This window comes from Myiozetetes cayanensis, unplaced genomic scaffold (assembly GCF_022539395.1).
Source record: "Myiozetetes cayanensis isolate MyiCay16 unplaced genomic scaffold, myiCay2020 scf13, whole genome shotgun sequence".
Classification (NCBI taxonomy): Eukaryota; Metazoa; Chordata; class Aves; order Passeriformes; family Tyrannidae; genus Myiozetetes; species Myiozetetes cayanensis.
The window spans coordinates 22,758,539-22,901,175 of NW_026086937.1; the positions used below are offsets into that span (position 1 = coordinate 22,758,539).

The window sequence follows — 142,637 nt, forward strand, 5'->3', positions numbered from 1 at the left end:
TTGTTTCATTCTTACAAAGTTTCACTGTAATTATTTTCATTTTTACTAATAGACTGCCAGACATCAGAAGCAGCACCGTGAGTTGCCATCCTTCCTCTCGCTCACACCAGGCACCACCCTCACTCCTGCTGCCTTCCTGAAAACACCTTTATTACACCTGAGACAGACATGGCAGCTGGAATTTCTGAAAGCTTTTGTTCCCAGCTTCACACACTCAAAGGTCTGTGCCTTGAGAAGGGCAATTTCCTCCTCTCCAAGAAAAGTGGAAACTGAATCCCAACTTCTTTATGGAACTGCCCAGCGAGTGATCCACAGGGCAGATGGAATGGAGAGGGAAGGCTGATGACTGAGCATTGGCTGTAAAAATGAAGCCCTTTTGCAAAATGAACCTCTGAAGGTTTTACTCACCAAAACAACAATAGGAGTATAAAGAATGGGCAAGAATAACATTTCAAAAAGTCTAGAGAACAAAAATACTGCGTTTGCTTACAGAGTGGAGTGGGGGAAATGCTGATGATATCTTTTCCAGGATCAGTGTTCAAATTAATATAAATATCTCACTTTCAACCTTCCCTGCATTAATTCTTGCAGAGTTCCAGTCCGGTTCCTGGAACAAGCCATGTGCTCCTGCAGGTCACTCCTGACATTACCTGGTGCCTTGAACAATAGCAAATAGCACCAGGCAATGTAAGAATAGAGGAGTCATTAAAAATGCGTGTGATTTTGTAACCAGCTGCCTGTAGCACGGCCTGAACTGCAACCAAGCTCGGGAAGCAGAGGGTGATGTGTGAACACACTGAACTAAAATGGCAAAAAATTATTTGTTTCAAAAATTTTATGTGAACCAAAAAAGTGGAACCACCTAATTCACCACAAAGAGAGAGAAAAGGAAGAAACTCGTCTGGAAATCTGTAAATAGCCCAAAGAGGACTGACGTACCTGAGGGGCAGTGAGAGAGTTTCCACTCTGGTAGAACCTCGTGCTTGGAAAGAGGGAGCAGACCTTGGTGTACGCCCAGGCCACGAGAGGTGTGAGCTGTGAGTCAAGTGCTGGCATTCCTGTTTGGGCCTTTCTCAGGGAGAGCTCCCACCGAGCCAACAGCAGGACATCCTGCTTAAGGAAAATGTCAGCGATGCTCCCCTGGGCAAGCAGAGAGGCAGCGAGTGCAGTGGGAGACAATGGTGAGGTGGGGCCGGTCTCTTCTCCCAGATAACGAGTGATAGGGCAGGAGGAGATGGCTCAGCTTCTTCCAGAGGAGCTTTGGGTTGGATATTAGGGAAAATTCCTTCAGGGAGATGGTTGTCCAGCCCTGGCACAGCTGCCCAGGGCAGTGGTGGATTCCCCATCCCTGGAGGGGTTTGAAAGTGGATGTGGCACTTGGGGACGTGGGGCAGTGGTGGCTTTGGCAGTGCTGGGAATCGACTGGACTTGGTGACCTTCGAGGGCTTTTCCAACCTTATAATTTTAGGGATGAGAGACCGAGGGCTTCATTCCCTCACTGGAAGTGCCCTGCAGATTCCTGAGGGGCACACATGGCCAGTCCAGGATGGAGCACACTGTGGCTGGTGTTGGCTCCGGTTAAACACCACGTGTTTGCTTCCCTCTTACTCACCTTCCCCTGACTCTGATATCATCAGGATAAGAAACAAAAAAGCAAACCAGCAACAGAAAGTTCACCCCAGAATTGAAAGAAACAATGAACCCCTCGCATTTAGAGATAAGAATAAATGGTTTGTCCTTATAACCTTGCTTTGGTGTTCTACACTCAAGTGATCCTATTGTTTGCAGTGAGAAAGAGCAGGATAGATGTCTCCAGGTTCATCCTTTAGGGACAAGTTTGGTGGGATCTGGCACTGCTGCTGACAAGGGACTTCCCTGGACTTCTGATGGACAACCACCAGGTTGAAACAAATACATGGTGAATTTATAGAACCAAATAACACTCAGCATACAATTTAGAGAATCAGATAATGGACAAAAAGAGTTAATGAAAGAGCATATGGTCATTGAATTGGTGTCCTTGAAAAAGAAAGGTGTCTGCTCAATGCTAATTAATTTGAGGGGAGACAGCAACGGGTAGTTAGAACTACATAAAGAAAGGGTGCACCGATCAGGCATCAGAAAAACAAACAGTGTCACAACAGCTCAGCTGGAATTCTTCATGGAGTGAAGAACAGCCAAAGCCAGTGGGTCCAAAGTGACCACAGCAAGACGTTAATCCCAGAATGACCTCGGGGTGACTTTTGGGACATGAGGACTCATTCACACTCCTGTGAAACCACACTGGTGATACTTGTATTTCCTTTTGGAAAAGCTCCCTTTCCAATGCAGCAAAGCCAAGGTTCAAGGAACCAAGATTAGCCCAGTGAATGGTGCTGTGAGTGTGACTGCTCAGCTCAGCCCTGCTGCCCAGCACACCCTGTGTCACAGGCAGAGGGAAATGCAGAGCCTCCTGCCCTCCCTCCCTGGCCAGGGGGGCTCCAGGGCTGTGAGAGAGACTTGAGGTGTCAAAGCCTTAACAGCCCGAGTGTTTCCTCCCTGCGTTGTGGTTTTGTTTCTCAGTCAGTTTGTAACGAATCCAGGCGTGGGTAATTTCTCATTCAGGAAAGTCAACAGTCTGGCTCTCAGAATCCTTGTTTCAGTGCCTAAATTATTCAGCTCTAATTGTATTGTATTACAGAGCTTTGTCTTTGTTAGGTGAGGGCCTCGCAGTGCAACTGATTTGCAGGTGTTTGCAAGCCTGATAAAACCCTTGGCTGAAAAGCTGCTTTTTATTTTTTTTTGGCAGTTTTTGAGCTCGCCTGAGAGCCACCCACAGGGCTGCAGTTAACACTGGCTGAGGGGATCCTTGGGGTGCTGAGCTGCTGTGCACCCATGCAGGGAGCCACCGTTGCAGGCGTCACTGGGAAGGCAGGGGGGGTGTTTGGTGGAAGGAACGGGTAAAAACTGAGGTGATGGGAAACTGCCTGGGCCATGTGCAGATGGCAGGAAAGCTGAGTAGTGGTGTAAACGCAGAGGCAAGAGACAGCAGAGAATTCAGATGCATTAACCACAGGGTTTCCTGCACAGTGGAAATACGAGTGTGAAAGCTTAGTCACACTCCTCTGCTTAACTCAAAACCACAGTGAGCAGGAACAGAGAGGCCTTTAGTGCAGCAACAACTGGAGCAGAAACTACGAGGGACATGCAAAATCCAAGGAGCCAACACCCTGCTGGCTTTCCAAGCAGCTGTCTGCACTGGGGCCCTGCAGCTCCAGGGATCCACAGCTCCAGGGGTCCACAGCTCCAGGGATCCACAGCTCCAGGGATCCACAGCTCCAGAGATCCACAGCTGCTGGTATCACCCCAAAAGCCTGAGCTTTGTGTTTGGTTAGTGGCATCATCGTCTTTATCACCCTTAGGCCTTGTGTCCAGTGCTTTCCCGGGTGCCTTCGTTGCAGAGGGTGATGCTGCCCACGGGCCCCGTGGTGGGGCAGTGGAGGCTGTGGGAGGCTGGGCAGCTGTGGGAGCAGTCAGATGAGCACGTGGGATGTGTTTGGAGTGGCTTTGGGAGAGGAAGTGCCAGAGAGTTGGGAGCAGCACTGACCAAAGGGTGAGCCAGGGGCAGGAGGTGCGTGGGGACCCCCAATGTGAGAGGTGTTGAACTGGGAGCCTGGGAAGCCTGTGCTGGCTCTGTGTGCCTCCTGGCTCGGTGACAGCAGCTGGATTCCGCTGAGGGATGAGATTAGGGCTGATGATGCCTTGGACTGCGGCGCTGTTTGAAGCTGAATCACAGTGCCTGGTGTGTCTGCACGAGATAATTAAAGCTGACAAACAAAGGAGCACAGGTTTTTGGGTCCTTGGGAGGGTTTACAGATACCTCGCTGTCCAGGGGTTGTTATTTGAGCAGCTTTGCTCAGTTCTGCACAGCACTTCATGCCTTTGTGATGTGTGTCCAATACTGGTATTTTTAAAAAAGTAGAGAATCTGGCACAATCTGGCAGCTGGGAGGAGGGGTTGGTTATCATTAGATAGTGAGAGGAACATCACCCATTTTCTCAGCAGTAGAATAATCTTCATTTTCCTTGTCAGGTATCAGCCTGTTGAGTCTTTCTGTTGTTTGCTGTAAGGGTGCATTGAAGGAGGTTGGTGGAGTGTCTTTACCTCTCGTGCACAAACTGAAGCATCCTGTCCCTGTTGTCCAGAACACCCCACTCTTTGTAACTCCCTCCAGCTGCTGGGGCACAGAGTGTGTGAGAGCACTGTGTGAGTGCACACACAGCCTGTGGTGTGCTCAGCACATCAGATTGCTGGTGCCTGAGGAGGCTGCTCCCAGCAGGGAGAAACTCTTCAAGAGCAGAAGCTGAAGTGTTTTCTCAGCAGGCTGGAAGTGTCCAGAGTGGTGCAGCCACTGATCAGGTCATTCTGTGCCGAAGGGTGGGTTTGTTTTCAGTGCCATGTTCTGGGAAAACGAGGAGCCAGTGATGGGGTCCCAGCCTGATCCACGTGCCCAGCACTACAGGCCATGTTTGCTGGGGGTGCTGAGTGCAGTGACATCAGCAAGACTATAAAGGCTGGAAGGTATTCAAAAGAGAGGAAAGAAACATCTCATTTTAAGATGACAAATTAAAAATATCCCTAAGTAAGGTCTGGGTCACTGGAAAACAACCAACCACAACTGAACAAAGCAGGAGGTGGAACCACCTTGCCTGGCAGAATGGCAAATAAACCACATTTTTTGATTCTTTCTCACTGCTGGCACCCAAAGTGGGAGTTTCTTTTCACCACCCAAATGACATCAGCAAATAGTCAGCAAGAAAAATAAGTTGTGTTTCAATGTCACAAGATTAGCTGGCTCCATGGCCCTACAAAATGAGATCATTTGAACCAAGTCTGCGATCTTAAATGTCTCTTTTTGGTCTTTCTTTAATCCCAAATGTTGAACTACAAGGCTTTTATAACATGAGTAGTGTATGGAAAATGGGAAGGACAAAATGCTGACTCTGGAGTGTCAGAACAGAGGGGGAGCTGTGCTGTTCCAACCCATCCCTCTGGGTCACACCGAGTAGTAGATGTGGGACACGAGACCAGCAGGTTTTCCTAACGTTTCCCATTAGCTTTTCTGTGTTAAAATCTGAAAGGGCAAAGCTGTGTGAAGGTGAAAATGGGAAAGCAGTGGGGAGTTGTCCTGCCTCACTCAGGCCTGTGGCAAAGCCTGTGGTGACTTGATGGGTGAGAGCAGAGCCAGACCATGGCTGTGCCCCAGTGCTTGTGCTTTGTGTGTGGTTGGAGTGCTGAGCACGCTCACAGTTGTGCAGGTGTGAAGCAAACCCTCTGGTGCTCAGCTGACAGGAACAGCACGGCTGAGTGGGGGATTCTGTAGAGACCCTGCAGGGCCCGGCAGGGATTGCTGCTCCCGTTCCTCTGGCTCAGGAGAGGAGCCGTGGCACTGGCATCCCAGCACCTTCCTTCCTGTTCCCAGCACCTGGCAGGGTTCCTCTCACAGTGCCAGCGGTGGCTGCCCCTTTGTCCCAGCCCTCTTCCCTTCCTGCTCAGCCTTTTCCCACTGCCTCTCACTCCCCCCACCATTTTACTTTGCCTTCTCTCTCATCCTGTTTTTGCTTCCCTTTTCCTGTTGGCTCTGTCCTTTCTTGCTCATCTCTGTTTCACTGAGGCTGTTTGTGTGAGGAGGATCAAGTAATTGCAGGTTAAAGGAGACTCTTGAACTCCAGCGTTTAATGGGTTTGTAATTAGGCCATGGATCCCTGTGAGAATGGGCAGTCTGGGACTCTGCCAGGATTTACAGGGGGATTTAGTAGCCTACTAAGAGTTTCCAGACCTATTAAATTCCTTAAGAAGTTTTAAAGATACCACCAGTTTTGGCAGGGAACCGAGAACTAGGACGTCTCTAAATACACATAAAACTGAGAGATGAGAAGTAGAAAAATCGTTGTTTTGTAGAGAACAAGGAAAAGTTTCAAAGATTTTATCATTCAAAGTGCAGAAATAGATGTTCAGAATTATCTTGGTAACACGTGCCTGGCTTAGAGCATATGATGTGTTTTCACTGAGAATTTATATTTACATGTTTGCTAAGACCTGAATATTGAAATACACGTTAACCAGCACTGTGCATGCAGTGCACAGGAGGTGTGTGTGACTGCTGCTGCTTTCTGAGCCTGGAACACATAACTGCATTTAAAAAATGGGAAGTCTTTGCTTTCCTCCGTTCTACCTGCTTGCCATTTACAAGGTTCTGTGGCATCACACTGTTCTATGTGTTTTGGGGAGATCAGTGTCTGTGAACTGCCAGGTGATTTTATTGTGGAGTCCTGGTTTATTCCTACTCAGAACTGAGACAAGTACAAACTTCTGTTGTTGTTTACTTTGCAGAGAGGAAAGGAAAATGTAACACATAACCTAAAAATACTTTCCTCCCCCTACTCCATGTCTCGGTGCTTTGGAATAAGCTTTTATCTCGGACAGAGTGGAGGGTAAGAAAAGACAGAAAACAAGTGGGCAGTTTTGTCACAGTAGCACAGAACTGCTGGTTTTGCTTCCAGGTTAAAGAAGCCCAAACCATAATTAGCATTCTTTTCTCTGTTTAGTGACTGCCTGAAAAAGGACCACACAGCACTAAAAATGAGCCCACTTACCTGTGCAGCAAAGTGAGTGTGGAACGGTGTTAGAGTTGACCCATTCAGATCCAGCTCTGGACCAGCAGTGGGTCTGACCTGTGAAATTTGACTGTAAGCTCAAATTCAGGTGACACCCATTCTTCATTTCCGAGGGCTGGAAATCGTGGTATTTATTTTATGAAGATCCTTATGAAATACAGGAATGTGCTGATGTAATTTCCACATGTTTTCATAGGCCTTTGAGTTTTTGTCTTAGACTACTGTTACAATTTGACCTTCAGTCCAGCAAGACTTCCTCTGGAAAACATTCTTCATTTCAAATGCAGCAGAAAGTAACTTCTTTCACATTCTGACATTTCAGCTGTTTCCATTTGCACGTTATAATTTCTTCATAGAGAGGTTTCTTTTGCCTTGTATTTTATTCAAGCTTTTCCTGACAGTTTTGGGTAAATACTGTGTTTGTTTGTGCATCATTTACAGCTGATTCCTCAGCTTTGGGCAGATGTCATTTCTCACTGACTGGTGCTCTCGTGTTTATGAGTTACATTTGTTTCACCTGAGACAAAAATCCTTTGCCCTCAGCCCATGTTATTGCCCTGATTATTAGTTTTTGTTTACAGATAGGAGTTTGATTTTATTATGTAAATAATATTCTGCTCTGATAAAGATGGCTGAGCCAAGTCAGAATTCACAGGAGTGTTTATAAATATTTATTCCTACCTTTTCCCAGGTTTTATCTGTGCTCTGAAACACTCCTGAAACACCCTGCTGCATCTTGGATAGCCTAGTGTTAGATATCTCAGATACTCTTCTTAACTGATATGGGCTGGTAGTGATAAAGAAAAGGTATTTTACCTTTTATCTTGCAGGTGGCTTTTTTTATTCTGTGTCTGATGCAGATACTGGTTTCTCAAGAATCTGTTAAAACTTCTTGCAGTCACCTCGCTGGCAGCTGGGGGAGATTAGGCTTGAGAGCTCTCAGATCATTCTGCTAAGAATGATTAAAACAAAATAGTGTTTCATTATCTTTCATATGATTTCATGGAGATTAGAGGGAATAATCCACATTTTTGGGGGATTAAAAAATTAACCAGTTCTGCTTGCAGCATGTTTGAAGATTAGGAATTTGAATCAGCTTCTGGCTATGAAGATGTTCACAGCTTTGTTAAGATGCATTCTGAGTTCCCAGCTTTAGTTAGGTTAAAATATTAACCAGTGATACTTTATTTTTCATTTTCTTCTCATTCTGTGGCAGAAAAGCACAATAAGGTTTTCCAACATAATAATAATAATGATTAGTTTCTTATTCAGGCTTAACAAAATAAGAATGAAGTTGTGTTTGAGCTGAGATGCACAGAGAGCTCAGAACACAGGGAAGGGCAATGTAGACCTGGGGAGTGACATTTCTGTGGTGTTGGCAAGGCTCAGGAGCAGGGGGCAGCCAGTGCTGGTATTCCTCCTCTCTGAGCTCAAACTCAGGAGATGTGGAAGTTCTGAAATTTCCAGAGTTCTGAAGAAGAACTTCCTGAAGTTCTAAGGTTTGCCTTGCTGGGCCATTTGCTAGATTGAAAGAGTTTGGGTCTACAGGATTGAATAAAGAAGCACCCCAGGAGGTGACACCACTGGCTTTCCATGACCAGGTTTTTGTAAGAGAAAGTTACTGGGTGTGTTTATTAGAGCTGAAAAAACCCCACAGAAAATGTCAGTCACAGTGTCTGCCCAGAGAGGGTTTGCCTGTGATTCCTCCAGGCCCAGCCCTGTCTGTGGGTCTGTCTGTGCCCTGAGTGCCTTGGCTGCTCTTCGGGGCCGTTTGCTGCTCGAGGGGAAAGCAGCAGGGTGGGAATGTCTGAAATGTCACAGCGGTTTCTAACACAGCACATTCCTCTGCCAGTTGTTTCCAGGTGCTGCTCAGGATGATACAGTTTAACATGGTAGAATTATCCTCTGCCAAAACAAAAATTAACTTTTCTGGTTTTTCTGTTTCCTAAAGGAGAGTGTTCTATGGTTACCTGACAGGGTATGTTCAGTGAACATCTCAGTTTTCTAGAGCTGCAGACATTTATAGCACAAGTCCCACCTGCTTTCCATTAGAACTTGAATTTATAAATTATTTACATGCTTTTGGGAAAAAATCCATTCTGTCTTATAAATTCTTTCCTCTCCTTTATTGTACCAGAAAAATGGGTTTAATTAGGGTGCTGTGAACATGCTGGTTCTGCATCAGTCAGCTGCAGTTCTTACCAAGGATTTTATTCAGCTTATTCCACTTCCCATGCGACTTCCAGACATGGAATCTCCCGAGCTGACTGGGAGCTGACCGTGTGTGAGGGAGCAGTGCCATGTCACTGGCTGAGCAGCTGTTTGAGCCTGTCTGAGGGCAGTGCCTGGCATGACGTGGATGCTCTGGAGCTCAGAGCCTGCCACGAACGCCCAGCAGTCGTTAAAGGGTGTCCTGGGGCGGTGACATCGCAGTCCCCTGGTGGCAGGGGGTGGGGAGCAGCCCCAGGCCTGCTGCTGGAGTGGCTTCCAAGCAGGGCTGGGGCAGAGCTGGCACAGGCACAGCCACAGAGTCCCAGGGCATTTCTGGGTGCAGAGAGTGGTTTGGGACAGGAGGAGTGGCTTGGAGTTTCAAGCATTCCTGGTCTCCTCTCCAGTAATTTTTGGAAGATTTAGGTTGGGAAACAGGCCCAGTAGAAGGTGAGATAAGTTGTGTCTGTACCTGGCAGTGGGGAAGCTGTCTGAGACTTTCTGTACGTAAACCATGAGAGAAAACAAGGTGCAGTCTTGTGCTGCTCATGATCCAGCCTGAGGAATATAAAGAAATACTAAACTTCATAATCTATCCACATTTCTGTCATTCCTAACGAGCCCACTCTCCTAAATTAAAGGTGCTCTGTATGTAATTTGAATATTTCTTATTATAATAGAATCTTCGCTCTTCCTAGATTTAGCAACTGTAATTTAGATTTCATATTTCCATCTGAAGTTAATTGTTATTCCTCCTAGTTCAGGAGAAGCTGCCAGTGATGCCTAATAAAGAGCACTCAAGGTAAATTATGCTTCGTGTCAATTAATTTAAATTTTGTGCCAGTGTTCAGAAAAGATCCACCCCATCCCATAAACATTATTAGCATTACAGCATTGTTTCTTTGGGGAAATTATTGTGTATATGAGATAGGATTTTTGGAATGAAAATTTCTTCTGGCCAAAACCCACAGTGCTCTGCCTTGCTCTCACTGTTTTAAAAGTGTGTACTTCTGGCAGCTGTTTAAATACACGTTCCCAACATCCTAATTTTCCATACACACTTTTCCCCAGAGTGACAGTCAGGGATTGGGCATAAAAAGGGTTGTTTTAGGACACGGTGGTGGAAGGAAGGAAGTACTGACTGTGTGATCCAGAGGCTGAGGAGAGTCCTGGTGCAGTGCAGTGCCCACAGACACCAAACCCACCAGGATGGCCACTGTGGGCCCCACAAAGGAGCCCAGACCTCCTGTTTGGTTTGTTTGGCATTTGTGCTGAAGGTACCAGAGCAGCTTGGTTATAATTACCCTGCACACTGCAGTTCCAGGAGATGACACAGCCCTGTTTCTCAATATCTGACAGTCAGGCCTGTTGGTGCCACTCTGTGTCACATGAGAGGCAGGCAAAGGACACAGCCCTGTTCTTGAGATGGAGATCCCTGTGCTGTGCTGTGGTTCTGGGGAGAACCACCCAGACTGCAGCTTTGGCTGCTGCACACCCTGTGTCCTCCCTGCCAGGAGGATGGGATTGAGCTGCAGCTATTCCTCCTCTGCCTTTCCCACTCTGCTGTCAGGGATGTGTGGAACAGCTTATTTGTGTCAGTGGAAGGAGGTGCCCCAGTTACAAATCTCACCTGCCCTGCGTGTCGTTGAGACAGGTTGCTGTCCTGAGGATTACTCTGCAAACAGTAAATCTGGTTGGATTGCGAGTCCAAACGTTCACAAAGGGCCCCTCTGCCCCGGGGGCCGTGCTGTGTCACGTGTTGGCCAGTTTGCTGCTGGTCACACAAGGAGGGCACGGGCACGTTGCACACCTGGGCAGACATGGGCAAACATGGGCTAAAGTTACACACCCCTGCAGTGTCTGGCACTTCTGTGGGCACCTAACGGGCTGCAATACTTGTGGGGCACGTTGTATGGGCGATGAGTTAAGTTTGTCAGGCACTTTGGACCGGTGTGTGTGTGCAAAATTAATAACAAGTTGTTCAGGCAGACATTCAGGTAACTTTAATTTTTTAAGATGTTCCTTTTTTCCCCAATATATGTTGATTTCCCTCCATGGTGTGCATTTGTTTGAAGCCTCACCAAGAGGATATTAAATGCTGGATCACTTGTATGTTTTGGTCACATGTTGTCTGCTTTTTGAGTCAGGAAACAGTTCTACAGGAAAGACAAGCTCGAGGTCCAGATTACCTGCTGGGATCTGGATCTCTGCTGCTGTATCTGAAGGCGGTGTTTTGGGGTGTGACACCCTGGGAAGGCAATGCTGGTGTTTTGTTCTGTAGCCCTTCTGGCATTGTAAATACTCTGGTATTTACAGCTGGCTGCTCTGGCAGGGGCAGGGCACAGCCCTGTGCTCTGGAACGTCTCCTGGTAGTCTCTCAGCTGATAAGATAACTTCAACCTGACAAACCATAGGTCAGGTGAAGTCTTCCTTTCTGTAATACGTGGATTGATTATGTTATCTATCATAACAAAGTAATTAAATAAAACACACCACTTCAAATTGAACAAAGGGGCAAATCTCACTAGCCAGATAAAAGGGAGCAAGTCAGAACTGACATTAAAATTACGAAAGAAAGGCGGAAGTGAATAAAGAGCGAGATGTCCCCCGGCACACGGTGCAGTCGCTGCTAATGCAGGGCTGCCCTGAGATGAACAGCCTGCTGCTGGTTCCTCCCTCCCAAGTGCTGGACACACACTGAGGTGCAGGCTGGAGCAGAGCTCCCAGTGGCTCTGCCCTGGTACCTCCTCGGGGCTGGGCCTGGCACACAAACGCTGCTCTCGTGTCTGAGCACACGCAGGTGTTTGGCAGCAGCAGCGCCCCAGACCCAAACACACCATCCCAACAGAGAGGCTTTTGTTGAGCAAGAGGGAAACCTCACTGCCTGCATGTGCACAGGCAGAGCAGCTGCAGCTGCTGCTCTGGGGACAGCAGGAGAGGGGCAGGCAGTGCTCTGCCTTCTCCTGCTGCAGGACGTGTGTGTGGCCGTGCCTGGGCAGCCCTGTCTGTGGGTGTTCCTGCAGCACTCCCAGCAGGAGGAGCTCCCAGTGCTCCCTGAGTGAGGGAGGAAGAGCTGAGTTCATCCAGCACATGGACTCTACACCTGATTGCGCTCAGCAGCAGCCAGAGTGGTGCTTCCAACACCCAGAGTATCCCAGTTCTGAAAGCTCTCCTGGAGCACTTCCCACTGCAGCAGTTTAATCAAGTTTGCATTGAAATAAGGGCTCACTGTGGTATTTTTGCACTTTTAATATTTGAAACCTACATCTTCAGCAGGTCTTCTTCCCTGGGAGGGTGGGCAGGCCCTGGCACAGGTTGCCCAGAGCAGCTGTGGCTGCCCCGTCCCTGGAAGTGTCCAAGGCCAGGTTGGACAGGGCTTGGAGCAGTCTGGGACAATGGAAGGTGTCCCTGCCCATGGCAGATGGTCTTTAAGGTCCCTTCCAACCCAACCCAGTCTGTGACTATATTAAATAACCCCAAGGATTTGCTGCTAATTCAATATTACTATCTCACTCTCCTCTAATTTATAAATTTGTCTTTCAGAGTGTTTGATTTGAGTCTCACTGACATTACTGTTTGTCAGGAACTAATTCTTGGGATGATCTTGGGACCCATCTGTCTGTGGTTTGATCTGAGTACAGAGAGCAGCAGGTGAAAGGTTTGGTGCCTGCACTCTGCTTGCACAAGGACACACCAGTGTCACGAGTACCTCAGCAAACTCGGGATGCAGCTCATGTCCTGTGGTGCCACTACCTGAGTTTGTAAAACAGGTCTTTTCTTACACCTGCTTAGATGTGAAAATTGAGAAGAAAACAGGTGGCTGAGGAATGTTTGATAAATGCTTCCTAACTGAACCCAGCAATGGGCAGGTGGGGTCTGTGGGTGACCCTTCTGGGGTTTATCCCTCAGGGTGTTTGGTGCTGGCAGAACCTGGCTGCTGCCAAAGCCAGTGATAAAACTCCTTTGGAATCAGAAGGGGTGGGAGAATGAACCAATGACACAAGTGCTTCAAAAATCCTGTGGGTTGCAGCATTTTGTCATAGTCCTCCCACTCCTTCAGTTTTATTACTCTTTGTTGGAACAGCAGCTGTTGGTTTGGTAGGACCAATATTCCCACAAACCAGTCCCTGAGGCCCGACTGTGGCAGTTCCAGGGACTGACCCCTAAGGAAAAAGATTCTCCCAGATTCTCATTATGAAAAATCCTGTTCCAGGAGAGAGGTTATTTTGTTCATTTTAAGAGCCATCCTACTGATAGGTGTTTTGGACTGAGTTCAGCCCAGGAGTGAGCTTTGCTCCCTCTGGGGGGTCCCTATTCGTACTGGTTTTGGTGAGGAGAGCAGGACCCTGTCTGGGTTTTTAACACTGCTTGGTGACTTGGTGATTAATGTGCATGTCAGCATAAGAGACTCTTCCATTGTCTTTTTCCTTTTTTCTGCTCAAAAGACAGTTATATTAATAAAATGAACACCACTATGTTAGGTTGTTGGGGTTTTTTTAAAATAGGCAGTCCATTTTTTCAGCTTGTGTGGAACCATCACATTTATTCAATTTGGGCAGTTTAGTTAATAATGGGGTTTTATTTTTCAAAGGAAAAGCAGGCTTTAATGTAGGGGTGTGTATTTCCATGAAGTCAGAAGCCCAAGGCAGCACAGAAATATGCTGCGTTTTCATGTGCTCGCCACATTTCCATACACAAATCAAATTAATTGTGTGCATGTTTTTGCTTGGGGCCTCGTGCTTCTGTTTTAGAAAGAGGGTGTCTTTTATTTTGCTTTATCTTAAAGCAGAGTTCCGTAGGAATTCCTGCAGATCCATTTGGCTCTGGAGCCCATGGAGACAGTGGGGCACTTTGGAGACAGTGGGAAGGACAGGAATGAGACTCTGGGTGTGCTCTGGGAATGCAGCAGAGCCCAGAGGTGCCATAGAGGCTTGGTTCCACAAATCCACGGTGCTCCAATAGCCAGGCTGAGCTCAGGCTGCCAAAGATCCTGCCAGCTCATCTTGCACCCCTCCTGAGGAAAATGAGCAGGGAGAAATGCAGCAAGGGCGGGTGAGAGGCACAGGAGCAGGGATGCTGTTCCCGAGGCAGGGAGGGGTTATCCCAGACTGGAACCAGGCATTCCCAAGGCACAGGGGGTCCCAGGGAGCTCCTCTCCGGTGCTGCAGCACAGCTGGGCTCAGAACCAGCAAAGGTGTTTGTGGCTTCTTGGCATGTCTTAAAATGCAGGCAGAGTCTGTCCCGACTCACATCTCCAGTCCAGCCTGGGAAGCTGATCCAGTCCATGGAGTGTCCCAGGCTGAGGGGTTCATTCTGCAGGTGCAGACATGGGAGTGTAAGATGTGATACCCTGCTTTGGACTGAGTTCAGCACAGATAAAGCTGTGAGTGGAAGGACAGAGCCTGGGGCTTTTGGAGCTGCAGATTGAATGGTGATATATCAGCCACGTGAGAGGAATCTGAAAGGGTTCTGTGAGGGAGAGGGAATGTGAACTGCAGACAGGACAGTGTGACCTACCTGGGACAAAGGGGAAGGCAGAGACACAGACTGGCCTGTCTGGGGGTCACAGGAGCTCAGTGAGGATCCCACTGCTAAAAGAAAACTGCCTCCTCCAAGGCTCCAAGAAACTGCCCCTTGGAAGTGTCCCTGCAGCTGGAAAGCCCTGAGTCCCAGAGCCTTCCAGTGTGGGCAGCTGTGGAATGGCCTCAGTCCCTCTGTGTGCTCAGGAGATGTCCAGGAGAACCATCTGTTGTTTGTAAGGTTCTGCAGGGGATGGTGCTCTGTGGGGCAGTGGTCAGTGCAGACCTGATACCCCGTTAGCTGGAGGGAGGGAAACTTCCCAGTTCTCTTGGACAGTTCATTGTTTAGATGCCATCTGGGTGCTGGTGTCAGGAGAAAATGGATTTTCCGCCAGGAATAACAATTTTTTCTCCTGTAATGAGCCACAGTATCTTTGTTACGTGCCTGTGATTAACTGAGTGAGAGGTAAGCCCTGCAGGCTCTTGGTGCTTTCTTCTGCTCTGAAGTGTTTGTGCTGGGAATGGCCACTTGCCAGTTGAGCTGGCTGTCCAGGAGGAAGGAGCAGTTTGCATGCCGGGTGTGTACATGTCACATTTGGGTTTGGGTTGATCCTGACTCTGCTGTTCATGCACAGTTCATTGGTGTGGCTGCTAAAATCTGCAGTACACTGGCAAGTGACTTCCACCCAGCATCCACCATGGGCTGGCAGGATGCCCGTGTGTATCCCACAGAAAAAGTGTGTATTCAGAAGTGGAGGAATTCAATCAGCATTCAGGAATGGCCCTTTGAGGGAGAGGACTGTGTAAATGGTATAGGAATTGAGCTGGGGAGACTGCAAGGTAACCTCTCCAAATTTTTACTCATGTTGTAAAATTTAAGTTGTTCTCTCAGTCACTCACGTGATGCCAGGTTGTGCCATTCTCCCTTCCCACTTCCACTGGGATCTGAATGGCTCAGGGGGGTTCATTATTGGCAGCTGATCTGACTCCATCTGGGAGGGGATGGGCCCCTCTCCCTCCCTGGCTGCACAGAGCTCGTGTGTTGATTCTCCTTGGCTCCCTGATACCCCTGCAGCTCCCTCCTTCAGCCTCCTCCAGTGCTGCCTTTCTGTGCCTTTGCTGTTCCTTTCCCTCCATTTCCACATCCTGAGCAAGCTCCCATCCCTGCTGTTCCTGTTTATACAAGCTGCTTCACGTGAAGGAAATTAAGATGTTGTTTAGCCAAACTGTCTCACTGCACATTTTAATTCTCTAGATTTATGATAGAGCAGCTGTGGCTCAATCCCATTTGAAAAGCTTCTGGGATTTTTTCCTGTAAGTGTGAAATGATATAAACCCTTGGAAGGGGAGAAAGATTTTATCTAAAGCAGTAACAGTAAAGTTTGTTTATGTTCAGGCTATTTGTAATACAGGACTGATGCATTCTTTTACCAGGGAATTTGTACCTATACATAATTTTGAGCCCAGTTGCCATAAGGGTTGGAGTCTCCCTAAAAAACCCCCAAAGTGCTGCTGTTCACCAGCAATTCTTTTAGAATTGAGGGGAAGGGGGCATCAGGTGCAGTTTAGCTGACATGCCAAGCAGGTCTGAGTGTGTGAGGACGCACATTGCTCACAAGTCTGGTGCAAACCCTCGGTACAAGAGCAGTCACTGCCTGATCCAAGCAGTCAGTGCTGAATTCTGCCCTGAAGGAAGGGGAAAGGAAGGAAGCTTCCTCTGGAAAGAGTTCAGGAGTGCGAGTGCAGGAGGATTTGCTGTAGAGGACAGTTTGGGTTTGGGATGGTTCCCTTGTCTGGGGAAGCATCCTGGTGATATCCAAAGGCATTCAGAAGAGATCTGATAGGGGATTATTTTATTAGCTGCTTGTACCAGCTACAAAATCCATGTGACACTGTACTCTTAGATGACAATAGGCAATTTATCACTGGGGAAGATCACAGTCTGAGTTCTTCTTCCAGGTTGTACTGCTCTGCTTGTCACTGTGGGGACTGAACCAAAAGGGGCTGAAACCGGTGCTGCTGATTTTTATCATTGTCATCCATGAATACACTGATTTCTTCAACAGAACCTTGCTGCTGCACTGGAGAGACTCTTATCTGCACTGTCATGACTTGGGTCATTAGAAAGCATTTAAAGAGTGCCAGTGTCTGCTGGCACATCCTGGCAGTGCCGTGTGGCAGGGAAGGGCCCTGGGAATCGCTGACATACACTGGGACACGCTGGGCAGGACCCACAATTCACTGCCTCGGTGCTGCAGAGTTAAAAATAACCTCCCAGCCGGCTGACTAAGATGTGACTGCAGGGTCACTGCTGCCCAGAGCATCAGCCAGTCTGGCTGAGCACACACTGCAGGCTCAACAGGAGCCAGGGCCACGACAGCCCTGGCAGTGCCCCACTCACCTCATTCCACTGCCTGGGGAGCCCTGCGGTCCCTGGGGAGCTCAGCAGGGCACAGCCTGCCAAGGAGTGGCGGGACAGCCTCCACTCTGACACAAGTGCACAGGCAGAGGTGGCAGAGTGCTGGCATTCCTCTCCCAGGGGCCAGGGGTGCTCCCTGAGAGCAGCCCAGAGAGGCAGGGAGCACACAGAGCACACAGAGCACACAGGCAGCACACAGGCAGCTCTTGGTCGCTGCCCTGAGCCCCTGGCAGGGATGGGGGGGGACAGCCTGACCCCCAGGGGCAGCAAATCCCGGAGCCTTGTGTTGGTGTCAGGGCACCAGGAAACACCAGCAGAGATCCAGGGTCCTGGGGGTGCTCATCTGCTGACAGCACCCCTGGCAGGTGCCTTTGGGCTCGCTGCAGAGCTGGGTGCAGAGGCACAGGCAGGTGGGTCTCAGGCTGGCCCTGCAGTCAGGGCTCCTCGAGTGCTCGGGGTAAGGACAGAAAGGTGTTCTTCCATTCCCCTTTCCTTGCACCCTACAGTGGGATTCAGGAGAGAAAAGGGAAAAGATTGTGTACAAATTAAGTAGGGTGAAAATGAAACAAATTTCCATGGCTGCTTCCATGTGATTTTACAGAAAATGCAGGAATGTTTTCCCAGTGGATTCACATTTGATGTATTTCTTTTTTCTACATAATGAAATGTTAAAAAACCCCGGAAGCTTTAAATAATAAAAGAGGAAGACGTTGGTACTGGGGCTGAGCAGAGCAATCCCAGTTTGACTAATGTGACTGCACATTCACTCTGGACCTTTGTCAACACACATTAAAAATACCCCATCAGTTTAACCCATTTCCTTCTGTGGGAGAAGGCTGGGAGAGCCTTGCTGGGAGTGCATTGGGAGGCACAGGCAGGCTCAGGAGGAGCCTGGGAATGTTTCACTGCCCCACTGTGAAATGGTGGTGTGACAGGGCTGGCTCAGCACAGCCCTGGGGGGGACACAGCTCTGGGTGCTTGTTTGGGGCATGTGGGTTTGGACCAAGCCCTGCAGGTGCTGTGCCTGTACTGGGACTGCCCCGAGGGTATTAATAGCTCTCTTTGGGGGGGCTTGGCATCTGATCTGATCTGATCTGCTCTAAAAGCTGGGAACAGAGTTTCAGGCAGATTTGACTCACCCCTTGGATAAGGGCACTGTGGCTAAGTGTCAAATTTGTTCCTAATCCTCAGGTGGTCCCAGACGTGCCAGACTGAGCTGATGGAGGAGCTGGACCTCAGCTCTTCTGTGTTGCAGAGGGGAAGCTCTTAGGAACTCCTGAAAACAAGGTGAGGCAAAGACCATCATTTTCTTCCTGACAGAGTTTATTTAAAGATACTGAAATGAATGTTTCATACACCAGTAAAGCCAAATTCTTTTTATACCCAAGGACTTAGAAGGAAAGTATTGCACCAACTGGGCCTTTAAGGGTGTCTTCATACATATTTGAAATTTGGCAAACAGCAATGCTTCACTGTAGGTCTTAAGGATAATTTTATTTAAAAAACTTACACCTAGAAAGGAAAGAAACAAATTGGTCACACAATTTTCACAGGATACAGTTCTTGAACATTGTCAAAGGGCAGCTGTGGTGGCCTGCATTGTACCACACCTAAAAACCAGCTTAGAGTTGAGCACAGTTAGCTCAGAATATTACTTTCCTTAGTTTCTTCACTTGGATGTTTTTCCATATGGGAGAAAGGTGCAAAGTGTTCAGCTTTAGGGAGAATGGGCATTTTCTGGGTAGCAAACACCGTGTTTGCATTGCTGTCAGCTCTAAGACCTACTTAAAGAGCTGGGCTTCAGGAGAGTGCTGAGGCTGGTTTGTTTGACCCACTTTGCTGCACTCCTGCTTTAGCTCTTCCCTGCAGGTACCGAGGAACACTCTGTGAGTCTGCTCAGGGTGGGAAGGTTGAAATGTGGGCTGAGGGAGGGCCCACCCAGAGTTCTGGGCAGTGCTGATGGCACTGGCATCAGGAGGCATCACATTATGCTTGCTGCTGCCTTATGGGAGCTATAAATAGAGAGCTGGAGCCCTCCTGAGGGAAACACTGCCCTTCCCTGCCATGAAGTGCCAGGTTCACACCTCCCCTGTGCCACACATCTGTCATCAGCCCGGGGTTTGTCCTCGCCGTGTCCGTGCCCATCCACACCTTTCCCCAAAAGCAGAAGGAGGTTGCTCAGATGGTGTTACATTCCCACTCTCAAAGTTCATCCAAGGCTTTCTCCTTTCATTTCCCCCCTCTTTGTAAAATTCTGACTCTAGGCTCTCACTTGCCCCGTTCTGCTGAAATCAGTCATTTTGTACCTGGAAAAGGTGCCCCCTCTTTGTTTTGCTTTCACCTGGATGTGCTGGGCTCCCGTGGGACTGGGAGGCTGCTGGGAAGAGCTAATTGTGACAGAGGGCTCTGTAAAAGCTCTCTCAGGACACTCTGTTAAAGCACTGAAATCCTGGAGGTCTGAGTAGCATCCACCTTCCTAAATCCTGTGGAATAATGGTTCAGACTTCCCAGAGTGCTCACCTGGGACCTGAAGTTGTATCCCACTGACTTATTTTCAGACTTTATCAAAAACTCAGTGTTCAGGTCACACTTGATAAAGAGATTTGTGAGGCTTCATAAACCTCCTCTGTTCTTGAGCTCTGCCTTAAGTGGGCTCCTAGGAAGGGGTTTATCTGCCAGTGTTACTGGGCAGCCAGGCTGAGATTTGTCTCAGAAAGGAGGTGATTTTAGATGGGGTGATTGACTGAATGTATTCAGTCAACGATTTTAGCTGATTCTGGCTCTAAAGCTTGGAGTGAGTGGAAAGAGGAGCATCTCTGCACCACCAAAACACCCTCTGGAGTATCTCACAGCCACAGGCCAGGACACTCCTCCTGCTCCTGGGATACAGCAACCCAGGCAGCAGCAGTGGGGCTAAAAACACTGGAGTCTGACTTGTGCTGAAGGAGAACCATTCCTGTTAAAGAGCATCAAATCTCTGTGAAAACCCAGCAGATGTTGCATGACAATAAAGGATTTGTGACTTTGCTTGCACTTGCTTTTCCTCAAGTGCCATCTCTGGGTTTACACCCACAAAGCACAAGCACAAAGCAGAGTTAATCTGGGCAGGGTTTGGTTTTGGATCCTTCCAGAGAGATGGTGGGACTCTTTGAGATTCAGTGGTCCCCTGTGCTCTGGGGGATGCCCTTCCATGTCCCAGGGGTCTCTCTGGAAGGGCAGGCAGGATCTGCTGCAGATGTGCTTTTGTGAACCAGCTGTTCTGTGTCTGTCAGTGATGCACAGGATCCTGGGATGTGAGCTCATGGCACCTGGAGGACAAGAAATTCTATATAAATTATTTTCCTATACTTATAGAAATCCAGGCAGGACGTTTGGGATCAGTAACCCAGTTAGGATTGACACGGATGGCCTGTTTGTGCTGGACACTGTTAGTGCTTATTGAAAGGCCCCTTCCTCTGCATGCTGTGTCCCTGCAGCCGTAACATTCCATGTCCCTGGGCCAGTGTGCAGCCAGGTTCTCTCGGGGGAGATGTGCAGGATGTCCCTGGCATCCCTGGGAACTCGGGACTGCGGGGATGCAGCTGCTGTCCCCGAGCATTGGAACGGGCACTTCAGTGGACTTGGGTCTGGAGATGTCTTGGAACAATCCTTGGAGATTTTGCTGTGTTTCAGAATGAAAGAGTGAAAATAACTTTTGCAGGAACCGTGTTCACGTCTCTGACAGTAGAAGGGATTGTCACAGAGTGTTCAAAAGCACATTTCTGCCTAATTTTCATGTTATTAGTGAAGCTAAAATAATTCTTCCAGTTATATTTCCAATAATCATTATAAGGAATGGGCCAGATTCCTGTTACTGGGCTATTTTTATACCTCTCCAAATGGAGCTCTAAGTGGGTGCAAATTACCTCTGTATCTTCACAGGTGTGAGTTTCTGCATCCCACTATTAGAAGCATTTAGAAGAAGGGTTGGTGGAGAAGCACTTGCACGAGCAGAGCTCTCTGCATTTTCATTATTCCCAAACTTGTACTTTATTTGCTCCTTCCAGAAAACAGTGGAGAGAACCTGCTGCTAATGGAAGGCTGATTTCCCAGCCCTGGGGACTCGTGCTGTGCTCACCCAGTGAACAGCTCTGGTGAGTCCTCCTGCCTCAGCTTGAACTGTGGCTCTGGGGGGAATCTCTGCTTACAGAGTCCTGGGTTAGCTTTTACTTAACACTTCCTCCAACAGGTTAAGGTCACAATCAGCTGAAATTCTCTTGTTTAAAATGTGAATGAAACATTGAGGAGCCTGTGCTGAGCCCCCAGTGCAGCCTCTGGTGAGGGCTGTGCCCGTGTGCCACTGGCACTGTCCACTCCAGGGCCCTGGAATGGCAGCTCTGTTTGCTCTGGAGCAGCTGGGGCAGTGATTCCCCTGTGCCACTGGCACTGCCCACTCCAGGGCCCTGGAATGGCAGCTGTTTGCTCTGGAGCAGCTGGGGCAGTGATTCCTGGCACACTGTGATGAGCTGGAATTAAAAGTAAAGTCAAGTCATCCTGTTTTCAAATCCATACCCATTCTCCTCCACTCCAGCTCCCACACATGAACACATTCTTGGAGAAGTCTCTGTTTGAAGGAGAAATAGTTTGCAGCAGAGTGGAATATTTAATCCAAGGCAGTGCTTGCTTAGGCCACACACAGATGGGCCAAACTGCAGCTCCCAGGCCCTGCCCTGCCCCTGTGCAGAGCCCCTGCTGGTGTGGATGCTGCCTCGGGCACAGAGGGGTTCGTGGTGGCTCTGCCCTGGTTTCCTGGGCGAGGCACTGGCAGCAGGGGCAGGGACTCAGTGGGCACATCACAGTGCAGGTTTCCATGGGGGTAACCCTGGGGCACTCAGCTGATGCCACCACAACACACTGGAGATGTGACCTCTGCAGGGCAGTCCTGGGCCAGCTCAGCTCATGGAGGGTCGTGGCTGCCCAGAGTTGGAGAGAACAGTAAATTCTCTTCCATGAAAGGTGACCAGAACCTGAGGAGGGTTCCTCAGGTGAGCTGTGTTACAGACAGGCTCCAAAGGCAGAGTTCTAGAACTCCTGAGAGTTTTTGTAGCATGCTACCAGTGCTGTGGTTTTCCAATAGATTTTCCAGAGCTATCAAATCTGAGATTAAGTGTCATGCAATCGAAAATATTCCCGTGATTCCAACTAATTTAAACACATGGGTGCAGTGTGGACCTTGGTCTGCATTGCAGTGGGCTGGGCAGCCTGTCTGGGGACTTAGCTGATCCTGAATTTGGGATTGCTGTACTGACAGGGTGACAGACAGGGAACAGTCTGTGTGTGGCTGCAGCCACCACAGCTCTCCTGGGTTGGGTACTGCAAGACGATGTAGTCGAGTCAATCAGTCATGTGAACTTCCACTGGAAACATTAATATTTAATTTTAGCCTTTTTTTTCACTCTGGAAGTGAACTCAGGGATGCTGCTTCTGCATTTTAAGTCTCCAATGAACCAGGTCCTGAGGTTTTGATTCAGCCCTTACTCATTCTGATTCAGTCAGATTCCCACACCATTCTGTGAGAAAAAGCGAGAGATAATCTCATAAAAATTCCTCAGGATGCAGTGTGTGCATCAGCACAGTTAAAGATGTGTTCTGTCTGTTTAGGCCAAACTGCACAAGTCCCTGTAGCTTTTGAGGCACTCTGGAACTGTATGAAGGGATTTCAGGGAATACTGAGCACGTGGAGTTTGTTACTTTTAATCTTCACACACTCGAGCTTGAAACTCAGATGAAAGACAGGTGGAGTCTGGCTTTGGAGAGCTCAGAAAGAGAATTAAATCTCACTTTCTGTCTGGCACAGCGAATGTCTGTGGAAGAGAGGGATTCTAATGATGTCCCCTGGCCATCAGGACCTGCTGCAAACACCCATAGGGGCTGTGGGAATGACTGTGAGGAGCTGGAGGGCACTGCCCAGCAGAGCACTGGCTGTGGATGGGTTTCCAAGGGGAATGGCAGGAGATCCCTTTGTTCCCAGGAGGCCTTTCTGGGGCAGCCTCACTGCAGTGCCAGGGGGTGCTGACCCAGAGCTCTGCAGCCCCTCCTGTCCAGGGGCAGTGGGAGAGGCCCTGGGCACAGCCATCTGGCCTTGCTGTCACTGTCCCCTCCCCGGTGCCCGTGTAACACCGAGTGTCAGTAGATGGTGACCCTGAGGAGGAGCTGGGTGAGCTCCTGCCTGGAATGAGGGTGTGCAGCTCCTCTCCCCCACGTTCTGCCTGGGCTCTTTAATTCCCCGTGCAGGATTTGTGCTTACCAGCATCACTGAGCCCTCCTGTGCTGGCTGCAGCTCCAGCTGCTCCCATCTGCACATGGATCCTGCTCTGGGCAGTGCTGCTTCTCCTGAGACAGCAGATTTTATTGTAAATAAATTCACGTGAGGAGTACACAAGAGAGAAGGACTTGGAGCAGGCGAGGAGGGAGGTCCTCAGTGTTCCAAAAACTCCCCAGAGCTCTCAGGGATTCCTTTTTACAGCAAACACTGATTGAAAACTGACAGATTATTGACAAGAACAACTCCCCAGCCCCCCTGGAAGTGCCCATGAACCACAGATGCTCTACAAAGAGTTCAGAGAACTTTACTGAGTGTTGATTACTGCAGATGAGGAGGAATTATTACCTTAGAGTCTGGCTGAATTTGAATTGTTTAGGATACAACACACAGTTTAAAACAGAAGTTCTAGGAGATGTTTTTCAAATATATTAACCTTGATCCAACTGAAGCATTTCATATATTTGACATTTCAGTTAGACTTAATTTAATAACATGGCTTAGAATATTGTTTTGACATCAAAGATACAGAGTCTTTGAGTTCTTGATCATTGCTTTCAAGGTCCTCAAGCCTTTGCCAGTGCTTTACATTCTTTTAGGACGGGGTTAAAGCACAGGCAGAAAGTTCCAAGGTTTTATTAGACACAATTGCTTGTTCCATAATGAAGTGTAAAAAAAGATTCTGTGTTAAAAATATAAACACATGGAATCATTAAGAAAACCTGTGTGAGCTCATCAAGTGCAGATCAGACAAGAAAAATGCTGACTGAGTCACAGTGGCAAGTATTCCAGTGCTTCAGAGGGCAGGGGGTATTATAAAAAGAGAGGTATTTTTAAAAGGCAGGGGGGGGTGTCCTCCTTATGAACACCTTTGTCTGTGCTGCTGCTTCTGCTGAGTCCTTTCCATGCAGTGAGAAACCACGATGTGCTGTGGAACAAACAAAAAGTACACTGAAAATGGGGATTTTAAAGAAATCTGTTCCTATCCAGGCTTATCTCAATTCTTGTTTATACTTGATTTAGCCACAGAACACCCTCTGTTCTGGGTTCCCAAGGGGAGGGAAAGTTACTGGCAGTTGTGCTTTGCTGTAGGAACTGAAGACGTGAGAGGTCTCAGAGGCATCTCTGGGACACCTGGATTTGGAGATACATCCCCTGGGCACTCAGCTCTGCCAGGACAAGCTGCTTGTGCCTTTGGGGATGGGGAGGGAAGAGAGATCCTGGTGGACATTGTTCTCCTGGAACAAAGGGGGAGTGCATTTAACACAAACACTTTTTTATATGGCTGAACTCCCCCAACTGCCTCCAGAACTTGCACAACAAAGGCATCTCTGACTTGGCAGGGAGGACTTTTTAAGAATTGACTTCACAAACTGGTTTTGTTCTGCTCTTGCTGTGGGGTGAGCAGTAGGAATGCCACAATGGGACAAAAGAAAACACTCCTCCAGCCAAATTCTGCTCTCCCAGCCCTGCAGACCCACTCTGGCTAAGTCAGTAGCAGGAGCAGAAGTGAGATTGAATGTTTCCATGCCACAGATCCCTGAGGTCTGTGTGTGTCTGTGGGCAGACCCCAAAGTGTGAGCTCCAGGAAAGGAGAAGAATGAGGAAGATGTTGCTTGGCAGTAAATACCTGGCCCATTTCTGTCTCTTTTGCCATCCTGTGCTGTCCCTGGTCTGGGGCAGGGCACGCAGGGACCTGGACACGGCAGGATACCCCGGGACACGGCTCAGTGCTGGACTGCACCGGGCAGGAGAGACACAGGAGAGGGGAAATGCCACAGCTTATCTCCCGAAAGCCTCTCGTCAAAGTCAGCGAGCAGAGCGCTGCCCTGGGCCGTGTGAGCCAGGCTGGACCTGCCAGGTACCCCTGTTTGCTCCCGGGTGTCGCCGGCGGCTCTCGGGGTGTTTCTGTGGGGCAGCGGCTCCCTCTGCTGATCGCAGCGTTCCTCGTTCCCGGCTCTCTGAGCACAACGCTCAGACAATTCTAGGCTGTGTCATTGTCCCCCGGTGTCCATCCAGGGCTGCCGTGGGCCCGTGTGTCCTGAGCTCCCCTCCAGCTGCAGCCCAGGGGCTCGCACTGCTCATCGATAACAACGGCCCCGCAGCGCTCACGGGGTTTGAAAAGTCGCTTCAAAGGCAATTTGAATGTGTTAACATCAGGACACAAATCTTCAGTGCTTTCTGTTCTTTCTGTTTTCCTCCAGTTTCTAAAACTCAGCTCCTGGGTGTTACTCCCTTGTTCCTGCAGCTCACTCAGTGTTGCTGAGGTTAAAAGTGCCCGTGATTCTCATCCCTCGTTTTCCATGGAGCACAAAGCCTACTCTGGACTCTGAGGAGAACCAGAAAACCTTTGAGGACTTGGTGCTGAAGGCACTGGGCATTCCATGTGCTTCCAGCAAAGAGCCAGAGGCTGCTTGGGTTTGTCCTGTGCTTGCCTTTTCCCCCTCTTTCAAACTCAAAGAGGGGAAATTTGTGTTCAGTATTAGGAAAGAATTGTTGGCTGTGAGGGTGGGCAGGCCCTGGCACAGGCTGCCCAGAGAAGCTGTGGCTGCCCCATCCCTGGAAGTGTCCAAGGCCAGGTTGGACAGGGCTTGGAGCAACCTGGGATAGTAAAAATGTCCTGCCCATGGCAGGGGTGGCACTGGATGGGCTTTTAGCTCAGTTTCTTCATTTCAAAGCAGGTTTTTCATACTGTATTTATTAGCAGTGCTTTAAAGCACCATTAATGTCTTTGCTGTGAGTGCTGCTCCTCTTCTGTGATGTGCCAGTTGCTGATCCACTGCTGAACAAAACTAAACCACTGCTGATCTGCTGCTAAACAGCAGGAAAATGTGCAGGAAAACCAGGATCGAACACCTGCTCTGGAAAATACACAGAGGAAATACCTGAACTGAGCAGACACTGACAGAGAAAGTGTTTTACCTCATACTGTGTGCAAATGCCATTTTTATTTCATTATATGAAGTGTGTGTTAAAGTGATTCGAACCATTAGCCATGCTGATAACTAGCACTAATTCCAGAGGAAGCACTTAAGTAATTCCATTGACTTTTAATAGGATAATAATCAACAACGATTGTGGCTTAGTCTGAGAACATGCATACCTGGTTTGTTACAGTAATGGGGTCTGCAAAGCAATAGTTGCTCTGTCAGTCTAATGAATGCGTCAGTTAGTTACTGGCTGAGCTGGAGAGGAGCAGCTCCTGCTTTGCTGCTGTCACTGCCACCCTTTCCCCAGCCAGCTCCTGCCACCCACCCCTGTGCTGCTTCCCACCCTGCTGAGAGATGGGGCCTCTGTGTTATCCCATCCACAGCTTACCCAGTGTCCTGGGACAGCTGCCTTTATCCTACCCCTTCATCAGGGGTGTGGGAATAGCCCGTGCTTGGCCCTGCCAGGTGACCTGAGCAGCGTCTTTATCTCCACTGCTCCTTGTCATTTGTCTTTATCTCCACTGCTCCTTGTTATTTGTTGGTCCTTCTGCCCTCGAGCCCTTTGAGGTGATGCTTCTCCAGGGAACATCCCTCCAGGATTTGTGGCATTCTCGTGACTTCACAGACCCTTGTTCCCTTTGTCCTGGCTGTGCCACGGGAAGGGTTTTGAGCTGGAGCCGTTCATCTGCACCCAGGCTGTCAGATGACTCCTCTGGAAGGCTGCTCTTGGAAAAGGAGCATGGCTCAGGAGGAGTGTTCTGTTCACCTGACTGTCAGCAGGGTTTGTTTTCCAGCCTCAGTCAGACCTGTTGTGACAGGGGTATTTCATTTAAGAAAAGGCTGCCTTGAGTGAAGACATGCCCCAAACTCTCCCTCTTCCCTTCCTCAATCAGATCTGTTCAGCCCAATTTTACCATTTAATCATGAGAATGGATGTGAACTCCACTGTATCCAGTGGTGGTGTTTTCCAGCCTCAGTTGTCGTTTCTGTCACCCCTGTGAAGTTGTGACAAGGAGCAGAACTTGGCTTCTTTAACACAGGCATGTGAGCAAGATCCCCCAGAGACATTTAGAGTGGAGAAGTTGTATCACCAATATAAATTTACATGTAACGAGGAGAGATGAACAAAAAAAAACCAAACAGAAATTCAGGTTGGAAAATGAGCCTGTCTTCTGTGCCAGGAGTCCTGGCAATGTGTGACGCAGGGACAGACTCCCCCATCTGCCCCCATACAGTGTGTGAGCAGGTGAGGAGAGCAAATACCCATTGCTGACAGTGACTTCAGTGCTGTCCATCCCAAATGTGAGCACAGTCACTTTATTCTTGGTTTGGAGAGTGTAGTTTATAAAGGCAGGGTGGGTGTTTCCTTAGCTAAACAGTAAATAAAGGGAAGGAGCTTTCTTTCAGGTATTCTTGGCATGTTGGGGGAATTGGAGTTTTCCTGCTGTGGGTGTTTCTGGCAGTGGGAGGGGGGTGCAGGCTGTGGGGGTGGGAAGCAGGACTGTGCAGCAGTTCCCTCGCCACGTGCAGATCCTTGGACAGCTGCAGTCAGGGAGCAGTGGGAATTTCTCACTGACGTCAGCCCTTGGTGCTGACGCATCTGCCTCTCATTAACTACTCAAGATGGGTCATTACTCTTCCAGCAGGCAAAGAATTTTCTTTAATCCCCAGGCGTGAAGACAAGTGTTTGTTCATTTTCACTACAGATGTTCCTTCTGTTGTTTCACCTGCACCTTGTTTTGCAACTTCCAGTTGGGTGGGGAATACACAGGCAGTTTTCTCTGCCCTTGAAAAGGCACCAGCTTCGATTTTTTCAGACTGTGATGGAATTTCCACTGGAATCTGGCATAGCTATTTTATTTCTTTTTTCCTACCTGAATGTCTTATTTCTCTTAAATGTCCTCATAACATTCTCTGATATGTCCTCATAACAGTATTTACTGTCTGCTCCTGGTTTTGGTGCTGCACTTGCATTAAACACCACAGGGAGTTGCTGCTCCGATCATGATGTGCACTTACCATTCCACAGTGACTGACATTTTTCAATGGGACATAAGCAGACAGACATTTAGGATTCCTACTCATCTGAAAGTGAACTTGGCAGTGCTCAGTGCTGAACTCCATCCCATGCTTGGGCAGTTTGCAGCCCCCACTGTCACGGTGACCTTGCTGTCCTCCCTGTTCGAATCTGGGGTACAGAAAGGGTGTAACAGTGCTCAGAATCTGAGGAGAATAAAACCCCCTCATTAATGTTTCACTGGAGAGTGGTGAAATGAAATCCCACAGTTACTCTCAGGGATTCTCTTATCAGCAGGCAGAATGGAACGGGATGGGTCCGGCCCTTGGCAGATGTTTCCTTGTAGAAAAGGATTAGGGGACAATTTGTGTTTGAACAGATTTGGGGGCTTTTTTAAGGACTTGTTTTCACTGAACAAGGAGCCAGGCCAAATCTGACCAGCTCCCAGATTTCCTAGTGCCTGCTGCTGAAGGTGAGAGAGATCAGGGGGTGATACCAAACCATTGCCCACAGATCTTTGTTGTGCTCGAGTTGAAATCGAGGACTGGAGGGGAGCTGGGCATTGTCAGAGAAACATGAACTTGGACACTGTCTCCTCCCAGTAGGCAGGATGGCACAGAGGACACTGCCAGCGCCTCCAAGACCAGCCATATCTTTGCTTAAAAGGCTTTTGGCTGGTCTTTCAGAGGCAGTGACACATGAGACACTAAAATAATAACAGAACAGGATCTATCAGTTACCTGCTCTTCCAGGCCCAATCCTGTGCCAAAGTGTCCAAAAAGCTGCAGAGAGGCGGAGAATTGAATAAGGCACGGGCAGTGAAGCGTGTCAGCAGGAAGGCACTGAGGGGACTGGTGAGAAAATTTGTAGTTGTTCTGTGCCATCGGGGCTGTTGGACACCCAGGGTGGGTGTGATGGCTGAGGGTACGGGAGAACACCTGATTCAGGCTGGAATCCCGTTGGAATCAGAGTTTATAGATCCCAGGTGCCCCAGGGCAGGGGACCGCGGGCTCTCCTGCACTCAGGGTGCTCCGGCAGGGGATGTCCCTGTGCTGTGGGACAGCGGGGAGCACAGGGATGTCCCTGTGCTGTGGGACAGGGGGGAGCCCGGGGATGTCCCTGTGCTGTGGGACAGGGGGGAGCACAGGGATGTCCCTGTGCCGTGGGACAGGGGGGAGCACAGGGATGTCCCTGTGCTGTGGGACAGGGGGAGCCCGGGGATGTCCCTGTGCCGTGGGACAGGGGGAGCTCGGAGATGTCCCTGTGCTGTGGGACAACGGGGAGCCCGGGGATGTCCCTGTGCTGTGGGACAGTGGAGGAGCCCGGGGAGGTCCCCGTGCTGTGGGACAGTGGGGAGCCCGGGGATGTCCCTGTGCTGTGGGACAGGGGGGAGCACAGGGAGGTCCCTGTGCTGTGGGACAGGGGGGAGCACAGGGATGTCCCTGTGCTGTGGGACAGTGGGGAGCCGAAGCGGAGCAGCCCCTCTCCGCAGGGGCCGTGCCCTCGCCCAGCCCGGAGCTCCGGAGCGCGGCGGAACAACAGCAGCATTCCCGCTGGAGCTGCGCGGCCTCGGGATTTACGGGAATGACATCCGCGGCTGACATCAGCTGGCAGGATTTGCATTGGATTGCGGTGTGCTCAGAGGTGGGGCTTGGCGGGGACTCTGCTCCAGGCTCCGATCCAGCCAGAGGGAGCTGGGAACATCCTCGCTCCCGGCTCTCCATCCCGCACCGGCTCCTCCCTCCTGCAGCTCGGGCGGCGCAGGGTGAGTCCAACAGCTTCTCCTCCTACTATGAGTCTCCATGAGCTACTACGGCGGGAGCACAGCTGTGCTGTGCTCGGTCCAGCTGAGCTCGGAAGGCGCGGTGCCTGCATCGCCGGGAGGAGCGGCATGTGCTTACCCGGACAGCCTTAACTGGCCATCTTCCAGCACCCAGAGGATTTTGAGGAATTGCATTTTCCCAGCACCTTTGGTACTTCGCTGTTGCCTGGTTTTTGTTCTGGTTGTCAGGGGTGCTTTCACCTGAGTACTTCTTCATCGGATGCCTCAAAAGAGTGTCTAGAAAGACAAAGAAACTTGTGATGTGGAGCTGAGAGTTCTGTTTTCAGCCAGTGAAAACTTGCCGAGTCAGAAGGCAAAGCAAAAGGAATGCCAAGGACGATGTCAGTGACGCCTGGTAATTTGTCACTCAACGGGACGAGCTTCTTCAGTGAAAACCGTAGCATCGTGGATAAACCCAGTGAGCAGAGGACTTGGAATGTCTTTCTGTTCTGCTTGACTCTTACCGTTGCATTGCCAGCCCTTCTGAGCAGCATTTATTCACTGGTTTCCCTGCTGAAAATGCAGAGCAAAACCACACTGTCGATGATTGTGACCTCCTTGGCAGTAGATGATTTGATCAGCATCGTGCCACTGATTATGTTCATGCTCATGCAGTGGTCAAGGGAAGGCCTGCCCCAGCCTCTGTGCACCTCCTCAGCACTTATGTATTTATTCCAGGGCATTTCTAGCAACCTGAAAGGGTCACTGATAGTTTCTTACAACTTCTACACCATCAACACGACTGAGACCCCGAGCTGCAGCACGTCCAAGCGTCGTGTGAGCGTGGTGTGGGCCATCCTCACCATCTGGATTGTCGGTTTGCTGATCTGCATTCTGCCCCTCTGTGGCTGGGGCAGGTACATCCCCACCTCCTGGGGCTGCTTCACCGACTGTGCCAGTTCCTACATCCTGTTTGTGGTCATCAGCTACTCCCTGTGCTTGTCCCTGCTCGCAGTGCTGGCTGTTCCCCTCACTCACCAGCTGCTGTGCTCGGCTGAGCCACAGCTCTTACACACCAAGTACCTGGAGGTCCCTGGAGGCTTCACCACCCCCAGGACAGCCGTGGCTGCCCCACCGCTGTCCCCGCTGGACCCCGCGGATAAAACCCTGGAGCGCTGCCAGAACTCGGAGGCACTTCTGGGGAAGGGTGTGGATGGGAGTGGTGCCCTCTTGAGCAGCAGGAGCTCCACGGTGGGCTTTGCCCAGAAGCGGTTCTCGCTGATCCTTGCACTGACCAAAGTGGTTCTCTGGCTCCCAATGATGGTAAATTGTCAGCTCTCTTTTCGGTGTTCACTTTCAGTTCAGCGGGATGTGACCTGTGGGCCATGCACTGAAACAGATGAGCAGTGGCCATGGCAGTTGTTCTTACAGTGCAGTTGTGCCAGCAGAAGTCCTTTCCAGCAGGTCTGTGCCACTGCATGAGTTTAACTGGTGTCCAGTGGGTTCCACAGAACTTTGTTCATAGGTCTGATACTCTGTTGTCACATCATTCTCGAGTAAAGGGGGGTATAAGGTACCAGTTTGGTATTCCCAGCTCTGTGACCAGGCATGTGCTCAGCATTCTGGGGTCTGGGAATTGTACTGAGCTAACAGCCCCTCCTCACAGCTCTGGGTCACCTCCTTTGGTAGGTGGGCTAAAAACCAGGAGTTCATTAGAAAAATGTGGTTTATTTCTGTCTTTGTAACCCCTGTAGTACTGGGGGTGGGGAGCTGCCATGGGTGTGCATCTGGGAACAGGTGCAGTAGAGAGGGCTCTGCTGAGAGCAGGGCACATGAACCTGAGCAGTGTTAGCCTGTCCTGGGCTGTGCACGGCTCAGCACCTGAGCTGGGGCTCCAGGGCCACGGGAGGGGCTGAGCCAGCGGTCCCTGCTGAGCTGCTTGGCTTGGGAGCTGTGTGATGGTGCTCATCTATATTTAGCCTCAGCCAGGGTTTTTCTGAGAACTGCAGAGCGAGGGCAGAGCAGTGAGGGTGTTTGCTCTGCTCTCTTTGGAGCCGGAATTGTTGTGCTCAGCAAACACTGATGACAGCCTGTGTCTTACAGCCTTGGCACCTTCACGGCGAGATGTTCCCTTTATTCCTGGAAGCATCTCCTGTGCCGAGGTGATACAAATTTCCAAATGCTCTGCCTTCCAGGTGCAGATGCTTGTCCAGTACATCACTGGTGTGCAGAGCCTTGCGTTTGAGGCCCTGGGCTTCCTGCTGACCGTGCTGGCCGCCACTCTCACCCCGCTGTTCGTGCTGTCAGAGCACTGGGTGCACCTGCCCTGCGGCTGCATCATCAGCTGCTCGAGGGGCTCCTGCGCAGCCGCTTCAGATGATCCCAAAAGTAAGTGTGGAAGGGTTGCCTTGCTGTAACACAGGAGGCCACAGCTTCCCTGGTAACCTCCCTGGAACCCTCCAGAGCTCTGTTTTGCTCTGGGTCTGTGTAAAAAGAGCTGGACAAATGGAATGGGGCAGTTGGAAGGGACCTGCAGGGATCACCTGGTCTCAACTGCAGAAGTTAAGGCTGAGTATTTCTGAGGATGTGGGAGCTGTTTCCCATTCTCTGGAGTGAAAGTCCTATAACATCAGTGGATGAATTCCTGACATCTGCTGCATGTTTAGGGAGAAGGAGGTCCTGAACCCAAGAGAGAAGCCATCCCCTGTGCATAGCTTTCACTTGCTTTAACACACTCCCCAGGTGCAGAACGGCTTGTGCTGCCACTGGTGCCCTTTGAGCCACTGCCCTGGACAGAGTGACTGCAGTTCATCCACAAAGCAGCTTCTTCTTAGAAGTCTTTCTTCCCAACGGTTCATTCTGTTTATGGACAGAAAATGGGCTGTTTGTAGCAGTGGTTGGATAATTTATTCCACATTCAGCATGTTGTTTTCACTGTGTGTGTAATCTCATTTTTCTTCTTGGTCTTGACTGTTAATATGGTGTTTCCTCCCTTCCTGCTCAGCCAAACGCAGAGGTTTCGAGTTCAACCTGTCCTTCCAGCAAGGTTATGGAATCTACAGAATATCCCAGGAAAACCACCCCCACCTCAACAGCGATGGTCAGTCCACGTCCTACCACAGCCTGGTGGGCTCTGGCTGCGAGGACCCCGAGCCTGGGAGAGGGAGTGGTGGTGCCCCTGGGCCCAGCCCCCTGCCCCCTGCCTGCAGGGCCCTGCAGGGCCGAGCAGGGCACACACTGCCATCCACCAGCCATCCCTGAGGGCCCGGAGTGGAGGTTGTCCCACGAGGAAAGCCACACACCTGAGCTCACGGACTGGGAGTGGTGCAGGAGCAGATCTGAGAGGACCCCTCGGCAGGTAAGATTGGTTTCCTTTTCTTTCCTGATAATAGGAGTTACCTTATAAAATCAGAATGGTTTTACTTACACTGACCTTTCTATTGGTCCTGTTGGCAGGGCAGTTGTAGTAAAGCTCTTCCTTAGCATTGTGTGATGTTTAGTAACCACAGACCTATTTGCAGATGTTGATCCTGCAACAATTTCTCACTTGTATTCTTAATCCTGGAGTTTTCCAGTTACTGTTTTGTGTGCACCTGCACCATTTGTACATGGTAAGAATTCAGTATGAATGATGCTAATTCATCTTGGTGAATGGGAAGTTTCTCTCCAAAAGATGACATTTTCAAGGGTATTTCCAAGCATCTGGTGACTCTTTCTGGGTGGGGGAAAGGCAGAATCAAACCTGAATGTTCACTGTGGCACTCAGTGGACATTTGCCATTGCAGTGGGTGGGAGTGGGGTAAGAGCCTGTGTGAAGTCCACAAGACAGGAGCTTCGGGTTGGAAAGGACCTCTGGAAGTCACCTAATCCAGCTCTTGACTTTTGCACATACATAGGTGAGGTGTATTTTACATCCCAGGAAAGGAATCCCTCTCCATGTGATGAACTCAAGTGTATCATCCGAGTTACAGTAGGAATGTGTCTGCTATTTCCCATTTGACTGGCCATCCCTTTCATCAGAAGCTGGTGTTCACTCTGTTGCAGTGTGCAGAGAGGAACTGCCGCCTTTGGGGGCACAAGGAGGGGGTGACTCAGCCTGGTTTTAATCTACCAGTTCTTGCTGAGGCCTCCTGTGCCATGTGCAGTCTGGTTAATAAAGTCACTATATCAATAGGTTCATAACTGTGGCACTTCTTGCAGGAGTTTCCAGATGGTGTTTAAAGCAAATAATAATAATAATTTCCCATCTCCTGTGGCTGCCAGGTCAGCTTCCAGACCTGTGGCTCCCCTTGCAGCAGGTCTGAGCAGCTCTTTGTGCAGCACCTGGCAGCTATTGCCTGGGGATGCCTTCTGTGTGTCCCTTTTGGACATGCCCTTCACTACCTGCATTAGCAGGAATCACCTTTCACCCCTGTCTGACCTCTCCCAAGGTGTAACCCCGTGTGCAGTTGCCAGGCATGGCTCCTGGGGGGTAAAAGCTCCAGGCTTTGGAGTTTCAGCTCTCCCTGGTTCTGACAGTCAGCAGGAGCTGCCAGAGCTTCCCAGCTGGCATTTGCTTTGCTGCTGGGAAAGGGCAGGGTGTGAGACCCAGCAAGCCTGGTAAAAAAACTATTGCACTGCTCAGGGGTATGCTGAATGAAAGATCACTCTGTGCCACACATTAAATCATCTGTAAACCATCCCCAGCATTCATCCTGTCTGAACTCCTGAAGTGTCTAAGAAAAGTCACCTTGTTCTCATCGCTGCATTTCTCACCTGTGTTAAGTTTCCCCTCCAGGGAAACCGGGGCCAGGAAGGCTCTTTGTGCTGTGAGAGCAGTGTTTTGTATTGTGCTGTTTTCAGACCTTAGGCAAGCAGCAGGGAAGGTGCCAGTGAGTTTGGTTGGGCTGTTTGAAGAGCAGGGTGCCGGACAGTGCTCGGGGTGCTTTGGTTTCCTGCTGAAGCCTTGGAGGGTGGCACTTCCTTGGGGTGGTGACACTCATGTCACAGCTGGCTGTCTCATTGTCTGCTCTGTGAGTGAAGAGCTACTCCATCAAAGTGACTTCCCTGGGATGAAAGTGGCACAAGGGAGAATGAGGCAGCAGGGTTTATTTAATACCAGTGTAGAGTGGCTGTAATTGAGAGAGAGAGAAAATGGTATTTGTCATTTCTAACTCTCGCTCGGCTGCGTTTTTGAAAAACTGCCTTTAACACCTCATAAAATACCTGGGTACGTCCCTTCCTAAGGAGATGGAGTGTAAATATGTCATGTCTTTTTTTGCCTGTACTCAAGTGCCTTCAGGCAACACAAATCTCCAGGCTGGCAGTATGTTCCAGGCTTGCTGGTGATGTTTTTTCTCTCTCACTCGATGCCTCATCTGAGGGCTGCCTCAAGCAATCTCTTTGAAGAGGCTCTGTACAGAACCTCTTGATGTGCCCTGCAAAGGGAAGGAGGGGGAGGCTGTGGAAGTGACTGCTGTGAGGAGGAGAAGTTTGTTTGACGTGATAAATACTCAGGATGTCCCTCACTCCAGGAAAATTGTGACCATTCCAGTGAACATCAGGCACAGCACAGAAGCTCAGTTAGGAATGGCCCTGGATGTTCTCCTTGGTACATCTGTACCAGCACCTGATGGTCTGCTCTGCTGTTCCCATCGGGGCTCTTCCTGAAGGTGGTGGTTGGAACCTGGTTCCTGGTTTCCAAGGAGGGCCCTGTGGTTGGAAAATCAATGTAACATTTCCCCATCATGCCCTGACTTTGCTCCCCGTGGGACAGAGGGGGTTGTGGTCCATGTGATGTGGGAGAAGCCTGTGGGCTCTGCACTTACTGCAGTCAGCCTCTGAAGAGGCAAATCATTGCAGTAATTAATTTCACTGCAGCTAATGTTAATTTTTAGGGAAGTGGAAGACTAAGCCTCTATTTTAAAACAAACAGAAAATTCTTTGTCTCTGGAAAGAGGCATCAGGATCCTTACTGGAAACAGTCTAAAAATAGACCTTTTCAGCTCGAGCTGTATTTCACCAAGGTAATTAGGAATGCAAACTCCTTGGAGCTGTCTTCATCCTGCTGGACTGTCTGTCTGGGGAGGCAGAGTGGCCCAGTGGGGGTGACAGGAGACACAGCAAGCCCTGTGTGTGCTCTGGCTGCTGCTGGGCCCTCGCTCTGTCTGGGACCTCACAGCAGGCTCTGCTGCCTCCTCCAGAGACACAGACTCCAGTGCCACCTGTGCTTTGCTCCAGCACTGATGTCACACCTGTCTCCTTATTCCAGGGCCTGTGATTTGTGAGAAAATTGGGGATAGTGAGGGAAAGTCTGCAGAGTACCTTGTGCTTGAGTCCACCACCAGACACAGGCAGAACCAGCTGTGGTGCCTCAGGAGGTCCCACTTGGCCTCCAGCTGCTGCTCCTGGAGGCTCCATCAGTCCTCTGTTACATTTAAAGGGTTTCTGAGGATATCCTGAATCCTCTGTGGCATCTCTGATGGCACCACACAGCCCTGTCTGGGCAACAGCTTAGGGTGTGAGTCAGGGAGGCAGCTCCTGCCTGGCTGTGCTGGAGTGGCATCCAAACAGATTTTCTTCTCTCCCCTCATCAGGTAGGCATTCCAGGCTATTGGCATTTCCTCTCTTCCCCCAGCTGAGCTTTGGTTTCTGCACTGCCTCTCACCATTTCAGCAGCAGTTTATTACCTTTAAAATCAAACTGAGCTGGGAGCCACGGGAGCCACCAGCCAGGGCCTGTGCCTCTGCACAGTTTATTTCTGATTTCAGTTGTTACCAAGCATTAACCAGCTAAGGATCCACCTGGAACAGAGTCAGCTTTGCTCTCAGGAGATGGAGGATTGATCAATAACCGTGTCTGGAGAATAGAGCTGTTCATGCTTTTCTTTCCCTGCTCTGCACTCATTTGCTCCCTGAAACAAAAAAAATCCAGGAAATCACAGGAATTGCGTGCTTATCCAGCCTGGATGATGGTCTTCGTAGGTTCTAAGCACTGGAGAACTTGTACCACTGAGTTTAAGGTCCTTGGAACAGGATGAATGCAGTTACACTTAATATAACATGTGAAAAGTGTGTAAAAACATTTGAAATGTCAGCCTTAAAGGATGGCCAGGCTTCCTCCAACAGAAGAAACTCTTCATCACTTGTAAACTAGAGTTTGAAATGGTTCTGAACATCACCTGTGAATGCACCACAAGCAGAATTCAAAGCTGACTGCAGTCACATTCCTGGTTTTCCAGTAAGCCCCCAGCTCTGCAGACCCCAGAGGGAAGCAGAGGGAATGCCACACCCTTGGGAGGCACTCCCAGCAGGGAGAGTCAGGCTCTGCTTTGGCAAGTGAGGAAATTAAGATTTTCTTGTGTACTTGGCAGTTTAGTATCCTTTATTAATACTTAATGTAATGATAAGTGTTTTTTATGGCAAACCAGGCAGAAAAGGGTTGGGTACTTTGGTTCTGCGAGTTTGCAAGGAGAAACACAAGAACAGATTCTGTCAAAGTTACCCTCCCCTTTCTCTCCCCTTTCCTTCCCCTTCTCTCTGGCAGGTGGATAATTAAATAATGAAAGGATTTGTTTATCAATTCTGCAGAGATTTCTCTGCTCAGAATGCAGCAGCACTCCGTAAGGAACAGGGACATTTGTGATTTGTTTCGTTGGGATTTTCTGTCTTGGCTTGTTAAGGCTGCATGTGCTGGTACATGGAGTTCTCCAGTGAAATCCCTGTCCCAGCTTCTGGCAGAACATCCTCTGGCCAGCGTGGGCAGGGGCTGCACAGGGGAATGTCCTGGGGTGGGACAGGATGGACACAAATCTCCACACACAGGGAAACTTGGCAAGGGAGGGGCCAGGAGGGAACGGGAGCAGCAGGGCCGTGGAGCATTCAGCATTCCCAGGGGGTGAACGTGTGTGCTGATATCATATGCTGTGTGTACCAGGTGGAGCTGCCAGCTTGGTGTGCCCTGCAGAGGCACAGCCACGACTCAGTGCTGGCTGCAGCTGGGGGGCCTGCAGGCTGTTTTGGGGGTGCAGTTCGAGTTGGCCTCAACAGAAGGACGCTGACTTTGGCTTCCAGAATGGTCTGTGTGGGGAATGCTGTGATTTTGTTAGTTGAAACATTTGAGCATTTCCAAATGGAAACCTTTCAGTGCTGCCAGAAAGCAAGAAATTAATTGTTAAAAGGTAAATACTGTATTGAATCCCAGAATGGTTTGGGTTGGAAGGGACCTCAGAGCACATCCAGTCCCACCTGTGCCATGAGCAGGGACACCTTCCACCAGCCCAGGTTGCTCCAATCTGGCCTTGGACACTTCCAGGGATGGGGCAGGCACAGCTCTCATATGTGTGTGTGTGTATATATATATATATATATATATGCATGTGTACAATGAATAAATAAATACTTGTAGGTGTCTGTGTATGTGGACATGCAGGGGAAAAGTATCTGTAAGTGGGTAAAGAGCCAGACCAGAGGGAATTTTCAATCTGCTGTGTGTTGAAGCGCAGAAGTGTCTGAACCTTTCCTTCACCTCTCCTGGCTGAGAGGGAGTGAGGTCTCTGGAAGAAAAGTCTTCCCTTCCCAGGATCAGAACAAGGCTCCCTTGGCCCGGGGAGTTGCTGTGGGTAGCACAGTGGTGTGGGATGGATGTGCCCCCTGCTGTGGGTGTCCCTGTGCTGTGCTGCCCGTCCTGGGGGAACTCAGTGAGCCAATGACCAATGCTGGAGCTGGAGGGAAAGTGGTTCAATTTATTTAGGATTATTGGTAATGATCTCTGTGTGTCTGGTCTGTGGCAAAACTGCTGAGACACAAAAGCTGCAGAATGGCACTTTGGTTGAAAAGACAGGGTTTGTTTTATTTCACAAAGCTCTTTGCCTTTGTGCCTGGTTCCTCCCTGCAGTGTGCAGGGCCCAGAGCCAGAGCACAGTGTTGGGGGGCACAGTTTGCAGGGAGAAGTGAATCCTCTGCTTTGGAAACAGGTGAAGGTGTCTGGAACTGAGCAATGTTTCTCCTGGAATTGTTCCAGCGGAAAATGATGGAGTTCACTGCCTCCCTGGTCAGTGACTGCACGGTGACACAGAGGACTTGATGCATCTTTTTCACTTCTAACAGTAAATACTGATTTCTCACGAGAAAACAGACTTGTGGAAAGAGCCACTAAATCACTGGGAAATGTCTTATCCTGCAGACCTGGAGTGTTCATGCCAGTGTGTGAGGATTGCTCATTCTCCCTGCAAGTGCCTCAGACATCCCCTCCATCTTCTGATGTTCAGCCTGACCAATCCACAGTGGTTCATTAAGCAGGACATAACGTTGCACTGAAGGAGGTGGCTTTTATTTCCTATTCTATTGATGTCCTATTGAGTCACAGTCACTTGGGACTTTTTATACTAAGGTGTATAACTACTTTATGCTCTTTCAAGTCATAAGTGCCAGGTATCTAAAATTCTGCAGGGAAAAGACAGTAAAATAAATTAACAAACTGAGCATAATTGTCTTATTTATAATGGATTCTGACTTGAAAAGGTGGCCCCAGATGACGGTCCTTGTTTGTGTTCGCAGCGCTCGGGCGGGGCCCTGGCCATCCCTCTGTGTGCATTCCAGGGGACTGTGTCCCTGCAGGCCCCCACCGGCAAAACCCTGTCCTTATCCACGTACGAGGTGAGCTCTGAGGGGCAGAAGATCACCCCCACGGCCAAGAAAATCGAGGTGTGTCGATCCAAGAGCGTCGGGCACGAGCCCAGCCCGGAGGGGTCCCCTCACACGAACGTTAAGATTCATCTGGAGGTGCTGGAGATCTGCGACAACGAAGAGGCCCTGGACACCGTGTCCATCATCAGCAACATCAGCCAGTCCTCCACCCAGGCCAGGTCCCCCTCCCTGCGCTACTCCCGGCGGGAGAACAGGTTTGTGTCGTGCGAGCTGGGGGAAAGCGCCTCCTACTCCCTGTTCATCCCGTCCCACAGCCCCGGCAGCGGCATCAGCATCTCCATCCCCGACACCGTGGAGGCCCATCGCAGCAGCAGCCAGCAGCACGTGGGCACGGGGCACCAGGAGGACATCCAGCTGCTGAACAAGGCCTACAGGGAGCGGGAGGGCGCGGGCAGCAGCGGCTGAGAGGGTGCACGGGCACCCTGCAGCTGCTCCCGCACTGCTCGTCCTGCCTCACGGTGCCCACGCGGATACAGGGCCAGCGGGTGCTGGTTTATTTATTTATTTATTTGGGTGCACTCTTAAACCCATTCAAACTGGTAATGCTCTGTCAAGGGGATAATGAATACTCAAGTGCTTTACAGCTTTGCATAGTGAATTTCAAGTTATTTATTTATATATCTATTTATTTGAGGAACATGCGTGGTCTAGAGGGAATCCTAAATAAACTCTTACAGTCCAGCTTTGGTGTTTGTTGGCACTGGGTGCTGTGTCCGTGAGACCCTGAGGAAATGAGGGAGCAGCTCCTCAGCTAGGAAGTTACAGTAGTTTTGACTCACTTGCAGTTCTTTTCAGCATCTAAATCAAAAAAATCCTAAAAATATTTGAATTTTTGTTTTTCTTTAGAATGTGTGTTTTTCACAGTGTTGAGAAGGAGATGATGGAAATGCAGGAGATACGGGAATGGAGATGGAAATTGCTCTGGCAGCAAAATGCCATCGGTTTCAAATGTGAGCAGTGCTCGGGTGTCCAGAGACATGTCACGGGTTGTCACTGGAGCACACAGGATCAAACTGTCAAAATCACTCAAGTGACTCAGCACCAGGCACATCGCTGTCCTGGACATCTAAATAACAGAACCAGAGGTAACCACTGCCCCAGTTTAGAAGCACCTGCAGGCTAAAGGGGGTCGGGGAGACCAACTTGTTTATGTGTGGATGCATAAACCACCTTGTGAGGGGAAAGGAGAAAAGAATATAGAAATTTCTAACTTGAGCACCTGGTTCTTCTCCCTTCACATGGCCAAGTGCTGGAGTGTTGGACTGACTGTCGTCAGCTGTGGGCAGAGAAAAAAGAGAGGATGGTTTTCCTTGGAAGAAGCAATCCTTCACCTCAATATTGAAAGTCAGTGTGAGATACTGTGTTTAGAGATCTGAATGCTGGAAATCCTGAAATGTGAGTAAATCACACCAACGAGGGAGAAAAGGCAAGAGAATATGTAACGAAATTAAGTTGAAGAAGCATTTGCAGCTGCACAATGGTGTTCAGGGAAACAAAACATTATTTCACTGTTGAAAGTGTAGTAATACTGATGTGAATAATTCTCCCTAATGTAAAAGGTTGAAGGTCCCACTCCAGAGAACCTGGGCATGGTATATCCCGTGCCCACTCTCAGTGGCACATCCTTGTCCCCAAGGCCTCCCCCAGGTCTGAGATCGCTGAAGCACGTCCAGCTCTAAACCTTAACCAGGCAATTCCGCCAACAAGTCGTTTTGCTTAGAGCTTGTCGGCTTCTCCCTGTTTCGCGGATTAAATCTCTCTGCTTGTCGATTAGGCTTGAAAGCCCCCAAAGATCAAACACGAAAGAACATCTTTTCTTTAAAGCGATGTTCAAGTGCTCCCCATTGTGCCGGGTGCGGGACTCGAACCCTTGGCCTGCCGGGTGCGGGACTCGAACCGGCGTCTCCGGGGCTGCCGGAAGGAAGTGCGGGCGGTGCCGGCGGATGAGGCGGGGCCGGGCCGGGCCGCGCGGGGCTCTGCGGGCCGGGCCGGCTCCATCGGCTCCCTCGGCCCCGTGGGCTCCCTCGGCCCTGTCGGCCCTCCCAGCGGGGCTGTGCCGGGCCGGGCCGCCGCGGCCATGAGCTACGAGCACCGCCGGGACTGGGGCCGCGGGCGCGGCGGCGATGGCGGCTCGGGCTCTGGCGGCCCCTCGGCGGGCGGGCCCGGCGGGCGCGGCGGGCGCGGGCGGCACCCGAGCCACCTGAAGGGCCGAGAGATCGGGCTGTGGTACGCGCGGAAACAGGGCCAGAAGAGCCGCGACACCGACCGGCAGCAGGTGAGGGACGCGGGGGCAGCGGGGACTGGCCCCTCGGGGCCGGCAGGCGGGCTGTGGGCTGGGGCCGCGCCGCGGAGCCCCCCGGCTGCGGAGCGCCTGCGGCCTTGGCGGGGCCATTGCTGTCCGTAGCCGCGCAGGCTGGCAGGCTGTGCTGTTCCCACAGAGAGCCGTCGTGCGCATGGACGAGCGCAGGGAAGAGCAGATCGTGCAGCTCCTGAATTCCGTCCAGGCCAAGAACGACAAAGAGCAAGAATCCATGTCCTGGTGGTCCGGGGATGAGGACAGGTAAAGAGACATTAATTCTTTTAAACTTCCCGCAGACTGGCAGGAATATGTGTCGGAAGGTATTTACCTTTAGTGAGTTGACCTTAAGTTTGTCCCCTTGTGTTGTCACACTGAAATGGTTGTAACCAGTGCTGTAAAACTCCCATCATTGCTGAGCTTCGGGTGTAACATTTCTACCTAAAATAATAACATCCTGTAACTGATCTCAGGCCCTACCTAGGGTGCATATGTGGGATTTTTAAGCTCCACTGGTCTCTGGAATTACTCTTCCAGAGGTAGCATTTGGCTTCTGTTCTCAGTTATTGAGCAGTTTTGGAGTCTTTTATCCCTCTCTGTGGACAGAGTGTGTTCTGAACTCGCTAAGGATTTCAGGTAATGCAGAACTGGACAGGTCTGCTGAAATGAGGGTCTGGGGCAGTCATTTTGCTGAGGGATCCCATTACAGGGCACTGGGCCAAGCAGTAATTCTCCAGAAATGTTTTGTTGCTTTGTGGCTTCATTTGGTACAAAAGAACATGTTACTTTTGTAGATGCCAATGCAAAGTTTTTAGTGGCTCATAATTTCAGACTTTAATTGGTTCCAGGGCGTGCACCATAATGACAGATTGCCGAGGGAAGCTGTGGTTGCCCCATCCTTGGGAGTGTCCAAGGCCAGGTTGGATGGGGCTTGGAGCAACCTGGGATAGTGGAAGGTGTCCCTGCCCATGGCAGGGGTGGCACTGATGGGCTTTAAGGTCCCTTCCACCCCAAACCATTCCGTGATTCTCTATTCCTACGGGCTGGTGGTTCATTGACTGATGGATGAAATGTCTCCAGCCCAAGTTCACGTGTTCCTGGAGTGGCTCCCTGCACGTGGCCAGGCACAGCTGGGATCGGCTCTGAGGTTTCTGTCCTCTGATTGCAGCCCTACAGAACAGCCTGTGAAAGTGAAACCAGATGCTGAAAAAGCTCCTGTAAGACGGAGACCGGCCTTGGAAAAAACATCCCTGGACCGGGATGTGGAATATCTCTTTGAAAAAAATGAGCAGGATACTGATTTAGATGAGCAGCTTAAAGAAGACTTAAGGAAGAAGAGATCTGATCCCAGATATGTTGAAATGCAGGTACTTTTCATTGGATTTTTTTCTTTCAGTTAAACTGACCTGAAAATGTACCTGCTTGCAGTTTATTTACTAGGAAGTTGTCACGATGTTACTTTTGTTAAAAATTGCCTTCAGAATTATCAATGCCTATTGATAAAATAGTGATTACAAACGTGAAATTATCGATTTCAGGGACAATTAGAATCCGTAATTCACACATTGTTTTGTTGGGTGGGTTTCTCTTTCTTTTTATGGATTGTGTCCTCGCAGTTATGTCTGAAGCTGAAAGCACAGCAGTGGGCTCTGAAGGAATCTCTTCCTAAAAACAGAGTGTGTGTTGTTTTAAGAGCCATGTGTAGAAAGCTGTGAAGTAAAACAGCTACCATGAACACCAGTTCTCCTCTGGTCCCAGGCCCTGCTCTTGCAGCTCTGTGTAGCTGCCTCAACATGTGCCGAACTGCTGGGTTTAGCTCATTTTGCTAAGTTTAATGAAACTGTAAACACGTGGGGAATAAAGTTATTTCCTGTAGGCCTGGGTTTATATAAGTATTGCTGAGCAGTTCGTCATTATTTCACAGTTTGGCCTGGCTTATAGATGGAATCTGTTACATTGCTTCAGTTAAAGAGGTGTTTAAAGATACTGTTATTTTCTGTTCCCCAGAGATTCCGAGAGAAGCTCCCCTCCTATGGCATGAGAGAGGTAGGTGTGTGTTTAACTGCAGAGTGTGTTTCTGCTGCTGTTTGTGAATAGTGCCAGTACTGCTGGCTCTGACTGCCATTAGTTTCCCAGTCACAGGATAACATCAGTGCCAGTACAGGCTGTTACTAGTCGGTGTTAATTCTTCATTTGATGACCCTTGTGTGGAGTAGAAAGTGAATATTCTAATAGGTTTGGTTTTGGAGGTTCAGTGAATGATTAGTGAGCTTTTTCCTGAAATTCATCTCTTTGCCATAACGTCCTTTCTGTTAGTGTTTGTTTCCTAAAATTGTCATAATCCCTTTGACAATCCTTGGGTTTGGGAGGTACGGGCTGGGAAACTCTTCCTGGTGGTAAAAGAAATCAGGTGGCTAAAGTACTGTGCTACAAACCTTCAGTTCATGCAGTCTTGGAGGCCAACGGGGTAAATGCTGGTTTTCAGTCCCCAGAGACGTGCAGGAGGCAAGCAGGAGGCAGAAAACTTAAAAGTGTATTTCAGGTTTTCTTTTTAGTCCTTTCACGCTGTTTTCATACAGGATTTAAAGATTTAAGGGCAGTGTTCAGGTTGGATGTGCTTTAAACCCTCTGGAAAGTGCCCATGAACACGTCCCGTGAGGTTTAAACTAAACTTCAGTTGCAGTGTGGTGACCAACAGCTGAGTGTTTCTTCAGCTGCCGTGACCCTCCTCAAGGGTCACTGCCTGGCAGCAGGGAATGTCCAAACCCCTAAAAACCTGGCTGGAACAATAACTCTGTAAACGTGTTCTCTGTGGATCCAGGAGCTCGTGAACCTGATCAACAACAACCGAGTGACTGTGATCAGTGGGGAGACCGGCTGTGGGAAGACCACCCAGGTGACCCAGTTCATCCTGGACGACCACATCGAGCGAGGGAAGGGCTCCACGTGCAGGATCGTCTGCACCCAGCCCAGGAGGATCAGTGCCATCTCCGTGAGTGCCCTCTGCAAACCCCCTTCCTGGGGGTGTTTCCCCCGTGAATCCGAGCTTTTTGTGTGTTCCGTTTCCATTGTACGAGGTTCTGTTGCAAGTCACAATGCTGTTCATGTGCACTGATTCGATATTTCACAACTTTTGGTTGTGGATTTGAGTGCTGGCACTGCAGGCTCATTCTCTGAGTTTAGCCATGGGTTAGATCCGGGATTTTAATGGATTTTGCAGTGAATTGTGGTAAAAACTAATGCTGTGTCAGGCCCTCTAGAGGTGGATTAATGAGCAGGAAAGAATTGAGCTTTCAAGTGCTCAGTAATGACTCCTCTTGCTGGTTCAGTATCAATTGCATTACCCCGAGGGAAAGCTCACCCTGCTGAAGGGGAGTGTGGTTGTGTTCCTCTAAAGTCTGTCCTGGGACACAAACCTGCCCATGGGTTGCTGACGAGAGACACTTTCTCAAGGGAGGAGAACAAGTCAGGCCGTTTCTTTGTTATTTACAGAACTTCTCCATTCCAGGTATTTTCTACTGATGAGTAGCTCAGTCACAGATCAGCCTGTGGGATTTCTAAAGTTTTCTTTGTTTTCCTCAGGTGGCTGAGAGGGTGGCTGCTGAGAGGGCAGAGGCCTGTGGCAGTGGCAAGAGCACGGGCTACCAGATCCGCCTGCAGAGGTGAGCGGCTCCAGGCACGGTGCTGCTGCTGGGGGAAACACCAGCTGTTGTTACACAAAGGAGACAGTTTGAAAAGCAGTCCTTAAATAGTTGCTCTCCTGCTGATATTTTCTCCTGAAGGAATTCCTGCGAAATGAGGGTTTTCAGTTTTAGCAAGGAGTTTGAGTGCAGTTGCTGTTTTGTGCAGTGTGTGACAGTGACCAGCACCAAGTTGTGCTTTGTCTAGTAGGCCCTATTTTCAGATCTTGTAAAAGGTTCTGCTGTTGGTAGAACTAAAAGCGATATCCCTAATCCACAAATTGCAAGGAAAAATGGAAATCCTAAAGGAGAGAACAATCTGAGCCATATTTCTGTGGAAAAAAATGTATTTGCTACACTTACCTATGGACTAATCCCCTGAGATCATGTAATAGATGCACTGACAGGAGTTCACGGAGCAAAAGCTCTTACATTTGGAGTCAGCTGTAGTTTTAAAAAGTATCTGAAAGGATGCCAACCAATAATGGAACCTTTGTTGTTGAAACAAAACTGCTCAGCCCTGCCAGCGTTTCAGTTGGAGTCTCCCTGCTGTTTGTCTTTACTGCTCAGTGAGGGCTGTCCCACTGGGGCCTGAGTGCCCCGAGTGCTGAGCCTGGGGAGCTACAGCACTGGGGCCAGCCCTGCAGTGTGCAGGGGATGATGATAAAGGATTCCTGGGCAGTCAGGAACTGTCGGATCCCTGGGCTGTTCCCCTTCCCCAGGGGGTGCAGCTGGGGCCTGATTCCCTGTTCCTCACTTGAGCTGAGAGCGAGTCAGTGAGGCACCTTCAGCACGGCTGTACTGGCACCTGCACCTGGGTCTCAAGCTGTTAAAGGATTTTGTAAAGTACAGAAGAGAACTGAGGGATTCTTCCTGTGTCTCTTGCAGTCGGTTGCCCAGGAAACAAGGCTCGATTTTGTACTGTACCACGGGGATTGTCCTGCAGTGGCTCCAGTCAGATAAGTAAGTGTCCCTGTTTAATGGAATGCAGTGATGGGACGAGTCCAAACTCTGTGTTTTCATTCAGCTAAAAACAAACGTTTAAATTCCTCCTCTTCTGTTTTAGGCACTTGTCCAGCATCAGTCACGTAGTCCTTGATGAAATCCATGAAAGAAATCTTCAGTCAGATGTTTTAATGAGCATTATTAAAGATCTCCTAAATATTCGACTGGATTTGAAAGTCATACTCATGAGTGCTACTCTAAATGCAGAGAAGTTTTCTGAGTACTTTGGTAGGTGAAATGCTTCCTAACAGTGTTCCTCTTGAGTAATTTAGGCTTCTACAGTAAAATGCAGTTCTCAAATTATAGACTTGATTTTTGTCAAAAGGGGAAATTACTTCCATTTTCCAAAGAGTTGGCAGCTGCTGGAGATGCTGATTCTCTGTTTTATCTCATCATGAGCATGTATTGCTTCTGCTTTTGCTTTTCAGACATGCTATGGAAGTAGAATCCACAGAGTATTTTCCTATTAAATATTTACTCATATTTACCACATTTTAGAACTCTTGGTATGAGCAGGCAACCGGATTGAACTGTTAATTGTTCAGTCTCCAACTTTATCCTGTGGCTGGGACCAGGGGAACATGCTGGTGTGCAATACACTGCTTGCTGCCTGTGCTTTTTAACTCCACAGCTTTACTTGGGGGTGAATTTGGCATATTCCATGGGAATTTGAAAATAAACAATCAGGAAAACCACACAGGCGTGGCAGCTATATTGCAGAAATAGGGAAGAATTTATTGCCTCTATTCAGTGCAGTGTTTCATTGGTGGTTTTAAACCCAAGTTATGCCTTCCCCCACAGATCATTGTCCAATGATTCACATCCCTGGGTTCACTTTCCCGGTGGTGGAATATCTGCTGGAAGATGTCATTGAGAAGTTGAGGTAAGTGGGTTTTCTGAACATCATTTCAGAGAGTATTTGGGGGGTGGTTTTGGCTTAGCATGTATGTTCAAAGACTAACTTGGAATAAAAAAAAAATGCCTGTATTTTTGAACAGAAAACCTTCCAAGGGAAGTCTCAAAGGTTGCACAGTAATTACACACGGCACATGGAAATGTTGGCTTGAGGGGCGAAACAGCTTTGTCTGTCTTTTGGTGTGGTGGATTTCAGGCCTCTAAATCAAGCTCGTCTCTGTGGCCGTTGAGACTCTTTCTGTGCATGTTCCCACGTTAGCTGGGGTTGGTGCCTGTTTCTGTCCTAAAAGCAGCTGCAGAGCCTGCCCCTCGTGTGCAGCTGCAGCAGGAGGTTGGGCAGCTGCAGTGCCCTCAGTCACCCCGTGTGTCACCCTGTGTGTCACCCTGTGTGTCACCCCATGTGTCACTCATGTGTCACTCATGTGTCACTCGCGTGTCACCCCGTGTGTCACCCCACAGGTACAGCCCCGAGGGCGCGGAGCGGCGGCCGCGCTGGAAGAGGGGCTTCCTGCAGGGCCACGTGAGCCGGCCCGACAAGGAGGAGAAGGAGGAGCTGTACCGCGAGCGATGGCCCGAGTACCTCCGGCAGCTCCGGGGCAGGTGGGCCAAGGGACTCCTGTGCTTTGTCAGACCGTGCATTGGTGCTGTACTCTATTGCTGGGCTTCAGTGATGGTGGGGTAGCTGCTGCCGTGGGAAACCAGGGTGGAACTCCTGGCCACCAGGGAAGTGCTTTTGAGGTATCAGAATTAGCCCCCATTGCCTGTGCAGACTGTAGGAGTTCAGGTTAAATTTAAATTCATTACCTAAATGCAGATTGTCAGTCCCTGGCCAATCCAGGAGGAGGAGACAGATCATCAAGAGTGCTTCAAAGGCAGTTCAGTCATGACATGGCAGTTCTTAAACTTACTTATGGTCTGAACTGACCATAATCACACTGAACTAAATGTGGGTTAATGGCTGTGTGACTCAGACCTGACAGGTCACCAGTGTCTGTGTTTCACTGCCTGCAGGTACTCAGCAAGCACTATTGATGCCCTGGAAATGATGGATGATGACAAGGTGGACTTGGACCTCATAGCAGCTCTGATCAGACACATCGTGCTGGAAGAGGAGGTACAGCCCTGCCACTGCCACCACTGGGGGTGGGACTGGGCTGGGGCCGGGGGCTGTTGGAGTGTCAGAGCCAGGGGGTTACTTTAGCTTACCACACACACGGAGAGACATTTTTTGGTTTGCTCTCCTGAGAGGCAGTTGAACAGCTTTAAATATCTAATGACTTCCTAAGCCCTGAGGTTCATTCCATGTTCACTGATGTGGTGGATGCAATCCATGTTCAGAGGGGAGCATTTTCATCCTCAGGGGTTGTGTTACTGAGAACTGTGTACCTGAGAAACTTGGAGAACTTCAGATGCACTGGATGTGCTCATCCATGGTCCCTTCTGAGCAAGGGGCAAGAAAGAGCCTGAATTGTTCCAGTGACAGCAGGGATTGTCTCGTGCATAAAATGGGGAGAGAGCTGAAGGTTTGGGTGCTATTTGAATTTGGGTTGCTGCATTTTTTTCCTGTTGGCTAAGCATTTAAATAAGCTTTGAAATTAAGTGTACACCTTAGTTATTTGATGGGAAATAATGCAATTACAAATTAAATGTAACTTTTGGTTCTTTCTGTGACTGTATGTGCTTGTCAAAGGAAGTAGTCTCTGCAGATGGTAGTAACAGTTACATTTAGTGAAACAGCCGTAGAAAACTCTGAAGGCCATTTTAGTGTACAACTAAATCTCCATTCCTAATTCCTCTTCCATACTCAGAGGTGTGTTCTCTGCCTCATACCTATATTATTAAAGATATCAAGTAATTTAATGTTTCAGTTGATAGGTCACTGAAACTGTGGATAACAAGGATGGCTTTGTTTTTTGTTCTTTCTGTGTTGAAAATTACATCAGTTCTCTGTTGCAGCTTAAATTCTAGTGTTGACATGGCTGTGTTTAAAACACTGCAGGGGAAAACATTTAAAATCAAATTTTTACTTCTTACATTCAGTTAAATACATGTAGCTGGCTTTTTTATAGAAAAAAAAGGTTAAACTGTTCAATTCAGTCAGTGAGGTTTGAGATCTCCCAGGTCCAACAGGTGTGTCAGTGTGCAGGTAGCTGGCTCTCTGCACAGTCTGTGTTGTGTTCTGATCTCTTCTTTGCTGCCTCTTTTCCCTGTAGGATGGTGCAATTCTGGTGTTTCTGCCGGGCTGGGACAACATCAGCACTTTGCACGATCTCTTGATGTCACAGGTCATGTTTAAGTCAGGTAAAACCAGACTTTGACATGGGAATTGTAGCAGTAGCATTAGTGGCAGACTGGTTTTGCATGGAGTTGCTGCTATTGCACAGGATTCATTGTTTTCCTCACCTCTCCTCAGAATAATTGCAGCGTTCAGCAGTTTTTGTGTTTCTGGGGTGTCTGGGTTATCTTTCACCTGCTAATGACAACAGCTCATTTTCCTCAGTGTGGCAGTGACAATCTGAAAACCAACCTGACCTGCATCTTCTTCCTGCTGTCCTTTCCTGTAGCTGTGAGAAGCCCCATCCCAAACCAAACTCCATCCTCTGGACATTTCCTCTTCTCTTGGTTCTGGAGCAGCTTCCCCCTCTGCTTTGCTGAGAGTTCCCCTAAATGCTGTTTATCTGGCACAGAATATCTGTGCCTGTCTGATACACTTTCACTTGTCCTTTGGCATATCTCATCTCTCCATCTAACCTCCCTTAGCTGGGCTCTTCACCATTCACGTGTTGCCTTGCAGTATGTGTTGTGTACGTTCCATAGATACAGAATTTCAGTTTATTGAAAGGTTGCGTTGGTTTAGGTATTAGACTTGAGCAATTATTAAATAATTTGAGAGCTTAAAAATAAAATTACTGTACTTAATACTTTATATATTTTATTAAACTTGTCATCATAGCATCATAAAAAAGTTCTTTATACCTTTTTACTTTAGAATTTGCCATTAAGATACAAATATCTATGAACTCAGAGCAAGAAACAGTGGCCTGACTTGCAGCCTGTTTTCTCTATTTTGCATGATTGATTTTCCTGTGAAGTTAAAGTTTCTGTGCTTACACCGTATCTTTTACTGATTTTTAACTTCCAGATAGGTTTATTATCATACCTTTGCATTCACTGATGCCTACTGTTAACCAGACTCAGGTATGCTGCTCTTTTATTGTGATATTTCACAACTGCAAAAACAACGAATGAAGCACATGTGTGGTTTTGGCAAACATATAAACGGGCCCTGGCTGATTACAGGTGTTTAAGAAGACCCCACCAGGAGTAAGGAAAATCGTGATTGCAACCAACATTGCAGAGACCAGGTAAATACCTGGCTGTACACACCCAGAAAAGCTGTATATTTGACAAAACAAGTGGAAGTGGTAGTTCAAAGTATAAATCTGTTTGGTGTTTCCAAAAATACATGTTCCTACGTTTGTGCCATTCATTTACAACACTAGCTTTGGAAATGTTTGTAGACTAAACAGAGTTTTCCTATAATTGTCTTAAACAGACCAGTTCATTTGTTCTGAACAATTAAGCTATAGGAATACTAAACAATTACTGTAATGACTTGCCTTTTTACATGATGATCTGAGCTCCTCATCCTCTGTGCACCTTCAGAACCCGTGGGGGGGTTCCTGCCAGACCAGGAGAATAAATCAGCCCTGTCTTGAACTCTGGGGACGCAGTTCCTAATGAGATTCCCAACACAGAGTTTAATTGCTTGTTCACAACTGGGGAAGGGACAGAGAGAAGCCAAAGCCCTGTCCAGTGCTAGGGCAAGCTTGCAGAGATGAAGAGTTGAATTTTTCCTGTTTTTGTCCAACAGCATCACAATCGATGACGTCGTGTTTGTTATAGATGGGGGGAAGATAAAGGAGACTCACTTTGACACCCAGAACAACATCAGCACAATGGCAGCAGAGTGGGTGAGCAAAGCCAATGCCAAGCAGAGGAAGGGCCGGGCAGGAAGGTAAGAACAGTGGGGATGGGGAGGAAGGTTTGGGCTGGGCAGGTTTCCATCAGTCCTGGAGCACATGCTGGAGGTGCAGGCACAGCTGCCTCCTGGGAGGAGGAAGGAATGGTTCCCTTGTCCTTCTAGGAAGCTGAAGTGGCCTGTGCTGCATTTAACCCCAGTGTTTCCCCCCTACAGAAGAATAAGTCCCATACTTTATTTTAATTTTTGTTGGAACTGTTTGACTTCACACCTGATTTATGAGGCTGATCCATTAAAGTGAAAATGGCCTAAAAATTAATTTCTGTGCTCTCCATGCCTTTTCCCTGCTGATGGATCCGTGTTTCAGAAGGCTGAAATGGCTTTTACAATTGGATGCACTTCAGTTCTAACTCCTTTAGGTGTTTTGTTAAGCTGTTTGTAAACAAACACAATCATAATGTCACGGTTTCATAGAAAAAGCCAAAAAACAACCCAAAGCACTTGTTTGTTGAAATCACTGCAGAGTTCAGCCAGGCCACTGTTACCATCTGTACAACGGGCTGCGTGCCAGCCTTCTGGATGATTATCAGTTACCAGAGATCCTGAGGACGCCTTTGGAGGAACTCTGCTTACAAATCAAGGTAAACAGGAATCTGCAAACGTATTTATAATCTACTTTTCCATTGGAATAAGAGGTTGAGAGAATAAGTTAATGCAACTGAGAGCCTGAGGTTGTCAGGTGGAGTTTGCTACACCAGAAATGCAGTGTATTTAGCCCGTAATTGCAGCACCTTTTGGAAAAGCACTCTTGTACCTGGGTGCATCAAACCCAGGGGAATAGGGTTGCCTGGTATCCACAAACAGAGTTTAGACTGTGCTCTCCCCCAAATCTCATTCCATCAGAGCCATTCAGTGAGAATGCCAGTGAGTCAGGGGTGTGATGTCTGAAAAGAATTTTACTACAAAGTGGTTTTAGAACTGACATGAGCTTCCCTTCTTGGCAGTTTGTATTGAATTCCTCATGCAGGCAGAAGAGGTGCCATGTGTATGTGAGCTGAATGAAGAATAGATCCTTCTGTTTCAGATTTCAGTCATTAATACATCTCTTCCCTTAGTTCTTAATTAAAGAAATTCTAACTCAAGCTGTGAATTAGTCACACTATTTCAGTTATGAGGTTACTGCTGGCTAATTTCAGGCAGCCATCTTTCTCTGGTTGCTGTAGGCTTTTGTTGTGTTTTTCCTTTCAGATCCTGAAGCTTGGTGGAATTGCCTATTTCCTGAGCAAACTGATGGACCCACCGTCTCGTGACGCTGTCAGGCTGGCCATAAATCATCTCATGGAGCTGGTAAAGTGTTGCTCCTCTGCAGGGAATGAGCTGTGTGGAACGGTGTTGTGTGTTAGCAGACAGGTGTGGCTGCACAGGTCTGGACACTGCAGCCCTTCCTTTTGTGTGGAGCCTTGGCCTGAGCTCCCTGCCCAGAGGGAACCCGTGAGGGCTGCACAGTTGTTCTGGGCACTTCCTAAATGACTGACACGTGGGCCCTGCATTTCAGTTCCCTGCAGACACTGCTCTACCTGTCTGCTCTGTACCACCCTGCTCACCCTGCATCCCCCAGCCTCCTGTCCCAGCTGCAGCAGGGAGGAGCCTGAGGGCATTTCTGTGGGCAGAGAAGGTGTATGGGAGAAAGGTATTGCATGTCATTGTCCCTCTGGGTGATGGAGAAGGAGAGATCGACGACACATTCGTTCTGCTGGCTCCTTGCCCTGGTCTTATTTGCACAAATGAGTTGTAGCCATAAACTGAAACCTCTGGTTTAGACACAGGTGTGCTAGTGGCTCTTCCAAGGAAACCCTCCCCGTTTCACATGGTGCGTTTGTTCTTTCCTTTCTCCCCTCTCCTGACAGAATGCTCTGGACAGGCAGGAGGAGCTGACTCCCCTGGGTGTCCATCTTGCACGGCTGCCAGTGGAGCCCCACATTGGGAAGATGATCCTCTTTGGAGCCTTGTTCTGCTGCCTGGACCCCGTGCTCACCATTGCTGCCAGCCTCAGCTTCAAGGACCCCTTTGTCATCCCTCTGGTAAAGGGCGATTACAAGGGGTGGGGCTTACTGAAATGCTATAGTTTAGGAGCACTTTATTCTGATTTTCATGTTAATTACATTTTTATTAGTAAGACTGCCATCACATACTACAAATCATTGCCTTTGCCTGCAGATTATTGAAGTAGCTGTAATTTTCATACAGTTGCCTACAAAGTATTGCTGTATGGATGTGCCTTAATTAGGAAAAGAGAACTGTTGTGTCAGGCTGGATAATTTATAGGTTCTCATTTTTTTTAGGGCAAAGAGAAAGTTGCAGATGCAAGAAGAAAGGAGCTGTCAAAGAACACGAAAAGCGACCACCTGACTGTGGTGAATGCTTTCACTGTAAGCACGTTTTAATGGAGTTTTTTTTTCTTCCAGAATTTTAATTTGGCTAATATAGTTGATCCTAAGGAAAAAGTTGATCAGTTTCTGCTCTGTAGGATTTCTTACTTGGCTTCTATAGAAACATAAGACCAAACTGATGTTCACCCTTCTAGTGTTGAGGAGTCTTTTCTCCAGGCTCAATCACCTGATTTGTGGTGGATGTCTGTGAAAGAGACAAAGAAAACTTAGTGTTATAGTTTACCTTTCTGAAGTTGTTCATTCCTGTCCTTCTGGCCTCTATGAGAGGCCAAAGCTGACTTTAGAAGTGTTGGAGATTGAGATGTGTTTTGTTGGAGTGAGAAAAGGAGGAAATAAATGGCCTGGAAAATGCAGTTTCTACCCAGGACTGTTCATAACAACAAATGATGCTCTGGCAAATGTAGTCAGATTTCAGTGCTCCCCATGGAAAACAGACATTTTTGATTGAACACATGAAGTTGTGGTTTTCTGCTCTGTGCTATGCACACATAAACAAGTTGATCCAAAGATCTACTTCCTCTCTTGTAGGGAAGGATGTAACTGCCGTGTCTGTTCACCTCCAGTTTTTGCTGGCCTTCATTTTTAGTGTGTTTCACTTGCAAACACCCTCGACCTATGGCTTTAATTTCTAGGGCTGGGAAGAGACCCGGCGTCGTGGCTTCAGGACGGAGAAAGACTATTGCTGGGAATATTTCCTGTCCTCCAACACCCTGCAGGTAACACCAGCCGGCAGGTTGAGCAGGACAGGGGCTGTGGGGACGAGCAGGGCTTTGCTCAGCATCGCTCTGGGCCGTGTCTCTTGTCTCCCAGATGCTGCACAACATGAAAGGGCAGTTTGCTGAGCACCTCCTGGCAGCTGGCTTTGTGAGCAGCAGAGACCCCAAGGATCCCAAATCGAACACCAACTCGGGTAACTGTGGAGGGATGTGGAGCCTTCCTGAGGGCTGGAACCTCCACTTGCACAACTGCCTGATTGACTTCTCTGTCTCCTACAGATAACGAGAAGCTGCTCAAAGCCGTCATCTGTGCTGGCCTCTATCCCAAAGTGGCAAAGATCCGGCCCAGCTTCAGCAAAAAGAGAAAAATGTGAGGGCTTGGTTTGCTCTTGGTGTGTGCTCGGGGTGGAGCGTGCAGGGGGTGGTTTGGAAAGGTGAAGCAGTGGCTGGAGTGCAGGAACAAATGACACTTCACAGCTCAAATCATGCCTGGGGGTTACCTGCCTTGAGAAGGGCGGGTGAGAGCGTGGGCTTGCTGATCTCTTAACATTTAGATACCTGCTAGGGTTGGAGTAATTTGTGTGACCTTGTTGTGCCACAGATGATGTTCCAGTGTATCAGTAGCACTGCTCCAGAGGGCTCTACCCTCATCTGTGTTCTGCAGCAGCAGTTCAGACACTGACATTTCTGGTTATTTGGCAAGATATAGAGCACAGAAATCCTGGTCTGTTGATTTATCACTTCTTATATTATCAGACTTTTTTTTTCCTCTGAAGGGTGAAAGTTTGCACCAAGACAGATGGCTCAGTTAATATTCATCCCAAATCCGTTAATGTGGAGGAAACTGAGTTCCATTATAACTGGCTCGTGTACCATCTGAAGATGAGGACCAGCAGTGTAAGTGAGGGATTATGTTTGCGTGGGTTGGTTTTGTATCTTTTTAAAGGAAATTGGATCAGGGTTCAGAGGGGATGTGAACAGCCTTTGTTCTGGAGCCTTCCTGTCCTGGGCCATTTCCTTTACAGCCCATCAGATTATGTTCTTTGTGATATGGGGTATTGTGCCACAAGTAACTAACTTCTAGGTTTTAGTAGTTGGGGTTTTTTTGGAGGACTTGGATTTTTGTTAAAGTTCTGGCAATAACATGTGTAAATTTTATTTGAATTTATTTTTTTCATTTCAATCCAGTCTAACACTTATCAATGTGCTGAAAGATTCTCCTCCCCCCCAGTTGTTATGGAGCAGGTGGTTTGATTTCACCACTATGTGAAGGGCTGTATTTGGGACCATTTTTGCTCCTGTTCAGTCTGATTTTGTGTAAATTTTTTTGAACTGAGTTGCTTCATACATCTTGCAAATTTGGGATTGGCTGAACCATGATCTTCTGGAATTGTGTAGGAGTCTGATTAAGAGTTCCTGATGGCCCTTAGGATGTTTTGAGGGTGATCAGCCAGCTTTGCTGTCGTGCAGATTTACCTGTATGATTGTACAGAGGTGTCTCCGTACTGCCTGCTGTTCTTCGGAGGGGATATATCCATTCAGAAGGATAAGGACCAGGACACCATCGCTGTGGATGAGTGGATTGTTTTCCAGTCTCCAGCAAGGATAGCACACTTGGTGAAGGTGAATATGTTTAATAATAATAATGTACATGGGAGGTTCAGTAACACTGATCCCTGGGAATTCTGGATTTGATATCACCGTGCCTATGGATTCGTCAGTCAGGGAGATAATGGTTGAAATGCATTCCCAGCGAGCAATGCAACTACACAAAGAAAACAGATAACTTTTCCACAGCAGAAGCTGGAGGATGACTTGGTCATTCCATGACATGTCCACATGGATATGGCAACATGAAGATGGGGCTCTTCAGCTATCAGGAATAAGTTCTAATAGAGCTGTTTAATATTAGATACCAGAAATCATACCTGACTTTTTTTTAAATTTTATTTTATTGTTTTTAAACTGGCTATTTTTAATCCTGAAATAGTCAGCTAATGGATGTGGGGGCTGAGATGGGCATCTGCCATCAAAGGTAGTGCTGCAGGTTTGTGAGAGACAGTGTTTGATCCCAGCAGGAGCAACGTGGAAATGAATGGGTGTGAGAACAGCGGGTGTGAAGGGCAGGGGAACTGAGGGACTGGAACTCCTGTGGCAATGCTGTGTTAATTGCCTGTCCCTCTCCTTTTTTTCCCTTCCGCAACAAACGCTTTCCAGAATTTAAGACAAGAACTTGACGATCTTCTCCAAGAAAAAATAGAGAAGCCTCACCCCGTGGACTGGGAGGACAGGACGTGCAGGGACACGGCGGTGCTGACGGCGATCATAGACTTGATCACCACGCAGGAGAACGAGGGGCTGCGCAACTACGCCCCGCGCTTCCAGGGCGAGCGCTGCAGCTGACCCCGCGGTGCTCACACAGCACGGGGCAGAGCGGGCCCTTAGCAGGCTAAACTCCTCTAGGGTAAGCTGGCACTGCTGTCCCCCAGGGCAGTTATTCCCTCCGGGGCAGTGTCTGTATGTGCATGTGTTCTGTGTCCAGTGTAGCTCCTCAAGGGACAGAAGGGCAGTGTTGGGTCATGTATGGTTCTTGTCCTGCTGTAGCTGTTTTTGTTGGGGTTTTACCCACCAGGTAAGAGATATTTGAAAAGCCTGCTAAAATACTGCTTAGTAATACCCAAACTGCTCTTGCTACCAGGAGAAACATCCAGGACTTTTTTTTTTTAATTGGGGGTGGTGAGCAATTACACTGGCTGTGTTATTCCAGCTGTGCAGCAGTCTGCTCACCAGCACTTCCACAGAAGGTAATTACAGCTTAATTAATCTAACATTGAAAACACTTGTTAAATTTGTACTGTGGGAGGAAACAATCTTCAGAAATATTCTCTTCTTCTGCCTTTCATCCCATTCAATTAATCTTTATTCACTTTCTGTCCCCATCCAACATCACTAGTGACAGAAATTGCAGCTTACAGGAAGTATGGTTAGATAAAAGGCATGGTGGAATATATTTTAAGGTTCGTTGCATTCAAATTTTTTGTTCTTTTTTTAAAGTCCATGTATGGGTTATATTATTACATTAAAAGTTTTTTCTTTAAAGTGCTATTTCATCTGTTCTCAATGTTCTGAATGTCATTCTGTTTTGAATGATTTCCAGCTATGGAAGAACATTTGAATAACAAAGCTTGTTTAGGATTCTGAGGTTTATCCTGAAGAAACGAAGCTCTTGTGTCTCCTTTTATTTGCCTGGAAATATAACTCTTCTCTCTTCTTTGGGGTTTTGGGCTTTTTTTCTGTGCAAAAATGACTTTGGATCATCAAGCTTGGGAGGATTTATGGGCTTTATCCTGAAGAAAACACAGATCAGGTGAACATTTTTTTTTTTTTTTTTTTAACAGAAATAAGTCGAACTTAGTGACTAGAAGGTGCTTTCCATTGGGTTAACAAGGGATGGGGGATGTCAGGCTCATTGCTTCCCCCCACAGCTGAAAACAATATATAATTTAACCTCCCACTGCCAACGGTTTTATCCCCAGGTGTTTTAGATAACGAAGGAGGGGGAAGAACATCCTGCCCTAGGGGTTCTGGGGCAGGGGGGAGTTGGGAGGGAGAAGCAGCACCGGTGGCTGCAGGGAGTGAGGGAGAGCTGTGGAAGAGCCGGGCTGGTGAGGATGGTGTGGCAGACAGGCCGCTCGGAGGAACGAGGTGAGCCCCGGGATCAAAGCGGGGGGAAATAGGGGTTAAATTACTGATAATTGTGTGGGAAAGGGAGTGAAGTACATTCCAGTGTGCGATTTCGGTGCTGGGGACAAGGCCCGTCGTGCCGGGGAGGAGGGACAAGATGGCGGCGCGGGGAAGGAGGAGGGCACAAAATGGCGGCGGCGCTGAGGGCAGCGCAGCGGGGTCGGGTGTGCCGGGGTGCCCAGAGTGGGGGGTGAGGGTGGGCAGGAGCTGCAGCACAGCAGAGGGGGCTGGTCCCATTGCAGACTGGATTTATTGGTGGAGGAGTGGTGGTAGTGCTGTTACTGGCAGTGCTGGATTAAATGTCATGAAAGTACAGGCTGGCACGTGGTACCTGCTTTATTCTCCTTGGCTGTGGTTTTTGTGGTACATAAATGATGGCTAAGTTTTTAATTAATAACACAAAGAGCAAAAGGAAATGGTAGCAAAAGCAGAGCCTGGGTGAGAAGGGCAGTGTTGGTTGAAGGAAGGTGACTGTTTGGAATGATCAGGACCAGGCAGGCCCAGGGCCACCCTGAGGGAACACTGAGGGGTCACAGGCCGGGATGTTGGATCTGTCCTTAGAAAGTGACTCATGTCTAAATAACGGCACTGGCTGTGCCTTCTCACTAGGCTTGAAATGTAGCTTAACATACTTTTATAAGTGGAAAGGTACCAGAAGCCTCTGTTCTTCGGAGTTTGAGCCTGTTCCAAATGCCAGGTGAGCTGGTTTGTGCTGGGATAGTTTTCCTCACTAGTGTGTCTGGTGCTGTGTTTGGATTTGTGATGTAAATACCATTATTCCAGGGGTGAAGTTTTGATAAAATCATTTGCAGACTACAGCAGATAAATCCTTGGATTTCTTCCATCTTGGTGTCAAAATTTGTTCTAGATTTATTTCCAATACTTGTGTTCTGTTCACTTCTTTTCCCTGTGTTACTTTAGGAACAGAATACACGGTGGAAAAAAACAACTTTGTGAATATAATCTGCAGGTCCAGAGTGTAAGGGACGTGCTTGTGAGTGATGCTGAGCACAGGCTGCGCTCTGTCAGGGTGTGTAGGTTGACTAAAGTGTGCTATTTTTACCTTTTTATTTTCAGCAAATTAGCTTTGCATAATGGGAACAAATGTACTCCTTGCCACGGCAGTCAAGAGCAGCACTGCATCACAGCATGTCTTAAAAGTTCATTGGATAAAAATGTCTGATTTATGATGTTGTAGGGCTGATACAAGGAGGCAGAAAAGAAAGTATTAATAACTGTTCCCCTGTGTCACAAGTGGGAGGTGCTGAGACAGGCTGGAGTCCGTGGGCACTGGATTTCTGAGCAGGTGCTGGGTGCCCCTCAGGAGCTCACAGACCCACGTGGGCACCTCACCTTTGATTCAGGGAACTGAGGGCATTTTATTTTTTAAGCATTTTTATTTGCTTAAAACCTGGCTCTAGAAGTCAGAAGGAAGGGGTGCACATTCCAGGCCTTCCAAAAATGAGAGTTAATTTTACACTGACAAACTCCCACCTCTATTCTGTCACTGCCGGGTGCTTAATTAAAAAAGAGATGCTGGTGTCAAGTCCTTTCCTAACTAAAAAGGAGATGCTGGTGCCATGTCCACCTCCTTGGGCAGGAGAGCCTGTGGGTGTGTGCACGGGCAGAGTGCACAGGGTGGGCAAGTGCTGAGTTTTTTAGATCACTCTCATTGCAATTAGAAGTGCTCATCTTTGAGACCCGACTTGCTCTGAATGATTTATTTTTTGCTAATGAAAATCTCATGCAGTTGCTATAAGGGAGAAAAAACCCAACCCCAAACCCCTGAGGTTTTGAAAACTTGTGTATACAAACATTTAGGTAAATTGCTTGTTATGCCTTAAATTTTGAAGCTCTCTGAGCTCTGCTGGGATTCAGAGTGCAAGTCCAAGGCAGCAGTGGTGGAGCAGTCACCCTCCTCTGTCAGTAAGGTGTGCAGTGCAATTAATGCCACTGCCCTCAATAACAGCAGGGGTGGACACGGTGAGTGGTGTAGGTCCCTTCCCCTGACCTGGGGCCAAGTTACAGAAAGCAGAGGTAACTGAAGGCTGTTTGTCCATCTCCTGCTTCCCAGTAGTCTCAGCCATCAGATGTTCTCCCAGGCCTGTGTTCTACGCCATCGCTTCAAGGCCAGACAGGTAAATTGGATCTGTGGCAGATGAAGTAGGACAGAGGATGGTGCTATTTATGTTCACAGAACAGGAACATTTAAAATGCCACAGCTTCCCAAAGAGGTTTAATTTCTTTGACCAGAATGACATTAACAACGGGCATTTTAAGAAATGCCATTAAAAAAAATTCAAAGCTTTTTATTAGTAAGGATTTAAAAGCATTTTATTGATTGTTGTCCTATAAAATCATAGAAGTCTTTAATTCCTGAAGAACTGTGTCCAACAATAGAAAAAAATGAAAAATGTCTTTAAAACACATTACAGCATTTTTGGAAAAACTAGGTATGAAAAATATATACAAGGTATTAAAAAATCTGAATAAAATTAATGCCTGGATTTATACATTCAGTTATGTGTTAAACATCTGCCTGTATACAATAAATTTGTTAAAACAGTAGCAGTCTTTTAACTATGTTAAATAAGTCTTTGTTCAATTTACAGTCCTCTTTTAAATTAATTTACAAGGCTGTATAATCACTGTCAGACCGTCCAGGTAAGTACTTTTGTACAAAATTATTGCCTTCCTAATACAGTTTAAATTGTTAGAGACAGACATCTTTACAAACACCCAATTCACTCACCCATGAAATCAGCATATTACAGACTATAAAACAACCTCCAGGCCTGTTCAGAGGCAGGGAGGCAACAAGAAGCAAGCCTTGGTTCTCCAAGTTGTCCCCTCGTGTGTAGTGAGCAGTGTTTATTTGGCTGCTGAGGCAGCAGCTGGGCAGGAGGTGAGGGTTTGTGTCGGTCCCTGCCCTCGCTGCACAGACACAGCAGGGCTGTGGGGGCTGGCAGGGTCAGTGCAAGCACAGCCCCTCCCTGCTGCTGCCCACACCCCTGACACAACAGAGGAGACCCAGCCCCTCCAGAAACTGCAGCTCCTCATTGTCCCTCTGCTGCCCATCCCACATCACAACGAGTTCAGCAGAACAGGGAAAGAACTGATCTCTAGTACTGCAGAGCAGAACCCCCCAGCCCCAGAACAAAGTACTTCATGTTCCTGCAGCCCATCAAACCCCTGCTCTGAAACAGTAACTGAACCACAGAGCTCGTTAAACACCTGAGCAAACCAGAAACAAATCAGCCCCTGTTCCAGCAGTTACTCCCTGCTAAAATACCTGGGCCAAGCACCATCTACTGTGCAGAGTGTGGTACCTTGGTTTTGCTTGCAGAATTCCTTTCACCACTGCAGAACTGAAAGGAGACAGTCTGAGCTGCCTCACAGTGTTTGTCAGAGCCCACCTCAGCTGGAGGCACAGCTCTGGATTCTTCCTGGAGCTTCTGCCCAGCTTTGCTTGTGCCAAGGCCGGGGCTGTCCCTGGATTTGCACTGGAGAGGTAGATCGGCCTTCCTGAAGTGCAGAGCTGGTTATTCTAGTCCAGGTCACACAGGTTCTGTCACAAGTGGGAAGTATCCCATGAACACCCTGGCTGGTACTGGGACTGTCCCACTGCAGCTCTGTGGGACACCCCAGCATTCTGTTCAGCTCCACGCTGGGGTCAGTGTGTGCTGTCCCCTGTCCCGTGCAGTTCTGGGGAAGGCGAGGCAAGATGCTCAAAAACAGCGTGAACAGGAGGCAGGGACAGAGCGACTGAAGTCAGCACTGGAACACGAGTCAGAGGGATGCTGAGCTGAGCCAGGACAGTGCTGTGAGCTGCAGTCTGCTCCTGTCGAGCCAGGCTTCAGTTGGGAGCTCTTGGAAGGCAAAGCGGGACAGACTCGAGTATCCAAACGTCAGTGCTCTGGTGAAGTGGGGGTGGGCTCTGGTGCCCCCGTCCCACAGGGAGTCCCAGCAGCCGGTGCAGAGCGTGGTGTGGCACAGGAACGCTACACGTTGGTTTCCAGCCCCAGCAGGCGCCCCATGCGCTCCATGTTCTTGTCCAGGGTGGCCCGGCAGGTGATCTCCTTGGCACACTCCGAGGGGAACCAGCCCCGCTGGCCGTCCCGCAGCCGCTCCCCCTCGTACCAGCCTGCAGGCCAGGGCACAGGTATCACACACATTACACACCTGCCTTGGCACTGAGTAAAGGACCAGATTAGATTTTATACAGGTAGATTTTTATATGGGCAGATTAGGGAAGAAATTCTATGTAAAATGTATTACACATTTTCACTATTTTTTTATATTGTAATTAAAATATAGTTTGCAATAATGACTATAATATCACTGCAATCTAAAGAGAGCAATGCAGCACAAGTGACAGCATCTTAGATTTCATATATGCCACTGAGTAACATCAAGCTGGGATTTATCCCTCCAATGCTGGCAGTGTCCTGCCTCCCTGTGCCAGCACACGGTGCTGTCAGTGGAGTCACGGGCATGTCCACGCAAGAACCAGTTTTGATGCTGGGGGCTTGATCCTGTGGGAAACCTCAGCAAACCCCCTGAGCCAGAGCCGTGGCCATGGCATTGCTCAGACTGGGGATGCTTCTCGTGGACAACCCTGGCACTCACGGGAGTGTCTGAGCTCCTTATTTTTAGATAATTGCTGTTTCTCATCTGTGGACATGTCAAAACCAGGCAGCACACGCTTTCTGCAGCTGGTTTTACTCTGCTCATCTGCTGCCCAACAGAGCCTGTCCTTTAGAAACCTCAACCCAGATGTTCAGGCTTTTCTTGGAAGCTGAACCTTTACTCAGTGTAGGCCCGTGCTTTAGGAACCAATTTTTCGCTGCTGGATCCCCCTGCAGAGGTGGTTATTACCCACAGCCAAACCCTCACTCACCATCATTCACTTTTTGATAAACCAGAACGACGTCAGCCACTTGGAGGGACAGCTCATCGGCCTGCTTGGCTGTGTATGTCCTGATGATCTCCACCTGGGCCAGGGCTGGGGAGGAAGGAGCCAGGCTCAGTTAATCCAGCCCCAGAGCACCTCATTAAAGCACACAGACCACTTCTTTTTCAAGTCCCCCCTTCAGAGTCCCCTTCCGCCACGCCCCCCCAGCTCCCCCAGTCCCACGAGGGGTCACTCACTGGTCCTGTCGGTGTGGGGCCCGTCGCTGTCCTGTCCCAGCGCCGTGATCCACCGCGCTCTGTCGCTCCTGCAGGGCAGCAAACAGAGCCCAGTGTCCCAGACCATGGTGCTGAGAATGTCAGCACTGAGACCCCCTCCTGCCTCCAGGGTCAGCACACACCTCCTCAGCACCTGTGTGTGCTCTGTGCCTCACTGACAGGGCCATGCAAAGGGCTAACCTAACCCTGCTGCTTTTGTCCTCAGGAGCCACACACCACATGGTGTGACAGAACTGAACGAGCTGTGCTGGAAGTCTCTGTGTCAGAGAAAACATTTCAGTTTTACCTGCACAAAATCCTGTTCCATAGGCACTCTGACCCACCCAGCTGGGCCCTGGAGATTCCCTTCCCATCCTTCTCAAAGTATAAGACTACAAAAATAGGTAATTTTCAAATACAGGAATTCTTTTGAGCCTCTTCCTCTGAGTGACGATCTACTATTTATACTGCAAACAGTACAGAACAAATCAGTAATAAATCTGCAGAACAAAATGTCTTTTCATTCAAAGCCCAGACAACTAAAAATGTCCTGCATTTTTTCCCCAATAAAATCGCATTTCCAAACAAGTCTGAATCATCTGCTGCCTTCATAATGAGTTCTTCAATAGAAAGCATTGATGATCTTTAGTTTCTTTCAGGGTTATTCTAAACTTTGAAAGCAAACCTAAAACTATCAATTTTTCCAGGCAGGGATATGTCTGGAGCTCTCCCTTTCATGTGTCTGTCCCTCCTCCAGCTTGCCCCGAACAGACAGACTCTTTCAGTGCTGGGGAGGTCGTGTGGAAGTCACTGGCCCTCAGAGCCACGCTGGGCACCCACCAACAGGACCCTGCCCAGGGGAACAAGGAGCAGGCCATCCCACCACCATGGCACTGCTGCCCCGTGCAGAGGCACAGCTCAGTGCCAGGGAGCAGGCTCAGTGCCCTCCTGGCCTTGGGACGCTCCTGAGTCTGCCCTGTGCCCGCACAGCCCCAGGGACAGCTCTGAGCCCGCTGGGGAACCGAGCGCCAGCCGGGACAGCGCCCCAGTCAGTGCAGCCTCCACTCACTGCGTCTCTGCTCCCAGCAGCATCTCCACCCTGTCCCCCGCGTGGTTGCTGAGCACCAGCAGCCTGAAGAGGTGGCCGGCGGAGCCCCGAGCCGAGTGGAGCATCGTGGCCGCGTTCCTGGCGGGCGAGGAGCCCCAGCCCGGCTCCTCCTCGCAGGGCAGCACCACCAGCTGGTCCCGCAGGGAGTACTCGGTGACGTTGTAACTCTCCTCGCTGCAGCACAGAGGGCGAGAAAGACACCCCAGGTTAATGCCTGGCCTTTTTCCAGGAGGCCTGGATGCAAACACCGCCACAGAACCCACATTTAACTCCAGAGCCCGGCACGGTTCTTCCCACACCTCCACAGGTGGGGTAACAGCTCCTGCCACTGTGTTTGATGTGAAAACCAAGCTCTTTCTTGGGCTCTGGGGGGTTTTCACTCTTCTGCAAATTAAATACCAAAATGCTCTGGTTTTTTGCAGAACAGCTTTGTGCACGATGGACACAGAACATGCCCCTAATGGAACCTGTCCTGCCCTGATGCTCTGAACCAGGGAAAGGGGGGCTGGGGTGGGTGGGTTTTGTTTGGGTGTTTTTAAAGAAGCCAGTTCAGTATTTTAGTCTGGACAACTCCTGCTTAGCCAAGGACAGAACTGGGAATGCTGCAATCATTACCTGGAAGCCTTCCACCTGAGAAAGAAATGTGTCCATACACTTGAGTAATGAATAATAAATGCATTCCTTGCTAATTATCAGCTAGTCTGCACATGTGCATGGCTAATCATAACTGCATTTCTTACAGAGAGAAACCCTAACAAATCCCTCCTACTCCTCACCTCCATCCCACAAACCAGTGGGATCAGACAGGGCAGGGCAGCCCTCACCCTTTGCCCCCTGTGCCTCTGGTGCCCACACAGTGCCTTGTGCTGCCTTTGCTTATGCTTAGACAAACCATAGGATTGCAGGTAACGCTCCCAGGCAGCACTGACCCTCTGGCAGGTAACACTCCCAGGCAGCACTGACCTTTGGCCTGCCAGCACTGACTGCTCCTGCCAAGATACCCCATTAAACCCTTACAAGTATTAAATCTTTTTTTTAATGATCCTTGAAAAAGAGTCAGATTGTGTCTACACACGGGAGGAGCTACAAGGACAACTGACAGACAAAACATTCCCAATAAACTAAAAGCTGGGCAGTGGGGAGAAGCAGATTTTCCTTGCTCTCCAAAGCCTTGTGTACAATGACACATCCCAAGTTCCCATGTCCCCTCCTGGGCAGGGAGCAGCCCTTTGCCTGCCTCCCTCACAGGGCCAGTGTGACAGAGCAGCTGCTGCTGCCCCGCAGGGACCAGCACAGGACCCAGGATGGAGTGTGAGGATGGGCCGAGCCGGGGCTGGCTCTGGGCAAGGACCAAACTGTGCGACTGCAGCGCTCACAGCGCTCTATTTTTAGCACAAAGTGATGTCTTACTGCAATGTTAAGCATCCTCTGAAGTGCAACTGCTCAAGGAAAAACACAAACATTTAACCTCAACTAGCAACCAACATTTCTGTCCAGTGCTGCGGTGCCACAGCAACACTGTGGGTGGGAGCACAGATCACCAGAGCCCAAACTCTGTTAACAAGCTCTGTCACTTGGGCAGGGGGAGCTTTGTGCTCAGGGTATCGGGGGCTCAGAGCAATTGGTGCACATTTCTTCCAGTTTTACAAAAAACCTCCACTTCAATAATTCTCCCTCTTCGTTTTGGTTTCTCTTTGCTTAAATATTACCATTTTCTTCCCAAGTGTTATATCATACCCCATTCCTCAACATTTATTTCAATTACAGGTTTGCAGTCCCACAGAAGGGTTTGGCTGAACCGGCCAACCCAGATGCAAAAATAGTTCTTCAGAACAGTTCCCAGCCTCAGGAATAAGGTTTATCTCTGAAGTGTTACTCAACAACATCAGCAGAGGATTTAAATTCCATTCAATTCAATTACTACACCTCCCCTCAAATCTAGTGATAAAAATGTAAATGGCAACTGCTGGAAGTTGTACCACATCCACCATCCTCAAAAACCACCCAAGCGTGGGAAGCATGCAGGGGAATGGACATTCCTGCTCCTTTATCCTTCCCGAACTTCTCCCTTGGCTAAGGCATCAAGAATGAATTTTTTAACTGGTTTGACAGTTTGGAATTTCAATTGTGTTTGCCAAAAGTAAATCCTGTTTAATGAGCAGTTACTCGTCATTTGTACCCAGGGGCTGATGGACAGACTCAGATAACTCCTGCACTCATTGCCCAGCCACCACCGTGTCAGAAGTCAACGCTGGGATTCAGGGAGCTCAACACAAAGGCAGGTTTACACTGCTGAAGCTCTTACCTCTTCTTCTTGGTGATGATGAGGACATCGTTGAAGAGGAAGAAGTAGACCTGCTGCTTGGAGGTTCTTTTGGAAAACAATCCGGTGTCTTCCACATACGCCGTTAATTCACCCCTTTTCACCAACCACCGTGAAGAGGAAACCAGTGGAAAGGGCTGCAGGGCAAGAAAATCACATATTAGTCCTTCAAATACAGAGATATTTTAAAAAGAAGTCAGAGAACAGAGCACGATGTATTTGGGGAAGATGCTTGAATGAACTCAAAGCTCAGAGATCACAAAGGGGTTACTGTGGTTTAAGGGACCTCCATCGCTCTACAGCACACAGGTAACAGCTGCAAATACCTGGGAATCACTCAGGCACCTGATCATTGCTCACCAAAAGTAAAAATGAACAGACCTGACTGGTCACACTTGGGGTGGAACAGACTGTGAGACCTCCTGAGGGCATTAAAACCGAGCCTGTCCTCCAGGAATGTGTCTGCAGAGCCGCGATGGCTCCCGAGGCACTGCGGACACCGGACTGTGCTCCCGGTGCCTCCCAGCTTCTCCCGGAGCGCAGCAGACACTCCCTGTGCCGGTGTCACCCGGGAAACTCAGCCAGCTTTGCACAAACCATCCCCCCAGAGGTGCAGGTAGAACCTCCTTCCTCCCAAGGGCGTTACCACACCACACCTCTGACGTGTTTCCAGGGACCTGCTGCTCTCATCAGGAGCCCCTCAGCTCCTGTCCACTGGTAGGCTTTGTTTCATATGGATAATTAAGGATCCTACATCTTCTCTCTGGGGAAGAACCAACATCTGCAGCAAAGCCACAGAGGGGCTGAGCTGCCTGATGTGAAGATCTGGATTTATTAATCCAAATTATTCCCAAGTGCAGGAGAAACAGAGCCCACAGAAGGCCCTTTTGTTTCTCTGTGCATGAACAGGAAGGGAGATGTGAGACTGCGTGTCCTGGTCACACAGCCCCTCTCTGAGGCTGCACTCTGACACACAGCCCAGCGAGGGCCCACACTGATGAACACAACTGCTTGCTTTCCCTCATTTAAGCACCTTTCACATGCAGTCTGTCAGCCCCTTCCCCCTGTGCATGAGCTGGCTCGGTGTATCCATCAGTCCGTCTGCTGAGTCAGCCCTGTCTGTACCTGCTCACGGGGCTGAGCCAGACCCAACCCCTGGCATTGCGACCCTGTTCTTGGAGGAACAAAACAGTAACTCCCAAAAATAACCCCCCACAACTTCTCTGGTGCTGAAGGTGAAACGTTTAAGAACTTCTGAGCCTTGATTAAAAACTCAGTTCTAGAGATGTGACACAAGATCTGAGTTGGTTCTCTTGTGTTCCCACAAAATTCTCCACAGTTACATCTATCAAAACAATAAACAAAAATCTCCAAACACTCTGTGTTTGGTTAGACAAGAACAGAAATACTTTAACTAATTTATAATGGTTATAAAACAGAATTACAGCCCCATGATGATTGGTTTACAAGTAAAAAATACTTTAAAAAGTTCTATTTGAGGATGAACTAAAAATTCCTCTAATCTGTGCTCCAAGTGAGTTCATCCCATTTTCCTAATTGACTCTATTCCAGAGGCAGCTTGGTTTTACTTTAATTTTCCCTTAATTGCCAAAGGAGCACATCACGTGCACCATCTCCCAGTACAGAAAACAGGCTCTCAGAACTGAAAAATGCCTTGAGCCCTGCCCAAAGCGGGGCCTCCTCTGCCAGCTGGCAACTCCCCCACCAGACAGGGCCTGAGCCACCACGGGCTGGAGCTGGGATCACAAAGGAAAAACCTCCCATAGAAGCACAGAGGGACAAAGCCCAGGGAGCTGCTGCTGCTGCCCCAGCACCAGCTCGAGCTGCTCCCCCAGGGAGGGCAGGGACAGAGCCCCGTCCCCAGGGAGGGCAGGGACAGAGCCCCGTCCCCAGGGAGGGGATGGACAGAGCCCCGTCCCCAGGGAGGGCAGGGACAGAGCCCCGTCCCCAGGGAGGGATGGACAGAGCCCCGTCCCCAGGGAGGGATGGACAGAGCCCCGTCCCCAGGGAGGGCAGGGACCCCCGAAGGGCTCCTGGGACTGGGAACTGATGGAACCAGACAGGGCTCAGCCCCAGCACCGGGCTGGGCTCACCAAAGACCTGAGTCTGGGATCACCACTGTCAGCAAATGACACTTGGCCAGAAGTGTTTTATTTGTTGTTGCTGTCGCTCTACATTAATATTGGTACTGTTTCAATTTTTAGTCAAAAATTTGAGAATAAAAATCCTTTGGACAAGTTGAAAAACCCCTTTTTGGAGACAGCTTTTCCCCAAAGCCTGACCCTCACAGGAGCCACACTTTTAAAACCATGAACCTCCACTCACTACATATCTGATAATGAAACAATCTTCTCTCAGAGGAATCCTCATTGTGTAACAGTGTCAGGCACTCATGACAGAAATGAGATTTCAGCAAACATTGAACAGAAAACAATAAATGTACTTGAAGAAAGATCTTGAAAGTCCAATAAACCCCCAGCTGGGTCTGCTGGTTATTCCTATCACAAAGACTGACTGGAGATGATTTTTTAAATACAAAAAATTTAATACATCTCAGGTGGGACCTGAGATGTCCCACCCTGCAGGGGAAGGACGGACACCCCCAGGGTCCTTTCCTGGCCTGGAAGCCTTTTCCCAGGCCACCTTTCCCATCAGGTCCATGAGAACACCTCAGCACTGAGCAGCACCTCCTAAAGCCAAAATCTTCACAGCAGCTTAGTCTTTACAGCAAACAATACTCTTATTTCAGTACATATTCAAATTCCCTTGAGCTATAGTGTCACCTTCTACTTAAAATGACAATTACTTAACCAAAATTTTAATTTTTGCCCTGACACATCAGATTGTTTCTTTGCAAGAATCACTGTGGGATATGACAACGTGGGAAGAGTTCCACTGAAATATCCTCCTGCCCATACCTTGATTTTGAACTCCAGCTGAGAGTTGATGGTGTACATCATCTCCGTCCTCTCCATCTTCCGAGCGCCCTCGTTGCACAGCCGCACCAGCTGCAACGAGACAGGGGCTCAGCTGGGCTCAGGGACTGCAACACTCACTGCTGCTCCTTCAGGAAAGGCACAGCCCCCAGCAGTGACACTGCAGCCTGGGTCACCCACAGGGAGCGTCCAGGGGTGCCCAGGGCTGGCCCCACCCACCCTGCCCCACAGCCCCAGGGGCTGACCCCGAGACCCCCTGACCCCACGAGTCCCCCAGGACGTGGGAACTGTTTGTTCTCAGGGGGGCAGTGGTACAGAGGTCCAGGCCAGGCTCTGGCTGAGCAGGGCCACAGTGCTCTGCTCCAAACACACCCTCCCCTCCTCCCAGCCAGACACAACCTCCCACCCACAGACCTGGCAGCACCAGTGGCACCAGTTTGGGCTCTTTTCCCAAGTAATAACCAGTAATTCTGGTGTAAAACCCATCCCCAGGGGCCCTTCCTAAATACAGCAGTGTGGAGTTTTTATGCCTCAGTGCTCCTCCCACCTGCATTATTATTGCATGAAAAGCATCCCTTTTCCCTCACAGTGCACAGGAATGTTCAAGGGCCACGGTAACGCCCAGCCCCAGCAGGAGAGTCAGGAAGGAAAACAGTCAAAGCAGGAAAAATTCTGCAGAGAAAAATTTCAGCACTTAAGAACATACCTTGCTGACTTCTTTCAGAGCCTGCTTGCAGTTCTCATATTTTGCTGAATCCTTGGGAGTTTTCTGGCAAATGGTCTGAAATAAAACATGAGTTACTTCAGAGGAGCAAGCAGCACAGATTGCAACTCACAGAGAACTCAGAGTCCACAAATGAACTGCCCAGGTGATCAAATTAATCAGTGCCCAATTTGCAAATCTACAGAACCAAATCACCAGTCCTGCCTCTGGCTCCTACCAGAGCTGGACTCTGAGCCTGGGCCACAGCTGGGTGGTCCAGCTCCTCCTCTGGTTCTGGCACTTCACCTGACACACCACGAGCCCTGGTGTGAACTGTGTACAAACACTCCCTGGTGCTCCCATCACAGTCCCAGGCTCCACAGTCCCTGCACAGGGAGGGACAGCTCAGTGCCACCCACACACAGCTGCCCTGCCCTCGGGAATGGAGCTCATCCTTTGGGAATGGAGTTCCACTACACAGAGTTTCTGTGCTGGAGCCTCCTTGCTTTCAAAATGATTGTGACCTTTAGTGTCCAATTTTCCTATTAGAATGTCCAAATCTTTAACTTGTGAATGGGGGTCAGGAGCAGGAGGGACCAGCCACAGTCAGCAAACAAGTGCAGCAGGACTCCACAATCCACAGGACGTGCAGCCCTGGACTGGCATAAGGGAGAAGATACAGAGAGACTGGAATGAACCAGGAATTGAGTAGGAGAGCACGTTAACACTGAAGGAACATGTCAAGGAAAAATAGAGAAATAGTTGTTCTCACATCCATCAGTAAGGGGAGACGAGTGACTCTCTGCATAGGAAGGATGAGGAAGGAGATCATGGGCAAATTCCTGCAATCCTCATGGGACTCGATCCGGGACAGCACCTCCTTAAACGCTGGATTCGTGGCTCTAAGGGGAAAGAGGGAGAGGATTAAATGGTGTGTTCTACCAAACAATTGTGCAAGTGGCTAGATCTCACAGAAATCCTGGTTTCATTGCAGGGAAGTGTGATTTGCAGGAGCTGGATCACCTAAGCCCAGCACTGCCATCAAACTCAGGCGCTGCCATCCCTGGCCACGAGGGCAGACTCAGGGAAGCCCCTGGGACACTGAGCCCGTGCAGGAGAGGGAACTGCCCCGTGACCACGGGCAGGGCCGGGCTGTGCAGCCCAGAGAGCTCCCACTGCCCATCCCCTTGGAGGAGCGTGCAGGGACAGCTCAGCCTGTCAGCACAGGCTGGGAGCCACAGGCTCTGCACCAAACTCCAGAGCGTCCCCTCCCTCCCCGGCGTGGTTTGGCAGCCCCCAGAGCTCACAGCAGCCTCTGCAGCGTGCGCTGCTGGTACACCTCGTTGGTGCAGTACTTCACGTAGGGGTCGAACGTGGACGCCGCGTGCTTCTCCACGATGTCGCTGATGTCGTCGATGAAGATGTTGTTCTGGTGCCTCGCTTCCAGCTCTTCAAGGAACCTGGGAGGAGGAAAAGGGCTGCTCACTTTGACAAGGAAACGGCATCCCTCTCTCACGGCATTTCCCACTTCACCTGCCACAACCCGGGACTTTGCAAATGAATGACAGCTGGAACTGGTGACAGGGTGAGATCGTCCCTCCTTTGGCAGGGCAGCGGGGGAAGTCCTGACAGGACACAAACCCAGGGGCTGCTGTCCCCTGGCAGCTCAGCAGCAGCGTTGGCAGAGGCCCTTCCCACTCTCCCAGTGCCAGAACCCAAACTGAGCTGTCAGACCAGAATTTCCAGAAATGGGGTTGGAAAACAAATGAAACTACTTCAAACGCACATTAACACATTTCCTCTTGCAATTAAAGGCAGCACAACACCAGAAGTGCTCAGTGAGACCAAGGTCTGTGTGACTGCTGAGCCAGGACAAAGCCATGGCTGGCAGAGGGGGACACGGTGCTCACGTTCCACATCCCCCAACCCACCCCAGAACCAAACACTGAAAACGGACACAGAGCCCAAAATCCTCAGCGGGCTCCTCCCCTCACCATGCTTGCTGTCCCACGTGGAAGCCTCTCTGGCCTCTGGAAGCTTCCCACTGCTTTTGGCACTCCTAACTTTCCCACAGCATGAGCCCTGATTTTCACGACACTCACCAGAAACCTCTCACTGTTTGGGGATAAGAGCTCACACAGACCAGCTCTGCAGGTCCCCACAGTCCCCCCACAACACAACCAGTGCAATCCTCACACACCCAAAGCTGCTGACAACCTCTCAGCAGCCCTGGCCACGGCCTTTGAACATCAGGATTCACTGCAGGAATCCTCAGCTCCCTGGAGTCAACGAGCTCATTAAAAATTCTCATATAGCACAGAAAACATTAAGCAAATACTTGGAACACGTGATCCTACATCAAACTCAAATATTTTGAAACCTGTTTTATTTCATTTCAGCCATTTACTCCATTTTCTCATCACCAAGAGAGGCTCTTCAAATTTGTCACCTTTTTTCAAGTGTGCCACTGATGTTCTCCACAGTCTGGTCTGCAAACACACCTCAAACCTGAGAGGAGAGCAGGACAAACAGCAGCTGCTCCCCCACACGTGGAGGAACAGGGGTTAACTCAGTCAAGGCATTTTCCAGCGGCAGCTGCTGCACTGAGTGGCTGCCAGGCCCCCACTGGGTCAGTCCCAGAGTCAGAACAATCCAGGGGTTTTTGTCCCATTTTGGATTTTGGTTGGTTTTGCTAAGTTTGGACACAGTAACTGCTCCTGGACTGGTTGATGTTTGTGTAGGCATTTAATGGAAAACAAAGAGACACCACCCCCCCTACTGCAGCCCCCCTTCCCTCAGCTTCCCCCTTCTCTTCCCCTCTCAGGGGTGCTTTTTAACAGCCTTATCACCTCTGAAAGGCAGAGTCCTCAGCACCCTCTGCCCCCACCACCCTCTCAAAGCACAGCATATTTCAAATTCTCACTGCCTTGTGCTGTGGATTTGGGCTGAGTGTCGGGACCACCCCAAGGGGCACATCCCACTCACTGCTCCCAGAGCTCCAGGGACAAACACTGAGGGCAAGAGCTGCCTCCAGTGTCACTGGGCTCCAAGAAGGTAAAAAACCAAATAAAAAGTGAAATAAAAGAGAGCCTCCAAGTCAGAGTCTGCAATTTCTCACGAACCACAACAGATTCCCACCCCTGCCCACCAGGAACTGGGATTCCTCACTCTCTGCTCAGACATATTTACAGCTGGGAGAACCTCCCACTGCTGCCAATTTACTGTGCTCAGGAAATGAGGAAATCCAGCGTTTCCTGCTGGGTTATGGCACCCTGACAAGGTGTTGGACCCTGCTGGGCCACAACTTCCACTTTTAGAATTTATCTGGTGCTTCATCAATGACATCAGACACAGTCACTGTAACGCTTGTAAAAATCTGGGATGGCACAAAACTTGTAAAAGAAAAAGGAAAAAGGGAATAGAGGGGCAGAGAGGAGCAGCACCCTCAAGTCCACCCCCCAACATGTGCTACAAGGAAATCATGCACTGAAGTTGGAATCAAAGGTTGAGGTTTTTCACATCCAATCTGCTAACTCCTAGATACAATCAGTGAATCAGACACACCATAAACCCTTTCACTTATAAATTTAGGATGTATTCTCTCACATCTCAGGACTGAGGGATGGAGTGATTAAATTCAATTCAACCAACTAGGAATTAGCTGTGCTGTGTGATGCTTTTTTTGCTGAATACCAGAAGAATTTATTTAAAGAATCTGTTTCTGTTAATTGCAGAACTTTTCTGGTTGAAGTTACATCCAATTAAGTGAAAGTCAAACAGCATCACGGGACAGAATCTGATTTCCCTCATCTTGCTCTTATGTTGTTTCAAAGAAACATCCAGGCTTACACCACCTCGGTGCCTCCTCAAAGCTGCACTTTCGTTGTGCAGATCTCAAAGCAGGCTGACCTGGCTCAGACACAGCCAAGAGAAGCTGCTGCTTCCTCTGCATCAGGCTGTGCCCAAGGAAAGCTGAGACTGGAGTCCCAGGAACTGCTCACCCTCCACCCACTTTACTGCTAAAGGAACACCCAGATAAACACAGTTGGTCTATTTTGTGCTAAGAAGTGCTGTGAGGAAGCTCACCTGGTTCCTAACATATATTCACACATTTAAAATTGAATTAGGGTACTCAGACAAGCTGTAAACCTCCCTCACAAACACACACTAAAGAAATCAAGGCAGAGCTCACAAACAGAGCCTTTCCAGATCCTTTTGTTAGTGTCTTTTTCTGCCAGTGCAGATCTGAGGCCACAGAAGTATTTTGCCTTTTGCTGTCCTGATGGCAGAGAGGCACAAATGCTAAGGCTTTCCTTTCTCTTAGGTCTGCCAGACCAATCGTTCCTCAAGACATTTCCCTGATTTCCCTGGGACTGCTCTTTGCCCAGAGAGGCTCCTGGGGAGCTGTGACCTCTCCTGCCCCACATCCTGACAAGTGATTTCTCAGTGCTCAGCCCATTCCTCACTGAGCTGCCCCAGGGCACCCCCCAGCCCAGCCCAAGAGCTCCCCTGCACCTGTGGGAGTTCAGTTCCAGCACTCCTGAGCTCCCACATCTCCCACACAGGCAAAGACACCAGGAAAGATTTAAGCTTTCCAAAGCCACCTTCCCAGAGGTTTCCACAAACACACCCAGTGAGTGCTGCCCAAATTCTTCAGCTCCACTGTCTTTGTTAGACATTCCAGTGAGCTCCCAGGAGCAGGGACTCTGCTGTCTGCATTCTGCTCCCAACAAAGGCAGCTTTGTTCCCCCAGGAATGGCCCTGCCATGCACCACAGGCCTATCTATCCTGGTGCTTCTGGAGAGTCTCCATTAAACGTGTTCCAAGCCAAAGTTCCTAGATAGAAGCTTGAAGCAATTTTGACTAAAGGTTTTCATAAAGTATTTTTATCAGCTCACCAAACCTTTGCCTGTGCAACCAAAGCCACTGGTAACTACATCCATACTCAGGTTTTCTGGTTTTAAACACAGGCTGTTTAAAATACAGCAGAATGGCAGAGATGCTCATTTTTATAGAAAAAGGATAGATTTTGTTACCTTGAGGGACCTTGAAAATGGAAAGAGATAGTTTGAAGATATCAAAAAAGAGGCTTCTGGTTTAAAATCCCTTCCATTATTTACACAAATGACATTGGTCAAAGTCAGCACAAAGTTTTGTTACAGTTTAACAGTATTGTATAATTCAGCAAAGAAAATATGTTTTCATTTAAGCGTAAAAAGGAGTTACAACTTCTGTTTTTACTCCAAGTTATAAAAGAAGCCAAGTTCTTAAACCATCAGACTTTACAGACAAGAAAGAATGAGATTATAATTCTAGGCTAGTGTGGTATTTTTCCATGCTTTCCATATTTTTTTTTTGCTTCTCCCCCTCCCACTTCCTTTGAAGACCATTAATCAAAAGGGTTTTAAGAGTTCCCCTAAAAATATTGCTCTCCCCACCCCCATCGTACTTTCCTTTTACAGCACACACTTCATGTAAGGAGAAGCCTTTAAAAAGTACTTTTCCTTGAAAACACGGACTTTGATGATCTGCATTCCCTGCCACCCCTGCTGGGGTACAACCCACTCCCGAGGTGGGGTCCCACAGCCCCCAGCTCCTGCCACAAGACCCCAACCATAAGAGAGAGAGCAGAGGGAACGGGCACAGGGAAGGTGCCCCAGCCAAGTCCCAAGCCTGTTCTGCAGCTCCTCAGCTGGGTTTGCACCTGGCACAACACATCAGCCTCTCTCCCAGCTACATCCACAGCACAAAACCTTGGTACTCCAAAAACTTCAGAAGACAAAGCCAAACTGCTGCCAAATCCCACAGACTTTATGGGCCTTCAGAGAAAATGCTATAAAGGACTTTACCACAACTGGGAACATGAAACTTCACAGGTTCCACAAAGGTACGTGAGGGTTTAATGCTAAAGAATTCAGATTTCAAAATCACAGTTTCTACAAGAAGGACAATTTCTACACAGGAGACAAAAGAAGGGGGCACAAAGTAAAAATATTCAGATTCCTTATTCAACCCTGAGCCCCCTTTGTGAAAGCAGGCCAACACTCCTGTGTTCCACAGGTAAAGAGGTCCATGGAAAGCTGCCCAGAGCTACAGCTGAGAGCACTCACTGCCTTCACCAGGACACATGCTGGACTTCACAAGCCTTGGAACAAATGGTCACCAGTCAAATGGTTACTTCAGCTCCCAGTAAGAAACCTGCTTTGATGCTAGAGATGTGTAATTCTTTTAAATGCAGAAGTGCTGCACTTACTTTTTGCTTGCCTCGTAAACATCGGTGATGTTGGAGAAGAGGTGGTGGCTCTCTGTTTTGGTCATTGTGAGGCTCAGTTCCCTGGAATTTTTAAACATCCGGATCAGAATCTCCAAGCTCAGCAAGTAAGAATGCTCAGAAGAGATCACTTCAAATATTGCCTGCAAAGTAGAGGGGAGAAAGAAAAGACTTACTGGTGATGGGGCTTTCTTTTCTTAAGAAAAAAGCAATGTTGAGGAGGGATGCAAAGCAAAGTTTTTGCATGCAAACTACAGATTATGAAATAAATGTTCCCTTCTATGATAGCTGCATCATTTACTTAGAATCTAGTGATTTAACACTAGAAAAAAGGACTTTTTGAAGAAGTCTATATTCAGAGTTTTCAATGCAACTGCAAGAGGGTTTGAAGACAACTCAAGACCAAGTGTGACCATTGCCCATTCCTACTCCTGAGAGGTGGGTTTGAGGGTGTTTGGTGTTTGTTTCTTGGGGTTCCGTTTTGGTTGTAAACACGTCCATTCCTGTGCTCTGTCTGGAAGGTTCCCCTCAGTCCCACGACTGCTGCCCCGGCCCTGGGTGCCTTTGCTCTTTCTGAACAGCAGCTGCTGAGTTCCTGACTGGGGAGGGGCCCTGGAGCCAGGGCTGGGTCAGCACCCACACCCTGGGTCCCTCCAGCACCAGGATCAGGCTCAGGACAGGGGGTGGCAGTCACTGTCCCCTGGCTGGGTAGTGACCAGGCATGGCACAGGCACAGCTCCAGCATGGCCCTGCCCCCTCTGACCCATCACCCTGCACTCCCAGAGGGGCCACTGCTCCTCCCACCAGCTGGCACACAAAGCAAACTGGGGATGGACTCTCTGACTGTGAAATCCATGCACTTGTTCCACTGGAAGTTTTCATTTCTGACACAAAAACCCATTGACCTTTCAGACATTTACAGCTGTCTGAAGTTACACAGGTAACTCAACTTGACAGTTCTCAATATAACCAATGTTGATACTTGCATCCCTCATTTCATTAGTTATCTGCTACTAACTCCTCTAAAACCAAAGGAGAAATACTCAAACACAACAGCATAGGGGTGAGGCTGGAGGCACGAGGTCCCCCATGGGCTTCTTCCCAGTTTGGGAACAATAAATTAAATAAATGGGACAAAGAAAGACAGTTTGCTTCTAAAGTGTCAGGAAGGGAGAGAGCATCATCTCACCATGACCCAAACACATTCTGGAGCATAAAAAATCAAGAGGGCGTAAGAAGCAATCCTGAGTGACACACAGGAACCCCAGCACACCCAGGGGCTGGGTGGCAGTTCCAGGCAATGCTGAGTTCCTGAATGGCACTTGCAGCCAGACTGTGGTTCATTGCCACGATATCAAGGTCAGCAGATGTTCAACCCCAATGGACAGGAACACTCTCAAGAGGCCAGGGGCACACTGCACTTTGTACACACACACAAACACAGAGTTTCAGCGTGCAAGGAAAGAAGATCTGCTGAAAATAATTTTAGTTCCAACCTATGACATATTTTCTTTAGCCAAAAGATGCACAGACCCATCTCACTGATGGGTTCTGAAAAGTGGGATGTGTATGAGTCATGGACATTAATCAAGGCAGAAAATAAATAAATAAATTTTTCTGCAGTGATAATGTATTATGGTACAATTATAAAATAATCTAATAGGTTCTAAAAGCAGTTTAAAGACAATATAAAGAATAATTAACAAAAGGCAGTTTAAAAGAAATACAGCAAAAGCACAGCCTGGTAATACAACTACAGCTTAAGAATATGAAGCTCCCTCTGAAAGACTTGGCCACTAATACTCAAATAAAAAACCCTCAGGGGTTTGAAAACATTTTTGGTAGCATTAAAGACTTTACATTTAAGAGGCATCCAAAGAACTTGTTCTCTTTGAAAAGATGCAAGTATGACTGGGCTGTGAGTATGGCTTCAGGAAACCCAGACTAAAGGTTCTTAAAAGGCAGGACTGAAATCAGTGCCCTGTGTCTCCAAAGCTTCCCAAAAGCTTCCCAGCAGGAGGAGGCCGAGGCATGTCCTGAAGTGGAATGCAGACAGGGGGATGAATTCCCAGGGCAGGTACCAATGCCACAGTGTTTCTGCTCCAAGAGCCTTGTTTTTCCCTGCCCATGGACATACCTCAGGAACTGCAGGAATACACTTGGCTAGGCCAGGCTATGCTTTCAACACCTCTCCTCCCCTCTGAAATAGCCCCTGTAGGTGAGGAAGGAGGGGAAAGCAGATGAAGTGGACACAGGGAGCAAAGGAGAAGAGGAAAGTGGATGGAGAGGACAAAAGGAGCACAGGGGAAGGAGACAGAGAGAATAGGTGAATGCCTGGGTGACAAGCTGCCAGCAGAGCCACTGCTGTCAGGGACAGGGACACAGGTCACAGCAGGGACACAGTGCTCACATGTCCAACAGGGTTAGTTACAACTCAGGGCCTTTGGAAAAGCTGCTCTTTGTTCCTCATTGCCTTTAAAAATTCCTGTGCCACCTCCTCCCTGTGTGATCTCGGGGTTAATGTCACACCTTCCCTGGCACAGCAGTGACTGTGCTGCTGCCAGGCTGGCCCTGCTGCAGGGAGAGGGCCCAGGAACCTCCTGGCAGGGACACAGCACCTCAGCAACACAGGGTTTGTGTATTTATTCTCCCTGGGGACAGGGGACACTTCACCCCAGGGCAGGGAGCCAAGCAATGACTCTCCTTGTCAACAGAGCAGCCCTCAGCAACCAGCCCCAAGCACAGGGTACTGGGAGATACCTCCTGTCTCTTCCTCTCCTCCTGGCTGATGGCTTCTGACAATCCATTCCTCTTCACCTGCAAAGGAAATATAGCGATATTTTTAAAATCTCGGGGGGAAATGTGATCTTAAAAATAATACAGGACTATCATAACATTGCAGCTAAACAATCTGTCCACTGCAGGGACAGCAATGAACCAGCAGAAATCAAAAGCATGTCTGTGTTTGACTTATGGAAAGAATTGTACCATGTCATTAAAAACTCTCCCCAGACACAAACCCAGCAGCGCTGCCACAAAGGCAGGCACCAAGGTTATTCCTTCCTGGGGCAAAGCACACACACATTGTGTCCTTTAACAGGAGAATGTCCAAAACCAAAAGTCCAAAGACCCGGAAAGGGAAGCCCAAGGATGGCCTGGCTTCTGCAATTCCCACAGTGTTAAACCCAGGAGCCCAAATCAGGAGGGACAACAGGGGAAGGGAAGGCAAAGAGCCCCAGCACTTCACCCGAGGAACACACCCTTTGTGGAGCAGAGACATGGCCACAGATCTCACACACACTGCCCTCCTCCCACTTCCCTCAGTCTTCTCCCAAAGCTCCATCTGCAGCAGCTTTCTCTCCTTACTCCACCTGTTCCCTGGAATGCTACAGGATATATTATTCCTCATTTTATTGCTGCCCAGCACAGCTGACAGCAGGCTCAGGAATAAAGAAGGCAGCAGGGTAAGAGGTGCCACACTTTCTGCACACACACCAAAGCAGAGACTCACAGGTGAGTGCTTATGAAAATAACATCAACATTCCAGTGCTGGAGCAGTTTTCTTTGGAACACAAGTCACAGATCCCCACGGCACCACAAGTAGACACTTCTGGACACCGAGCAAGAACTCATTAGATGCCTTTCTATTAAACCATTGAAGTCCCTTTCAATCAGCAACCTGAAAGCCTCAGAGCACTCCCGAGGAAGTGCAATGGCACTGGGAGGTACAGCAGCACCTTTTCTGGATGCACTGGAAGGCTTCTCTAAAACTACCACAACCAAGATCTCTCAGTTCCACGTGTGTGTGTGTACACTGCAGGAAGGCAGGAACACCCTTTTTATTGCTATTATCATAGAGATTTTGACAATGCCATGCCTGAAGTTCACCAGTCCTCCAACAGAGCCCAGGCAAGGAAACCTCCTGCAGAGAGAGGGGTTCCCTCTGCCATCTCCCCTCCACCTCCCAGCACAGGCTCTGCTAGCAAACACCAGAACCATTATTCTCCCCCTTCCCTAACACATGCTGAAACCCAGGACAGACATTTTCCAGCTGACTTCCTGCTACAACTCCAGACTCACTTTGTCACGTTTTAACACCCACTGACAGCATGGAACTTTTCCAGAGTTAGAACCACGGTCACTGAGAGATTCCCAGACCTTGTTTTCTCCCTGCACCACCTTTTCCCTCGAGCTCCCACTTCCAACCTTGTAAACCACATACAGAGGGTGAACACTTAACTGCTAGTTTGCCCAGAAGGCAGAAAAAACAATTTGACTTTTCTTTCTTCACAAAATTTTCTTGAAACACTGAGCAAATGAACTATATTTCAAAGTATCTGATTTGTTGAAAAAAAATTTAGAGCAAATCTTTTCAAAACCACATTGTCTTGCCTTCCTTATAATCACTGAATCAGGGGGATTCATGTTTCAATCCCTTACACTGCAAAAGGTCACCAGTATCTGTAAGACAGCTCTGCTAATCAGACCATCTGAAGACCCTGAGGGGATCTCCCTGAGGCTTGATCACTCATTTACTGGAATATGCACAGGACATGGACAGCCAGCAACCCCAACACTCCAGGTGATCATGTCAGGGCATCATCCCCCTCATGGCAGAGATGAGGATTCACAACATTCTACAAGTTGCATAAACGAAAACCAAAAAACAACCCCAAAGCCTTCATTTTGGGGATATCCCTCCAGAAGCCACAGAAACGATCAAAGGATAAAATGAACCCCAGAAACACCGAATTTTTACAATGTCTTTAGTCTCAAAATCATGTGTAGGGCAAAACCCTGTAAAAATATCAACTGTTATCAGTAATTTGTCAGCTTCTTAGCAGGGAAGGCAGCGAGACTGCAGTACTGATTAAAGCAGCTAAATTTACTTTGTTTAACAATGCCACTAAGGCAAAGCCCCTGCAGATGCTTCCCAGCCTGTGCTGGGACAGCAGAGCACCTCCAGCACAACACTCTGCTTTCAGAATGGCTTCCATTAAACATCTGCACTCAAGTCAACTTAAGAGCTGGCGTGGAGTGACTTAGAACAATTCAGCAGCAGCTTGTTTGTAACTAACTTTACTTCAGTCTAATTCACCCTTACAGTGAACTCACTTTGTTTTTAACCAATCAGTGAAGTTGTGTCTTGGCCAAACACAGGACCCCAAAGTGAACCCTCTCGGTTTCACTGCTTTTTATGGGAGACAAAGACCAGCAGCTGCTCAGGACTCCCATATTGTTCTTATGAAATGAAAAGGAAGATGAAAAACTCCAGCCAAAAACTGCAGCAGCAAGTAAGAAGCCTTTGCCTGAGCCCACCCTGAGCTCTGTCTCTGGCCATACCAGGGTCACACACTCACCACAGAGAGCTGACTCCACGTGGACCTCAGGGGCTTGTACTGGAAAACAACCTTGTCATCCGCTTTCTGCTCCCGGGGCTCAGACTCCTCATCAGAATCTATGTCCAGAGCTTTTTCCTTATAGTTCTGATATAACACAGCATTTTCTGTCAAACAACAGCAGTGTGTCAGTCAGCGCTAGAAAGTTGGTTTAGTTGCTCTCTTAAGAATTATAAGTAACAATTAAACAATGAAAGAAAGCAAAGTGTCACTGTGGCCTCCCCACTCCACCAGACAAAGATAGCATCTGATTTGGGCTGGACAATGGTGCAGTACAGTGACAATGGGTCACTGTACCGCTCCCAAAGATCCTCACGGACAGCATTAAAGAACAGATGTGGCCTTTGTCAAGAAAAAAACAGAAAACGATTTTTTCTTCCTTGGTTTGCTGTACCCTATTTCACAATTAGCCAGCAATTAGAAAACAGGACTGTGGGTCAGTGGATCAGTCACTGATCTGGAGGTCTAGCTATTTCATCTTCAGGACCACCACAAGGCCACTGCCTGTGACCACCTCTCTGTCAGCTTTAAGTAATGTCCTGGCATTTCCCTAAGCTAAGGAAATGATCCCAGTTTCAGAATTAAGGTCAGAACTATTCCAAATACAAAATTCAAAGCTTTCCTGAGTAAGCACAAGGCCTATGAACCTTAAGACAAAATAGACTGAGTTCTGTCCTCATTAATCCAGTACTATCAGTGGCAATGAACCACAGGTGTGGAGCACACCCTCTCCAGTTCCCAACCTCCCTGCTCACACACCCTGTGCAACAGCAGACAGAAAGGACAGAGAAATCCAACACCACAATGACCCACAGGTGGATTAAGCCGTTAAGCAAGCGGGCTCTGAAGGTACTTTTAGATGGGCCAAGCTTTGGATAACATCCAATCTTGCCCTAAAAGGGGAAAAGTGGAAGGTAACACAGCAGCTGAGATGAGCTCAAGGAGGCATTAAGCAGAGAAAAGCCAAGTGAGTAGCAGTTATTACAATAAAACTTCCATAGCTCATAGCTAGGAAAGATGTTTTTTCTTGTTGAAATATTGGGAAAAGCAGCAAACTTGGCAAAGCCCAGAATTAATAAGTACCACAAAAATGCTAATACATGGACAATGTTTTTCTGGCACTTAAACTTGAAGCCAAGGTAGCATAAAAGGAAAAGGATGACAGAGTCAAAGGATTCACCTCAGCACTTGAGGAAAGGAGAGAAACAGCTGTGTGACCCAGCAGCTCAGAGCATAACGACTCAGGTGTGTGCTGCAGGGGTGACCCCAAACCTGGCAGTGATCCACAATGTCCTGCACCTGTGCAGAGCCCCAGGGAGCAGGCACCAAGGCAGTCCCACCTGGAGGGGCCATCACCCCCCAAGGAACTGTACAGAACTGTCAGCACTGAGACAGACACATCCAAGAGCTCATCTTCTGGGACGGACAGGAGGTCATGTGGAAAAGAAACCCCTCACATAAACCTCCATTTTTAGCCTGCCATTTTATAGTCTTTAAAATATCCCTAAAGTATGTTTAGGGCCAATAATTCAGTCGGTTCATTGAAAAGCGAGGTACTTAGTCTTTGACTTCATAGGAAGGAAATGTGAAAACCGACCCTGAAGTTCATTTCCCTGGGGACAGAGTGATTAGCCAGTCTGTACAGAACAGGGCTTACCTTCCCCATCGAATGTCCCTTGGCCTTTCAGCATCTTCTGCAGTTTTAACAGAAATGAGAGAGAGCTGGGTTAGAAAGACAGTGCAAAAGAACCACAGCAACAAGAACTTGTTTTGTTCAATACTTAGGCACCAAATCAACAGGCCCTAACCCGTAAACTCTGGATGTTGGACAGGAGTTCAACAAAAACAACTCTTTCACCACAGCAAGTGAAAAGCTACTCTAGTTTCATTTCTCTCATGTGTTGTTTATGTGTGTTTTTCCCAAATGCTTCATTTTCCCTGTGTTTCAGAAGCACATTAATACTGGCTTGAGAGGGGTTCAGTGAATTTGCACCTCATCCCACTGTCTCGGGGCTTTCCTAGGAGGCCACAGGGCCCAGGACTGAGTGGCTGCCCTTCCACACTCTGCAAACAACACCCACTGTAAGTACTTTGTAAGCGAAGGTTTTGAGAGCAAAACAAACCTCTGAAATAAAACAGCTGTTCTGGTGCAAGAAGTCCTATGGGCTAAGAGATTAATAAAACACTACTGGCAGAGAGCTCTGTGTGTCAGGACAGGACACTGTGACATCCTCCTGTTCTAAACATAACTTACTGTTCAAATCACTTCCTACTCTGCAGTTGCTCACAATTTGATCAAGTCCTGTTTCACCACTTGTAGCATTTTCACAAAAGCTTCAATTACCGTAATTTTGAGTTTGTCTGAAAACTGTCATAAAGCTAATAATCACTTTTGATAGCTAGAGCATCAGCCCTTAGCCTGGTATCCTTTATTACACAATTCCAAACACTCCACAGATCTCTATGAACGTATTTCATAAAGTAACAAATTCTATTTAAAAATAAGGAAATACAATGTTACACTATATGTTCAAGCAAAAGAGTATTTTCAGTAAGTCTTTATAACTTACTTTTAATGCATTAACATGCAATTCAAATATACTACTTCTCCCAAGGGATACAACCAAGATTTAAAAGCAGGCATTCTGCTTTTACTTGCAAACATTAAAATTGCAAGGATAACGGAAGTGGTCTCTATCGATTTAAAAACCACACAGTGACTTTTACAAGTAATTTAGAAGTGATGTCTCAGATAGGGGAGAGCAGGAGGAAGTTAATTTTTCTGTCTCTACTCTAGCAGGCAGAGTTTATTAGGACAATGCCTCATTTTTTCCTGTTTATTCCTTTCTGGGAAGCGGGTTTTAAGCCATGAGTTCGGTTGTGAGAGCAGCCCTCCGTGAGCTGGGGAATCCAGCAGGAAACGCGAGCCAGAGCAAAGTGCTGAGCTGCTCGGATTCAAACAGAATCGTGTCCCTCCCAACACCTCGCTTAGAAAACAGCATTAACTAAACAGCAGTAACTACGAGAAGTTTTGTGTTAGCAAAAAGCAAACTGAAAAAAACGTACAGTCAGCAAATCACGCTCCTGCGGAGCCGCAGCATCACCGCCCAGCGCACCTCACCTTTATCCTGCCCAGGCTCGAAAACTTCTCTTTGTCCTCGACCACGGCTTTCAGGATGGGCTGGGACATTCTGTTCTTCTTCTTGCAGTTGGCGGAGCCGTCCAGGTCCACGCCGCTCACCACGGCCCGGCGGTAGGACGTGGAGCGGAGCCCTCGCCGCAGCGTCCCCGGGCTGCCCGGGCCGCCCTCGGGCTCTTCCTCAGCGTCGCTGCCCGGGGGCAGCCGGGGGGTCTCCACCAGGCTCCGAGCCTTCAGCAGCCGGTCGTGGTCCTGGGCCCGGCCCGCGGGCCGGCTCTCGGCCAGGCTGAGCGGGATCAGCTGCTGCGAGCCCACCTTGCGCGCCGCGGGGCTGTGCGTGCTCAGCAGCGCGGGGGGCTCCGCGGGGGGATCCCCCAGCACCTCAGCCCGGCCGATCCCGGGGGATCCCTCCGGCGGCTCAGCCCGGCCGATCCCGGGGGATCCCTCCGGCGGCTCAGCCCGGCCGATCCCGGGGGATCCCTCCGGCGGCTCAGCCCGGCCGATCCCGGGGGATTCCCTCGGGGGCTCGGCGGCCCGGCCGATCCCGGGGGATCCTCCCGGTACCCCGGGGGGCTCGGCGGCCCGGCCGATCCCGGGGGATCCTCCCGGTACCCCTGGGGGCTCGGCGGCCCGGCCGATCCCGGGGGATCCTCCCGGTACCCCTGGGGGCTCGGTGGCCCGGCCGCACGGCGCGGGCTGGGCGCTGGCCGCGAACACGATGCGGTCCTGGTGCGGGGCCAGCCCCGCAGTCCTGGGCGGCCGGGCCCGGCGGCCCTGCCCGCTTCCCGGGGCGGGCACGGTGCCGTTGGCGGTCGAACCGACGGGGCTGTCCGGAGCCAGGGCGAGCAGCCGGGAGCGCTCAGGGGACAGCCCGGGCGAGCGCGGCGGCCGCACGGTGCCGTTGGACACGGATCCCATGCCGGGGCTGCCGGTGCCGGCGGGCTGGGTCACGGGGAAGGCGCACCTGTCCTCCACGGGGAAGTCGGTGACGAGCAGCCCGCTGGGGCTCTGGTACGACTGCGGCCGGGGCTTGCTCCAGGCGAGGGGCTGCGGCCGGGGGGTCGCCCGCCTCCTCCAGCGCGGCGCGGCGGGGCCGGCCCGGCGCTGCCCGTCCATCGCCGCCCGCCCGGCGCCGCTCGCCCAGGGAGGCGGGCGGGGAGCGCTCTGCGGGCGCGGGGCCAGCGCGGGCCGGGCCGGGCCGGGCGGGGGAGGGCCGGGAGAGCGGCCCCCGCTCGCACCGCCCGCACGGGGCCGCTCCCGGGGCCGCTCCCACCTGCGGCTCGGCCGGGGCGGGCGGAGCTTCCGCCGCCGGCACAGCCCCTGCGGCCGCGGGCCCGGCCCTCCCCTGCCCGCAGGTAGCGGGAGGAGCGGGTCCCGCCTGTGCCGCCCCGAGGGCGCGGGGTGAGCGCGGTGCCGCCCGGCCCGGAGCCGGGCTGAGTCACCGCAGGGTTGCGGCCAAGCCGCGGGCAGGGCTGGCTGGGGCGCAGCGCCGCTCCAGCCCCGCTGTCCCCAGCAGCGACAGCCCCGGCCGTCCCGCTGCGGGACCCGCCATACCCTCCACGTGGGGAAAAGGTTGGAATTTACCCGTGACGCGTGGCCACGGCGGCGGTCGCGTGCAGCAGTGCCATCCCCGTGTCCCAGGTCGCTGTGCAGCAGTGCCATCCCCGTGTCCCAGCTCGCTGTGCAGCAGTGCCATCCCCGTGTCCCAGGTCGCTGTGCAGCAGTGCCATCCCCGTGTCCCGGCTCGCTGTGCAGCGGTGCCATCCCCGTGCCCCAGGTCGCCGTGCAGCGGTGCCATCCCCGTGCCCCAGGTCGCTGTGCAGCAGTGCCATCCCCGTGTCCCAGCTCGCTGTGCAGCGGTGCCATCCCCGTGTCCCGGCTCGCTGTGCAGCGGTGCCATCCCCGTGCCCCAGGTCGCTGTGCAGCGGTGCCATCCCCGTGTCCCGGCTCGCTGTGCACCATACCGTCCCAGGCTCGCGGGCCCCTCTGCCCCCACCCCTGCTCGCTCATTAAGGAACACGTTGCACCTGCCTGGCTCGGGCTGCCTCGCTGTGCCGGAGTGCTGGGAGAGGAGCAGCTTTGTGGTAAACAAGTAGGACGTGAACCAGGAATCTGCTGGGAATTCTGACACATCAACCCGAAACACTGTGTCTGTAAAAATAGTGAAACTTAACTGTGGCTTTGATACATGTTATAACGTCACCACAGTCAGAGGAGAACAGACTAGGTCTTACAAAGCAAAACAAAAGCATGCTCGCATTCCTGTGCCAGCAGCTGCACAGGCCCTGTCTTCTCCCATCATGGGACACATGATCTGGCAGCCCAGCCAAGGGTCCCTGTGCCCCACAAGGGACAGCCTCAGCAGAGTCCCTGACAGAAGTGACACGGACATTTTTCTGTTCTATTACATTCAGTAATAATTACAACATGCCCTTGCTTCACTGCCTGCTCCTTTGCAGTTAAAATCTGCTCTGCTTCTATTGGGAAAAAAAAAAATCCCCGTGTTTTAAAAACCATGTTGTCAGAGCATGTGGAGCATTTAGCATGAATAATTATTTAGCTCCACTAAGTGTCACATTGGACATGAACATAAAATAAAATTTAAAATACTTCCCTAGTATTACATTGCAAAGCCAAATTGTTTGTCAGGCTTCCCTCAAGTGCATGAAAGAACAAAATCTAGGCGTGATTCTGTTCCCGTGTGATGAACACACCCCCTCTGCCCTGGCAGAACAGTAAACCGGGAATATTTGGAGATGCTGGAGCCCAGGCTCTGGCTCCACAGCCTGGGACTGCAGTACAGAGGTCTGGAGCTGGGCCAGGAGGCACGGAAGGACACAGCACATCCCTGCGGTGTGAGTCCTGGCCTCCACCAGAGCTCTGCCACTGCAGCTGGGGGGGAACCATTCAGGCCATTTACCTGTGAGTGGCCCTCAGGAAACGCTCTGCAGGGGGGAGCAGGGAAGGCTTTGTTAGGCTGAGCAAGTTACCTCACCCCCGCTGACAGGGCCCTTGGCTTTCATCACCTGCGAGATGCAAACTTGATTTCTGCCGAAACTTGACCCAGAGAGCAATCCCAAAAGCTTTGATTAGAGCCTGGACTCAGCAGTGATGTTGTATGGTAAGTGCCTGGCACGTGGAGGGCTGGAGACTCCTGGGGCAAATTTTTATGTCCCACAGATGAGAGAAAATTGCAAATTGCCACTGCAGCTTCAAACAGCCAAAGCAGAGGGAGAAGCCACAGGCAGACCCTAAGATGCTGGTTCAGTTGTCAATTGGGATTTCACACTGGATTATTTCTAAACTTGTCTCTCAGTTGTCTACATGAAATTGCCAAGGAATTGGATATAGCCGCTCCATATTACTTAACTCATAAATCCTAATTATTAATAACCAAGGTAATCAGCTTTTACAAGATTATTCTCTTGCACATACTTATTCACTGTGCTGCAATTACAAGAGTAATTTGGTTGCACCTCGGTGTTCCGTTTCATATACAGTAAAAGAGAAATAAAACCTTACAATAAAATTGCCATCATAAGAAAAGTAAAATCAACTCTATAATTTAAGAGAAGAAAGAAATGTAAACATAGTAATTAACCCATCCTACAAAGCCAGGTCACAGTGTGAAATCACCGAGGCACTTGTGTAGCAGTGCCCAAACCTGATAACAAGCCCACAAGTGACAGTCAGATTAAACAGCACTTTGGAATCACTTTGGAAGGGCTACAGGGTTCAATATATACTTTTATGTAAGATCTCAATGTAAAAATGTAAATGTTTTGCAGGAACTTACAGGAGGTGTGTAAAGGCTTGCAGCTGGGGCTGTGCTTTCTGCCAAACTGGAGAAGAGGAAGAAGAGTCCATGGATACTTTGTACATCCAGCTTCAGAACATTTCAGACCTCCCCTCCAGCTCTGGGCTGTCTCTGGCATGTGCTGGGCTGGAGCTCTTCAGTGCTGCAAACACCTGGAGCTGTTGGGACACACCTGTAATTCAGTGTCTGAATAAACTGACTTGGTTTGCTGTGTCAGTGCTTCCCAACCCTCTGTCCCTCAGCCAGTTCTGGGGTGTAAGGAGTGTGGAGCAGAACTCGTACAGTGGGCACTGCAGCAGAGGGAATTCCCATGCAGTGCTGCATCCCTTTGGAACCCTTCCCAAAGCCAGGCCCTGAACGAACCATGAACACCCCCACAGCTTCAGAGCTGTGCTGCTGACCCTGGCTGCTGGTTGGGGCCCACGATCCCCCACTGCCTCCAGCCTCCTCAGGGGCATTTCCACCAACATCTGCCCCTCTCTGCCTCCAAGAGAGGGTGACATGGCTCCAAGGGAACTGCCCAGCTGCTGGTTAATCCCCCAGGAATCACTGCATGTCCCATCTGTGTTAACTGGCAGCTAGGAGGTAATAATACAAGTAGCACTCGTTTGAAACACGTCTCCTTCCCTGGCTCTGGGCAGCTGAAGAGCAGCCAGCCGTGCTCAGAGCAGAGCAGAATTAGCAGGCAGGGGGAATAAGGCTCTCACTGTCCCACAAAAGCCCTCCAAAAGCACAGCAGGGATGGGGTCAGCACCGGTGAAGAAAAGATGAGATGTCAATGTGACAGAGTGTCAGTGTGACAGTGTCAGTGTGACCGAGTGTCAGTGTGACAGTGTTGGTGTGACAGTGTCAGTGTGACAGAGCTGGGCTCTGCTGGACTCCTCCTGGCACTGCTGGCACTGCCTGTCCAGGGACATGAACAGGGCACTGGAGCCTCTTACCAGCGTGAGCAGCAGGATTTTCCCAAGGAGGACATGGTTACTCCAGCAACACAGGCAATCCCAGAGCACTCCAGCCATGGGATGCAGGAAGGGTCGAGCCTCCCGACCTTCTGCCCCTTGTCTCTCTGTACAATGGTGTGTAGGCTGTGAGAGGTTTTACTCTGAACACTGCCCAGACAAAGTTTAACTGTAAATCAATCCAAGAAGGCAGAAGACAGGTTCTGTAATTACTTCTATTTTCCTCTGAATTGTTTCTGCTGTTGTTAAAATAATCAGCAATAGTACAAAGTATTGCAGCATTAACTAAAAGCTTTTAGGGGAAAACCACATCACATTGCACTGCAGGAATAAAGAACCTATTAGTACCCAGGGACCATCAAATTTGAAACAAGATGCTGTTTTACTGTAAAACGGGGATGAAAAGAAAAAGAGTAAGAAAGAATGTGTAAGCCAAGAAGTCTGCCCCTTCCTCTCCAGTTTAGTGATATTCTTTGTTTTTTCAGTTTTATGATTCCATTTACATGTTTGGAATTCTAACAGTGAATTTCCTCTCAGTAATTCAAGATTCAATATCTTTTCTATAGGATAACGGTTAATGGAAAGTCCCTGAAAATGTAGATATAAATTTTTTTATCTGATGACTGGACTTCTAAGATGTTGCCATTTAAAGAGTTTGCAGGATTTCAAACATCTCCCAACAAAAGGATTGAGGCACTGCCTGCCATAGCTGAAGAGTTTTGGTGGTTGCCATTAGAAACTCAAGCAAGGCTGGGAGCCTTCAAGGACAGTCTGTGCTGCTCAAGGATGCTGATTGCTGGGTCTGCTCCCTTTGTTCTCCCTTTGGCTGTGTGTGCACAGAAATGTCTGAGCAAGTGATGGGGGAAGAGTGGGTCCTTGTTGTGGGTAGGTCTCCAAAGAGCTGCTGCTTATTGCCTAAGTTTGGCTTCTGCTGGGATTTTTGGTCTGGTTCTTATTTTTAAGGAATGGACATTCTGCTCGTACAGGAATTAAAAATATAAATATAAATGGAGAACTCCGTTGTTTTTTATTTGTTTGCTGAAGGACAGGTGGTGATTTCTGTGTGTGATGCACCACTGTCACTCTGCAGTGGGAGCAGCTGAGTCACCTGCTCTCAGCTCCCTGCAGGCTGTGGCTCCCCAGCCTTGCAGTGCCACTGGACTTTGCCGGCCTGCCATGCCCTTCCCGGAGCGTCCAGGTCCCCAGTGCTGAGTGTGAACACACCTGGCACTCCACAGGTCTCTCTCTGGCTCTGCACAGGGGCAGATGTTGCAAACAGAGGTGGAGATTTTCAAAGCTGAGTCTGCCAGGTGAGACAGCTGAGCCCTGGGGAACGGCTTGGCTGGCTCACCTCAGCTCTATTTGACAAGGTGGAGATGGGGCAAAGGTTGGACTCGATGATCTTAGAGGTCTTTTCCAACCTACCTGATTGTGTGATTCTGTAACTGGGCTGATTTCAGAAACGCTGACCCTGGTTTAGTTTCAAACACCTGATTAAGCCACAGTTCTGTCCCAGGTTTCCCCTTTGCTGCGTTGAAATGCTGGGATTTTATGAACGCCACAGCAACAGAATCAGACAGCGAGCAGGTCTGGAGTGCGGGGCAGGGAAGCTCGAGCCTGTTTTTCTGTGATGAGCTGGAGCTCTGGCGTTGCCTTTCCCCTCCCATTGCAGTCTCCCAGCTGTACTCCCTGCACGCCTCCCTGGCTGCAGCCCCTCGGTGCAAGCTACGGCTGGGTGAGTGCAGAGCCTGCTGCTGCAGGGGCTGGGGACCTTCACTCCTCACTCCAGCGAGCCCTTGGGTTGGCCTCACTGGCCCCAAATAGCCAGGAGTTTGGCAGAATTCCCGGATCTGAGGCCATTCTCACATTCCCCTCCCCCTGCCCGGCCCTGGGCTGTGCCCAGGGCACTGCCCACAGGACACCTCAGCACCCCTGTGTGTGTGAGGATGTTTCTTTTCCAAACATTCTGAAAAATTGGCACTTCTCTTATTATCTTTCTTCTCCAAGCTATTAAAAGTGTTCTTAATTCAACTCTGATCCTACTAATTAGCTCAAATACATTTTAATTAGTGGAATTTAGTCTGCTGTTAGATGTGCCAAAATTCATCTCTATGGTTTCTCTGAGCTCTGTTTCTCAAGTTGTCTCCTTTCCAGTTGAACTCTTTATTTTCTAGCAGTCCCTTAAGTGTTCTTCTCAGTTGGAAATAATTTCTATCATATCATCTAAGTCCTTTTTTCATCCTTCACCTTACTGTGACTTATTTCCTGACCTACCACACAAAACAGAGTCAAAATTCTAGACCTGATAGGTGCAGCCATCAGGGAGACAAAGGGAGAGGGGGTGTGTAAAGCAGGATACTGCAGCAGAGAAAAGCCCTTCAGCTGGAACAGCAGCAGGTCAGGAGCACAGTGAGAGTCTGAGAATTCATACAGCACTCCTAACAAGACTGAAAAGAGAGAGAAGAGGGGGGTAGAGACACTCACTGAGCCAAGAACAGATTCCCAAAAGAAAAGAACTCTGGTTCCAAAAGGAAGGGGGAGAAAGGAGTGGATAGAGCAAGTCCTGCTTTGCCAAGGACTCTGCTGCAGGAGCACGGCCAGTGCACTCTGCCTGTGCAGCCAATCTGGCTGAGAGGATTCCTTTTATCTGCAAAAAAAGCCCCCAAAGACAAAACATTTTTATTGCTTCTAAGTTGGTTTCAAAATTAGTCACAGACTGATTTCATCCCTTAAATCAAACTGAAGGTGATCAAGACCTTGCAAAAGGCTTTCATCCAGAGAAGCATTGCTGGACCCAAAATAAGCAGAAACCTTGCCCAGCAACGCTGCCGTGGAGAATAAACCAGTTTATAAACGTTAATAAAGAGCTGAAAAGCTTTTCAAGTTGCTCTGACAAAGCTTAGCACGTGACAGGATTCCTTGCAGCGGGTCAGCAGCAGGGGCTGCCCACATACTTTACCTACTTGGGAAGAGGCACAGCAGAAGAGCCTCTCGGAGGACAGGGACAGCCTCATCCCAGTGCCACGGGCTTTGCAAAGGCCTTACAAGTACCTGGAGCTGGAACACAGCACCGGGTGATGGCCATGGGAACAAAACCACGAGCTGCCCTGAGCCAGGACACCACCACCAGGGTCTCCAGGACCCATCAGCCTGAGCAGAGCTGTCAGTGCTGGCTGTCAGAGCTCCAGGGGGCTCGGAACGTCAGCTGGAAGGACTGAGCCCTCTCAGTGGTTCCACAGCACGGGTGACAGTGCTCTGTGGCCTTCTGAGTGATGAGAAAGAGCCTGTGGATTGTGGCTCCTTTTCCAGCACTGCTCGTGTTTGTGCAGGGTCTCGCTGCACTCTGGATTTCATTTTTACAGGCTGCTTTAGGTATTTGGAATGGAGGGGGATTTTTAATGTTGAATTATGCTCCTCTGGGCTATAAAGAAAGAAGGAAGGAGTGGATTAAGGTACCAGGCATACAGCAAGAACGTTTCTTTCTCAGAAAATGTTGCCTGGCTTCTTCCTCTTGAGCTCTGTGCTGTTAAATACACAGCCTGGATCCATCCCTGGTGTCAAAGTGCTTTTGTTTCATCTACAGTTTTACTCAGTTTCTCAGGAGATGAAAGACAAATAAAGAGGCTGAATATGTTTTCAAATGCAGCCTGAAAGCAAGAGAAAAAGCATTAACCTTTTGTTTCATTGCTTGGAAACCCCAAAAAGAGAACTGCAAGCAGCAGTTTGCCCGTGAGACTGTCAGTGCTTCCTGTTCTTGTTTCTGCATGTTCTTTCCCTCTTAAGAAATTAGACAAAGAAGAAAAGGGGCACTCAGTTGCTGGCATCCTCTGCCCCAGGGTCCTGAATTCAGCTGGCACTGCTCAGGCCCACTTTCAGCACCTCCCCATGCCGTGCCGGAGCGGCCACTGGAGCCATGGATAACATTCCTTGGGAATGCTGTGATGCAGTTTATGATCCCCTGTTTTTCAGTGATAAAAGCCAGACACTAGAAGGAAATAGAGAACATGTTTTTCTCTCTAAGGCAGAAGAGAAGAATATGTGTTACAAGCAGTTTACTCAGCTCAATATCTACTTGCTCGGTATCATAATTAATCACCACTTCAAGTAGCAAAATAACCAAAATACATGATTTAGCCACCTCACAATGAACTATGGGGATCCCTTGTAAAAAGCTACTATTTTAAGCTCAGAGATGTTAAAGACCAGATAGAAATGCTTCCACGAGGTGAACTCTTGTGTGCTGAGGGGAGAGAATGTTAACTTTACCAAACCAGATGTTTTTCCATCCAGATATCTCCATGGATTTCCCTGGGTGCTGAAGTGTGGGTGCCTTACGGGCTCCTGGGACTTGGCAACAGCCACAGCAAAGCTCAGGGGAAAGGAATTTGGTCTCACAGTCCAGCCTGGCACAACCCACACCTCTCTGGCTGTGCAAGGAATGATCCTTAATGATCCCTGCAGTTGAGTCTGTCCCAGCTCCTCTGTGAATGCTCCTAAATGAGTTTGCTGATTTAGAATTAGTTTTTCAGCTCAATTTATACATGCCAGGTTTAGATAAATTTAAGCTTAAATCGGAATACAATAAAAATTGTAATTCCCCTTGTCCAGCTGGGATATGAGGGGAGTCCTGCAGCAGCTTCCACACTGACCTCAGGCTATCAGCCACCATAAACAGTGGGACAGCTTTATTTTATGGCTTCATTTTCTTAGTGGGAAAAAAAGAAATAATTTCTTCAAGGATCTGAAGAACAAAACGCTAATTAATTGGATTTTTTGCAGACCACAGAGCCATGTACGGCCCTTCCACTTGTACCCTGCAGCTCTTTACTCTGCCGTTGATGTTTAACGTGATCCCTTCCTGTGGTAACATTCCCTGCAGCACCTCAGGGCGTGATCCCTTCCTGTGGTAACATTCCCTGCAGCACCTCAGGGCGGGAGGAAACTCAGCCTGGAATAGCCCTTTTTTAGCATTGCTGAAATGCACCAAAACCATTTGCTTAGCACAAACACGGCCCCGGGAGCTCCTGGCTGCTTTGAGGGGCTCTGCCTGCAGCTCGAGATCCATCCCAGCAGCCTGCTGGCTGTCCAGCTCCAGCCAGGCACTGAGGGACAGCTCAGAGAGCCATTCCCAGAGCTCCTGAGAATTCCCAGAGAACACTCAAGGCAGAAGCAAGAGGCATTGGAAAGAACATCCAGCTGCAGATGATCTTATCCTTGTGAGTGAAACCTAGGAATACTTGAAATACTCCAGATAGTTATGACTGGGCAGCAAATGCCACAGCAAAGATCTCTTTGTTCCAAGTAAACCATTAACAGAGCAGCCCAATCACAATGATAAAAACCACACTGATATTCCTGGAATAAACTCCTTTCCTGTAACTGGCCCATCCAAAACTAGAGCTGCAAAGACTGAGATGCTTCTAATAGAGGGGAAACACACAAAGAGCAAACTCTTGGGACACAAAATTTGGAAAGCTGATCTTTGAAACACAGGAGATTTACTACAGGTACATTGTATTACAGCAAAAAAATTTCAGTCCAAAAATAGCCTTTCTCACAGAGTCCTACTTTGAATGAATATGTGACATTAATATCCTATCATATCACATGGTGTAATTAAAAACTTTTCTTTGCCCTTTGCACAGTCAAATTCTGATTCTTAATTACCCAACTGACTTGATACATGGTTATGATTTCAGAAAGAACAGTGAGTTTTAACAACAGTCCACACCTGGTTTAATAAACTCCTTGAATTATTACACCTGGAGGGAGTTTAAGTACCAATATATTTGACATTTTGAACCAAACAGGCCTGTAGAAAAAAACCTAATTAAAAAATGTGTGTCTCAGTTCTCCTCTCTTCTATGTCACCACATACCCAGGTCGAACACAGAAACAAATCAGATTTTCAGTTTACATTATGCAGTTGTTACGTGATGTTCTATACCCACAGGAAAGGGAGAAGGTAACAATAGGGAACACCTTTCTTTCCAGTCTCACTCATCTCAGTCCTGCAGGACCTTGCTTTTATAAACCCCACACAAATAATTCTTTCCCACCACATTTCAATTAATCCCACAGTCCTCAGTAAATTAGAGCATCAGTTTGCAGCCACACTGCTCTTACACAGGTGGTGCCTGTTTAAGCCTGAACTGCTCCAAATCTGGTCATTCACCTTGTTTTCATAAAGCACAACCGTGGTTCTTTTCCTTGGCAGAAAGCTCAGTAAGAGTATGGCCTTAATCCATGAAAAGCATTAAATCACATTTCTAAATGGTGAGCCTTGGGCTCCATCCCTGCCATGGGAATCTCATTCATGTGGATAACATGTCTTGTTGGCAGCCCTCACCCTGCCTGGGACAGGCCAGTGGAGCCAAGGACAGGCCAGTGTGCCCATCCTGAGTGTTTTGGGGGGAGCCAAGGGCAGGGAGAAGTCCCTGTCCTTACTCTGCCAGCACGTGAGGGAAGTGTGGGCACAGTTCACCCCCTGGCATCCAGCACAGCAGGGGGCACAGGGATGTGTGGGATGGGGATGTAACCCAGGCCAGATTACTTCTCTCAGCCCTGCACTGAGCCCAGCCTGGAGGGGCAGCTGAGCTGAGGGTGTGAGCAGAGCAACAGCACCTCCATAGCTGAGCCACTGGCTCCACTGTCCCTCTGCCTCCCAAAGGGGACAGAGATTTCCCCACTGGGCTCCACTGTCCCTCTGCCTCCCAAAGGGGACAGAGATTTCCCTCGTTTATGCACGAGGAGGACAGGCAAATAATGAATCCCAAAATGAGTTGTTCCTTCAGAAGCTCCTGGTAACCACAGGGAATGCCAGGCTGGCTGTTCCCAAAACATCCCCAGCTTTGCCCAGGACTCGAGCACAGGACAGCAAATGGGAGGCAGCCACTGCTCACACATAAAAGCTTCTGTCAGGGCTAAAGAAAAGCTCAGCATGGTTTTAGTTCTGTATTTTAAAAATACAGTAGGAAAAGCTCTTCACAAATCTAAACAGAGGCAGCGGAGCTGGCAGCTGTGCCAGCCCCACAGTAACAAGCACAAAGCAGGGACCCTCCAAATCCATTAGGAGAAAGATTACAAGATATTATTTTAAAAAGATCCATTTCACACATGCTTCACATTTTGTCCATTCCTGCTTTCTATGGAGAAGTGAAAAGCTTGTTCAGATAAACCAGAATGGAACAGAATAGATGTAAATGTGCCTTTGGGATAAACACTATTAAAGACTGTTTACTTTAGAAAGAATAAAATTAGAAAAGGAGTCCTTTTAAAAAAAATAATAACGTGTAAAGTAGAGATAGTTGCTATGATTCTTAAAAAACTCAGGCGTTATTTCATACATCTCAGTACCTATTAAGGATAAGACAGAGAGCACAAGTGTCCTGCCTTGGAGATTCATTTATTTAGTAAGCCTTAGCAGACACTGTGTCTTACAGGGAAATGGATGAGATGGAACAAAACATGACTGGAGTGAGAATGTCCAAGACATGGAAAAACAAGTGAAGAACAGGCAGTTCCAACTTGTGTATTCACAGGCCAAACCCCAGTCAGTGAAAATGAACAGATGACTTAATCACTTTAACAAATAAGGGTTCTGTTTGCATGTCCTCAGTTGGAGAGAAGCCCCTGCCAGGCTCCTTGCCGTGCCCCCTGCCCTGGGCGCTGCAGTCAGGGCTCTCAGGGCAGCAGGACGGGCTCCAGCAGCACTTGCAGGGCACCAGCACAGTCCATGGTGCATCCCTTCCCCAGGACAGGGCTCCCCCCTGGAGTGTCCAGTGTCCAGAGTGCTGTCCCCAGGCCACAGGAGATGCTGTTCCTGCATCTTAGTCCAAAAACAGAGCCTTGCAGCAGAAGAAATGTGAAAAGTAAATGAAGAAGAGAAAGTTCCCTGTCCTTGAGGAGATAAAATTCAGCAAAACCAAAGTGACCCTGGTCAAACTATTTGATAATGAGTGAGCCTTTCTCCACAGCCTGCCTGGAAATTTAAAACTCATTCCTAACAGCATTTTTCACCTTCTTACAAAAACTGCCCAACCTGAATTCATAGACATTTTTCTGCAACAGACTGATCTCACCTGGAGACAGATGATAAAACAGAGTCCATCAGAGAGTCCAAAAACCACTTTCCCAATCAGGCGAAATTACTACTGACCCGATCCCATTTCAATCTGCCCACATAAAACAGAGATGTAGCAAAGACAGCCAGTGTGATAATAGCTATTAGACATTAATTATTAGCTATTTCCATTTCCAGATCAGAATAATATACACATGTTAGTTTGCCAATCGTATTACTTCAGAATTAAGGCTAGGGACCGAGGCAGAAAAATGTAAAAAACACTTTAAAGAGTGATTGTTATACAGTGGCAAGCATTCATCCAACCAGCAATTAAATCCCTTGCAAAAACACAGTTTGTAAGAGATAAAGTAGTTTAAACAGATCCCAGGGGCAACACAAGTATGATTTGCAAACACATCGACTGCCCCTGTTTTTCTCACATGTCCTGTGACTCCTGAGGTGCCTTGTGCATGTCCTTGTCTGTGCCAGCCCTCCACCCTGCATTCCTGCTCCATATTCCTGGAGCCGATGCCTCCCCTGCACAGACAGGAATGGGGTGTTCCCGGTGTCCCCTTTGCCTGCCCAGCAATCCATCCATGCCCATCCCTGTTATCTCCTGGAGAGCCACCCCGGGAGCCCCTCACACAAAGTGCCTGTCCCACATTCCTGTCTCCAGCAGGACCCGTGTTTGCTCCTTGGACCTTCCTGCTCCCTCCTTCCCCGAGGCTGCTGCACGAGCTGTGACCCTTCCCAGGGAGCTTTCAGTGTCACTGTTAGTGACAGTTCTCCTTGCAGGGGCACCTTTCATATAAGAATTGAAGGAGCAAACCAGTGAAAGGCAGTTTGGATGAATCACTGGATGCAGCACCCTGGGATTTCCATTTCAGACCCCGCTTTGGGCACAATTCCTCTGGTATTGGCTGCAGTATTTCAGCTGTGATGAACATGTGGAATTAATAAGAAACACAACACTCTGTAACACGAGTCCCACTGCTGTCAGTGCAGCTCAGGAGAGTCAATAGAGAGCAGTTATTTATAAAAACACTAAATCATAACGAGAGTATTCAAGAGCCTGTCACAAGAAATCTGCACAGTTTAGCACTGGGCTTGGAGTTGCTAAAAATCCTCAGGCGAGGCTGAGCTTTGAGGTCCCTTCCAAGCCAACCCAGTCAGTGATTGTAAGGGAAAATAAGAGCATGAGAGAATGACTGTGACCATTTCATGTTAAAATATGCAAGCCTGTTCTATGTTATCGACAGAGACGTTTTTGTTATATCAAAAAGCAGCAAACCAGCCCTTTGATAGGAACTGGAACCACAAGAGCAGTAACAAAATTCCAGAGCAGGAGTGAGCTTGAGGAAAGGCTCGGAGATGTGTTTGTAAGGAGAACAGAGGAACTACCATCAGCAGAGAGGCACAGATGTGAGCATCTGAACTGACAAGCTCACTCCAAATTTGCAGTACTGATCAAAGGCTTGACATGGAAAAGCATCCCTGAATTTCTTCTCCCCTGTAAATTAGCAAGCTCCCCTCATTCAGTTGCACTTAATTGTTTGTGGGAAGTGCCCTTTATAGCAAGTAGGAAGAACGCAGTAAAGCTGCAAGAATAACACTGCCTTTCCCAAGGCTGTCAAAAATGGAACTGTTTAGCATACCTAGACCATTGGAGCATTTTAAAACTCTGAATTTCAGTTTATCTACAGACCTTGCTCTTTAAAGAGGCAGCTGAGAGCCCCTTGCACTTTGGACAAAGCCTCCAGGAGCATATTGAAACAAATCTCTACACCACCCTTCGGAATTCCATCTGTTTCATCACAAAAGAACCTTCTTATTTTCCTTGTGCCTAGAGAGAGTTCAGCACAGGGCCAAAGGAGAAATGGTTGGAAATATTAAAAAGGGAGAGGAAATAAGAAAGGAAAAAAATCTCAGGAGAGCAGATCCTAGAAATACTGAAGTTTAAAGCCTGAGAATTGGCAAGTGGCCAAGGAACACAGTGCAGAGAGACATGGGGATTGCAAGGAATTGGCAGGCAGACAGCTTGGGAGATGCCAAATGAGAGCTCTCAAAGAGTGAAATGAGTCACAACTTAGAGAAGGAGATCTAAGAAAGAAAACCCAGTGCAAGGGAGAGGGAGAGAAAGGAGACACGATCCAGGACCTGCAGCTTCAAAACGTTGGACAGAAATAACTGAAAAACCCAATTCTCCAGATTCAGTTTGGGGTGTGACAGAGAGAGGCAACAGTGCAGGTGATGGGGCACAGAGACGGCACTTGCAGGGAGCGGGGATGGAGCAGAAAGGCGATGGAGTGTCAGTCCGGAACGCCCCCGGGCAGGGAGCTGCAGGTTTCGGCAGAACTCCTCTCCCTTATCTCCGGGCTTGGCTGTGCACAGCGAGCCGGGGCTGCAGCGATGCTGCTGCGGGGAGGAGCAGATGGAACAGGAACGCATTCCTTCGGCTAATTCCCTTGGCTTCCCTGGAGATTTCACCCAAACCTGCAAGTTTAGGCTCCATATGAAAGTTGTGCTGCCCATGACTCTCGGCCGGTCACGGCTTTATCTCTGCCTCGACCTGCTTGCCACGGGAAGGGATAAAGCCCTGCCTGCTGAGCAAGGGCAGAGCGCTTGTTTCAAGAGAGATTTAAATATAAAAGGATGTGCCACTTGATTTGCAATCTGCAGCATTTGCTCTTTAGCTCTGACCTGGGCACCCAGGCAGCACACAAGTGCTCTCTGCTGTCAGCTCATCCGAAATCTTGAGCAGCTTCTGGTGAGCTCTCCTTCCCTCTTTTAGACTCTGATGTGTAACCTGAAGTCGCTAAACAAGGATACATGCTGAGTCTTTACCCCGAAATAATTGATGCAATCTCTTTATTATTTGTGCTTACTAATTGTGATTTAGCACATTTCCACAGCAGCTGTGGTCTCAGATCCAGGCACAGATGCACACACACGTCCAACACAAACCACTCAGTTATAATTCCAGCAGCTTCACTACCTTCTCCCTTCACAGCCATCCTGTGCCATCCCGTGGGCTGGGGAGCTGGGATGGATTTGGGACATCCAGCACCAAACACCTCAGGAGGAGGAAGCACAGGGCCCTACAGATCCCAACCACAGCTTTGGGAATGGCAAAGCCTCAGGGATTTTTATTGCTTTTGGTGAAAATTAAATAAAGGCAGCAAAGCTCTTAAAAGAACAGAAAGCTCATGGCAGAGTGTGGCCTCACATGTTTATCCCATGTCTCCAGAAGTACTTGGAGCATTTGCCATGTGGAAAAGCAAGCCAAGCAGCTATTTTTAAACTCCTTTTACTCAACACATATGGGCTGAATTCTGTTAGAATTCTGATGCAGTTATTGCAATTGCCACTAGACAGAGCTGTTCATCTGGTTTCTAACCTCAGCAGTATTTACAATCCCAGTGATGTGCTAGAAATCCAGGACGAGTTTGTATTACAGACTCCTCCAGGAAAGTGGCACATGCCTGTAACAACTGCCTGTGGCATGAGCAGCCAGGGTGTAGCTCTGGCAGGACACTGTAAATAATCTCCTCACTGGAGTTGAGGGCAGCATCTGCCTCCCATGAATTCCCTGGTCCCTCACCAAGAGTGAGTGATAAAGAGATGACAGATGAGAATTTTTTTTTTCCTCAGTTAAACTGCAGTGTATGTGTTGGACTTGAAAATAAGGAATACATCTGGAGATGCAAAAGTGCTGTGGCAGCTCCCTGACTGGGGAGTTACTGTCAAACACATTATGCCAGAATTTGGGAAAGGTGCAAACAAGGGTACCTTTGGAAATCAGAGTTTTCATTCCAGGCAGGGAACATGCCTTCAGACAGCCAGTAAGGGAGTGCCAGAGGCCTGGGCTCAGTGATTAGGACAGTGCAGGTTGATAAGATACATCACCAGGTAACGCTCTATCTGACCCTGCTGGCTGCAGCACTGCTGGGGCCTCCTGCCCAGTCCCTCCCAACAGGTAATGCAGAAATCGCCCTGGAAATTAAATCTGGGGACATCCATGGAGTTGTGCCAGTTGGTGCCATCCAATTATCTGCTCTTTTCTGAGAAACTGAGCGTAAACCACATTTTCTTTAAAGACAAGCAAGCCTTCCTCGTGTGAGGAAGCAGAGAGAGATCAGCATCAGTGCTGGTTCTCCCAGGCTCACACCCTGATTTGCATCCCAAGCAACCCGGAGCAGGAATTTCTGGAATTTCTGCAGCTGTATCTGCAGCACTGATTTCACCTGGTGATTGGAGTGCCCAGCCCCTGCCGCTGCTGCTGCGCGGGTGGAGGGATGGGCAGCGGGACTGGGATGGGGAGGGAGGAGTGGGTCGGGAGCAGGTGGCAGCTGCTGCTCTCTGCTCCACCTCCTGCCCGGGGCAAAGTGCGGGGCCACAGCCCAGCCAGTGGCACGTTAAAACAGGGTCATTTAGGAGCTGCAATTTCCAGCACTAATTATTTCTGTAAGCTTCTGAACCCAGTGGCACTTCTTGCACCTATTGCCTCCTCACCTCTTGCAGAACTTTTAGCTGAAAGAACTAAGGGATTGGTCATATCCACATGGAGATTAAAAAAGGAAACTCTGATCCCTTTGTCAGGTCCTCTGATGATCTCTGGACGTTGGCAAAGGGTTAGTCAGGGTTTGAAGACGTGTAAGACAGAAAGAAACATCAGCAGGCCTGCAGGAAACACTGCAAGAAAGATTCAGGCCTGGATACACAGCCCAGACATTGGATCCCCATGTTCTGCTTTATTCCAGCTCGTTCTCCCTCTGGGACAGCTCAGTGGAACAATGTCAGGAATTTAACATTACCTGGTATGCCCAGGACTTGCTCTCCTCAAGTGCAGTTCTGCTGTGGGGCTTCAGTGAGGACACGGGCTCCTGATCCTTGGATTTCAGTCACAAGGACACACTAGAAAAGAACAAGAGGAAATTAAATGAGCAGCAAAATTAAATTATTAAGAATGCCTAACTCTGAGTTCTAAGTATTATGGTGACAATCCAGCTGCAAAAAACTCCCTTGCAAGTGGTTTAGAAAGTTGCACATTCACATTCCAGTGGGTTATGGCTTTTTTTGCATAGAGGTTATATGTGTATTTGAGGAAACCTCAATCATAGCAACAAAATTTCATCTGCAATATAAATATCTGTTGTACTGTCACCTTCAAGGTAGCTCTGCATTTCATGTGGGTCAGGGATTGCTGAGAGAATGATGTAGCACAAAAAGTAAATCTTCAAAGCCTGTCAGCTAATTGCACAAATGACTCTTTTGATACAGGATACAGGAAAAAAGCTGAAGACTGAGAATTTTCCAGCCCCTTCTGTGTTTGAGCACATTTTCCAGAGTTAAGGATTGAGCACAGTTGTGAATGGGGTGTTTGGGCTGTCCTGAAATTCTGTGCTCTTCTGCTCACTAAATTTTGGGACCAACACCCAGCCAGTCACTTCAATACTGTAGAACTGTTGGGTAATTCTTAAAACATTTATTTGTGACAATACAAAATTCAACTATAGCTACACCCCACTGCCAGGCTCCTGCTTTCCCCCAGTGGGTGCTCTTGCCCCCTGAGTTCCTCCCCCCATTCTTGTCCCTTCCTATCAACCAGGACATCTTGCTGACTCCACCTTAGAGTCACTGAGACCAGATAAGTTGCAAACATTTAGCAGTCCATGAACTGAGTGCTTGTAAAACCAGCCTTTGTTTTTTACTATGCAAATGTGTTTTTTCATCAAACACAACATTTCTTGGGCAAGACATGATGTAAATATTGGCTGACAGTGTCACAGCAGCAAAGCTGTGCAGATACTGGCCACATGAAGAAGTCTGCTGTATCTGGGCTAATAAAAGCAGGATATTGTTCCTTTCCCAGTCCCTATGCAAGGGCCATACTGCAGCAATAATACTGCACTGCAGCCAGGGGAATCACACCAGTACTGCTGGCCAGGGCTGGAACAGCACTGTGTGCATGCAGCTTGCATGGAACGTAAATTGATTTAATTTTGATGTCATGATAGTTAATATGATAATGGTCCCCCGTATGGGAACATGAGAAGCTCACGCCTGAGAAACAGATTCAAGAATATGCTTTGTTTTGGGAAAGTGACACCTCTGACTTTAAAAAAGAGAAATTCATGGATTCTTGAGCTAATAAAAGACCTTTGGAGCAAAGTCAAGTGTAGATTAGGGTGAAGCCAATGAAGTGCTCAAGCTCCCAGGGCTGGCCATGCCCTGGTTCTCGAGATGCTGGAGGGTGGCACTCTGGTGAGCTCAGCAGTGCCTCGGGAACACCCCCTCGCTTTGGCCAGAGGGCTGCAGGTCACTCACTCCAGGTCAGCCCGTGACCCTTCTCCCTGCAGAGCCGACTCCGGGTGGGCTCTGGGCTCAGAGACGGGGGGCACCCGGTACCCGAGCTGGGCCGAGTTAAACCACGGCTCAGAGCCGCAGCTCTGCATCTGCTTCTCCATCCCACCACAGAGTGGCACTGCAGCAATTGCCATCCGTCCCGGCCGAGGGTGAAGGGCTGGTGACAGCCAGGTCTGGTCATCACCAACTCCCCTCTGCTCCCACCTAACACCCCTACACAGGCTTTCCTTCCTTGCACTTGCAGGAGCCATTTGGGTGGGAGTCTCATGCTTTGTGTCCACTGACAGTCTAAAGCCCTTCCTCCTGCCCCTGCGCAGGACCTGCCACAGAAACCACAAGGAGCACCGGGCTGGGGCTGGAACACTGGGAGCGGGTTAGACTCTCTCTCCCAGAACAAACCCTGTGCTGGGAGGGCTGTCCAAGGCTGTGTTCAGCTGGCAAAGGCTGTCAGCTGGAATCACCCCAAAGTGAGGGGGAAAAAAGGGATTTCTGAGCTAATCAAACCCATGATACCTTTGTCCTTATTCATCTCCAGTCTCAAGCTCTGAGGAGCCGCCTACCGAGAAGAGCTGGCCAGCAGTCCCAGATTTATTGGCAGTTTTGAGCCAATGGTACATCCATTGGGAATTCACCCTCTTCCAGCTATCTTCACACAGGCCAGCTCCCCCTACCTGCATCCAGACATGTTCCATGGCCACAGCCAGGATTATCTCTTTGGCTTGGCCCACATACTCCTCTGTGCCTTCCTTACCCCGAGAGCTGAGCCAGAGCTGGCTCCAGCAGTGCTGCTGCCCCCAGCCAGCTGGCCAACCTCCTCCCTACCAGCCTGCATTTATCACCTCCCTCTCGTCCAAGAACTGCTTTGGGATGATTTGTTGCCACTGAAGTGCTGCTGCTCCCAGCAGCTGCCTGTCCTGTCTGGCAGCTGGACCAGCTCCCCTTGCAGTGTGGTGCTGGCAGGGCTGGGCTCGGGGACCCCAGCCAGGCACAAGTTGTGCTCCCACACCTAATCCCCCTGCAGTCACCAGAAAACAGCCCCCAGCTGCTGGGGGGGAAAGCAGTGGAGTGACAACTAAAGGAACTAACAAGAGAATGGAGTAAAGAGACAGAAAGGAGAAGCCAGACACTCTTGGGAAACTCTTATTACTGAAAATGCTCTAAAATTACTGTGAGCCAGAGAGAATGAAGGGACCAACAGAGCTCATCAACAAAATGCCATACATCTCATGCCACATCACATCCTCCTAACGTGTGAGCTTGCTCTGAACAGTACGAGCTCACCTTTGAATTCATCTGGGCTGCAACACATGGAAATGGCCAAAGTGTTCCAAACAGTAGGTGCCTCGTGTGGGCTCACCCTCCTGTGCTGCAGCTGGAATATCAGAACACAAATGGAGCCATCTCGGTAAGAATGAGATTCCAAAAATGGAAACCAAAAGCCCAAACTCCCAGGAAAGCAAGAGAGGGAAGCAGTTGTGATTTCTGAGGTCTCTCAGGCAAGAGCAAAGTAGCAGTGCTTATTCCACCTTACTATTCCATTATGTCAGACCCACCTGTGACACAGACACGGTTCACACACAATCAGCACGTGGCACTGTGCAGGTAACAAACTGGACAAACAGACTCTGTGCTGCACCATGCTCCAACCTACACAAGTGGAGGCAGCAGGGACTGAGCCCTGGGGAGGTCAGGCCAGGCGACGAGAAAGGGGAGAGGAGCTTTGGGGGAGCTCTGAGCTGGCATCAAAAGCTGCTGTCATTCATTACACTTCAAAGCTATTTGTGCTCACTTAGTTTTTAATTGGAAGGAGAAAAGCAATATTGTTTTTGCTTGCTGTTGCTTTGTTACACTTGCCATCTAACTTGATTCATGGTAATCCTTTTACCACAGCCATCTGCCAATTTGCAGGCAATTACTTGGACGTGCTGAGCCCCTCTGGTTGCAGGAGAATGTTAATCTGAACCATCTCTCCTTCTTTCCATCCACCCCAGCAGTGCGTGCCCTTCCCTTGTCACTGCTGAACAGTTCCCAAAATGGACTGAAACTCAGGACCTACTGGAAACAGCTTTGCTTTTGATGTATCAAGAATGCTTTATTCTCAGGGATTAAGCAGATCCCAGGATATATTGTTCTGATTTTTGATTATTCTGATTTTTCTCTAAATGGGCATCATTTTGCTTTAATTGTTTTCTCTCTATCATTACAGAGCAAGATGAAATTTCCAGAGCTTGAGGACAAAAATGAATAGTGTTCTGGATATTTAAGCTCATTTGCTGTCCAGGCAGTTAATGAAAGTGCAGATCCACTCTTAAGTTCAGGGCCAACTGTGTTTTCACCTTCTCCCTTGTTTGGAGGGACAGGGTAGCACTTACATCTCTAGAGGAATGGGAAAGACTGTTGTCATATTTTTGTCATCAGCAGTTGAAGACTGTCAGGAATTGCATGAACCTTCTGGGGGAAGCAAAGAGTTTTGTCATATCAAAACGTGGCCCAGACTTTGCTGCTGCTGAAGCTGATGGATCCCTCGTGAAGGGGCCCTGGGAGCTGGAGTGGTGAGGGCTGTGCAGCAGAGAGCCAAGAGCAGGGCTGACATCTGGAGCTTTGTTCTGACAGCAAACTGTCCTGGGATATGTGCCTGCATTCCTGCAGAAGCAGAGCAAGGGCAGCTGGGATCCAGAGTGGCCTGTGGAGCTCACATCCACCTCTCCTGGTTAGCTTTTGGAGTTAAACTGCCTGGGAACAGGGGGGTGCAAAACATGCTGGGTTAGTCCTCAGGCACCACTGAAACTCCAGGGATATTGGAATAAATCCATCCTCAGCTACAGTCCCAGCCTGCACAAAGGAGGGCTTGGGCATCCAAAGGGAGAAGGCATCTCCAGCCCAGTAGGTGGGATGATCTGAATTCATGAGCTGCTCGTGTGTGCTTCTCACGGGGGTGAGTTCTGCTGCAAGCACTCTCCAGGGATGCTGCCTGAGATGGCAGGGGACAGTGACCCTCAGCAGCCTCCCCACAGCCCTGGCCCGGGGTTCTGTTCCCCAGAGCAGTTCAGCCCCTAGGGAAGCACTCACTGCCCTGAGCAAACAGAGGAGCAGGCAGCAGTGCTGGGGGCTGCCCAGAGCAAACAGAGGAGCAGGCAGCAGTGCTGGGGGGCTGTCCAGAGCAAACAGAGGAGCAGGCAGCAGTGCCTGGGGGGCTGTCCTGAGCAAACAGAGGAGCAGGCAGCAGTGCCTGGGGGGCTGTCCTGAGCAAACAGAGGAGCAGGCAGCAGTGCTGGGGGCTGCCCTGAGCAAACAGAGGAGCAGGCAGCAGTGCCTGGGGGGCTGTGCAGGAGCTGCTGCCCAGCTCTGATGCAGAGAGGGATTATTGACACACCAGGGCTGTCTGAATGGCTCAACAGGCCTAATGCCACACAAAGCTCCCACTCCTTGGAACCTCAGAGTCCTGCACAGATGCACATTGTAGGATTGTCAGTGTTAGAGGGGGAATAAAGCAAACAGCAAATGCTTTCCAGCTGGCATATTCAAATGCTCTGCATCTTCCTCTGAGACCTGTGCAGGTTAACTTCCCTCATGACAGATCTCTCATCCAAGTGCTGCTCCAGATAATGTGAAGTCATTAAGTTTATCCTGCAATGAGCCTAAACAAGGGAACAGTCTTAAAATCCCATGCCTGTATGCCTGCAATCAGAACTTACTTAAACATATTAACCTTAAATACAGAAACAAGGCACAAAGTTTGACCCTGCTGCTTTCAGCCAATGATTCCCCTCCCCAGAGAGCCTCCCAGGGCCCCGAGGGGTGACACCTCAAAGAGCAGCTGGCTCAGGCCAGGCTGTGTCCTGCTGCTCAGAAATCAGCTGGCTGCAAAGCCAAGTGCCACAGAGACCATATGGCAACGACACAACAGGCACTGAAGAATAATACAGACAGAGAAAATTAATGCCCTCAGTCCCCAGAGGCTCCCCACACACTGCAGAGGAAGCAGGACTGTGGGGATGCAGCCCCATTTGGGGGGTAGCTGTGCTGGGGGAAAGGGGTTCCCTGAGCAGGGGAACAGCCACTGCTTTGAGAACCTGCTCCGTGTTCCTCAGGCTCACAGAACTCTGCCAACTAAACTGGAAATAAGCCTTTAAAATGGAACTCTCAGAAACCACAAAGGCTCCTGGGACAATCCCTCAGGGATAGCAAATGCAGGATAGAAATAAAGTGGGTTTTACTCACCATTTTCTCTAGTCAATGAAAAAGAGGCATCTTATTTATTTTTGGTTTCATTTTACACTTATAAAATACTGAAGAGGAACATTTTTTCAGTTGTCAAGGGGAAAGAAACACCACAGCAGCAGCATTCAAGGCTTGTGCAGCACAACAGCTCCGAGGAAACATCTGCCTTTGTTCCTTTGTCATCCCCCCATGAGTGAGCCAGTTCAGACAAGAAGCTCTGCAGCACCAAAAGGGGCAGTGTCCATCCCTGCAGCACCTCAGCCCCTGGGATGTCACAGCGTTTGGGCCTTTGACTAGGGCAGATCAGTGAAAGCAGCCAGTCACCCCCAGGACAAACCAGTGGCTGTTTGCTTCCATCTGACAACGACTGACGGATCCCACTGTACATCCCGACTGTATGGGCAGCTGCTGGGACAATTCTCTGTGCTTCACTGGTGGGAGTTCTCTAGGTCTGATATTAACCTTTCCAGCTACAAACAGGCTTATTCCTTACCCAAAAATGAAAGGTCAGTGGTGTTCTGAATCATTTGTCTAAATAGTAGATATAAATAAATTGATCTTGGCCTTCAAAGATGAAACCTCTAGGATGCAATCAGCCAAATGAATGATGAGAACACAGCAAAATCCCTTTTCTCCATCCTGGACTGGTCAGCAGTGCAGTGCACAGTGGCCCATCGTGGGCCAGGCAAAGAGCTGCTGTAACTAGTTAAGGTAAGGCACACCAGTACAGAAAGTGTGGAAGAGAACTGGAAATAGGACACCTGAAAAATGTCAATGCTTTCAAAGTGAGCCTGTGCACACATCACTCAGCAAACTCAGCCTGTTGGCAGAAACAGGAAGAGCTGGAGCCCAGAGACAGTTTTCTCTCTTGCAGGGTCACTGGGATTGGTGAGCTGAGGAGGAATGTACTCCTGGGGAGGGAGCAGCTTCTACAGCTACCTCCTGGTCATGCTCTCCATGAAATAATTCAGGAATGTGTAACACCATTTGCTTACTTTGGGATTAAATGACAAAGTAAATCCCTGAGGCCAAAGCAATACTGCAGAATTAGCCACGTGCCCTTACAGCTCTGTTCATCACTGCAGGGCACCAGAGCTCGTTAGGAACAGCCACATATTTATAAAAGCCCATCACAGCTATCGGTCTATTAAGCCTGGCTGATGACTCCACGTTAATAAGTGATGTGCTCCCAAGAATCCGGTGTCTTCATAAGGGGGTGGGATGAGACACCTTCCTGGCTGCTGGACACCCTGAGGAATGCTGGGGAATTCCCCTCACTGTGGTCATACAGCAGAACACATGACATCACCAAGGGCAATGCAGATGTACACCCTGAATGGCTCAGGGGCTTCAGGAGACAACGGGGGTGACGTTCCCAGCCTGTCCCCCCACCAAGCACTGATGGCAGTGAGAATGGCTCAGGGCACCCATCTCTTCACAGTGCCTGTTACTTTATGCAGTTTACTAATCCTTTGAACACCCAGGATTAAATGGGAACAGAAAAAAGGAGTAAAAGAGTAGCTTTACAATACAGGACTAACTACAGCAAAGCATCTGTGCTGTGCTCAGTCTGAAAACATGGAGTTTGTCCTCCTCATACTGAGTATGGGCCAAGCAGTGGGAATTTGGAGGGAAGGCTCTGCTTTTGCAAGAGAAACCCAGAAACACAAGAGAGGCACGAGCGAGTGCCATGGACTGCCTGTGCTGGTGAGCCCAGCAGAGCTCCTGCTGTGTGCTGTGTGCCAGGGGAGCTGATCCTGCAATCCCACACAGATGGGACACACACACAGCACTGGGCTCGTGTGGAACTGCAGAGCCACGAGCAGGGGGAGCAGAGGCTCAGGCTGTGCTTGGGGCTGGGGGACTGCAAGGGCTGCTGTGCTCCAGCACAGAAAGGCAATAAATCACTCCCAGGCATCTCTGTTTGCCAGCTGTGGAGATTTACCAGGAGCAAGGGGAGGGATAACAGAGGGATAACGTGACCCTGGGACAGAAAAGCTGCTGCAGTTGTAGGGCCACAGGCACAATAAAAAAAAAGGCAAGGAGAGAGTTCTTTCTGAATGGCAAGGGGAAAGGAAAGACCGTATTTGTCATCAAGGTAACATTAATCTCTAGATTCAAACTACCAACAAAGTATTTTGGAATGACTCCTCAGCTGGGGTTGAATGTCCCAGGGGAGGGAGGTGTTCAGCTTGCTGAATGCCACATGGGGCTTTATCACAGCAATACCTGGAATTGCAATTGCTGTCATGTTGGTCACAAAGAAACACTAAACAGAGGAGGGGAAGCCCACTGGATCTCCAGAAGACTTAACCATCTGACTTTTCATTTCTGCACCGACAAACCAGGTTATCTGTGTTATTCTGCACCCAGGAAACAGATTTTGCAAGTAGCTCATTTTACCTGAGAAACAGTGAGCTACCACTGCTCATTAAATGTCCTCATCAGTGCCCAGTGAAATGAAAGACAGAATTCCCACTGACCTCAGTGGACAGGACCGTGCTCCACAGCCTGAACCAAAGACAACAAAAGCCAAGAGAAGGTGCTCACTGATTTCAGCAGACTTCAGGTCAGGATCTCAATCATTCATCACTGTACATGAGGGAATTTTGCCATTAAGATGGAAATGAAATATCTCCCCCCTGTATCATCAGGGGGAAGTCACGGCATAACTGATGAAAAGGCAAGTCAGAAAAATGATGTTGTCTTTCAGTGAGGAAGAATGTTATCCTGGAAACCAAAGCTCTACCATGAAGCATCCATAAGCAAAGCACTTGAAAAGAAACTTGATACTAATCATATGCTAAGGAGAAACAGCAATAAAGACCAACCCCCTCCTTGCTGACTCAGACAGGAAACTGTGGTGAGGATGCCACAGTATTATTTATTCCATGTTTAACTGCCACATACAGAGTTGTCACCTAAATAAGCATTTTCTAAGCAACTGACTGTCTCTGCACTTGACTGCTTTGTTGGAGTAACGGCTGAATAATTAATAGTTAATACCAGAACCAGAAGTGCTACAGTGCCAGAGGAACTACAGTAGGAAGAACAAAGGGCTAGAGAATGAGCAGAAGAATGGAGCTGCACCTCAGCACTTTACAAGTCTGTATGATTGGGGCAGAAAATCATGGAGATCTTAAAAGGAACCAGTGCAGAAAACAAATTTCTTATCAAAATGATTTGGTGGAATCTCCACACAGAAGAGCATACTGTAAACTCTTTGAGCTGCTGAAGCTCCTCTGCCTGACCAGCACAGAGCAGAGACGAGCTCACAGCTAATGGAGAAGTTCATTAGGAACAGGAAGTGGGTTAGATTAATTTCTTCATAACACTGATTGACTTGGACAGCACATTCCACTAACATTTATGCTGCAGGGAAGCCTAATTATGATTTCTCTGAGTGACAGGATAAGATGACACAAAACATGTAATCAAATTTTGAAAGGGCAAATTAGTGCTGTAATTGTTTGATAATTCCTCTCCAGTGTAACTTGAGCAGTTCAGCATATCCAATGGAATGAGGGTCTGAAACTGCCTCAGTAAACGCCACTCACAGGACATTCTTGCACCTCCTGGGTCCCTGTTCCCACTGCTTGCACATGAGAACCTGGAGCTGTGGATGGCTGCTTCCCACTGTCCCCACTGTGAACTTGGGTCTGCTGCCATGGAAATTGTCACCTGCCAGACACTGCCTCTGGTGCCCCAGGGCAGCCTTCTGATGTGCTGCAGCTACCAAAGCTTTTACTCCACTAAGGCCTGTGCTCTGTGCTTGGCTCTGCCATTGATTAAGGGATCAAAGGCACAACTTTGTCACAGTTAGGCAGCAGAAGGGACTCCTGATCCTTAGAGCTGAAGGCATTTTCTACCCAGGCTCAAAGGAGGATGTGACTGAGTGGAAAGGTTCAGACACGTGTGTGTCATCTGGTGCAGACAGACGTGTCACCTCCCTGCTTTGATTTCCACTGTAGCAAAAGCATTTGTGATATAGCAGAGGGATGAAAAGAAACATAAATGCAGACAGGATCTGACGAGCCTTTGAGGGCACAGAGCAGCACATGGTTCTCAGTGTGCAGCGGGGGAGGATGGCTGCAGAGACAGTGTTCTCCTGCAGCCCTTGTCCTACACATTAAACTCAGGCCGTGTCATCATCGGGGGAAGATGAGAGACACTGCTGATGACAAGCTGCATGGACTGCTCGTTATGGCCTGAGCTGTACAGAACACAGTGGCTGTCCTTGGGCTGTGGGTCAAATTTGTTCAAGAGAAGTGCAGGATAACTATCAGGGTGATGTGTCCAGGGGAATTGGTGCCCATGGCAGGTGCCAGGTCAGATCCTGCCCGGCTGAGGCAGCACGAGGCCAGCAGAGCTCCTGGGGCTCAGCTGTGATGAGGGTTCCCCTGGTGCCCACAGTGCCTCCTGCTCCTCACTCCGTGGGCACAGCAGGGCCCTGTGGAGCCAGGAGAGCCCACAGGGCTGGGGAGCAGCCGCCTGCACCCTCCTCCCAGCTGGGACAGCGAGGGAAATTTTCAGTTCAATTAATTTTGAAGAGATCTTTCTGGATCCAACGGGAATTCTGTATGAACACAATGAGTTACACACTTCAAAGTACACATCTATCTGTATCCTTGAGGGCAACCTTAAGTTTATCATGGGTTACAGGTGATTAATATGCAAACTTCCTAATTCTGCTTGAAAAGCCATCAGAGGAATTGTGTGCTATGGAATATATAATGATTTATTTAGTCCCTCAAGTCCTTTTTGTATGTGAGCTGATGGAAGGAGGAACTGAATATTCTGTAGTATTCAGAGGAGTAAATAAAACATAAATTTACTTATTAAAATATTTAAAATATTAAAATGTAAATACTACTAATAAAAAGTGCTGTGATTCCAGGATGACTGTGATTCTCGATAATGTTGCTATAATCACAAATGAAATCCAGGCAGAGCTGGACCCAGGCTGGAGAGGAGGCCGTGCTGTGCCAGGTGGAGGCAGAGCTGGAGCCCTTCCCCATCCCAGGTACCACCCCTGGGAGCGAGTGCTTTTACAGCAGGCACATAATGCAGGTGCAGCCCATCATTCCTGCCCTCTGAACAGAGACCTTTTCCCTAATCCACAGATTCTCTTCCACTAAAGACTTTTCTTTTCTGGCAGATGTTGAACAGATGCTTTTTATTATAAACAGATGGGAAAGATTTTTCAATTACCAATTATTCAAAGTGACAAAGAGGCCTGTTGCCTAACTTAGGGATGATATTGAAATAATATTTATGCATATTCAAAAAATAACATTAAAACAGTATTATCAATCTGGATTATATTAAAATGATATTTAATCCTATTTACCATGTTTGAAATGTTATTCTATTCCAGTCTACTCCAAGAGACAGGATCTATCTGGAGTAGACTGGAGGTGCAGATCCCAAAGGGATCCTATCACTCTGAGCTACAATTCCAGGTTCTGTGAGACGGTCTGTGAGGCAGCACAGCCAATAAACTGCATTTTCAGCACTGTTGCCTACACTAATCAATATTAATTACATCCAAAAGAATCTGAATTCATTTTAGTAAGCACTGACTGTAGCGTGAAGAAAAGAGAGAGATGAGAAAAGGTTGTGGAACAATTAGAAAATACCAGTCAAGAGGGAACTCCCAGTGCCTTGCCCGGCTCACCCAACATGCCCACAAGCTCACAGTGAAGGAAGCCCAAATTATCCAGGTAGAAAACTCCAGTGTTCTAAGTTTGCTTCACATCGCCTCTTTGGAACATTTTTAGTCTCGTAATCGTGTTGGTCTAACACTAAACAAAGCCTTTGCTTGCTCATTAACCTTGGGGATGGACAGGATAACTCCTGGGGAGAATGAAAAACTAAAGTTTGTTCAGAAGCTAAATCAGTAAGAGGGAGTTGTTTACTTTCAGGATTACCATTCTTACCTCTGCTGTTGTTTAGAATATTTTGAAGAGAGAAAAGATGATCCATTTCCCTCTAACCTCACATGAACACTCCTGTGTATTCCAGTACTGTTGAACCCTGTAAGGCTTTCACAGGCATTGAAAATTCCGTGTGTTCTCCCTACCCCCAGTCACCAGTGATGGCAAAAGCTTTGTGTGACCAAGGGAAAATCACAGAAAGGGACCAGCCATTTGATGCCCAACCATTCCCATCAATGCCTTCAGCAACTGTAATTGTTGATTTTCAGCAGATTTCTTTTTCAAATATTAAACAAGAGCAGATTTTCCTCTTGATTCCCGTTTGATTGCAGAGGGAATTTGCATGAAAGGATATTCCTGGAGATTCAAATGAGCTGTTAGTAATGATGTCTCATGAAGTGTTCAGAAAACACAAACAATACGCATTCTTTGGGATTCTTTGTCAGGGCAGATGCAACAATAGACCTCAGGAAAGATGAGCAGATGTTATTCTGCACACTCTTCATTTCAGAGGCTTTAGAAATTCATGAGGTCTTTTGTAGGTTTTCTGAATCTTCTAATAACAGTGCAGCTGTTCCATTCAGGAGCCAGAGTCGTCCTCAGAGTTTCTTGCATGCTCAGATGCCGAAGGAACGGCTCCTGACAGGTCTGGGGGATGTTCTGTGCCCAGGCCAGCCCTGCAGGGCCTGTGAGCTCCGTGTCTCCTCCCTGCCCTGGGCACTGCTGGGCATGGCTGCAATGCTTTGGTCTCCATCCCTTTGGTACAGACATCTCAAAGCAATTCAACCTGCAACATTTCCACTTTCTACAGGGGCAGCACTGCGATTATCTTCTGATTTTATGGAAAGAAGCACTGAAGTTGTCAGCAATAGCACAGCAACTCATTTCCTGCCACACACGAGTGTGCTCTCATTACATTCTGGTCAGGCAAGACACAAATCCCATTGCAGATGGTTTTGCTGGGACATGTGGGTTTGATCAGCACTTGCACTGTGCTGAACCCGCTGGGATTGCTCAGAGCCAAGCTGTTCTACACCAACCCTCCCCTGACAGGGGGACATTCCCTCCTGGCTTGGGGATTTCCAGATGGAATAGTTAGATCTTTGCTCGTTCTCCATTTTTGTTGGCTCACCTTGCATTCATTTTAAATTCACTGGAGGGTTTATTTAGCTCTTTACTCTCCTGCTAATCTTGAAAAATGTTTCTTTAATCTTACTCATGTAGTAACTGCTGTAGCAATTGGATGGTCCCCAAAAGAAAAACAGACATTTTCCATATTGAGCTTGGCTACTCTCCAAAAGGTAGGACAGTGGCTCACAAGCTTCTGTCCCTGATCTGTGGTTTGAAAATACACCTTGGTTATTTTTGGGTGTTCCTTGAATGTGGCAAATCAGCTCTCTAGATGCAAAGCCTCAGAGTGGTAATTCATCAGGTACAGGACCCGTGCAACAGAATTCCTCTGGTATGTGCTAACATCAGTTTAACAACAGTGACGTTTGTTTCACCAAAACCATTTGCAGAGTGCATTCAGTGTATTTATTCCTCACAGGAGAACTCGCCTGCTTTGTGTGTTAAGCATTGGCAGCAGCAATGTACAGGCAAATACTTACTAATAACCGTAATTTGATATTCCTGAGCACAGAAGAGACGTGGAAGAAAACACATAATTCAGTTAACAGCAAGAGTTGCTTTGAAAAAAAGATTCTGTGAGGTGAAGTAGGCTTGGCTTTGCCATGGAGGACAAAATGACATTTGGAATAAGAGCTGAATTAGCGCTGTAAGTACTGGTCTGTGGCAGCACTGAAGCACCAAACTTGGGATGGGATTAACTCCTCCAGGGTGATTTCAGTTCAAAGGAGGGACAGACCCCGAGGATAAAATGTCTCACAGAACAATTAAAGTAGTGGCTGGACAGGTCTTGACAGGCCCTTAGTATACAGACAAACACACTGAGTGTTAGTGACTGAGAAATCTCACTCTGGCTTTCCCCAGAAAACTTGCTTTTCCTGGAATTAAAACCAGGACAGCAGAGTGCACAAAGGAAGCCCCGGCTCCTGTGCCTCCTGGAGAAGGAAGTTTGGACAGCCTGATGATTAAAAATAGAAGAAAGAAGTAGAACAACAGAAAAAGAGCAGGAGCTGGGACTTCAGCTGGGGCTTGATCAAAGAGCTGAGCTGAGTCTGGGGGCTATCAGGGGGCAGATCCACACCCTTCCTTCCTTCCTTCCTATGTGCCGGTGAGTCAGAGATGGTTCCCACCCTGTGACCCTGCTGCTGACACACTCACACCTCGCTGTCCCTGGGGGGTTGTTTTTGCTGTAGATTTATCAATTAGAAATGGGGACAAGCCAAGCTGCCCTGCAGGCAGGTGCCAGTGCAGGCACAGCTGCCCCTGTGTCTGCCCAGCAGCCACAGCTCTGCTTTCAGCTTGTCACAGAGATCCCTGTGCAGAGCCCACTGCAGACACAGTTCCCAACAAGCTCCCGGCTCCAGGGCTCCAGAGGGAAGTGCTAAAGGAATGAGAGGAAATCTGACAGCTAATACTTCCTATTTTCCTAGATGTCCTGCCCAGAGGAGCAAGCTGCCACGTGGCACATTGGACTGTACTCTTGGGGCTGGTGTCAGGCTGGGAATGGACTGACACAGCACTGTTTTGTGTTCCCTGAGTGCCAGTGAGGCTGGCTGAAATGACAACATTCACTTTATGACTACAGAATAAAGGAAAGCATCTTTCCTTTCTCCTCTAAAGACAATGCCTGCTCATTAGAGTTGGGATGTCCGTGTGTTTTCCTAACTCAGGCTGCAGCACCGCATGTGGAATTGCTGCTAATTGCTTTTGTATCTAATCATTTGAAGATGCTTAGGCTAATAAAGACCTAGTTTGAAGAGACTGCCAGAGATACCTGACTGTGTCACTGAGGTGGGGGCTGAACAGCTCAGCTGTCTCCTGGCAGGTCCCATGCAGAGACCAGGAATTTAGGGAATGACACAAGTAATGGGTTTGAGTGTTCAGAAATTTGTAGCAGCTCTTGTGCACTTCTGGGCCCCTGTCCTTTATGTGCCACCATCACCAAACACTTTGCAGCACTTGGAGAGGACAAAGTAGACGTGTGAGCTTTCTGTTAAATGCTGGAAGTGAGGGAATGCTCTCAGAGCTCAGGATGAGCAGGGAATGGGAGGCAGAGCAGGTGCTCCCCTGCAGATCTTGGCTTGCTCCTGCTCTCCTCAGCCCTGAAGCGGGCACACTCCTGTCTGTAACTGCTTCTGCCAGGCTCTCCAGAGAGAATGAAGAGAGAATGGTGCTGGAGAACTGAGACTGCCCTTCTTCAGCTGCACTGGAAAACTCCTCTCAGACATTCCCCCGGATGCAGACCAGGACCTAGCCCGGGATATTCCATTCCGTGTGTGCAACTCTTCAGTTTGCAGGAGGAGCTAAAGGAAAATCTGAGGCATCTCCAGGCAGTTCAGGACACTGTGCCATAAACCAGGCTGGCAGTGTTTCAGCTATAATAGAAGCAGTTTAACATCACCAAGAGGTTACACGCTCAGCCTCTGGCCCAATCAAAGGTGCCAGTAATCAGTGGGAATACCACACGCAGAAAGCTCGCAGCCAATCGATCCCCAAAACAAGCACCAGCCACACCAGGCTACTTTTAAAATATCAGGGCCTAATAAAAACAATCTCTCAGATCTCAAGCCAATGAAAAAGGACCACCCAGCTGAGGCAGTTCAATGTCCTGTAGTGCTGGCCCAGGCCCTGGCACACTGACTGCCTTGTAATCCCTCCTGACCAGAGACAGATGCTGCCACTGCCCACCTGGGGGAAGCATAAGGGAAAAGGAAAATTAGGAACCTCAAAAATGCCTTTACTTACATTACCCTCTCCCCCAGAAACATCACCTAATGCTTCCAATGCTTTTTTTTCTTTCTAAGAATTAAACTCTCAATATACTAAGGAAAGGTCTGAAAATGTTTGTAGCTTTAAAGGGCTGTGTCTTGACTTCATTTCTGTGTTATAAATACTGGCAAAGCTAGTCCGTAATTTTGATTAAAAAAATAATCTATAAATAAACAAGTGTGGCTGATGAAGCAAAACTGTGTTTCCAGCAGAGGCATATGCTCAACCACAGAATAATAAAGAAACAAAAGGCTTCATCCAGAACTTTCCAAAACATGTTGTCATTGTGCCTGGGGGTTTCAGCTGCTGGCTCCCAGTCCTGTTCCCTTTGCAGCCAGCTCCAGAGGAACTCCCCTCTCCAGAGCAATCAAACCAATGAGTGGTTTTTGGAAGGAACTTTTATTTTTCTGGTTGCCTTTCCTTTCAGGCACTTCCCACAGCCCAGAGCCGCCGTCTGTTCCCCGAGGAAGGGCTGTCCTGCCTGGGCTGGGCACGGTGTCTGCCTGGGACTGCAGCCACAGCTGCTGCTCCACACGCTATTTTTAGACCCAAGGTTTTTTTGAGAAAGCGCCTGAAGGACTCCTAAGGCAGCTCTTCCTCTCTGATTGTGCTCCCACATCGGATACAGCAGGAATGGCTATCCTCAGAGAGCAGGGCTCCATCCAGTGTCTGATGGATGAGTTACTGAAAGCTCTGCCCACCACTGAGTTCAGCCTCCGCCACCTGACCCGAGCTCCTGCTCCAAAGGGAAGCCCCACTCCTCAGTAACGGGCCCAGGAGTCACTGGTAACTGGAACAGAGCCCTCAGCACAGTTGTCAGCTGGTTGGCCTGGACAGGCAGCCATCCTGTGCTGATCACAGCCTTGCCAGACCTGCCCAGGGTCCCACAAGGCTGCAGAGATACTGGGAGGGCTGTTCCAGCTGCTCAGACCTTCCCAAGGTAAGCCTTTCAAAAATAGACCCCTTTCAGAACTGACTCCTGCAGTGAGGCTGCCACGCCATGGAGCTGCCCTGCAAAAACCCTTCTGTCTAACTGGATCTTGGACCAGCATCTGCTTTGGTGACTGCTGGAGACATTCTCAAGAAAATCAGTTCCAAAGTACCACTGAAGCACCACCTGGACAAGACGCTTATTCACAGAATATGCAAACCTACAGCCATTCAAAAGGGATGCAGCCGAGAGAGAGTAATTAATGAATTCATTAAAGGCATTATTTCCCTTGCAGCATACACCCAAGAATGCGTTTTTTTCAAAGCTCCTCACTGGGGACATTCTGCAGCACTGCCATACAAGCTTATTGCTATCAACACTTTCAGAAGCCTGGTTGGGGTAAAAATGAACTCTGACTAGAACACAGTGCTTCAAGGCACAGTGTGCCCGTCAGCAGGAGCTGCACGGTGTCAGCAGGAGCTGCACGGTGTCAGCAGGAGCTGCACGGTGTCAGCATGCAGGGCAGGGCATGCCTGGGAGGCACTGCCCACACCACAGCGCTGGGGCAGCAGCGCAGCTCCCGCGGGACATCCCCGGCGCTGCTCACACACCCAGCTTCAGCCACACAAAACAAGCACCAGCTTCTCAAACGGGATGGTGTCTATGGTCTGCAGTGTTGCTGTGACACACAGCCACCCTGAAACAGCCTGGGCTATTTTCAATATGTAGGCTTCTCCAAGGAGCAGCTTTATCTCCTCCTAATCAAAACTTAACCGAGCATCCTCTCCAAGAATGCAGCTTGTCCTTCTGGTTAATTAGGGTCCTTCCACCCTCTTTAGGACCCAGACTTTACAATCCAGGCTGCCTCTGTTTTCCAGAATGACAACAGAATCTATCAGGAGAAAATGCCAAAAGGAGTGGAAGGAACTCCTGAGTGTTCTGGATAACAGGCAGTTATGACACTTAGTTTTGCTTTCCTTCATTAGCTGCTTTTTAAGGAAGGGTCAGCTTTTTGCTGTGTTTATCTTGTGAAACCATGTGAGATTTGAGACTGAACAGTTTAAACACCCCTTTGGGTGGTTTCAGAGCAGAGCACTCCTGGAGCTGTAGAGCCTGGCCACAGTGGCTGAGCCCAGGTCACCTGCTGAGGGTGGTCCAGCAGGCCCAGCCCCTCCTTTCCAGTGGCCAATTTGCAAAACTATGCTCATCTGGACAAGGGACTGAGCTATGTTTTTCTTTTGCAGCTTCCAGATGGTTTTGGGTAAGTTTTGAACATTCAGTTTTAGAGTGTTTTAAATAAAAGCACACAGATGATTTTAAAATAAAACTTCTTGCTATTTGCTGCAGATGATTAACAGTGTGTAAACACCACACATGTGAAAATCAATATACACTGGGTTTTCAGTTTTCACTGTGGTCAGTCTTGCTGAAAGAGGGATGCTGTGGTTTGGCTCTTTGCTGTTAGCTTTGTTTCAATCAGTTATGAATTTGATCTTTTTTCTATTCATAGAAGTGAGCTCCAGTGCCAGCACCACCACCTTTAGGCCCAGTTGCTGAGATCTCACCCAGACTCAGTGCCCCAGTGTGAGCCCTGGCCTTCATTCCCAGCCATGACTCCCAGCCATGATTCCCAGCCATCATCCCTGCAACTGGCAAAGCTGCGCTGTGAACACTTTTGACAACCAACTCCTTCATGCCAAGTGCAGATTTCACTCTGCCCCTAATACCAGCCAGTCCTGCAACCATAGATTGATTTTAATTTATATGGGAAGGAGAAAATGACCTAAAGGAAAAAAAAAATCCTTGTAAAATTTTATTTCCTTCTCCCTAGCTCCCTTCCCAATTAAATCTAAGCACATAAGCGTTATCAGAGAAGGGCTGGTGTCAAAGCACGTAAGTTCAGTCATATATTATCACATTCATAAACTGTAGGTGTTTAAAAGTCTTGAGCTTTTTTGCTGTTAAAGCTGGCCCTTTGGAGCGTGGGGAGCAGTGAGCACCGGGAGCTGCTCACACCATCCTTTCATGCCAGGGCCAGGACTCTGGGGATGAACCTCCTCGGAAGTGCATGTGCATTTTCAAAATGCTGTTCTTGGGACCCTGCACCAAGGATTCTTAAGAAATCTGATTTGCCATGTAAGAAGATGAAATGTAAAAAATTAATAACTCTTGCTTCTCACTTTAGAGAAAACTGTTCTCTGAGGGTGGAAGCAAACACAGAGTGATTTTCTTTCAGAGAAGTTGTTCCCACCAGCTTTCACACTGCAGAACCCTTACTGGCCATTTGATGAACTTGCAACAGTGGAGTTCAGGATGAAGACATAACTTCTTTTTGTACTGAACTCCTGATTATTGTGGGGTTTCACAGGCATCCTGAGATTCTTCTGAACTCTCAGACAGAGAGTCAAAGCAGTGTTATCTGCAACCCTCCGAGGAAGTTCCTGTGAGTGCCATCAGCAGATACGTTAACAGGCACTGCCGCTGGCAGCTGATCTGTCCCTGCTCAGTGCAGACCTCGGCCATGGCACGGCTCCAGCACCATCTGCTCCTGTGTCTCCAGAGCACAGGCAGCGAGGAGCCCTAAAAACTGAGGCTGGAACTGCGGAGTGTTTACAGCACAGAGCCCTTCACACAAGTAGGCCTTGAAGGAGGGTGAATGGTTTGGACTGTCCTTTCGCATTCATTTTGGTGTCTTCTGCTCTTTTGGTTGAGTACATTGGCTGTTGAGTTAAAAATTCAGCAAACAGCAAATAAATCCTTGACGTTTCTCCAAGGAAACAACACACATTTTCAAGCTTCCACTTTGTGTGGAAAAAGACAAACAGGGTGACAGAATGACTATTTTTAATGCTGGAATATGTACTTCCAAATTCTTTTGGCACAGGAAATCATTTTTGGGTCGTGCAGAAAGGAGCTCTCCTGCCCTGGCTGTGGCTCTGCATTCAGCAGAGGGATGGGCTGTCTCTGCAGGGCCACGTGGCTGTGCAGCCCCTGGAATGGGTGGTCACGAGTCACTGCTGTCAACAGCAACGGCGGGAGGGAGCTCTGGAGTCACCCAACGCAGCAGCCCCGGGGCAAGGCAAGGCCAGCTGAGCCCTCATTCTCCTGTGGTGGCTGTCAGTGACATAAACAACAAATAAAGGCCTCCCTGTCCCTTATCATGTGCCCAGCCCTGCCCTCCCAGAGCAGAGCATGGAGAGGATGGATGGAGCATGAGGCATTACAGCTCTTCCCTGCTCGGCGCCCTGGGAACACCACGGCTGTTCCTGAACAACCACACTGGAATGTGGCCTCAAATGTCAAGTTCAAGAGCATGGGAATGGGACAATGCACTCCATGTGAGAGACATCCATTCTATTTGCTCTTTCAGAGCTTCTTCTGCAGCATTTGACTGTGATGAAAACATTGCTTGGATTGTCTCAGAGAACACGTGACCTCCAATAGTAAAAGGGTCATTTAAACAAAGATGTTGTTTCTTCTATGGTGCCCACTGGTGTCTCAGCAGTGATCCTGGAGCTTCCTAAAGAGCATTAGCCCTTTTAGTTCAGTTATATCTGGTGACTTCACAGCACCTGGGGGAGTCTGGCAGCGAGGAAAGACATCCAGCATCTCTGCAGGAAGTGCAGCCAGCCCGGGGCAGATGTGGCACCTCTGTGAGCGCCTGAGGGCTCAGACTGAGCACTCATTTTCACCACAGAAATACTGTACCCAGCACACAGAGCTCCAAACAGCGGGGAGGATCTCCTCTAGCACGGAACTAGATATGAAAACAGGGAGAAAGTTGTGTGTGTGAACTACCTGTGTACCTGATCACTGCTGCTGAGTTTGGCCAAACTGACTGGGAACAGGGAGCAGCGAAAAACCTGTCAGTATTTAGAGGCTTCTGGAACAGCTCCATTCTTTAATCATTTCAAAGCTCCAAGTAAGCAAGAAAGGACAAATGAACAGCTCTGACAACACACTGACTGACAATGTGTTAACATTTTTAAAGCACTCCAAGGGCGCTTTCCAAAGAGGTTTTGGAAGGTGACAGAAATGAACAGAATGCGGTGTGTGCAGCCAGGAGTACCGTGTGATGGCAGCTTCAGTGACTCTTCTGCAGCACTGAACATTCTTTGATTTGCAGAAACTCAAACAATCTGTCTCTGAAGAAATAGCTCCAGGATGTTGCGACAGGAAGGAAATGTACTGTGTAAATGCTGTAGCATCCCCAGGAACTGAGAGATGCTGTGGCTAAGGCAAACTGCTTAGGAAAAGCTCAAGTAATACATGTGTCTAAAGGACGGGGTCGATATGCTCTGAAAGCTGATAAAGTTGAAATTACAAGAAGGCATGTGTCTGCCACCCTGTGTCCATTACAAAGTCACCCAGCTTGTCACCTGGCTTTCCTGTCTGCTTTCCATCACCTCCTGTTCAAGCCCAGGAACAGGTTAAGTTTGCAGCACTGTTCAGTTACACAGAAGCACCAGCCCAGGCAGTTCCTCCCTGCAGCACCCCAGCAGCCTTGGAACAAGGCCTCCCACCTTCCAATGCCCTCTCAGCAGCCACAGCAGCTGGGCTGTGGGGAAATGTGGCCGTGTGTCCACCTGGAAGGGTGGCCAAGCCGGTCCTTGTGAGGCACCAGGTACTGGCTCAGCCCTGGGGTCCCTGCAGGGCCGTGTCAGCAGAGGGGCACAGCTCCAAAACACTGAGCTGAGGGGAAGGACCTGCAGCCTGCTCTGTGCCACACTGCCCCCCCAGCACTGACACCAAAACCTGCCTTCTGACAGACACCCAGCCTGCACACCCGCGGCTCAGACACCACTGAGCACTCACAGAGCATTCCAGGCTGTCGCAGAAATTATCCCCTGAAGGGTCCTCTTGTCTCACCACGGGGCCACCATGAACTGGGGCAGCTCCATTTGAAACACATGCACTGGAAAAGCATCCCCAAAATGCGGTGTGTGCTGCCACACAGCTCTCTGCTGCTGCTGAAGGGCTGCACTGGTGAAGAGCTTCTGCTGTGACATATTTGGATTTCCATTCCAGACAAAACAAGAAGTACACTGTTTAGAATAGTTCATGTGAGTATTCCATACAGTTTTTGTACCACTGAAGACATCCAGCCCTAACACGAAAATTGTCAGAAAACATGGAAGAATGTGTGAATGCTTTTCACAGCATCCTCATCTACTCTGTGCACAGAAGTGATGTGTCCCTGTTTGCCATCCAGAAGTCCATGATGGACACATTCCTACTTTTTGAATCCTGGTGAACTATATCCCTGTTTCTGGTCTGTTTGGATTACTGTACAAGCATTCATGTGCTGATGAGCATTTTCAATAAATAGTGCAATCCTAACAATGAAATTCATTGGGATTTTCCTCTTCATTACCAGTCACGGGACATTAGTCCATATATAACTGTGGTTACTGTTTAGCAACATTTCTGTTTCACACCTACGTGAGGAATCCTGTTTAAGCAGGCATGGACTACACACTGCACTGGAAACAGCACATGGAAGAGAGAGACTCCTCCATGGAAGCTCTGCTCTATTTGTGGTGTGAGCTGGTGGAGATGATGTGGCAAAGTACAACCATAAACAGGCCCTTCACATATTCATTTTTATGTTTAATCCACCAGTGCTGAATTCAGGGAATCACCTTTCCCAAGGGCTGCCCAAGTTACTTCCTACAAGCAGAGCAAGAAGGAGCAAAGAACAAGTGCTCCATGAGCAGTTCCATGGCTTGCCAAGGCCAGTCCTCTCTACATTCCCAGAAGGAACAGAATAAAATGTGCTTGGGCACTCCATTCCATGGAGTGAGCATTGCTCTGCCAGTGCTCCAATGGGACCATTTGGACTGTCCCAAGGAAAATCTGACCCTCCTCTACATGCAGAAGCTGCACTGAGCAATGGTGTCCAGTGAACAGGGAATTTATCCACTCTAGGCACCAGCCAAAGCCCAAAATTTTCCTCAAAAAATTCCCTATTGATGGCACTACAAGAGCTTCCCCACATCGATATTTTTGACAATGCTGCTTCTACTCTCAGAATAACAAATGCACCCATTTTTGCTCTTGTGAGTGTTGCAACTACAAATTTACTGTCTCTGTTAAACTGCCAGTAACTTTTCCCAGGAAGTGTTTTCATCTTCTGGAATCTGGCTGTCTTCCTCTGAGTTGAGAAATGAGGGAAGAACATCCATCTGAAGTCCCTGAAATCACTGACTTGGTGAATAGTTTTCATTCTGTATAACCAAGTGATACAGCTTCAAAATCACTCAGCTTATCCCCCTGCCCAAGACATGTGCAGAGGATGAACCTTTCTGCTTTTGTACTACCATCATCATTGCCATTTAGAGGCAACACTGGACTCAAAGTCCCACAAACATCTAAGCAACAAGTCACTAACACCGACAGTGTGCTACAGAACCAGCAAAAAGGGACTCTCCCTCCTGAAAAGAGGAGGCACTGACACTCTGAGCAGGGTCTGCAGTCCCCACCCCTCTATCCTGGGGTTCAGCTTGGCTTGGCGAGGCTTTGGCAGCACTCAGGAGCATTTTTCTACATTTTCTTACTCAATACACATAAAAGGTATCTTATTGAAGCACAAAAGTTCTGGAATCACTTGGGAAACAGATTCTGGTGAGTTAAGTAGGAACTTTAAGAACCAAGGCCAGTGTGAACCTGCTGAAAAGCCTGTAATTCCTGAGAGTGCCACTGCGTGTCAGTCCCAGGGGACTCGGCAGTGCAAGCTGTGTTACATCCTGAGGCAGCTTCAGCACCACACAGACATTCCGATTATATTTTATTGATTGATTATAATCCAGGTACTGCGTGAAGTGAACAGTGAGTCACATCTATGACAGCTGACAGCCTAGACACACGGCAGCCTAGTGCACTGGTGGGAAATGGTGCCAAAATAACAGAGGCAATTCCAAAACAAGCCAAGTCAGACCCAGATCCATATTTAGCTTTGAATTGCAGAGTAGCAGGAAAAAATGCCAAGTTGTCAGCTTTTCCCACTTTACTCCATGGAATGCTGACAGGAAGCAAGGCTGCATGACTGGAAACCAAAGCTGGGTCAGAGGACAGGGTAGGGGCTGAGAAGGGACAGAAAGCACAAGTTTGACTCAGTTCAGTGTGGCAGTTTGGGAAGTGGCTGAGCCCCCAGCAGGCAGGGGGTGTCTCTGAAGGCACCTCCTCTCTTCTCCCCCTGTTGTACACGTACAGCACAGGTAAAAGGCACTGACACTGCTTTTATCGACACAACCATGCCCTGCCCTACATGTTGGCCTCAAGTAGTAATATATAAAAAAATAAATTAAAAAAGCAAAATTAAGCAGATGACAACAATACAGATATTTGAAATTAATTTACAAAATGTATACACACTTTATACTAACATACCTTGATATTAATCAAATATTAATAGAAGTATCCACTAATGCCATGCCTTTACTTCCAATTACTGAAAACCACAGCTGTGCCGTGGAAATTACTCCTTGTTTTAGGATCACCTAAGGAATTATATATATACAAATCCTCATTTTTGACACTGGAGTGTTACTGGGGACTATATCTCCTCTGTCCCTTTGTGCCAACAGCCCCAAAGCTTAAAATAACCCTGAGATGAGCAGCCAGGATGAAAGCCATCCAATCCAGAGGGCAAGGGATAAACCCCAGACACCAGAGGCTCTCAGTTCTGTGCCATGGCCACTGGCACAGCTGGGGACCTGCCTGGGGACAGCAGGAGCCTGTGATCAGCACAGCTTGAGGAACGCCCAGGCAGGGCATTCACTTCAGATCACTCGAGCTGATCGTGGGTATTTCCAGTCTTTCAGACAGCATATTCCAAGCATGCAATTAGCATGAGTCATTAAGGCTGCCATCCCCCGGGGCAGCACGGACAGATCTTTCACAGAAGGGAGCTGCAGTAGTCACACACTCGAACTCTGATGAGAAGAAAGTAAAGGAACTTTGAAAAACAGCTCTTGTTGCTGTTTAGCCACTTAGCTACCAAAAACCATACTGAAAATTTAGCCCTTCATAAGATCAAGACTACCCAATATTTTAAAAGAAATATTTTGCTTACTTTGCAACAGTTAATTTAACTTCAGGCTAAAATATCCATACTACTTTCCAAGATAAGTGGTATTTTTTTTACTGGCTGTTTATAACAACAATAATAAATTAGTACAGGCTCATACCTGCATATATTGAACTCTGAAAATATTTTTAAAAATCAGTCCCTTACATATCATCAGTCAAGGGAATGGAAATAGTGGAACACTGTTTCTCTACTCATTTTCCACAATTCATTTATCTTCTAAATTAAGGGCCATAAGCTGTAACAAATACACAGTTTAAAATCCAGCTCATTAACTCTGTGAACCAGCAGCAACCCTTATGATCATTGTAAGTGCGGTAGGAAGAATGTCAGTGATCTGGGAAGGAAAATGCCTTGGATTTTAAAATCAATTTGCCATTTCTACATGAAGGAACAGCTGTTGTCAAAGACTCTTAGTGCTAACGATTGTCAGAGGAAAATGTTAAACCAGTGTTCTGAAAAAGCCCGCAGGACTGGAGCCCAGCTATGCTGTGGAACATAACACATTTTCCTGTTTCTTCTCCAAATCAGCTGCTGAGGCTTTGGAATAACAACCCTGTCAGAAAGGGTGAGGCAACGGAACCATTTCCCCAGTGCTGCACACAAAATGTGGGAGCTGGTTCTCTTTCAGATAAAGAGCCCAAACCAAGCAAAAGAGTCTGGCGAGTGCCAGGTCAAGGGCAGTGGTGATTTCCTGGCAGCAGTGCCAGGAAGGAGCTCCAGGGGCACACCTGAGCCCCTCTGCTCTGCCCCCTCATCAGGACTGCGGCACAGGCCAGGCCCTGAACCCAACCAGCCATCCAGGAACAAAAGAAATCAGAGGAAACTGCACCACAGCAGTGTGTGTGTAGGTAGGAGAGTAAGTCCTTACTGCCAGTCATCCTGAATGCTTTGCAGCTCAGGAATCTTGCCCTCTTCTTCCCACCCACTGGACCCACAAGGCACACCATGACTTGAATAAACCATAATCTCACGTGTCCCCCTACGACAACTGCAGCTTTGCTGCTGCATCTCCTGGCAGAGCTGACATTCTCTTCAGATCTAGAATTAATAGACTCTGATTACTCTTCTACAGATCTTGCCAGACCCATTCACACCCACCATTCATCCCTCAGACACATTATACTGGAAAATCTTTTGGACATATGGAAAAATACCATAGACAGGAAAGTGTTAAGAAACAGAAAGCCCTGGGAAAAAAGTGGTAGGTGGAAATATTTCTATTGTCTTTTGGGATGTACGAAATTGCTGTAGTTCGGTACATTCCACAAAACACATTATAGAACTATTAGACCTCTTAACACAACATCTTGGCATTCAGATTTCCAGTCTTGGTGAGTCATGGTTGTTTTCCTTGCTAAATTCACTCATTCCATTTATCTCTGAGCTCACCTCACTTTTTCACTTGCAGCTTCTTTCGTTCTCTTGCAGTAATCCATCTCCATGCATTCTCTCTCCCAGTTACTCTCATCCTCCTCTGTCTGTATCTTTGCTATTTGACAAATATGTTCGGTTTTCTTTCCTGGTATAACTGTCAATTTTTAATGCATCTCTCTCTGTTCTGTGTGACAAGTGTCCTCTGTCTCCTTCGGTGCTCACACTCCAGCACCATGGTGACATGGAGCACTGGCCTGGAGGGCTTTAGATCTCCATTCCTGGGCCAGGTGGGCACCACACCAGGGTGTGGGGGAAACTGAAAATAAGGGCCTCGTTCAACTGAACATTTTGCCTCTTGCTGAACACCTTGGACCCTACAGGAGACTGAGAGGCATCCCCTCTTTTTGGGAGGTTATTGTCTATTTTCCCACTTCAGGAACACACAAAGAATACTGCTCAGTTTTTTGAAAACTCCTCTTGGGACCTGTTTATTTTGGCCTTCCCAAGAGAGAACTAAGCTGTGCTGGGGCCGTTCCTGCAGCAGCCCGGGCTGCCAGGCCGTGGGCAGGGCACAGAGCCGCTCCCAGAGCCCAGCAGTGCCTGAGCCACAGCACGGCTGGCACAGCCACGCAGCACAGCCGCACGGGAGCCACCTGCACGTCAAACTCATCATCAGACGTGAGAACAGATGACAGGCCAACATCTTGAGTCACACTGTGTTTCTCCTGCTTGTCAGCTCCTGGCAGCCAGGAGCAGTCACTCCAAAAAGTGCTAAAAATAACACAAAGCCAGGCCCTGCCTCCAGATTCTTTTTTTTTCCCTCCAACTTTGCTGTGATATTCTACTTGATACTGCTAATAATGGAGTTAAAATGTTTTAGGGAATCACTGATATAATTTTAAAATAACATAAGAAATACATATTACCTATGAATAAGCGTTGAACTGTAACTTCTAGAATTCATTATTACACATCACTGACAAGTTTAAATGATATATAACCATACATCCATCAGGTATAGAATTGCATATGGACACACTGCATTTCAGGGGATTTTTTTCCAAATATATGATTTGATGCCTACTGATAAAGAATAAATTAGAGACTGGAGTTGAAAACAGCCTTCAGTCCTGCTTACCCTTTTTTAATGTCAGAGTGAGCAGACCAGGTAAAAGGAGTTTTGAGTGGACTCAAGGGAACTGTCTCTCTTCCACCGTGCAGGTGGGATTTCAGTCACTGAAAGGCTCTGTGCTCAGTCCCTCATTTCACTACCCAAAATTAGCAACCTGCCTGATTTTCTGAACAGACTCCTGCCACACTAGCCTGAATCCCACTGGATACCCACAAAGCCAATGGGAGGACCTCGGTGGGTGCTTCATTGTGGACACAAATATAATTTCTATCTACATAGCACATAGACACAGGCACAGGGCACATACACCAAGGAAGCTCTGGAATGACCAGCTGTCAAATAGAACTTCACTGAATGAAGCCCAATCGACGCTCAGAACTTCTGATATGGCTCTAGAGCCTCGACGTTCTGCCACACAACACAACGTATCAGGAGAAACTCCATCAGACAAAACACTGCCTTCAAAACCTACAACCACAGAAGCCCAGATCCCTGGTAAGAAATGCAAATTAGCAAATGGGGATGTCTTTTTCCAAAAGTGACAAATCATTATTGAAGTCTGCCTGAGGGGAGCCTGAACTGATCTTATTGTTCAAGTGAATAAACATGAGGCAGATGAACAATGTCTCCTAAACAACATTAATTTTGAGGGCTGATTGTAATTCCAACTAGGGAAAGGGGTTATTCCAATGCCACTTGTGTACTGTCAGCTCCTGAGTGTAATTAGCATGCTATTAGTGTTTCTATGTGTAAGATTCTTGTCAAAACAGACTTCTAGTTCTTGAAAGAAAATAAGACATAAATACAATGTCATTGTGGATTTAAATGAAATATCTCCTTGCAGTGAAACATTGTCTAAAATACCTCATTTTGTACAATGTGTTAAGACACATCCTGCTCTGCACCTGCTGTAGCAATTTTATTTAAAATTATGTGTAGCTCACATATTCTAACAGCAAAGGGACACTGATCTGCAATTCTGAAGCTATTGAGCATTTCAAGTCCTGCCCAGTTAACCAAAAGCAGAAGAATATTTACAAATTTCCAAGTGCTGTTAAGGTGAGGATTTCCAAAATAATATAACAGAAATGATAATTAAATATCATCAATTAATTAGGCTGTAGGAGAATATAACATCATTTCTATTTACAATGAACAGTTCATTAATACAGTAAAGAATAGCACAGCAACGCAGTAACACACCTGTAAATATTAATTTTATGGCTTCAAAGTATACAATGAACTAAAAAGCAAGAGATTAATTCACTATGAACTGCATAACCACCAAAGACTTCTACTGCAAACTTTAAAAGCTACTGTGAAAGTTGACTTTATAGATACTACCAAATCTGATTTCACATGTATTGTTTCTGCAGCATCATTGAGGGAATAGAATGCAAAATTCACACAGTGCCTTTTTTGTTTAATTATGATAATGATCACTTACACTAATGGCATATAGACAAAAGGGAAAGGTATCAAGAGACTTTGATCTGAATTTAGTTCTTTACTTATTCTGTTATTCCTGCCTCTTTGTGCTACAGGTTTATGCTGTATTGGTTAAAAAAGTACACAAGATACCATGGATTTTAGAGAGAACTGGTGACTCCTGAATGCTAAATTAAGAGATGTATTTTGCAGAAGAAAATCTCATGACGGAAACCACCAGGTCTGAAGCCCGGGTTGATCAATCTCACCAAGACTGTATTTGTAAATGTTGATTTTTACATGGTAGTTTTTTCATGCTGAATGAGCAGACTAAAGTGAAGCCATTTGTTCTGCACTCTGCAGAACGTGGGCACGTGAGGTGTTTGCACTGAGAGCTCCAACACCTCCCCAAACCAACCGGGCTGAGTGACACGAGGGGCCAACAGCTACGGGGGATGGTGACCCCTGCTAAGCATGACGTGGGAAAAGATCAGTGGAGCTTTTGGTTATCCACATGGAAAGGAGAAAGCCTTTACACAGATCTCTGCTGGATAACAACACAAAAATAAAGTATCCCAACTGACTTACTCACTTTTGATGTTTTGAAAACAATAAACAGTTCAGAAACATCTTCTAGAAAAAGAGATCGCATGAAATATTTTTGGTACCTTGGACAATGCAACCAACAAAACAGGGATGAACATCATCAACCAACAAACAAATTAAACCTCATCTCTATTGCTACAATTTGCCATCTGTATGTAAAAAGGATCATCATAAATGGCAAGAGAAGGTAACAGAGGGCAGAAAAAGCAATCTCAGGAGACCTGAATCTGACATTGCACTCTGCCACTCCTTTGCTGCAAACTGAACTCTTTCTTTCCTCCTTCCTTCCTTCCTCTTCACCCTGGGGGTGGCACCACAACCCCTGTCCCTCAGCTGGCACCTGTGACACTGCTGAGGAGCAGCACCCCCAGCAGCGCCGCCTGGGCCCTGGGCAGGAGCCCCCGTTGGGGTGCACTGGGACAGGGGCACAGAGCCCACGGCCTGGGGACACCATTCCTCAGAGCAAACGCTTCCTCTCAGCACAGATCACTGCTCCCCAAGGAAAGCACAGTGTCAGGCTCTTCCTGAGCAGACAGGAACACATGGCACATGCTGGAGCACAGCCTCCCAGCGCTGCTGCTGGGCCAGTCCCAGCCCCGCCGGGGCCAGGAAAGGGCACTGCGCCTTCCCAGGAAACAGGTTTGCTTCAGAAAGGGACAAGAGGGTGAAGGAACATCTGTAAAGACTGATAACAGATTTGCTTCCTGAAATTCTTCCACAGCTGCTGCTGTGAAAAGCAGGAAGTACAAGGAAGAGAGGGGAAGAAAGTTACCGGTGAGGAAAGAAACCTTTCTCACCCCCAGAACTGGCTGGAATGCTGAATGGTGCTGGAGGTGAGACTGCAGTGTCATCTCTGTGTCGTGAGAATGCAGCCAAGGAGCCAGCTGTGTGACTGCTGTCATCTGCCAGCTTTTCACCTCGACTTCGGGGTACCCAGAGGAGTGAGGAGGACACACTGCCCCTCCTCTCCAGCAGAAACCCTTCCTATGCCAGCCAATGTCCTCCCAGCACCAGAAAAGCTGGTCTGGAGCAGGGATGGAGCAAACTCCTAACAAGGCACACTCACTGCAGGCCACTGTAACCGAAGCTGGCCCTCTAGAAGGAACATTTAGTTACAAGGAATGCCAACTTTTCGAAACAACACTGGACCTAAGGCGATGGGGACCTGTTGAATATGACATTTCATCCCTAAATATAGTATTTCAGAATATTAGATGACAAGAGTGTATACAGATGCAGATGCACTGCTTTCTATTCTCTTCTCTGTATATGTAGTTGTATAAATATTTCACAAACACAGCAGCTCCTCTCTACAATCTGGTCTTTAAAATAAAAATCCAACACATTCCTCTCAAGATTAGTTGCAAATCTTTGTGATTTGCTTTGGAAGCCAAATTTGGCCAAAATTACCCCCTTGCTACTGCTTTTTTTTTTAGAAAATGCAATCCTTCTATTAATAACTGGTGTAGCACAAACCAGAATTTATCCCATGCTGACAGACAAATCTGAGTTTAAAAGGGATCCCAATTAGACTTCCTGATAAAGCCACTGAAGAGGCTGTTTGACTTTTCCTCTCTCCTGTGTTTCACAAAACTTCTGCAGCTCCTAAGTCTGCCCAGCTCCTCAGGATGCTTTCATTGCATGCTGCCAACAATTCCCAGTCCAGGCAGTCCCTCTGGGGCCATGTTGCAGGTGAGGCACAGCTTGTTCCACCTTCTCCGCTGCCAGAGCAGCTCCAGAGGAGCTGGAATCCTCAGAACATCCTTGGGAAAAAGCAATCACCCTTTCTGTTCCAGGACAGAACATCTCTGCTTTGCTCTTCTTCCCTTTCTTTCTCTGCAGAATCAATGGTTCTCTACTGAATAAACCCTGTCCAGCAAACCTAATTGTTGATAAGTCTGACTTAGTGGTTTGAGCCATCTTGACTTCTACATTTTAACCCAAGAGCACTGCAGTAAATACCACGGAGAACAACAAAAATCTGGGAGATCTTTCTCTGTGTTTCTAAACAGAGGGAATTGATTAAATATACTTGAACCACACCTATATTTATTTATTTATTTACTCTCTGTAAATAAACACACACCAGTTGTGTGTGTTTCCCCTAATCTCTCTGGAGGCTTTAGCAATACCATTCAGAAGGAACAAACCATTCACCAAAGCTGCCCAAGTTGGCTGCAACAAAAATACATCTTCCTTCCACTTCTTCAGGGAAGTGCATTCCTGGTGAGGAGTCTTGCCTGGTGAGGCTGAGGAGCTGCACTCCAGCCTCTGGCAGTGCCACTGCTCTGCTCCTCTGTGGAACCAGGCCCTGGGACTGCATCCTGCAGATGCTAAACTGTTCAGATCCTCTGCAGTAAGTCCACATTCCTACATCAGACTGCACCCAGAAAGGAAACAGAAGCCAATATTCCATATTAAGAAGAGACAGACTAATAGCAAGGAAAACAATTAGTAACTATTATGCAAATTCTGAATTGGGTTTTCTATTCAGCCATTTTTTTTTGGCATCCATGAAATCAGCTTTTGTTCACACTAATATTTGGGAAAGAGGTTTTATTTATGCAAATAGATACATTTCTAGAAAAGAAATCCAAAATTGCATGTAAATGAGCGTATTTGTGCATCAATTAGTGAATTTGAGTTTCCTTTGCTGCAAACACACATCCAGTTCATATGGCTGTCAAGGACTAGTCAGAGGGACAGAGAAAACATTAATGAGTCCATTTTCCTGAGCACTCAACAGACACCAAAATGCCCATTGTGGAAGAGACAGGAGGCCCTACAGATGGATAAGGACAGCAGCACAAAGCAGTGCAGTCTGCACAACTGTAATTCTTGGTCAACCTTTGGAGTCTTCCAAGACACGAAAGAACAACAGGTATTCTGAAAAATCCCAGTTTATTCTGCCTGTGTTCTGCAGGCATGCAGAAAATACCTCACTGCAAAGGGCAGCAGAGGCATAACTGGACAGATACTCAAAAGTGACAGTCAGAGGGGGAAGATTGCCAGTGAGACCAATCCCAGCTCATCAGATTCCTCTTCTGTCAATGAGAAGATACAAGAAGTAAATAAATGAGGTGAAGCAACAACCTCAAGAATAAACCCCACAAAAGGTTTGCTCCAGGTCAGTAAGTACCTGAAACACATCTGCTATGGGTAAAGCCCACGAATCCCTGTTCCTCGGCCCATAAGGGCTCCTCCCAGGTGCCAGGGTGCCCAAGGCAGCTGTCTGATCCCAGCCTGTCTCCATGGCTGCCTGCAGGCTGACAGCGGGCACCGTGCCCGCTCACATCAGGCAGAGTCTCCCATGGAAACAGCAGCCAGAACTCTGCCTGGCATGGGCTTGGAACTGAGCACTGCTGCATGGGAAGGGTGGCACAGGGAGAGAGACAAGGGCAGCCAACAGGAATTGATGGTGTCCTGTTGATTGGATCAGTTCTGGCATCACTGTCAGTGGGGTTTTGGGGTGACTGTGGCTTCAGGAGGAAGGATGGAAACACACTTCATTAGTTTTCTGCCTATGAAGGACTCTAGATTAGGGATTAGACATGTGGAAGCATTTATTTATTTAGATAAAATGCTCTTAATTTTACAGTCACTTGGGTTTGTACTGCAAATAGACAAAGTAGCTGATCTGTGTTTCAGCAAATACTCAGGTATTCCTTCAGTATTTCATCCACTGTCTCGGGAGGTTTTTTCCTCCCAAAAAATCCCCACGTTTCTTTAGACAGAAACATAAAACACACAGTGGCAATTTGAAAAAATTTTGAAACTGTTCAGGCAATAATATTTTCATCTGATCTTAATGGTGCTGTTTATGCAGCATATATAATTAAAAGCATTTTCAGTATCAGCTTAATTAATCTCAGAAGTTCAGTACTCAAAGAGCAGAGGAAATACGCTTTTGCTGCTCATTATATATCATGCAATTATATGATGAAGACATCCAATCATAATTATGTGCCACAATAACAGTTCTGTGTCAGACAAGTTCCATGATCTAGAGGAAATAAAAAGGCACGCCTTGAACAGTTTGCCTCTGGGCCATTTCAGAGGGACTCAATGCTCCTGACACCCAGGGAGAAAGCAGGCTGGGAGGATCGTGCCTGCAGCACGTGTGATCACAGGGGCACAGGCAGAAGCCCGGGCCGGGGCAGGGGCAGCTGTCGGTGCCTGGCTCTGTCTCTGCACACACAGCACGGCCCGGGCTCCCCACCAGGAGGCTCCGGGGCCAAAAGCGCTCAGCTCTCCCTCTGTTCTCTCCAGAGACAAACGTGCCAGACATGAAACAGAGGAGCCAAGTGCCTGCTGTCCATAGGTTTGAGGTGCAGATCTGCATCCTAACCCACCTCTGGGACTCGGGCTGGACCCCCCGTTCTCTCTGTGTCAGCTGAACCAGCTCCCGGAGCAGTGTGGGGTGTCCCACCCCGGAGGGGAGTGCAGCCTTCCCAAGGATGATGGCTTGGCTGGGTTCTGCAGAGCAGCACTGAACTGCAGACCCTTCTGAGATCCAGAACAACATCTGCTTACTGAGATGCTTCTCGTTACATACACACAGATCTTGTCTTACAGAGGACCAACGTAGCTGATGAAAGCACAGAAACCCCACCATAACTGTCATTGTTAGGGATGCTGAAAGCTCCTCCTAACTGGAAGTTAATATTTCTTTAAATAAATAGTATTAAGACCCTTGATAGCTCAACTTTGATGTCAATATTTTCTCTCCTGACACTACCACTCATGAAAGGTTTTTCATCTAATTCACCCTCACCCCAGTATTTAAACTAGTTTAAACCCAAAGCAAGGCACATTGCAGAAGGCCAAGCCATCCACTGTGCAGGCCTTTCAGAGACCTGCATGGCTCAGGAGGACATGGGATTTCTCCTCCCTGGGCCTCAGCAGTGCCATGGCACTGGGAGTGCCCACCCTACAGAGCATCCCCTGCACCCCTGAGGGGAAGGGGCTGGGGTACAGAAACCACCAAGGATCTGCTGCAGCTCCTCACATCCTGCACAAGCACAGGAAGACATCTGAAAAGCAGGAGGAAACAAATTCAAAGAGTGTGGAAATAGAACCAAGCAAACAAAAGCTAAACCCCACCACAACTACAGCACCAGTGTTAAACTGGAGCAGCATAGGTAAGACTGTCCTCGATAAGGCAGAAAACATTTACACCAAGAATAGGTAAAAAGTGTGAACACCAGAAAGCCATTCAGAACTGGTAAGAAAAAATCATAGAACTGCTCACTGGTTAAGTGTTCCTCCAGCTTGTAGTGCATGACCACTCCAAACCAGAAACCCCTAAATATTTAAGGACCCCATCCTCAAAACCTGACCATTTTAATTGATATACCTTAAAGCAATTGTACATAAACAATGAATGTGTTAACTGCTGTTGACAACCACACTTTAATTAGTTATTTTAACAGCTACAGTGCACTGATGTACTGCAGCATGTTTAGTGAATGAAAAGACTTAAGAGAACTAAAACATGCTGCAGTTTTCTGTACATTATCTGTATCTGAAAGGTGAGAAGGGCTGCTGCCAGCTCGTTACCCAGACATCACACAGTGCAGTCAACAGACAGTGAAGACACTTGTGTGTTTTGCTGTAATTATGCACATAGGAAAATCTTGAATGCAGGTTTCTAATAAAACATGAACTCCTGTAATTATCCCCACACAGTTATATAGTTATTTATCTGCTTCTCTTCTGCTAAGCACCGTGTGACACCCAGCAGCATGTACGGCAGAGAAAATCAAGCTGGTCTGCTTGATCCCCAAATTAGAACTGAACAGAAGCCACTTGCCAGGCTAAGTAATTAAAACTGTCTAATTTTAAGCATATGTATTTGAGCCAAATGCTCTCCAAGGCTCCTCAGAAATGCTGAGGCAAAATTGTGATGGTAAATTAAATCTTTGAAGCCTACCTGGCTTCAGTAGCCAGGGAATCCATCCAGGACTCTGTGTGAGCTCACTCCTCCACCAAGGAGCTTGGTGTGGTTACAGGCTGTAAGAATTGTGATTATAAAACCAGGAAAAATGCGAGACTAACAAGGATGGAAAATAAGACAGGAAATCTTACAATTCCAATATATAAATCAACAACTAATTATCTGAAAAACCAGGTGAAATAATTGCTTCAGCTTAAATCCCAGTTCAGAATACAGAGTATATTAAAGGCCACAGAAAAAACTGCAGCTGAAAAGCACTAATAGCTCTTGGAAAAGGGAAGCAAGTGGGTCCTGGACAGCACTGAAAGGTGGCACACTGCATGCTGAGGGCTGGAAAGACTTCCCCAAATGAGGTACAGTCACCTGGGGTATTTCTTACTGTATGATGCCACTGAGGTGAAGAACTAATCAAATATAAAAAGAAAGGTGGGTTATGCAGTTAAACCATAACCAGAATTATGATGGCTTACACAAGCAAAAAGTCGGAGCAGTCAGTAACCAACACGCTGCAGAGCACCCCAGGCTGGAACTCTTGGGTGCACAGCTGTATCAGCCATCAGCAGTTTGATTCTCCTTCCCTGGAGAAGCATCTGGCACCAGTCTAAGCTGCTGTCTCTCCATGTAGTCCAAATACCACTCCAGGACAGCAGCTCCCTTGTTCTCTGTTACCCCAAATCCCCCAGCCCTCTGTCCTCATCGTTCTGCAGCTACAGCCCACTCTTATGATTTCAGTATTATTCCCTCAGCAAAGGAGCAGGATGTGCCTCCTAAGAAGCTGGCAATAAAACCAGCAGAATTCAGCTCTCCTTGAAAAACCACAGTGTGATGGTGACTTTTGCTAAAAAGAAGCCATTAAGAAAGCAATAATCATCGGATTTTATGAATTCCCACAGAGATAAAACCTCTCCAGTTTCTGTCCCCTTGTGGTTTTTATGCCACTCAAAGCCAGGTGCTGTAAAGGCCTGAAAGTGGGGAGCAGGTCATTAATGCTCGGCTCCCTGTGGCTAAACCACCTCTTAATGTACCCCTAAATTTCATACACAGTTGCATGAGCACAGCGTGCATACAGAATGTTAGATAAATAAAATTAATTAACCTTGGCCTTGGGATTCTTCACCCCCTATGCAGAGCATGCAGGAAAACAGCTCCCCAGAAGCTCTCTAACCCATTTTTACATCCTCTCAGAGCCTGTGGCTATGGTAAGCTACAGGTTCCTTTAGCCCCAGGTTGTTACACCACCTCAATATAAAAATAGCCTTCTGCTGAAACAAATAATATTATTTTTCACTGCAAAGAAAGCACAGAAAGCATCAGTGTCCCCAGGCAGTCTCCAGGGTGCTAAACGTGCTATTTCAGATGGGTACTGCATGTACTGTATGAACACTCTCAGCACTCCCACACAGAGTGCTGTCTGATACATCCACGCTGCAGACATTTCTGCAGTCACCAGGAGCTCTTCCCTTCTCCCTGGGAAATGCCAGGAATCAGCTGACCAGTACTGCTGGAATACAGGTTTTGCCCTTGTTGTGCATATGTATGAATACTCCCATCCTTCCCCACAACAACGCAGGCACATCCACACCAGTTCCCTGGGAGCTGGAAATCCCACCTGTGTGCAGGGAGTTGCCACCCCTGCAGTGCAGATGACACCAAATGCCTGTGATTCCCCAGGTCAGGAACATCTTGCCTGGGACACCTCTAGCCTGCTGGGTCAGGTATTCCTGTGAGGAGTTCTGCCCTGTCCTTCCCTGGTTTTCCCTAAGAAAGGCAGGAGACAGAGCACTCCAGAGCACAGGAAACACCACCCACCCGTGTGCCACTGAGTGTGAGCAGCTGCTGCACCAGTGGCTGCTTTGCTTGAACGTGCATTACAATACAAATCCTTGCTCCCTTATTTCTTGAGTCAAAACAGAAACAGGTTATTCTTCCAAGACTTCCTTGCTGTCACTAAATCTACTTGCACATCTTGGAGTGGGAGCAGCATGGGTAGGAAGATGATACAGTGCTGCTTGAGAACATTCCCCTCGCGTGCAGCAGAGCAAGGGGAAGGTGGGAAAGGAGCCAGGCACCAAAACCTCATGTGAATGCCAAAACCAGCCTGCAGCAAACACTTTTTTTTTTTTTTGCTCAAGGATTCACTACACTTACTAAAATTTTAGGCTCCCCAAGTTTGTACCCGTCCAATAAACCATCCTGAGAACGGATATAAAAATGCCACTGGCATTGAGGTCACAACATGTTCACACAATGAACAACTTTTGTCAAGGAACATCCATGAAAACCACAATCCCTAGGGAAATAAAAAAATGGGCCTTCCAGAAATTTCTACCTGAAATTTCCATATTGATTAGTCATCAAAAATTTACTCTGGCACACACTGAGACTACAATAAGACAAAATGATTGTGGTTGGAGAGGACATTACATGGAAACCTGCAGACTTGCTATGTGAAATTAGAAATAGTAGCTCATCAAGTAGATGGCAATCTGTGCAGCCTCTGCTCATCTACAGATCTGAACAACACTAAGTTAAAATCAATCAGCAGCAACAGGCAGCCTTCTGTACTGGACACTGACACCAAAGGGCCTGTGAGGGACGGCATGGGCTGTCAGCTCAGTCACTCACTCATCGTTAGACCATTCAGTTCTGAGCACTCATTCAGCAGGATTTCATCTAATGTCTTACTAAACTAAAATATCTGAACTCAGGTGCTTTTGTAGAAAATGTGGATAAGTAGGAGGGAGTGACCCTACGGAAAGTGTGCCTTTTGAAGAGCTGCAGTGCAGGAAGCACTTCCTGAGCAGGCCAGGGCAGTTCAAGTGTGATGCCAGGGTCATTATTCCAAGTTTTTACCAAAACATCCTGGATCAATGCAGACACAGAAGATGATAAACCTCTTTCAGGAAGGCCTGATGGAGGTCACAGCCCCTTGGCTTTTGTGTTATCTACCACTGTTCTGTTCCACGCAAACTTTCAGATGCCATAACTGCTATAACAGTTGTAATTAAGTTTCAGATGTGTTTTGTATTTTAAAACAGAAAATAGGCATAATTAGATGTAAGACCCAGTATTCTCTAATATCCTTTAACTGATCTTAACAGAGCTGCAATTTCATCTTTCTTTCAATTAGATGACCAGTACTGCTGTTAGATTTATACTGGAGACCTGCAGAGTCAAGGAGAGGCAGGAGTGCCCAAACTCCCAATGTCTCAGGAGAGGACAGGAACAGGGAAACTGCAACATTCACATTTTCTTTCCTTGGCCACCAACCTCCCATTACATCCGTCCTTTACTGAAAATGCACCACAGGAAACCTCAGGAGAATAGAGATTGATACTGAGAAGAGATCCCCTGCTCAGCCCAATGATCAGTGACTTATTTCTCACGTGGAAGAGTTCAAAGTGCTACCAGCACAAGAGTGTTGGTTTGCAGGAGCTGGGAATTAAAAATAGCAGTATAGAAAGTGAGTGCTTTTTGTCCCCTTTTCTTTATGCTTAATTTCTCTTCTCTAAATGCACTTTGCACATTATAAGGTAAGTATAATATGTGTGGGAGGGATTGTTGAGGTTGCCATGGTTTCTCATTTTTAATGAGCTTTGAGACTTCATAATCTAACTAAATACATTAATAATTACTACATCCCTTTTTTCTCCCTTTCCCCCTCCCTCCAGAGCACTCCAAAAATTACTGGTGGTAAAAATAAAACCAGTGATTTGAAAGACAATAAAACATCAAAGTAGAAGCCCACCCTCAAGGAGTCGGCAAACAAAGGCTTAGGGAAGTAACAGGAGAAAATTACCCATGAGTCAGGGATCCGTTCCATGCCCTGTGTCTCTCCCAGCACCTGAAGCCAGCACGGGATTTGGTTTGGTTGGGTGCAGAATTCCCCAAAGCGCTCAGCAAACCAAGGCCCAGGTGCCATCAGAGGCTGGTGGAGCACTGCTGGCTGGCTGTGCCAGCTCTGGTGCTGCTGCTGACTCTGCTCCAGAGTGAGGAGAGACCCAAACACTCAGGGGTTCTGGGCAGCCGCCTCCCCCAGACATGTCGGTGCTCACAGCCTGGATCCCGCAAAGCAGGGGAGCAACTGTCTGCCTTTAAACACAAGAACCTCAATGGGACAGCTCATGCACTGCAGGCAGGGCTTTTTTTGACTAATTCACTGACTCAGAGTAAACAAGCCTCAAGAGGCAGAAACAGTACTCATTGAAGAAACAAACAAACAAACAAACAATCTATTTCCTCAATGAAGTGCTTTGCTTTTACACTACTCGATCAAGTAAACAGAGAGAGGTGAGATTAAACAAAGCACTGCCTTCTAAGTGTACAGCCAAGGGAGAAGGGCTTAACGCTTAAGCAACCATCCTAGCCCCTTTTGCATGAGAGCTGCTGAAGCCCTTTCCTGTCACATCACTTTTGATGCCTCCCAACACTGATGAAAGAGGTCAAGGTGTAGAACGAATTTAGGCCCCGGGTCTGTGAATCATCCCTTGTCCCAGACACAT

General features: G+C 48.3%; 3 protein-coding genes across 3 annotated transcripts; 2 read left to right on the forward strand and 1 right to left on the reverse strand.

Annotated features, from left to right (window-relative positions):
* The first annotated feature begins 29,993 nt into the window (after window positions 1–29,993).
* GPR149 (G protein-coupled receptor 149) lies at window positions 29,994–40,145 on the forward strand. Its single transcript, XM_050308751.1, is given in 5 exon segments — window positions 29,994–31,135; window positions 32,008–32,200; window positions 32,817–33,069; window positions 33,071–33,170; window positions 39,349–40,145. Coding segments are annotated over 5 exon segments (2,037 nt in total). The 5' UTR covers window positions 29,994–30,199; the 3' UTR covers window positions 39,904–40,145.
* Window positions 40,146–41,560: 1,415 nt separating this feature from the next.
* DHX36 (DEAH-box helicase 36) lies at window positions 41,561–57,813 on the forward strand. The gene is made up of 25 exons (XM_050308746.1): window positions 41,561–41,773; window positions 41,937–42,058; window positions 42,963–43,161; window positions 43,802–43,840; window positions 44,616–44,786; window positions 45,377–45,456; window positions 46,363–46,437; window positions 46,541–46,707; window positions 47,281–47,362; window positions 47,854–47,994; window positions 48,406–48,508; window positions 49,608–49,695; window positions 50,537–50,592; window positions 50,695–50,759; window positions 51,269–51,412; window positions 51,900–52,017; window positions 52,625–52,723; window positions 53,284–53,457; window positions 53,719–53,805; window positions 54,459–54,542; window positions 54,637–54,736; window positions 54,822–54,912; window positions 55,319–55,439; window positions 56,013–56,165; window positions 56,760–57,813. Exons 1-25 carry the CDS (start codon window positions 41,576–41,578, stop codon window positions 56,943–56,945), a joined length of 2,943 nt encoding a protein of 980 aa, XP_050164703.1. The 5' UTR covers window positions 41,561–41,575; the 3' UTR covers window positions 56,946–57,813.
* Window positions 57,814–60,347: 2,534 nt separating this feature from the next.
* ARHGEF26 (Rho guanine nucleotide exchange factor 26) lies at window positions 60,348–87,017 on the reverse strand. The gene is made up of 14 exons (XM_050308447.1): window positions 85,338–87,017; window positions 83,874–83,910; window positions 82,178–82,323; window positions 79,578–79,634; window positions 76,800–76,960; window positions 71,854–72,006; window positions 71,319–71,448; window positions 70,550–70,624; window positions 69,826–69,915; window positions 66,869–67,023; window positions 64,525–64,737; window positions 63,438–63,505; window positions 63,187–63,291; window positions 60,348–62,430 (listed from the first exon to the last, which is right to left on the reverse strand). Exons 1-14 carry the CDS (start codon window positions 87,015–87,017, stop codon window positions 62,288–62,290), a joined length of 3,213 nt encoding a protein of 1,070 aa, XP_050164404.1. The 3' UTR covers window positions 60,348–62,287.
* Window positions 87,018–142,637: the final 55,620 nt, after the last annotated feature.

Coding starts and splice junctions, on each gene's coding strand:
- DHX36 (XM_050308746.1), top strand. CDS start 41,576: ATGAGCTACGAGCACCGCCGGGACTGGGGCCGCGGGCGCGGCGGCGAT. Junction 47,995..48,405: donor CTCCGGCAGCTCCGGGGCAG/GTGGGCCAAGGG, acceptor CACTGCCTGCAG/GTACTCAGCAAGCACTATTG. Junction 51,413..51,899: donor AGGAAGGGCCGGGCAGGAAG/GTAAGAACAGTG, acceptor AAATCACTGCAG/AGTTCAGCCAGGCCACTGTT.
- ARHGEF26 (XM_050308447.1), bottom strand. CDS start 87,017: ATGGCACTGCTGCACAGCGACCTGGGACACGGGGATGGCACTGCTGCA. Junction 79,635..82,177: donor CGTGGAGTCAGCTCTCTGTG/GTGAGTGTGTGA, acceptor TTTCCTTTGCAG/GTGAAGAGGAATGGATTGTC. Junction 67,024..69,825: donor AGCTGGAGTTCAAAATCAAG/GTATGGGCAGGA, acceptor CTTGCCCTGCAG/CCCTTTCCACTGGTTTCCTC.